At 40.5% G+C, this 127471-nt stretch overlaps 2 protein-coding genes, 1 non-coding gene and 3 pseudogenes across 3 annotated transcripts; 5 read left to right on the forward strand and 1 right to left on the reverse strand.

Annotated features, from left to right (window-relative positions):
• The first annotated feature begins 10956 nt into the window (after positions 1-10956).
• On the forward strand, positions 10957-11916 carry LOC120882219 (olfactory receptor 13C7-like). The gene has a single exon (XM_040266152.1). The coding sequence runs from the start codon at positions 10957-10959 to the stop codon at positions 11914-11916; it is 960 nt and encodes a 319-aa protein (XP_040122086.1).
• Positions 11917-23005: 11089 nt separating this feature from the next.
• LOC120870197 lies at positions 23006-33586 on the forward strand (annotated as a pseudogene).
• Positions 28018-28143, reverse strand: LOC120867852. Its single transcript, XR_005722044.1, has one exon. It is a non-coding gene; the product is annotated as a U6atac minor spliceosomal RNA (small nuclear RNA).
• Positions 33587-33898: 312 nt separating the features above from the next.
• Positions 33899-117430, forward strand: RECK (reversion inducing cysteine rich protein with kazal motifs). The gene is made up of 21 exons (XM_040266281.1): positions 33899-34046; positions 49423-49481; positions 51866-51940; positions 52840-52876; positions 55574-55659; positions 57332-57379; positions 73017-73050; positions 75087-75284; positions 79006-79273; positions 81931-82110; positions 90566-90778; positions 95199-95335; positions 98942-99082; positions 99914-100102; positions 101419-101541; positions 103912-104083; positions 110742-110934; positions 112483-112693; positions 113926-113999; positions 114834-114989; positions 115805-117430. Exons 1-21 carry the CDS (start codon positions 33947-33949, stop codon positions 116024-116026), a joined length of 2916 nt encoding a protein of 971 aa, XP_040122215.1. The 5' UTR covers positions 33899-33946; the 3' UTR covers positions 116027-117430.
• On the forward strand, positions 76573-76690 carry LOC120867846 (annotated as a pseudogene).
• Positions 83803-84183, forward strand: LOC120882366 (annotated as a pseudogene).
• Positions 117431-127471: the final 10041 nt, after the last annotated feature.

Below are 127471 nucleotides of genomic sequence, written 5' to 3' on the forward strand. Positions count from 1 at the left end.
GTTACAAATATAGATTGCTGGGATACAAGATTAACATACAGAAATCTGTTGCACATCTTTATACTACAAATGAAATATCAGAAAGAGAAAGTTTAAAAAATCCTGTTTAAAATCCCATAAAAAAGAAACATAGGAATAAACTTTGCCAAGGAGGTGAGAGGCCTCTGTGCTGAGAACTATAAAATATTGACAAAAGAGATTGAACATGATTCAAATGGAAACGTATCCCATGCTCTTGGAAGAACTAATATTGCTAAAATAGCCATGTTACCAAGGCATTCTACAGATTTAATGCGATCCCTATCAAATTACCCATGGCAGAAGTAGAATAAATAACCCTTAAATTTATATAGAACCACAAAAGACCCAGAATTGCCAAAACAATCATGAGGAAGAAGAACAAAGCTGGAGGCATAACCCTCCCAGACATCAGACAATACTGCACAGGTACAATAATCAAAACAGATGGTACTGGCACAAAAACAGACATATCAATCAATGGAACAGAATAGAGAGCTCAGAGATAAACCCCCACATCTATAGTTGATTAATCTTTGTTCAAGGAAAAAAGATTATTCCATGGAGAAAAGACAGTCACTTTAGCAGGTGGTGTTGGGAAAGCTGGACAGTCACGTGTAAATCAATGAAATTAAAACACTCCTTCATACCATGCATACAGTAAATTCCAAAATGGCTTAAAGACTTGAATATAAGACATGACATAAAACTCCTAGAACATAGGAAAAACAGTCTCTGACATAAATCATTGCAATATTTTCTTAGTTCAGTCTCCCAAGGCAAAAGAAACAAAAGTAAAAATAAATAAATGGGGCCTAATCAAACTTATTAGCTTTTGTACACAAAGGAAACCATAAACAAAATGAAAAGGAAAAAAAAATGAAAAGGCAACCTTAAAACTGAAAGAAAATGTTTGCAAACAATGCAAACAACAAGAGCTTAATTTCCACAATATACAAATAGCTCATACAGCTTAATATATTTTTTAAAAATTCAATAAAAAAATGAACAGAACCTAGATAGACATTTCTCCCAAAAAGACATACAGATGGCCAACAGGCACATGAAGAAGATGCTCAACACCACTGATTACTAGGGAAATGCACACCAAAACTACAATGAGGTGGCTCCTCATTCCTTTCAGATTGACCATGATCAAGCAGTCTATGAATAATACATGCTGGAGAGGGTTTAGAGAAAAGGGAATCCTCCTACACTGTTGATGGGAATATAAATTGGTACGGCTACTATGGAGAATAGTATGGAGGCTCCTTAAAAAACTAAAAATAGAGTTATTAAATGATCCAGTAATCTCACTCCTGGACATAAATATGAAAAAGATGAAAACTCTAGTTCAAAAAGATACACGCACCCTAGTGTTCATAGAAGCACTGTTTACAATAGCCAAGACATGGAAACAACCCAAATGTTCAAGAGTTAAATGGACAAAGAAGATGTGGGGTGTGTATATGTGTGTGTGTGTGGGGTGTATATATATTTGAAATTGCAACATATATATATATATATGAAATTCTTATACACACACACACAATGGAATATTACTTAGCCATAAAAAAAGAATGAAGTATTGCCATTTAGAGCAACATGGATTGGCCTAGAGATTATCATACTAAGTGAAGTATGTTAGAGAAAGAAAAATGTATGATATCACTTATATGTGAAATCTACAAATAATACAAATGAACTTATTTACAAAATGGAAAAAGACTCACAGGCATAGAAAACAAACTTATGGTTACCAAATGGGAAAAGCAGGGGAGGGATAAATTAGGAATATGGCATTAACAGATAATATTACTATATATAAATATATAAAAGGATTTACTGTATAGCACTGGGAACTATATTCAATATTTTATAATAACCTATAATGGAAAATAATCTGAAAAACAATATATACATATATATTCATATGGATATATATATATATCTTAATCACTTTGCTGTATACCTAAAACTAACACAATATTGTAAATCAACTATAGTTTGGTTGAAAAAAAAAGGAAAAAAGAATGGAGGGAGAAATTGCAAACCAAAAAATTGAAAATACAGTGAAAGAAAGGACATATTGCTGGGTCCTGACTTTACAGATGGTCTTCGAGATCATTGTTTGTTTTTCTGTTTTAAATAAATGCTCCCCATGTACTTCTGATGTACATTAGTCTCGGGAATCACTGACCTCTTGATTTAAAGCTGGAGAAACAGGCCAAGAGAGAGATTTGTGGATTGCACTTGGACCTGAAGAAGAGGTGCTTTTCTCCTACTTGGTGATGATACAGTGTCCAAAAGAGGTTATCTCAGGATACCAGGAATTAAGGGTTGCAGAATCCTTTTTAGAGAAAGACTCCTTTACTATCGGCAGGGGGTGGTGGGGGGTGCCAGATTGGAAGCTTGGCAGAATCTTCAGATATTAAATCAATCCAGTCCCCTCCTGTAACCCACCTGTTACAGGGGCCCTGTCTTCAGGAGGTGATTTCTCAGCCTCTGCTTGACCATTCTGAATAATGATGGCAGCGCTCATGGCCTACAATGTTGTTGTCGGGAATCCTGAGCTGTTAGTTATCCAGGGACCTGACGTGTACCCTTTTCTCCCTTCCTCCCCTGGTCCTAAGCCAGCCTCCTGGCCCGCAGAGCTTTTGGAAAGAATTGTCGTGTCCCCCTAGCCCAGTCCTTCTCCCTGCCCCCTCTCCACTCAGCCCTCTTTGCTAGAGACTCCTTTCTTTCCTCCCAGCTGGTGAAGTGCGCATGCTCAGTCATGTCCAACTCTTTTCAACCCCATGGACTGCCTGCCTCTGTCCATGGAGTTTTCTAGGCAAGAATACTGGAACAGGGTATCATTTCCTTCTCCAGAGGATTTTCCTGACCCAAGATCAAACCCGAGTCTCCTGCACTGGCAGGTGAGGTTCTTTACCCGCCAATGCAGGGAAGCCCCAGCTGGTGAAGAACCAGCCCTGAAGGTCATCCAGCACTTACCCAGTATGGGACCCCATGAAGGCTGAGTCTGTTGCTGGCAGAAAGGCAGGCCATGGAGTGGGCAGGCTGCCAGTTTACTGGGGGCCAGGAGAAGTGACGGTCTCTGGTGTCAGCTGCCCACCTGGGTGCTACCAAGCCATAACCAAGGAGGCCATACAGGCCATAGCCTTCCGAGCTGCTCTGGCAACAGCTGGGCATGTGTTCTTAACAGGGACACATACCCTTTAACTGGTGTCTAACGTCCTGGTGTCTCCAAGTGACCCTGGATATAGAAGGCGCCAAAGTTCAGCCACAGCTACCCACAGTGCCCTTGCCTGCCTTTGGGGCTCTGTGAGACAAGGAGACGAGGGCTGACTCTCAAGGCTGAGACTCACCCAGGTACCTCCAGCCTGGAGGAAACTGCACCACACTGCCAGCAGGCAGGCCATGCCCAGCTCCTGGCCCAGCACCCTCTTCTCTTGTGCTCCACCCTGCTCTCCAGAGGATCCCATGATGACTCAGGAGTTTAGAGCTGGGTTGTTTTGGGGCCAGGCCCTGTCCCAGAAGCAATTTAAAGTTTGATGAGAGACTCAGAATTTAGACTTCGCCTCATAGACCCAATTAGGCAATGTTGTAAAGTCTACCCAAAGCTCCTCTCTCACTACAAGGATATTTCAGCTTAGAATTTTCTCTGGCCAGGTAGTCAGAGTTCTCCCAGGCTTTGATCACAACAGTTGGTTCAAGAATTGGACCAACAATTGGTCCAACAATTGGTTCTGTCATTGACCCTCAGAATTGCCTAGAAGGGAAAAAGCTGGGCCTCAGTGCTTTGAATATTCCGTGGACAGATTCCTGGCCACCTAGGCTCTCCTCCCTTCTACTGGGTGATGCAGAGTGCACACGTGCAGGCTCTCTTTCTTTCTCTCTCTCTCTCCCCTACCAGCCTGCCCTCCACTCTGAACAATCTCTACACTACAAACACATCATGTGTGTCAGGCCTTGTGCCAGGTGCCAGAGGGTAGGGGTGGGTGGGGGACATGATGGCCAAAAGTGGGTCTTTGCCTTCAGAGAATGTCCAGCAGAGTGGGACCAGCCAGGGACTGAGACATGTCTGAGAATGTCACAAAGCTGTCCAGAGGGCTGGGCCTGGGAGGGGCAGGCAGAATCAGCCCAGGATGACAGTACCAGGAACGGAGGAGACAGCGGCCCTGGGAGATATTTAGAAGGAAGAAATTATAGAAGTTAGAGATAGATTGGGGGTGGGACATGCAGGAGAAAGAAAAATGAACAACGGTTAAAATCCCAGATCTTGAGACCTGGAGGAAGTTAGAAGGAGAGGCTGTCTGGGCTGGCAGGGGTAGGTGGCTACACGCTTGTCTCTGACATATCCGTGTACAGTTTCTCTACTCCTCTGTTCCCAGCTCCAGGCTAGTTACTAGAAATAGAGACATGACTAAGAGATAGTTTCCGTGATTGAGACAGTTTACAGCTGGTTGGTTTGTTGTATTTGAGATAATGGTGAGATATTACTATTAGTAAGGGTTGCCATTAACTTACAGATGTTTTCTAAATCTTTGCTGCTGCTGCTGCTGCTGCTGAGTCACTTCAGTCGTGTCCGACTCTGTGCAACCCCGTAGACAGCAGCCCACTAGGCTCCCCCGTCCCTGGGATTCTCCAGGCAAGAACACTGGAGTGGGTTGCCATTTCCTTCTCCAAAATCTTATCTAGTGCTCCCCAAACCCCATGAGGCAGGTTATCTAGTGCTCCCGAAACCCCGTGAGGCAGGTATGAGGGATACTTGGATGTGAACAGCTGGAAGGACCCTCCTTTCCTGGGCTGTAGTAACTTGTATTCAGAATGTCTAGCATTTTTAACCTCTGCCCTCTAAGTGCCAGGAGCCTCCCCCTCCTTCACACTTGGATTTCCTCAAGGGTTAGGGGATGTTGTGGGGTTCACGGGGGCGGAGGCACGGTGGCACCACTGGGCCTGATGATTAAACAGGCACTGGCCTGTCAGTCAGGGTCTGAGTGGCTCCTGCTCAACCCTGCATCGCAGAATTCTCTGTCCCCCAACTCCTGGGGGTCACTGTCCAGAGTCTGCCGTGGTGGAGACTCGGCCATTCTGCTGCAGAGCCTGGAAACAACGTAAAGAACCCCCTCAGAAGGAGAACATGAGGCTTCCTGGGACAAAGCGGTGAATCAGACAAGTACTGTTTAGATGACCCAGTGTTCAGACGCGAGAGATTACATACTCACTTCTCCACTGAGATCTTGCCGCGCGAGTGGGCTCCTTCCATGAAGGGGCAGCTCTTTGGCCCCTCCCTCTACCACCCCTTCCCTTCCCTTCAGGAAAGTTCTGTCTCTCTGACCTTTAGAGCACCTGATTCCAGCCCTGGGATCATCTCAGAATGGCAGTGCTGCTTTTTCGCCTTCATAGGGAATGTGCTGTTACTCCCGACACCGGACACAATCTCCAAATGTCTTGAGTCGGGATCTGGTTACAGGCCTTGTGAATTTTCCGGGGGTGTCATGTCCACATTTGTCCTCAGAATGCCACAATAAACAGAGATGTCTCCCCAGGGGATGCTGGGCTTGCTGGAGTTCAGACTACTCCTTGAGTCCACTTCTCTTTGGCAAACTCGTTTACACACACATTTGCAGAAAGGAGATTTCTGACACATGCTTCCTCTTGTCCAATTAAAACCCAACATCCCCTTGGCCAGTCTGTCCAAGGCTTCCCTAGACAATGAGGAGTAATGAGGAGAAGCATTTTCAGCAATACCTCAAATCTCAATGTCTCGAGGCCCCACAAGCTGAGTTAGTAAGAGGTTTAGCCCCGGACTACTCGATGTGATGGCAGAGGGCCACATCAGCATCACCATCCCCTGGAAACTTGATGATAATGCAGATTCCTGGGCTTTTCCCTGGGCGTACATGATCAATCTCTGGGGGTGGGTCCCAGCAACCTGCTTGTGCACCCACGAGTATGTGTGTTTGTGTGTACCTGTGTGTTTCCAATCTGTGTTTTATCAGGTCCCCTAGGTGATTCTGATGCATGCTACTGCCTGAGAGCACTGGTCTATCTAGACTTCTAGGATTGGGGTCCCAGTTATCCCTTTAAGGCCTCCCAGAGGAAGGAGGGTGTTTTTATGCATGGTCAGAGCAGCTGCCTGTAGTTCCTCTGCTCTGGAGTCACCTGCTCTTTCAGTCCTTGCTTGCCCCTCACTCATGAATCTTGACCCTCGACTGTCCACACTGCGGCTGACCTCCTCTGGGTCACTGGTCTCCGTGGCCTTACTCTCTCCCCTGCCAACAGGGAGTTGCTTTTCTATCCTCAGAAATCCATTTCCTCAGAAAGTTCTCATAACAAAGCAGATGGGTCCCTAGTGGCCCAGAGGTCAAGGAAACTGTAGATAGTATGACTGGCACTTCAGGGGTCCACCAACAGTCTCCCATGGCAGTACAGTTAGACTTGTATCTACAGACAGCAGAGCGGTTCCAGCCACTCTCCCTAAGTGATGGATAAGTTGATGAGTCTCGAGCTCAGACATTTCCCCCATGTCTTTCTGGAAGTTCCTCAAACATTCTATACTCCAAAATGAATTCATCTTCTCCCCGCAAACCATCAGCTTGATCAATATCCTCTGCCTTGGGGATGTCACCATCATCCACCCACCATCTGAGAAACATTGATTCTATCCTCTTTCCTGTCTGTCACATCGAACCAAAATCTAATATTGTATTTTGTATCTACCAAACATTTCTCGAATCTTCTCATCTTCACCCCTCAATCACTCCCCAGTCAGTATCCTTATCTTCGTTTGCCTGAAGTGTTTCTCTGTCTCTTTGGACCTTGTCCTCCTGCCTGCCCTCAGTGTTCTCTCCACTTTGTGACTGGAAGGACCAACCTAAGATGCAGATTTCATCATGTCAGACCCTTACTTAAAAGCCCCAACCACCTCCTCATCTGCTACAGGAGAAAGTCCTAGCTCCTCAGGATGTCCCAAAAGGCCAGCATGGGCCCAGCCCTGCCTTCCTCCCCATCCAGCCCCTTTGTGCTCTAGCAACACTGCCCTGCTGGTCACTCCTTATTCCAGGGGCTCCTTCTCGTTTCTGTGCCTTGATTTATGCAGCCCTTTCTGGCTGGAATGATTCCCCACTCCCCTTCATCTGGCAGACAGACATTCCTCCATCCAGTGGTATCCTGATGAATGTTTAACAACCACATCCCCAAGTCAGAAAAAGCCCTGATCTGGAACGTTTGCTGATTTCTGTGGTGTAAACACTCCTAGGATGGCCCATTTCAAGCTACCAACAGTCACTGAATGAGAGTTGGGAGGAGATGTACACAATTGTGAGCCAGTGCCAGCGCACTGCGGACCTTGGGTTACCTCCTCCAGGAGGTCTGGCCCTCGCCTCCCTCTGGGCTATCACGTAAGCATGGGCATTCTCCCTGGCCTGTGCTTCCTTCCTTGTGTGGTAACGTTCTTTTCACTTTCCTGTCTCTAGACCCTGGTTCTTGGCACATTTCTGCCTTCTGTGTAACAGTATACACTCAATAATCATTTGCTGGATAAAGGAAGATACCCTTTTTCTGGATCCATCCCTATTCTGGGTCACATCCTATCTGGGATCCCTATAAGGTCTGGGAACACATGAGCAGATGATAGGATGCTGAAAGGGCAATGACTGAGATGGATGCCAGGGGAGGATTCAGGAAGAACATGGCGGAATACTTCAAGGGCCCTAATGCCACAAGTTGAAAATTCAGAACAGAGTATGTCTTTCACTCAGACCCCTATACACCACTGCATAAGCACAGACTTGTGGAGAAGGGCATGGCAACCCACTCCAGTATTCTTACCTGGAGAATCCCATGAACAGAGAAGCCCGGTGGGCTACAATCCATGGGGTTGCAAAGAGTCGGACATGACCGAGCGACTAACACAACAACATACAGGCACAGACTTGGGTGATGAGGCTTGATTACAGCACAGGAGAAAAGATTTGGCATCTGAATGAGCCATGTAATCATTGACCAGCAGGCTGTTGGACTCTGTTAATGGGATTATGATATTAAGAGAGAAGGAAGGGAGGGAGGAAGAGAAGGAGGGAGGGAGAAAGGAAGCAGGCAGTAAACTTCCTCTGATGTCTTCAACATAATTGGATCTTGGGGATGTTATCCCAGAAGGATACAAAGTTTCTAAATGTGTCAACTCACTTTCCAAACTTTAAATGACTTCAGGGACAAAATGGTCCCAAGGAACAGACTGGAATTCAAATTATCTTCTAAGGGTGATGGCCAGTCCTTTGGAAATTGTACCCTGAGCGCTGGAGACACAGTGCAGACGACTGGCTGGACCCTTCACCTGTCACACATTCTGAACCCTCACCCTGATAACTTCCCACCTGGTATTGCTCTTTCTGATATGTAGCCTCTTCCCAACCTTTAGGAAGCAGATCCTTCTTGCTCACCATGTCTCTGATAAAGGTAAGCGCAGGATTTGGTGACACCAAAATTTCATCAGTGCAGTGGCATTTCTGCTATCAGACTTGACTGTAGTGGAATAGGGTTGAGAAGGCGAGGTAGGAAACCCTTCATGGATAAGGTGTTATTCTCACAGAGGCAAATAGACCCATCAAACTGCAAAAGTCTCTAAGGTCATCCAGCCTCACCCCACTTTGTGCAGAGAGGAAAGGGTTGCCTGGGACTCCACAGCTCATAATCTTTTTCTTACACAGTTGTCCCTTCTTGATTAAAACTGGGAGGCTTTTTCTTCTTTTGTAGTTAAGAATCCAACATCCAGCAATAATAATGAGCCACGAATCTGGATCTAGTGATGATGACGTGGAGGGAATATTTTCTTCACAGAATCCAGGTTTGGGGAAAAGTCTGGAGGGCTGGCTGACATAGAGTGAAAACCCAGCCTGGCACTGATTTACTGTCTCAGCACAGATATCCAGGTGGCACTGTGTTCTGGGCAGGTGAGCTATGCTCAAGTTGGGGGCCATTCTCAGTACTGACCAGCCCATGTAGTCAGTTTCTGGATGGTACATTTACTCATGAGAAATATGTCTGTTTTAAGGTCCTGGGAGAAAAAGGGAGATGGACTCTTGTTTATCTTCATGCTGAAGCCAAGCTATTTCTGGACATTTGGAGAGCTGTTTGTGGAAGAGGGATTAATGTTGCAAAGAAGCAGATTTCAGCTCAATATCAAAGGGGAACTACTTCAAAGTGAAATGAGCCTTGCCAGAAAGCACAGCGCCCCACATCATTCAGGGAGCCAAAGGCAGGCCAGAGGGCCACGAGGAACACAGCAAGGGGCTTTCCACATTGGAAAGGGCACAGATTGCAAAATAAGTCCCAAAGCCTGGTGTCAATAGTGTTAGAGGCATTGTTCTGGTTGAGGATGACATAATTACTTGTGTGTGTGACTATGTTCTGTTAGGTTTTGAGCCCCTTGAGGTTGTAGGCTGTGCCCTTCTTTGCTGTGATCCCAGCACCTGAAATAGCGCCTGCCTCAGTACAGATGCTCAATAAATATGTCAGCCTGAATTGAATTACTGTGGTGCTGGCTTGATCACAGCTACAGTGCTGGGCACCACCAGAGAAGTGTCTCAGAGCTCCCCAGACAGGAGGGTTCCGTGTATAGCCGAGGCAGGGGCTGGATGACTGAGAACACTTGAAGAGGTGGAGATATGGGAATTCATGAATATCTTAGATACAGAGCAAATAAAGGCAAATGCCCAACATCCTCAGTGTTACCTACCATTTTTTTTCCCACTGGTCCAGAATAAATCCTAGTTTGGGGAGCTCATAGAAGTCTGAGGGGAGATTCAAGCTTCCCAGAAAGAAGGGCTGACAGAGCAGGACTCAGAACTGTGGAAAGAGTCTCAGGGAGAAGCCAGTGCCTCTGGTGAGGCAGACGGAGAAAGAAGAAAAGAAGAGACAGGCCATCAGACTCCCCTCAGCTTGGCCACTGTGCACGAAAGGGTCACTTGTGCCCCAGGTGTACCAAAGGGTCAACAAGAAGTGAAGGCCTTGGCACTGTGTCTGGGTTAATTCTCTCAATAGGCAACACCAGGCCAGAGCAGCTGTAGTCTCTCACCTTCCCCTAAGAAAGGAGGCTTGGTTTTCCGTTTTTTCCTGTTGTCAGTTTTCATTTATGTCATCTTGTCTCCTGTGTGACTTACTCTTTTTCAATGTGTGCCAGGCGTTGTATTTGCAGAATTATTTGTGGACCTGATTTAGAGATAGTGATGATGTTGCCTTCCTTCAAGGTAGATTTGTGTTTGCTTCTGTTAGGTATTTGGGAGCATCAAAAGTTGGGGACCACCTCAGTCCAATTTCAGAGCTCGAGAAGATTCGAAGCTGAGCTGCAGCACCTGCAAACACCTGTTTCTTTCTGATTAACTCTTATTCCTATGGTGTTGCCCTTTGGTTTCTTTCCAAAGGGAGGAGGTTTAGTTAGGGAACCTTCACAGTGGGCCTTGCACTTCAGGCCTGTTTCTACCTCCAGGAGGCTGTGGGTGACACTTCTCGGTCTCTCAGCGGCCACCTCTAGAAGGTGCTGATGCCCCAGCTGACACATAGTCTCAAAAGCCGGACATATGTCTCCGAATTCCTTTCTTCCCCCTGAATCCTGACTCTGTGATTCCTTGCCGTATTATCTGTCTTGCCAAGTGCTTTACGCAAACATTTTAAATCATTTGCCCAATTAAAAAAATTTTTCATCTGCAGATGAGTTAGTCCAAATTAACTCTTCATTCTTGCTGAAAACAGAAGTAAAATACCAATCTCTATCATAATTTTTCTAGAGCCCCTTAGACATGACCAGATTGTCAGGCTCTTCTCCAGTTGCTCAACAGAGCAGAGATTTTTGTCCTTATGCCCAGGCACTTTTGGAGTCAGAGAGTGCGAAGGTTGACTGCAGAGAGTTCCTGCCGGTGACAGAGAGGAGGCACTATGGACGGGTCCAATCAGACCTCCCTCCTGGTGGAGTTCATTCTCCTGGGCCTCTCAGCCCACCCAAAGCTGGAGAAAACACTTTTTGTGCTCATCTTGTTCATGTACCTGGTGATCCTGCTGGGCAATGGGGTCCTCATCCTGGTGACCATCCTTGACTCCCGCCTGCACACGCCCATGTACTTCTTCCTGGGGAACCTCTCCTTCCTGGACATCTGCTACACAACCTCCTCAGTCCCCCTCATCCTTGACAGCTTCCTGACCCCCAGGAAAACCATCTCTTTCTCAGCCTGTTTTGGGCAGATGTTCCTTTCCTTTGCCATGGGGGCCACGGAGTGTGTGCTTCTGGGCATGATGGCGTTTGATCGCTATGTGGCCATCTGCAACCCGCTGAGGTACCCTGTAGTCATGAACAAGGTTGCCTGCGGGCCTATGGCTGTTGGCTCCTGGGCAGCTGGTATCACCAACTCTGTAGTTCAGACATTTCAGGCTGTGAGACTGCCCTTCTGTGGGGACAATGTCATCAACCACTTCACCTGTGAGATCCTGGCTGTCCTGAAGTTGGCCTGTGCTGACATCTCCATCAATGTGATCAGTATGGTCGTGGCCAATGTGATCTTCCTGGGAATCCCAGTTCTGTTCATCTTTGTCTCCTATATGTTCATCATTGCTACCATCCTGAGGATCCCCTCAGTTGAGGGGAGGAAAAAGGCCTTCTCCACATGCTCTGCCCACCTCACAGTTGTGGTCATCTTCTATGGGACCATCCTCTTCATGTATGGGAAGCCCAAATCCAAGGACCCCCTGGGGGCAGACAAACAGGACCTTGCAGACAAGCTCACCTCCCTCTTCTATGGGGTGCTGACCCCCATGCTCAACCCCATCATCTACAGCCTGAGGAACAAGGATGTGAAGGCTGCTGTGAGGAACCTGGTGAGTCAGAAACACCTGACTGAGTGACCGTCCCTGATTCCCAGGCTGCCAGAGTGCAAGATCCCCAAATTCCTCACTGTCTTCACGGGGAAATGGTAACCCAGGGATGTCCCTAGGTTGTCAGTGGAAAGAGCCTTTTCATTTTTGATGCTGCTGGTTAGCTTCTTGGCTTCACCCAGAACCAGTATACTGTATCATATCACAGCTGTAGTTTGCTGCCTAAGCCTGAAATCCTCTGATACCAGAATTTGGAAAATATCCATTAAAAAGTTATAAATATAATCAAAAGAGACAAATGGAAATTTTAGTGGTACTGAGACTTTCAAGTATTTTGTTTTTTTCTGTGTAGAACTGTTAACCAAAAGTGAGGTCTGGCTGCTTGCTGCTCAAAAGCCAATAAAGAGACAAGTTGGGTAGAAAGGGAAGATTGCTGTATTTTGAAGTCTGACAGTTGGGGTAGGGGATGGCAGACTCCTGTCAAAGGTCAATTTCCACCCCACTCCCCCAACTGACAATCAGTGGGCAAGAACTTTTACAGGTGGGGAAAGGAACTACATGCAAAAACAGCTCTGTCAACTCTTGACAATTGTCTTGAAATTGATAATGGGGTGGTCTAATCAGCATCACCTTGATTGTTTTAAGTACAGTTAGTCTTCAGCTCCAGGGTCCATTCGTTCTTGTTTCTTTAAGGCCACTTCTTGGAGTGGTGGCAGCTTATGTCATGGCTACAATCTAGTCATCAAGTTAACTGCTTCCACCTGGTAGGGGTTTTAGTGTCTATAAAACAGCTCAAAGGATATGGCTCAGAATATTATCTATAACCCTTGAGGAGTAACTAAAGGCCCTTGACTTTTTTTTAATGATGAAACTATCATTTTTTTGTCCTGTTTGTTTTCCTTGTATCAGTTTTCTCTTGCTGTGTAGCAACTCACCACAATATAGCAGCTTAAATCAATGCTCATTTATTAGTTCACTGTTCAGAAATCCAGCATGACATGACTTGGTTCTTTTCTCAGGGTATCAAATGGCTAAAATCAAAGTGTCAGCTGCATTAAGTTTTCATCTGGAGGCTCTGAGGGAAAATCCACTTTCAAGCATATTTATGTTGCAGAATTCAATTTTGTGCAGCCACAGGATTGAATTCCCCATTTCCTTTTTGCATGGCCCCTCCATCTTCATGTCAGTAATGGTGCATCAAATTCTTTTAGTGCTTTGAATCTTTGGCTTCCCTTTCTGCTACTAGCCAGAGAAAAACCTCTCTGCCTTTACAGAATTCATGGTTATGTCAGGCCCACCTAGATAATCTCTCTGTTAAGGCCAATTATGTCATCATTTTTTACAGTCCTGGGAATTATGCAGAGTGTGTACACCAGGTGGTAAAAATCTTTGGGACATCTTAGAATCCTGCCTCCCACAGTTGTAACCCCTGTTCTTCTGGGCTATGCACAGTGGACTTCCATAGCATTGGAGAAGGTCTGGGGCAGAGAAGCAGAAAGATGGATGGTGTTTGAAGTGGGATACTGTTAGCTCAAGGTGAGTCTAACGCACAAACTGTCCACACAGCTGTGGCTGAAATCATAATGGGACTGAAAGATTGGTAAGCGAGGTACTGTAGCATTTGCTAATTATGGATAGATCGATGGAGTCAAACTCATATCACATCATAAAGATGCCATAGAGCTTCCTCTATCCACATTGCTTCCAAAGGGATCTATTCCAGCTTCAACCCAGTGACACTTGCAGTTATCCTGTAGCCATAGTTCACTGGACTGGAGCAACTGTGACCCCAGATGAGGCAATCTATAGATTTGAGGGTATATATCTGACTGAGGGCTTCCCAGGTGGTGCTGGTGGTAAAGAACCTGCCTGCCAATGCAGGAGACATAAGAGAAGTGGGTTCAATCCCTGGGTTGGGAAGATCCCCTGGACGAGGGCATGGCAACCCACTCCAATATTCTTGCCTGGAGAATCCCATGGACAGAGGAGCCTGGCAGGCTGAGTCCAGAGGGTCACAAAGAGTCAGACATGACTGAAGTGACTAACCATGCATTCACTCATATATCCGACTGAAGCAAAAGGGTGAATTGGGCTAGTTAGTGTGATCTTTGGGGAACTTGGAATTGAGAAACAGGGAGACAAAATCACTTTAATGAGACTTAAATCAGAAAGGACCCATGAAAGATTCCATGAGGTAAGGTTGATGTTACGGTGGTGGGGTGGGAAGCAAAAGCTATCAGTCAGCAGATGAAGCCCATTAGAAAAAAGAAAAAAAAAAAAGAGAGAGAGAGAGAGAAAGAAATATAGGAAGTGTCTGTCTCATTAGTAGAAGAGATTCAAAAGGTGAACCCATGAATTCTGTTTCTGGGTTTCCTGGAGCTGCTTGCTATCAAGAACATTCTTGAACTTCCCTGGTGGCACAATGGATAAAAATCTGCCTGCCAATGCAGGGGACATGGATTTGATTCTTGGTCTGGGGAGATTCCACATGACTTAGAGCAACTAAGCCTGTGCACCACAACTACTGAGTCCACATTCTAGAGCCTCCAAGCCGCAACTGCTGAGCCCGCAAGCCACAGCTGCTGAAGCTCAGGTGACCTAGATCCTGTTTGCTGCAACAGGAGAAGCTACCTCGATGAGAAGCCTCTGGACCATATTGAAGAGTAGCCCCTGCTTGTCTCTGCTAGAGAAAGCCTGTGAAAAGCAACGAACTCTCAGTGCAGCCAAAAATAAATACATAAATTTTTAAAAAAGAACATTCTCCATTTCTCAATCCTTTCACTTTTCCCTGTTAAGAATCTTGTTCTTTGGTTTATATAAGGTTCCATAATTGCCCCCAAATGCATCTTTACTTAGAACCACTACAACAATAGAACTTTCCCGGAGATAGCCTGAGTGGATCTTAGTTTCTTATAACCAAAAAAGCAAAACTAGGTCAGGATGAGAGTTATTAAGAACCAGCTGCTCACAACCAATCCTGGCCCCCAATAGGGATACTCGGGCTGATCTGTTTGGTTGCAGTTAATGCTGGTTCAGTGTTCCCTTGAGAATTAACTTAGAGGACCCTGAATATTATGGGGAGGAGACTCTAAGTATTACAAGGAAGAGAAGAAGAGAATAGGAGGTCCATTAACCATCCCCATGTAAATTACTACAACAGCTACTTCTATCGCCCCCTCTCAAATTGGCAGGTGGCTGTTCAGGAAGGTAGACATGAGATATGTTTGGTGTCTATCAGACCACAGAGGCCATCAGAGACCAGATTGATTCACTTGCCCTTTTTTGTTGTAGAGGAAGCCATATCCCAGACTATACAACCAAGAGTACCAGTGCCTTTTAGTTCTGCCTCTAGCATAATACACTTGCCTCATGAATGTATTGATATGATTTATGTCAGAGGTTGTTCTGCTTGTGTTTTCTTCTAAGACTTTTATGGTTTCAGTATTACATTTAGGTTTTTAATCCATTTTGAGTTTATTTTTGTATATAGTGTGAGAAAATGTTCTAATTTCATTCTTTTATATGTAGCTGTCCAGTTTTCCCACCACCACTATTAAAGAGACTATCTTTTCTCCATTGGTTATTCCTGCCTCCTTTGTCATAGGTTGACTGAAAGTGCATGGGTTTATTTCTAGGCTCTCTATTCTGTTCCATTAATCTATGTATCTGTTTTTGTTCCAGTACCATACTATTTTGATTACTGTAGCTTTGTAGTATAGTCTGAGTCAAGGAGTGTGATACTTCCAATTCTGTTCTTTCACAAGATTGTTTTGGCTCTTCAGGGTCTTTTGTGCTTCAATAAAAAATTTGAAATTATTTATTTTTGATCTGTGAAGAATGCCATGTGCATCTTTTTAAAGGATTATTTTAAATCTGTAGATTCAATTCAAAACATTTCCTCTGGTATCAGGAACAAGACAAGAGTTCTCACTCTTGCCATTTTTATTCAATACAGTACTGGAAAACCTAGTCATGGCAACCAGACAAGAAGAAAAAATAAAAGAAATCCAAATTGGAAGGGAAGAATACAGCTGTCACTGTTTGCAGATGACAAGATATTATACATAAAAACATAAAGACACTACCAAAAAACTACTAGAGCTTATCAATGAATCCAGTACCAAGCTGCATGATACAAAATTATTGTACAGAAATCTGTTGCATTTCTACACACTAACAATGAACTATCAGAAAGAAAAATTAAGGAAACAGTCCACTTATAGTCACATCAAAAAGAATAAAATGCCTAGGAATAGGCTTGCCTAAGGAGGTAAAAGACCTGTATTCAGAAAACTATAAGACATTGTTGAAAGAAATTGAAGATGACATTAAACAGTTAGGAAGATATACTGTGTTCTTTGATTGGAAGAATTGATTTTGTTAAAATAACCATACTCCTATATTATCCTGCTAAAAGAAAATCTGTGTTGATCATTTTTTTTCCCTTTATGGGAGTAAACTCATGACAGATTGACATGAAAAAAATCTGAGGAAATAAATAATACTACCTGAGGCAAATCTACAATTCAATAAATTGCCCTTAAAAAAAAAAAAGTACATTTGTACGTCCCTTAGCTAAGTAATCTGAGAGCATTTCAATCCAGCTCCGATTTGCCAAAGATTACAACAAGGCTACTATTATGAGCACATCGGTTTTAGCTGTCAGAATAAGATGTCTCTGATGAGAGGCCATTGTGGTCACCCTTTGTTCTCACCCAGCCAATGCCAACCTCCTTCCACTTACATAAACATTGTTATAAAAAGGGCAACTGTCATACTCCATCCTTCATTATGGATTTGTAATCAGTTTGCACTCACAATCCCAGATATATCTTTTCTTTGGCTCTACTTCATAGTGATGAATGTGATTCCTGTATCTGGGTTCTACATTCAGTGAAGAATCTGCACAGTTCACATCACAGTCATGGGTTCATCCATATTTTCCTTTGGTCTTTCCTATCCAGGAAGTTCTCCTCTTGTACTACTTTGTCTAAATTTATCACTTATATCATAAAGTTTTAGAAGTATGTGCAGGAAAAAGCATTCAAGTTCCTTATGCTATTCTTGAGTGAACTGAAATACGTGGTTCTAGTGTCACTGGAGATCAGTTGTTGCCCAATACAACCAGTATTTTCCCACATCTCTTGGTACTGTTTTTGTTGCACTCTATAAAATTTGGCATATTGTGTTTTATTTTTGTTTGTCTTGAGATATTTTCTAATTTCCTTTTTTTTAAATTTCTTTTTTGACCCAAAGTTGCTTACGAGTGTGTTGTTTCATTTCCACACATTTGAATTTTCCAGTTTTACTTCTGCTATTGATTTTAATTTCATTTGATTGTGCTCAGAAAAGATACTTGGCATAATTTCATTGTTAAGTTTGTTAAGACTTGTTTTGTGACCTAAGATATGATCTATCCTGGAGAAAGGTCCAGTTACACCTGAAAAAAAAATACACATGTTTTGCTACTTTTAGGTAGAAGTATTGTATTGATAAAAGACTGAGAAGTCCCATGGTCTTCCATCTGCATGCTAGAGCACCAGAAAAGCCAAGATATGATTCAGTGAGAATCTGAAGACCCAAGAATCAGGAGCTCCAGTGTCTGAGGGAAGATGATGACATTCCAGCTCAAGAAGAGCCATAATTAACTTTTAACTCATTTTTCTCAATACAGAGGGTGAATGCCCTGAAGACTGAGCCAGAGTGTTACTCCTCTACATGTGGCTGCCTCCCACTCCACCCTGAATAACAATGTCCATAGTGATGGTCTCTCATGGAGCTTCAGAGCTCTGTATCCATGCCTGGCCTGTGCTGTACTGCTATCAGTGACTCAGATGAAGAACTGAGGATGCACAGAGGACAGGAAGCTGAAGGATCCAGAAAGAATACAGCATGATGCTTCATGGAACCTAACCACTCTGGGGATGAGTAGTCATCCTAAAATCAAACTCTAACTCTCCTTCCACAACTGCTGCAAATCCAGGCTGAGGGTGACAGAATTGCTTCTGCAACTGAGGCAAAAGGACCTGGGGGCTGAGTGAGCTGCAGGATGATTTGCCATCAGGCTCCAGGCTAAGGCTGATGTCTTTACACGAATATATTGACAAAAGAAAGCAGAAGAGGATATGAAAAGGAGGCAGGGAGGCAGCAAGCAAAAAACCTTCTCCAGGGCCTTCAGTATAACTGGATCTTTGGGGTTTTTTTCCCAGAAGAACACAAAGTTTCTAAACTGAGTACAACTCACTTTCCAAACTATAAATGACTTTCGGGACTAAAATGGTCCCCAGAAGGAAACTGGGACTCAATTTCCTTTCTATAGGCAATGGCCAGTTCTTTGGAGATTGTTCCTGGAGCACCAAGTCAGGAGGAGTGGGGAGGCCTGGACCTTCACCAGCTGCAGGGCCTGACACATTCCCATTCTTCCTGCACTGGGTGCCTGAGATCCAGTGTGGCTATTTCTGACAACTGGCCTGTCCCCAACCCTTAGGAGAGTGATCACTCTTTCACACCACGTTTCTGATAAAGGTAAGTGAAGGTTTTGATAAAAGGACTCTGAGATTCTCATTAGCACAAGCTCATTTCTAAGAATAGATTGTTTTTAAAAAACCTTTTGGGATTGTTTTTTCTCCTTGTACCTTTAAAAAATATTTTATGTATTTTTTTTTTCTTTGCTGGGTCTTCGTCGCTGCATGGGCTTTTCTCTAGTTGCAGCAAGCAGGGTCTACTCTCTAGTCGCAGTGCATAGACTTCTCATTGCTGTGGCTACTCTTGTTGCAGAGCATGGGCTCTAGAGAGAGTGGGCTTAAGTAACTGCAGCATGTAGTAGGCTCAGTAGTTGTGGCTCCCAAGCCCTAGATCACAGGCTCAATAGTTGTGGAGCATGAGATTATTTGCTTTGTGTCATATGGGATCTTCCCAGATCAACCTGTGTGTCCTGCATTGGCAGGTGGATTTTTTACCATTGAGCCACTAGGGAAGCCCTAAGAATAGATTTGATTGTTCAGTGGAATAGGTCTCAAAATGGGAGGAAAGAGATGATTTCAGTGGTATGGCAAGTGCTGGAACCAGGACAATCCATCCTGGTGGGATATAATATCCAGAAAGATATCTCACAATTATTCAGGAACTGTGGACAATTCCTCTAAACTATATGACATTTTTTTGGATGCTGTAAGAGTAACCAGGTTGATTCTATATCATCTTATTGCCCAAACCAACTTATTTCTAAATATTTGGAGGGCATGGGGAAAGAACCAACTTTGTTTGAAGGCTGCAAAAGGTAGAGTCAGATGGAATTTGTAGGGAGGCAGAACTGTCTGTCTATGGGAACTACTTTAAAATGAAATAAACCTCAGCAAGCAGAGAGCCTGCTTCACTCAAGTATTCCAGCTGAGGCCAGAGCACCATAATCAAAGTAGTAGACCTGCATTCTTTGAGAGTGGGATGGGGAGGTTGGTCTATTTAGACCCTTAGGACCCTGCCACACCTGGGTCTACAGTTGTCTGTCAGAATAATGAAAGCCAGAATTGAAGGATGGCCAGTATGGTGTGTTTTAGGGAGCCCTGAATAAGCAGGTAGCTTCCACCCCATAACTGTTTCTATGATTATTTTTGTGCATCTATTTAAAAGACGTTTACCCCTTGGAAGAAAAGTTATGACCAACCTAGACAGCATATTAAAAACCAGAGACATTACTTTACCAACAAAGGTCCGTCTAGTCAAAGCTATGGTTTTTCCAGTAGTCATGTATGGATGTGAGAGTTGGACTATAAAGAAAGCTGAGCACCAAAGAATTGATGCTTTTGAACTGTGGTGTTGGAGAAGACTCCTGTAAGTCCCTTGGACTGCAAGGAGATCAAATCAGTCCATCCTAAAGGAAATCAGTCCTAAATATTCATTGGAAGGACTGATGTTGAAGCTGAAACTTCAATACTTTGGCCACCTGATGTGAAAAACTGACTCATTTGAAAAGATGCTGATGCTGGGAAAGATTGAAAGCTGGAGGAGAAGGGGATGACAGAGGATGAGATGGTTGGACACGAATTTGAGTAAACTCCGGGAGTTGGTGACAGACAGGGAGGCCTGGCGTGCTGCAGACCATGGGGTCACAAAGAGTCAGACACGACTGAGAGACTGAACTGAACTGAACTGAAGAAAGTATTTTGGAAAATCTTTTCAAACATGAATTACTTCCAAATCAAATTTATTGGGCTTAAGTGATACCAAAGGGAAACATTCCTCATCTTTATTCTTATGACAGGAAGGAGGAGGTTGGAACCGTGATTCCACTCATGAATAAGCCATATGTCTTCCTTCCTCCAGTGGAAGAGGAGCTGATCAAGGGGAATCATAACATCCAGACCCTGGGTCAGAGAGGGAGGGGCCCCTGACAGAGTTCCTGCAGACCCCACCTATGTAAGAAAGAGTCAGGGGAGACAGGCAGTCAGTCACTTATGTCATTTAAGTCATTCTGACCTTTGCATTTAGGGGCAGAGGGTATAATGTGACTGGTAATAGGGCCTCAGAAAAGCCCAAGGGAGGTGAAGATGGCTTGTCTTCAAAACCTGTCACTGGATATTGCTTATTCCAGGAAAGTCTTTTGATCAAGCAAATGTCCAGGAAGAACTCACGAAAGTCTCTAAAGACTTTGATTTCTTTGTCTGTTGGTGTCTGTTTTTAAAAAGTCCTAAGGGCAGAATGGAATACCTGGGATACAAAGTTAGGATAGTGTTCTCTACTTTGGCCGAACATTGAAGCCATCTGGGGAGCTTTAACAAGACCTGATGCCTGGATTCTATCATAGATATTTGGATTTGCCTGGCGCAGGGTGTGACCCAGGAAAAGAGGAGAATTAAGAGAATCATCTTTATCTTTAGATCTCTGATGAGCTATTATGGGGCAGAAAGGGGTGACATGCCAGAGAGCAGAACTAGAATTAGAACTAGGAAGATATTAAGAGATTTGACCCAAGAGACAAAATTTTCAGATAATACAAGATTTATAAAGCTAGAATGGGCTTACTAAAAAGGTAATGAGATCTTCATTGGTGGACAGGAATATTGCTTAATATTCCTGTTGGATTATTGGATGTAGCTTGGATGTACAAAGAAAAATTCAGTGAGACTAGATGTTTGGAATTTCCTTTTCTAAGGTTGAGGTCTTCAGAGTCAGGGATAAGGCATTAGCCTGACTTCCGTGGCAATGGAATGAGATATCAATCAGGGAACTGGGGCTCTCCAGAGGCTGAGATTGTGGCTGTTAAATGCAGCCTGGTTTCCCGGAGCATCAGTTCAAACTGGCCAGGATGGCACTGCAGCCAAGGGGATGATTAACACCTTAGAATGCAACCATACTCCGCAACACAGCTGCCCAAGTCCAGCCCTCACCCTCCTTACCTTCCCCATGTGACCTTCCTGTCCAGCCTGCCCTTTCAAAGTGACCCATCAGTACCCTCTCCCTGGAACTGTGGTCTCTTTTAGAGGCAGTGCATCATTCCTGAAAGGCTGTGGGGGTTCAGAGTCATGTGTGAGTGAGTCATGCTGGCTGATGAATAGAGAGAGGAAAACAGGATGGGGTGAAGGGATGGATGAGAGGATGGCCTGGGGCCTGGTTGTCTATTACAGGAGGAAAGGGGAAGGTCAAAAGATGTTTCTATGAGGATACTATGAAGCAAAAAAGCCTGCCAAGAGCTGTGGCTTCAGGGCTGATCATTTCACCAGCCCTGGACACCAAGGGAGAAAAGCATGAAGTGAACCTGGTCTCACTTTTCTGATGAAGATTTTTTTTTTTAACTGGAGAATAATTGCTTTACAATGTTGTGTTGGTTTCTGCCATATGTGAACATGAATCAGCCATAGGTATACATAAATCCCCTCCCTCTTGAAACTCCCTTCCAACTCCACCTGCCACCCCATCCTACCCCTCTAGGTTGTCACAGAGCACCAGACTGAGCTCCCTGCATCATACAGCAGATTCCCACTGGCTGTCTATTTTACACGTGGTAATATACATGTGGAAGCAAACTGTGGAAAGCTCTTAAAGAGATGGAAATACAGACCATCTCACCTGTCTCCTGAGAAACCTGTATGTGGGTCAAGAAGCAACAGTTAGAACCCTGTATGGAACAACTGATTGGTTCGGGATTGAGAAAGGGGTATGACAAGGCTGTCTGTTGTCACCCTGTTTATTTAACCTATATGCTGAGCATATCATGAGAAATTCCAACCTGGATGCGTTAAAAACTGGAATCAAGATAGGCGGGAAAAACATCAACAACCTTAGATATGTGGATGATACCACCTTAATGGCAGAAAGCAAAGAGTAACTAAAGAACCTCTTGATGAGAGTGAACGAGGAGAGTGAAAAAGCCAGCTTAAAACTAAATATTAAAAAAAACTAAGATCATGGCATCAGGCCTCATTACTTCATAACAAATAGAAGGCGAAGAGGTGGAAGTAGTGACAGATTTCTTGGGCTCTAAAATCACTTCAAATGATGACTGCAGCCATGAAGTCAGAAGATGATTGCTTCTTGGCAGGAAAGCTTTGCCAAACCTAGACAGTGTGTTGAAAAGCAGAGACATTACTCTGCGAACAAAGGTCCATATAGTCAAGGCTATGGTCTTCCCAGTGGTCACGTATGGTTGTGAGAGTTGGTAGAGCACCAAAGAATTGATGCCCCTTTGAACTATGGTGCTGGAGAAAACTCTTGAGAGTCCCTTGGACAGCAAAGAGATCAAGCCAAGTCAATCTTTTAGGGAAATCAACCCTGAATACTCATTGGAAGGACTGATGCTGAAACTGAAGCTCCAGTATTCTGGTCTCCTAATGCAAACACATGACTCATTGCAAAAGTCTCTGATTCTGGGAATGATGGAGGGCAGAAGGAGAAGAAGGTATCAGAGCATGAGATGGCTGGATGGCATCACCAGTGCAATGAACATGAACTTGGGCAAACTTCAGGAGATGGTGAGGGATAGGGAGGCCTAGCATGCTGCAGTCCATGGGGCTGCAAAGGGTTAGACTCGACTGGGCGACTAAACAACAATTTATGTTTCAGTGCTACCTCTCTGACCAACATTTAACAAGGGAAGTCCACCATCTAGGATATTTCAGTAGAAATGAGTATGTCTGATCAGGTGAATTAAATCACCACTGGGCCATCTCAGATGTCTCTTGCACAGAAGGTGGCTTAAGATGACAAACTAGATTCTTTTCTAGTCCCCAGAATCTTACTGAGAACCTCAGAGAAACCATTATTGTTAAAATTGTTTTCCTCTTGCTCAGCAGAGAGGGCATTCCTCACTAGCAAGCCAGCACTTCAGTCAGAGAGTGCTGAGGTTGAGCTTCTGAGTTCCTGCAGGTGACAGAGCAGAGGCACCGTGGACAGGTCCAGTCAGACCTCCCCTCTGGTGGAGTTCATTCTCCTGGGCCTCTCAGCCCACCCAAAGCTGGAGAAAACGTTCTTCGTGCTCATCCTGCTCACATACCTGGTGATCCTGCTGGGCAATGGGGTCCTCATCCTGGTGACCATCCTTGACTCTCGCCTGCGCACGCCCATGTACTTCTTCCTGGGGAACCTCTCCTTCCTGGACAACTGCTACACAACCTCCTCAGTCCCCCTCATCCTTGACAGCTTCCTGACCCCCCAGGAAAAGCATCTCCTTCTCAGCCTGTGCCATGCAGATGTTCCTCTCCTTCTCCATGGTGGGAACAGAGTATGTGCTCCTGAGCATGATGGCACTTTACCACTATGTAGCCATCTGCAACTCCCTAAGGTACTCTGTCATCATGAGCAAGGCTGCCTACGTGCCCATGGCTGTTGGCTCCTGGGCAGCTGGTATCACCAACTCTGTAGTTCAGACAACCCAGGCTGTGAGGCTGCCCTTCCGTGGGGACAACGTCATCAACCACTTCACCTGTGAGATCCTGGCTGTCCTGAAGTGCCGTGGGCTGTGCTAACATCTCCACCAGTGTGATCAGCATGGGGATAACAACTGTTATTTTCATGGGCATCTCAGTTCTGTGCATCTTTTTTCTGCCATGTGTTCATCACTGCTACTGTCCTGAGGATCCCTTCAGCAGTAGGGAAGAAAAAGGTCTCCACCTGCTCTGCCCACCTCACAGTGGTGGTCATCTTCTACGGGACCATCCTCTTCATGTATGGGAAGCCCAAATCCAAGGACCCCCTGGGGGCAGACAAACAGGGCCTTGCAGACAAGCTCACCTCCCTCTTCTATGGGATGGTGACCCCCATGCTCAACCCCATGTACAGCCTAAGGAACAAGGATGTGAAGGCTGCTGTGGTGAGTCAGAAACACCTGAGTGACTGTCATAGATTTTCAAACTCTAGAACACATGGTCTCCAAACTCCCCATTGTCCTGGTAGAGAAGTGAGAACCCAGCAAACAGAAGAGAGTCTCCCAAGGTTCACATTGTGGACCATGTGACTAAAACTAAAAAGTAGACTGACCATCATGCCTTTGTTTCGTAGGCAACGGAAGCTTCTATCTAAGAACCTAGAAGGAAAGAGCTTCGAATTTCTAGAAGTGCTGGCTAGAAATTGTTGACTTTGTGCATAACCATGGTGACATCACATCATAGCTGCTTTATGCCAATGAACTTGGGTGGCCGGCGGTGTCTCTGGATACCTGTGCCTGCTGCAAATCTGCCATCTGGTGGACATTTCTGCAAGCTCCTGAGGTCAGTACTTGTGAAACCTGAAAAGGTTCCTGAGTCACCTGGGGAGGCTGTGAAAATACCGATTCAGACTCATTGAGTCGGAGGTGAGGCTGGAGATTCTGGATCTCTGCCAAGTTCCTAGGTGACGCTGCACTTCTGAGTAGTAAGCCCTGCAAGACTTGGGACTAGGGACAAGGGACTGAGGAGAGAGGCAAGGAAGCAACTCCTGCAGGTACCAAGTCCTCCAGCATCAGCAACCCAGGCTGCTCTCTCCAATCTAGGGGTAGCAGTTTGCCCTGTGACCTCACTTCTCTTACAGGTCTAAGAAGAATTGTTGGTTTATCAATAAGTCTGTTCAGATTTTTCCTTGTTAGTACAGTATGGCATCTCCCAAGCTTCTTCCATGCTAGACCAGAAACCAACCATTCCCACTTCAAATAGCACTAAAGTGCAGTCAAGTGCAGATAGATATAAAAATGTTGTCAAGTACAAAATAAGAGGCATTAACATAGCAGAGAAAGAAACAGATGTCAATTTCTACAGAAAACATAATGATTGTATTTCTAAATATTAACTAGAAAAATATTATTGGTACTAAGAGTTCAGGAAAGTAATTTAAGGATATAGAAATAACTTCTCAAATGTCAATTGTATTCCTACATTCCATCAATACAGAGCAAAAATAAAAACAGAAATAATATCTTATTTATACTAGTAAAAGTACCAAATAATTGAGAACAAACATAATGCTAGACGTGACAGACTGTGTCAGGGAAAAAATGGTGAGTGTTTTGGGAGTATAAAGGAAGGCAGAGTGATGGACCAGGGGCTTGAAAGTATAAATAACCTTAAGACAATAACCTTAATTTTTTAAGGTGGAAGCTCTCAAATTGTAACAAATGGAAGAACTTCTTTAATATTCACATTTCTGGTCTCTGCTGCTGTTGCTGCTAAGTCGCTTCAGTCGTGTCCGACCCTGTGCGACCCCACAGACGGCAGCCCACCAGGCTCCACCTTTCCCAGGGATTCTTCAGGCAAGAACACTGGAGTGAGTTGCCATTTCCTTCTCCAATGCATGAAAGTGAAAAGTGAAAGTGAAGTAGCTCAGTCATGTCCAACTCCTCACGACCCCACGGACTGCAGCCCACCAGGTTCTCCCGCCCATGGGCCCTTCCAGGCAACAGTACCGGAGTGGGTTGCCATTGCCTTCTCCTGGTCTCTATCCTACAACAATTCAAATTTCACTGTGTCTGTGGTAAGGCCAATAGGAAAACTGGGCTTAGAAACAAAGTTGTTTAGTATTTTTAATTCCCCAGAAGACTCTACTGAGCTTGTAAAGTATAATTGAACAAGGATCTTTTGAAGGTAATGACATTGGAGTCTTCCTGCCAGATTTGAACTTACTAAAATGTAACAATTACTGAACAACAGACCATCGGCTTTTTTTTTAAGTGTTGATATTTTTTTGTGTGTAAAATCAATGGTTACAAGATACCAGAAAATTAATTCCAACTACAAGAATTTAATACATATACACATCGGGTCAAAATTAATAGCATGAAGAGGAACTAGTTTTTAATAAACAGTAGGACAACAGTGACGTTCAGCTGAATGAAGGTTTTCCTTTGATCCATACGTCACACCACAAGCTGCCAGAAACAGGATGGATTAGAATTAGACGTAAACACCATCATGATTATACAAAGCAAAAAAAGACAACAGAATGACATATTTATTCCAGCTGTGGAAGAGAGCATGATTCATTATTTTGGAAGAGAAAGAGGGTATTAGAATTAAAACAGACATGTTCCAACATACAAAACTCTTTTACAAAACTCTTGAATAATATAGTCTAATCAAGCTGCTCCCAAATGGGCTCTACAAATATTTGATTTGAGTTTCTTTAATGTATAAACTAAATAACTAAATAACTTTTAAGTAAGACCATGGACACACACAAACTTGCATTTTGATTTTTGACACACAAGAAACCACTATCACAATAGTATGTGTGTTGCTGAGTTGATTGCTTTTCATAGACCTCAGAATAAATCCTTTCCTACCATCTCTGCATATTTCTTTTATCTTCTTTGAATGTGTCCTTGATTAGAAAAAGTGTAAATCTGCACTGATCATTTCTCAAATCCAAGCCTACGTTCAACTGCTTACGTATAATAGTACCAAGGAATACAAATGTGGACTGTTTCCAGTTAAGCGTTGGGCAAAGCTCAGAATCATCTGCTGGTGCATGTTTTCATCATAGTGTCATAGCCAATTGCACAATGACAAAGGAACATGTAAGTGGTCACACAGTAATAAAGTCACATTATATATAGTATTGGAGTTAACCAGACCTTTGGGAGTGTTACTTCTCTGACTACATTTATGATAAGAAATTTGAGCAATTATCCAAACTTTATTAGTGAATCAATATTTTTTTACTTTTAATGTCGAACTGGCATTTTAAAAATCAGTACAGTTTGTTTTTTAGAGCAATTTTAGGTTCACAGCAAAACTGGGCAGGAAGTACTGAGAGTTCCCATATGTCAGGTCCCCCTCTGCCCACATCCTCTCCTACTGTCAACATCCACCAGCAGAATGGTATCTTTGTTACAATCAGTGAATCTATTTCGATACATCATCACCCAGAGTTCATAGTTTAGAGTTTACTCCTGGTGTGTAGGTTTGGACAAACGTATAATAACATGTATCCAGCATTATAGTTTTAAACAGAACACTTTAACTGACCTGAAAATCCTCTGTGCTCTGCCTCTATACCCCTCCCTCCCCCTTTGCTGCTGCTAAGTCTCTTCAGTTGTCTCTGACTCTGTGCAACCCTGTTGATGGTAGCCCACCAGGCTCCCTCATCCCTGGGAGTCTCCAGGCAAGAACACTAGAGTGGGTTGCCATTTCCTTCTCCAACGCGTGAAAGTGAAGTTGCTCAGTCGTGTCCGACTCTTAGCAACCCCATGGACTGCAGCCCACCAGGCTCCTCCATCCATGTGATTTTCCATGCAAGAGTACTGGAGTGGGGTGCCATTGCCTTCTCCAGCCTCCCCCTTTAGCCCCTGGCAATCCCTAATCTTTTTATTGTCTCCATAATTTTGCCTTTTCCAGAATGTTATTGAGTTGGAATCTGAAGGTATGTAACCTTTTCAGATTGGCTTCTTTCACTCAGAAATATGCCTTTTTAAATTTCATCCCTGTCTTTTTGTGGGGTGTTTTTTTGCTGTTGGTATTGGTTTTCTTTTTTTTTTTTAATTTCTAAAATCATGATTATTATTCTGTTCTATTCAGTTGCTGAGTCGTGCCTGACTTTTTGCGACCCCATGGACTGCAGGATGCCAAGCTTCACTGTCCTTCACTGTCTCCTGGAGTTTGCTCAGACTCATGTCCATTGAGTTGGTGATGCTGTCTAACCATCTCATCCTCTGCTGCCACTGTCCCCGTTTAAAAACAGTGGTTAGATGCCACAAAGTAGTTATCAATGCCTTAACTGTCTGTGTGTTGTCAGGCCCAAGGGCCTCTTCCATCCTTGTCAAGGTGGGTGCTAACCTTCTCTCCTTCCATACAACACTCTTTGTGGTTTGACTAGCTCATTTCTTTTTATTGCTCAACAATCTTCCATTGTATGGAGGTATCACAGTTAATTTAACCACTTACCTACTAAAAGACATTTGGTTGCTTCCAAGTTTTAGCAGTTATGAACAAAGCTGCTACAAATATCCATGTGTAGATTTTGGTATCGACATAAGTGTTCCTGAGTCAGTATTGAAATAAAAATCTCTCAATATTTCTTTTTCAAGATACCATGTTAATTTGAACGAAGAGTAGTCAGAGAATGCAAGGTGGGCTAATACAAAAACCAAGACCCTTTACAAACTACTCATCTGTATGAAGCAGGATTTTCTCTACAACTGGCAACCAAAACAAAGTACAGAAATGGAAGCCAAACTGGTGTGACTACAATTATTATGCTGTGCTGTGCTTAGTCATTCATTCGTGTCCAACTCTTTGGGACACCATGGACTATAATACCAGACTATAATGCCAGACTCCTCTGTCCACAGGGATTCTCCAGGCAAGAATACTGGAATGGCTTGCCATGCCCTCCTCCAGGGGATTTTCCCAACCCAGGGATCGAACCCAGGCGTCCCACATCGCAGGCGGATTCTTTACAATTTGAGCCACCAGGGAAGCCAAAGAATACTGGAATAGGTAGCCTATTCCTTCTCCAGGGAATCTTCCTGACCCAGGAATTGAACCAGGGTCTCCTGCATCGCAGGCAGATTCTTTACCAGCTGAGCTACCAGGGAAGCCCACAATTATCATACATATTCCCAATTTCAAGTTTTTGTGTTCACCAAAATTTCATTTATTATCTGAATTCTCATTTATTGTCTTTGAACCAATTAATTATTATTAATGATATATTTGAACTGAGAAAATAAACATAGCTTTTTAAATTCTATTTTATATGGTAGGACTCTGTAAGGTTTTGTTGGGAAAAGGGTTCCATTGCTAAAAAATAAAAATAACATTTTTTAAGTTTGAAAATTGCTGAAGTAAGCAGGTCAGGAAAGTAGAGAATGGGGACAATTTCATACTCACAAGCTCATATGTTTAGAGGGCTTACTGGATGCTGGCAAGACAGTGTACCAGCATCACAGACTGAGGTCACAATGTTAAGTTTTATAATGTGTTCTTATTGAATGACTTGGTGTTAGGGCTTCTCTCTGTCCTGTGAGATCCCAATATAGGGGCAATGGGACTGTCAAATACGGATTCTGCTCCAAGGCATGGGATCCTTTGTTCTCCAAGGTTATAGTCACAGGCAGTAAACTGAACAGAGAACATGACAGCACTCAGAAAATGTTTGCTCTGGCTGGGCAGTTGCTTCTAAGCGACAGTTTGTAGCAGGGCTGCACAAATCTTTGATCAACAGCTACTTGTCTCTGCAAGTCCCCTTCCTGCCGAACGACTGAAACTTAATCTCAGTCAATTCAGTAGGATCTCAGCTGAGTCAAGGCCTCTCCCCAACCCCCTCCATAGTTTTGAGAGGAAAAATATAGAGTCAAACCCACCAGCTGGGACTGGGGAAGAAGGCAGGACATCTGGTCCTCAGTTGTCATAATCAATCCCCGTTGATACCTGCATTCTCATCTGGCATCCAGTTGTGTAGACCATGCAGATACCAGTTACAGCCTCCTTGTTCTGATCTGGAGGCCTCTTTGGGCTCTCAGCTCTCTCAGCTCCTGTGTTAGTCACTCAGTTGTGTCCAATTCTTTACAACCCTATGGACTGTAGTCCGCCAGGCTCCTCTGTCCATGGAATTCTCCAGGCAAGAATACTGGTTGCCGTTCTCTTCTCCAGGGGATCTTCCTGACCCAGGTATCGAATGCGAGTCTCCTGCATTGTTGGGCAGATTTTTTACCATCTGAGCCAGAGACAGAAAACACTTAGCTCCTCTTCTGTGTCATTCTCGATGGGGAGCGAGGAACAGGACACATTTGCAACCAAAGGGCAGGGGAACTTTATGAGGTGTGTCACTTCTCTGAGCTCCATGGGAGACAAGGCTCAGATCCCCTTTTATCTGAAGCCCCTCTGGGGTTCTGTGTCCCAGCTCACTACAGCCTCCCTTTTCCAGGGGCTTGCTTCCTTCCCCTTTTCCAGGGGCTTGCTTCCTTCCCCATCCCAGTGAGTCAAGTTGCTGGGGACTGATGGGAGAGGAGGGACTGACTCTGATTGGTAAGAAAATGTGTTTAAACTAAATAAACCGAAAAAAATCATTTCCATTAAAAATTAACTTCAGGAATGTATTAATAGTATGCATAAACTCCCAAAACCAATGTATGGGGTCCTAGCTAATTAAAATCAGCAAAACCTGCCATGTTCTTAATCAAAACATTTATCTTCCTCTAGATACCAAAGAGAAATCTGGAGTTACATAAAGGAATGAAGAGCATCAGAAATGCTTGACATATGGGTAAATATAAAACACAGTTTCTCATTTTATAATCTCTTAAATAATTGACTATTTAAAGCAAAATAATAACAGTGCGTGGAAGCAAAATGTATGATAACGTTAGCACAAAAGATGGGAGGAGAAAACGGAAGTATACTGGTGTCACATCTTACATTTGACATGAAGTGATTATTATTTGAAGGTGAACTGTAATAAGTTAAACTGTATACTAAACTCTAGTGTACCTACTGAAAAATAAAACAAAGTAGAGCTGATAAGCCAATAGAAGAGATATAATGAAATAATAAAAACAACACTCCAAACACTTTATTGTTCTGAGAGAAGGTAGGAAAAGTAGGAAAAAGGAAAAAAGAACAACTGGAGAAAATAGAAAACAAATTGCAAGACAGATTTAAACTCAACCATATATCAATAATTACATTAAATCCAAACACTCACATTAAAAGGCAAATATTATCATATTAAATTTTTTTTAAAAAGCAACCAACTATATGATTTCTCCAGGAAGCTTACTGGAAATACTTTATAAAGAAACGAAAGTAAAATGATGGGGAAATCATAATACACAAAAATGAATCAAAAGATTAGATGGGTTTTATTTATCTGAAATATAGTAACATGTTTTGAGCTCAGGAAAAAATCATTGATGAGTAACATTTTTAAAAAGTGGCACTTTAAAGATGATCTCTGAGCATTAACCTTTGTTTAAAAGGAAAAGTAATTACACCAGCACTGTACAATAGAACTATATGAACCCCAAAGTGAACCATATACATAATTTTAAGTTTTCTAACGGTCACATTAAAAAAAGTAAAAAGAATAATGGTGGCTATATGTCATTATACATTTGTCAAAACCCACAGAATGTGTAAAGCCAAGAATGAACTCTAAGGTAAACTGGGGACTTCAGGTGATAATGATGTGTCAATGCAGCTTCATCAGTTGTAACAAACGCACCACTGAGGTGTGGGATGTTGATAGTGGAGGGGTCTGTGAGTATATTGTATGTTGAAGCAGGGGGTATATGAGAAATCTCTGTAATGTGCTTAGTTTTTCTGTGAGCCTAAAACTACTCTAAAAAATAAAGTCATTTTAAAACAAAAACAAGTTTTAAAAAAAGGTGAAATGAGTTTTAATAACATTTTCAGTTCAGTCGCTCAGTCACGTCCGACTCTTTGTGACCCCATGGACTGCAGCACGCCAGGCTTCCCTGTCCATCACCAACTCCCAGAGCTTGCTCAGTCATGTCCACTGAGTTGGTGATGCCATCCAACCATCTCATCTCCTGTCATCCCCTTCTCCTCCTGCTTTCAATCTTTTCCAGCATCAGGGTCTTTTCTAGTAAGTCAGTTCTTCACATCAGGTGGCCAAAGTGTTGCAGTTTCAGCATCAGCATCAGTCCTTCCAGTGAATATTCAGGACTGATTACCTTTAGGATTGACTGGTTTGATCTTCTTGCAGTCCAAGGGACTCTCAAGAGTCTTCTTCAACACCACAGCTCAAAAGCATCAATTCTTCGGTGCTCAACTTTCTTTACAGTCCAACTCTCGTATCCATATGTGACTACTGGAAAAACCATAGCTTTGAGTAGATGGACCTTTGTCGGTAAAGGAATGTCTCTGCTTTTTAATATGCTAGGTTTGTCATAGCTTTTCTTCCAAGGAGCAAGCATCTTTTAATTTCATTGCTACAGTCACCGTCTGCAGTGATTTTGGAACCCAAGAAAATAGTCTGTCACTGTTTCCATTGTTTCCCCATCTATTTGCCATGAAGTGATGGGACCAGATGCCATGATCTTAGTTTTCTGAATGTTGAGTTTTAAGTCAGCTTTTTCACTCTTCTTTTCCACTTTCATCAAGAGGCTCTTTAGTTCCTCTTCACTTTCTGCCATAAGGGTGTGTCATCTGCATATCTGAGGTTATTGATATTTCTCCCTGCACTCTTGATTCCAGCTTGTGCTTTGTACAGTCCGGCATTTTGCATGATGTGCTCTGCATATAAGTTAAATAAGCAAGGTTCTTGTTTTCATACTAAGTCTTCCAAATCCGGTTCCAGCATATTTCAGTTTGGAATTGCTGTTTCAAGTATTCAACAGCCACATGTGGCTAGTGGCTACCATATCAGTGAAACTCTAGGTTTTTTTACTCTTCTCTCCTAGGGAGGAGTGGGATGTAAGGTGAGATGAAACTGATAAAGGTGATTGGGTCTAAATGCTGAGAGCCTCTGATATCATGTTGAATAATTGTACATCATTCCATCTTGTAAGTAAAAAGGTGGTCTCTCAGAGAAGCAAGAGGGTTGTTGCCAGAGCAAACGTTTTAGAAAGATTATTGTAACTTATTCACATTTTCCTAAAGGAGAGAATAGATAGAGACCTAAAAGACATACAAATTAACCTCTATACATGGACTTTGCTTGGAACTTGAAAACTGTAAAAGGAAATTATGAGACAATAAGGAAAATGTAAACACTGGATATTTAATGATATTCCATATTAAAAAATGTAACAGTGGTTATGTTTGCTTTTTGTTTTTTTAAGGAAGAGGAAAGGGAAAAATGTATTACATAATTGACAAAAGGAAAGGAGAGGGAGAGAAGGAGGGACACAGGAACGGGGTGGGGGTTGGAGAACGCTTTGATAATAAGCAGACCCACCTCCAAATTGTCTCTTGAAGTCTAAACCCAGCCTGGCCTTCAAGGCTCTCCAGATTTAGATACACAAGCATTCTCCTCTCCACATTCTCCTGATGGCAACATCAGGTGTCCTTAGAACATCAAAGACACAGTGAGGCTACACGTGCCGAAGAGGTTTGGTGGTGAATTCTTGCCTCGGGCTCTTGTCAGGAGATTGTCAGAGGCAGAGCCCCTCCGACTTCAGGGGAGGTGGAGTTGTCCCGGATGACACGCCCTCTTGGGGTGTGAGGCAGCGTCCGGCAGAAAGGATATTAAGATCATCGAAGTACGTGAAAGGGACAAGTCCCCTTTGGTTCAGCCTTGGCCTGTGCCCCAGTTCTCAGGAGAACTTGCGGTGTGACCTTGGGCTAATGGTCTCTCCGCTGTGCCTCAGTGACCGCATCTGCAAACCTCGGGAGATCGAGTCATCCTTAGGACCCTCCCAACCCTGACATCCTCTGACTCGCCTCTTGGAGAACGCTGGCTGCCAGATTCCGCAGGAGAAGCGGACAGACAGCTAGCTGGGCCTTAACAAAGAGCGGGGTCTCGGGCAGGTTCCCGCCCCGAGCAGGTTTTGGAAAATCCTTGCGGCTGAAGGGCGGGGTTTCGCGCCGCAGCCAATCACCAAGGGTCCGGGCCACCGGGGCGGGGCCTCCGCGAGTTGCCGCGGCGGGCAGGCTGGGTCCGAGCATCAAGCTGCCCTGGAGCCCCAGGCCTGGACATGGCGACCGTCCGGGCCTCCCCGCGAGGCGCGCTGCTGCTTCTCCTGACGGTGGCTGGGGTCGCGGAGGTGGCAGGGGGCCTGGCCCCGGGCAGTGCGGGTGAGTAACTTCTGGAGCAGCGGTTCGAGGAGGTCCAGAGCGGTCGCCTCAGCGCTCCAAGATGGCGCGGAGCAGGGGGCGGGGGTGCCGGCGACCCCCAGACCCGGTCCAAGTCTGGTGACCCAGGGTCGGGAGGTCCCAGCAGGCGGCAGGAGGGACTGAGGCGGGACGAGGAGGACCCCTCTCTACCCTCCCTCTTTCCGCCCAGATCCCCTGAACTGAGAGCCGTGACCTGGGTTCGAGGCCTTTGCCTGTCACCCACCGAGGAGGAGCCCTCAGCTCAGCCCGTATCCTCTCATCCGGCTCGGGTCTCTGTCCGAAGAGCGCGAAATACCTTCGCCCAGGACCGTCGCGAGGGTGGGACGGGATTTTGGAGGGGCCGCCGCCTTACCTCCACCCTGGCCAGTTACTGTTGCTTGTTACTTGACCCTCGGTTCAGAAAGGCCGACCTCGGGCAGCGAGCACTTATGTGCTCTACAGCCTGACTGAGTTCTGAAGTCTCAGGCAGAGACTAGGTCCGAGTCTCCTAAATCCGATTCTGCTGCTCTTCTCTGTGGGTATGCAGTGTGTCTCAAGACAGCGCTGGGCTCTGGCAGGAGAGAGATTAGAAATCAGGGAATTCTCTCTGTGGGGGCTGACTTGAGGAGAGTTTTGTTCTTGCTCTGGAGGAATTAGACCACGAGTGGATAGGAAGCTGTTCAGTGCTTACTGAGTGTTTCCCACGTGCTGGGTTTTAGTAGTTGTTGCCAACTCCTGCCCTCCACCAGCTTTAGCTAGGGGGTGGGGTGCCACAAGACAGGAGCGGCTCCAATTCTAGGCTGAAGTATCCACATGAAGCGATGAGGGCTGTGAGTGCACACAGGGAGAGAGATGATGTCCACTCAGGTTGGGAAGATAATTGAATGATGCCCCAGCTTCACTAGATATTAAAAGATGGCTGGAATTTATACATGCGAAAGTGGAGGAGAAGTGCATTGCTCACAGGGAGACACACCTGGAAAGAGCAAAATCAGCCTCAACAGGTTTCAGGGTAGCTTACAAGAGTTAAAGGATTTTGTTTAAGCCAAGAGTATTTCAAGAAGGGAGAGAATTGTCAGGAGCCTGGGGTTATATAATTAATTATAACTGAGTTCTAACAAAGCTGTCAATTAGACAAAGGAGAAAGAAAGAATGCTGTATATTTGGGGCTAAATCAGCTTACTTTCCTGGGCCCTATTTTTTCTCTTTAAGTTAAAGAAATTGAATTAAAGCACTTTCAAAGTTTTGATTCATTAGCAAACTAGTTGCCTATTATCCCATAGCTGGTCAGTTCTGTGGGAAGTAGTAGAGTAGAATATAGTTAAGAATATTTGAACAAATTTAGTTAGCTTTATTCTTTGTGCTTTAATATCCACATTTATTGTATATAAAGATTCAAGATTATCATAGATTTTTATCACGATAATTGAGATAATACACACACTTCCCTGGTGGCTCAGACAGTAAAGTGTCTCTCTACAATGTGGGAGGACCCGGGTTCGATCCCTGGGTTGGTAAGATCCCCTGGAGAAGGAAATGCAATCCACTCCAGGGCTATTGCCTGGAAAATTGCATGGACAGAGGAGCCTGGTAGGCTACAGCCCATGGAGTAGCAAAGAGTCGGACACGACTGAGCGACTTCACTTCACTTCACATGCATATTAGCTATTAAGTAAGTTTGGGAAACACTGTACACTGTACCCCTCTCATAAATTCACAAACAGGTTAGGTTCACAATAATTTGCAAAGATTCCTGTGGTTAAGAAACTTTTTGCTGGGAGAATGGAGAAATGGGAAATGACTGCTGATGACTATGAGGTTTCTTTTCAGGGTGATGAAAATGTTTGAAATTGAAAAATAGTGAGCACAATTATGTGAATATACTAAAAACAACTGAATGGTATACTTTAAAAGTATGAATTTTATAATGTGTTACTGTTAAAAGATAGACGGAATCATATTAAAATTGCAAGTTTATTTGAGCAAAAATTGATTTGAATTTGGACAGTGTCAAATGGGAAGTAACAGGAGCTCAGGAAGGACTTTTATAAAAAAGGTGGAGATGAAGCAAGGAAATATTTGATTGGCTATAGTTTGAGCAGGTGTCTTATTTGGGAAAGCCCAGGTGACTGTTCCTGATTGATTGTCCTTAGGATTTTGATCTCTTAACCTTGGGGCATTATAGGCTTAAGTTTTGGTTTACTTAGGTAGGCTACTAAGGAATTGACGCCAACTCAGTCTAGTGGTCTCCTTGTTTTATTAATTTAACATGACTTTTATCTCAGTAAAATTGTTATGCAAAGAAAGAAAAAAACTTTTTTGCTTAAAGAACTGTTTTTTTCTTCATAGCACCTCAATCCCAATTTAGGAAATTCTGGGCTAGCAGATTTCTAAAGGCCGTACCAATTCAAAACGTCCATGACAACACAGAATTTGCATTGTTTGCTAAAAAAGGAAAACCCCCAAGTTTGATGTAAAAGTGAGAATTGTCTCTTGTACTAAATTCTTAGGCATATATTGCCTGCTTCCTTACATAAAGGACATTGAGTAATATAATGAACAAAGGATTCCACTGTGGATTTGTATAAAGTGTGGAAAATGTTCCTCAATTCTAGACAAAAATTAAAAAAACAATATTAAATTGTGTTTCAATAAAGGCCTGACTTGTATTCCTGCTCAGTCTTCGTTCTCATCTCCTTACCCCATCCAAGGTTGAGTAATCCTGTCTCCTCTGGTATAAAGCATTTTACAAGTCTTATTTGTTCTGACTTGGAGATTTCATTCCTGTTGGAGGAGAGGGAAGGAATGATTTGACTTGTTAGTTATTATCTCTTGTGAAGTTTGGCCACACCCTGTACATTGGAGTAACACCACACTTCCACAGTGTACTTTCTGGTCTCCTTGACCCCCAGCTCTCCTCCTCAGCACCTCTAGTGTTTCCTTTGAAGGATAGGCTGGAACCCTGTGCTACAGTCTGAGAATCTGTGTGTCATGGCACCTGATACTAGCTCTGTTTCTATCTAAGATATTTTCTAATTGTACTAAAGAGAGAAAGATGTAACATTAAGGTCTAGGTTTCAATAAGTTGATATTTAAGAAATTATGTAATAGCCTAGGATCCTGAAAAAGAATGTAATGAATTTTAAGTTAGAAAAAGTGACCGCCTATCTGGAGGAATGTAATAAGAAACAGATTCTCTTTCCTTTCAAACAGAACTATCTTGGCCCACACTGTAAAAGGAGTGAGAAACCAGATATAACAGTTTATTCTGGTATGCTACTAAAGGTTCCTGTCTTATAGTCTTAGATTTAAACAGTCTTTCATTAATCATACCTTTCATCCTTTGCCATTTTTTGAAGAAAGTAGAATGATGTCAAACAGGTGGTTTTTATAAATTATAAATGTGGTTTTTTTTAAAGAGCAAAATAGATACTGCAAAAAATTTGCATGCTTACTATATATCAGGCACTGTTTTAGGTTCAGGGTTACTGCTTTCAAGGGGCTTCGATTTCTAGTAGAGGGGAAATAGACTGTTGTTCAGTAACTAAGTCATGTCCAACTCTTTGCGCCCCCATGGACTGGAGCTTTCCTGTCTTTCACTATCTCCTGGAGATTGCTCAGATTCATGTTGATTGAGTTGGTGATAGACAATAAACAGATAAATAAAATGATTTCTAGTAGTGATAAATATGCTGTGAAGGAAACTAGAGGGTAGCATAAAGAATTGTGTGAGTAGTGAGGAGTGGTTCTTTCTATAATGATGTCAAGAAAAGCTTCTTTGAGAGGGTAAAGTTCTGAACTGAAATGTGAAGACCAAAGGTGCTGTCCTTAGGAAAGATCAGGGTGGGGACCAGAAAGTGCATAGGCCCTGAAGCAAGAAGAAACTGAAGGTCAGTATGGTTGCAACATAGTGAGCAGGTGAATTAGCCAGGGCTGGTGGGCTGCCGTCTATGGGGTCGCACAGAGTCGTACACGACTGAAGCGACTTAGCAGCAGCAGCAGGAGAGTCAGAAAACAATAGAATGGGAAAGACTAGAGATCTCTTCCAAAAAATTAGAGATACCAAGGGAACATTTCATGCAAAGATGGGCACAATAAAGGACAGAAATGGTATGGACCTAACAGAAGCAGAAGATATTAAGAAGAGGTAGCAAGAATACACAGAACTATACAGAAAGATCTTCAAGACCCAGATAACCACGATGGTGTGATCACTGGACTAGAGCCACATCCTGAGATGTGATGTCAAGGGGGCCTTAGGAAGCATCACTTCAAAAAAAACTAGTGACAGAATTCCAGTTGAGCTATTTCAAATCCTTAACGATGATACTGTCAAAGTGCTGCACTCAATATGCCAGCAAATGTGGGAAACTCAGCAGTGGCCACAGGACTGGAAAAGGTCAGTTTTCATTCCAGTCCCAAAGAAAGGCAATGCCAAAGAATGTTCACACTACCACACAATTGAACTCATCTCACATGCTCGCAAAGTAATGTTCAAAATTCTCCAAGCCAGCCTTCAATAGTGCAAGAACCATGAACTTCCAGATATTCAAGCTGGTTTTAGAAAAGGCAGAGGAACCAGAGTTCAAATTGCCAACATCCATTGGATCATTGAAAAAGTGAGAGAGTTTCAAAAAAACATCTACTTCTGCTTTATTGACTATGCCAAAGCCTTTAATTGTGTGGATCACAACAAACTGTGGAAAATTCTGAAAGAGATGGGAATACCAGACCAACTGACCTGCCTCCTGAGAAATCTGTATGCAGGTCAAGAAGCGACAGTTAGAACTGGACACAAAACAACAGACTGGTTCCAAATCAGGAAAGGAGTACGTCAAGGCTGTATATTGTCACCCTGCTTACTTAACTTATATGCAGAGTACAACATGTGAAATACCAAGGCTGGATGAAGTACAAGCTGAAATCAAGATTGCTGGGAAAAATATCAATAATCTTAGATACGCAGACAACACCACCCTTATGGCAGAAAGTGAAGAAGAACAAAAGAGCCTCTTGTTGAAAGTGAAAGAGAGTGAAATAGTTGGCTTAAAACTCAACATTCAGAAAACTAAGATCATGGCATCTGATCCCATCAATTCATGGTAAATAGATGGGGAAACAATGGAAACAGTGACAGACTTTATTTTAGAGGGTTCCAAAATCACTACAGATGGTGACTGCAGCCATGAAATTAAAAGATGGTTGCTCCTTGGAAGAAAAGCTATGACCAACCTAGACAGCACATTAAAAAGCAGAGATGTTACTTTGCTGACAAAGGTCCATCTAGTCAAAGCTATGGTTTTTCCCTTGGTCATGTATGGATTTGAGAGTTGGACTATAAAGAATGCTGAGCGCTGAAGAATTGATGCTTTTGAACTGTGGTGTTGGAGAAGACTCTTGAGAGTCCCTTGGACAGCAAGGAGATCCAACCAGTCAATCCTAAAGGAAATCAGTCCTGAATGTTCATTGGAAGGACTGATGCTGAAGCTGAAACTCCAATACTTTGGCCACCTGATGCGAAAAACTGACTCATTGGAAAAGACACTGGTGCTGGAAAAGATTGAAGGCAGGAGGGGAAGGGGACGACAGAAGATGAGATGGTTAGATGGCATCACCAACTTGATGGACATAAGTCTGAGCAAGCTCCGGGAGTTGGTGATGGACAGGGAGGCCTGGCGTGCTGAAGTCCATGGGGTTGCAAAGAGGACACAGCTGAGCAGCAACTGAACAGAACTGAACTCAGGAGAGTCAGACACGCATGCAGATAGTACTGAGCTGTGCAAAAAGCCATTTAAGGATTGTGGTTATTATTGTATGTGCAAATAGAAACCAGTGGACCTTTAAGAGACGTATGCTTTCATTTCTGTTTTAGATCATATTGACTGCTGAATTTTAAAAAGTTATTGTAAAGAGGGTAGGAATAAAAGCAGAGCTATTAGGCCACTGTAGTAGTCAAGGTAGGAGATAATTCTTAGAGTGATGATGGGGATTTAAGAGGACAAATTCAGAATATATTACTAATGGATTGGATGTGGGAAGTGAGGGAAGCAAGAATTAAAGATTATTTCTAGATTTTCATCTTGAGCAACTTTGTGGAAAATGTTGCTATTTATTGAGGTCAAGAGATGGGGAGAAGTAAGTTGGAGATTTGGCAGGTGAGTCAGGAAGAGAATCAAAATTTCTATTTTCATATATGTTTAAGGTGGATATTAGGACTAACTCCCCTTGGTCCATTGCTTACTAAATTAAAGTCATACCTGTAAGTATTCCATTCAGCAAATATTCATTGAGGGGTTAATAGTGCCAGACACTGTGACAAGCATTAGGTACATAATTTGGTAAACAAAAACAGACATGGTCTCTGCTTTCATGGGGTTTATGGTTTAGCGAGAATATCAGACATTCAGTTCAGTTCAGTCACTCAGTCATGTCCAACTCTTTTGCGACCTCATGAATTGCAGCACACCAGGCCTCCCGGTCCATCACCAACTCCCGGAGTTCACTCAGACTCACGTCCATCGAGTCAGTGATGCCATCCAGCCATCTCATCCTCTGTCGTCCCTTTCTCCTTCCGCCCCCCATCCCTCCCAGCATCAAAGTCTTTTCCAGTGAGTCAACTCTTCGCATGAGGTGGCCAAAGTACTGGAGTTTCAGCTTAATAGCATCATTCCTTCCAAAGAAGTCCCAGGGCTGATCTCCTTCAGAATGGACTGGTTGGATCTCCTTGCAGTCCAAGGGACTCTCAGGAGTCTTCTCCAACACCACAGTTCAAAAGCATCAATTCTTCGGCGCTCAGCTTTCTTCACAGTCCAACTCTCACATCCATACATGACCACAGGAAAAACCATAGCCTTGACTAAACGGACCTTTGTTGGCAAAGTAATGTCTCTGCTTTTCAATATGCTGCTAGGTTGGTCATAACTTTTCTTCCAAGGAGTAAGCATCTTTTAATTTCATGGCTGCAGTCACCATCTGTAGTGATTTTGGAGCCCAAAAAGATAAAGTCTGACACTGTTTGCACTGTTTCCCCATCTATTTCCCATGAAGTGATGGGACCAGATGCCATGATCTTCGTTTTCTGAATGTTGAGCTTCAAGCCAACTTTTTCACTCTCCTCTTTCACTTTCATCAAGAGGCTTTTTAGTCCCTCTTCACTTTCTGCCATAAGGGTGGTGTCATCTGCATATCTGAGGTTATCGATATTTCTCCCGGCAATCTTGATTCCAGCTTGTTCTTCTTTCAGCCCAGCATTTCTCATGATGTACTCTGCACATAAGTTAAATATCACCAAAAAGTGTGTAATATCTGCATTACTAGTATTGTATAGTTATATTTGTAGATATCCATTTATATTCTAAATCTGAATATATTTGAGGAAAAATCATACGATTTAGTCAAATATGTAGTACATAATGTAGAGCACATAACTTACATGAAGAAGACTTCAAGAAAAGTGTAATAAGTATTAAGAGAAACATTTTCACCATGGAATATATCATTGGGAACCAGACACAAATACTTTGAGATCCCTTGTTTTATAGATTGGAATAGACAGCATAGAATGGAGAAGGGAATTATCCGAAAATACTGGCTATTAGCGTCTGTGGGGTGGGGGCGGATCTGAGGAGTCATTTGCTTAGTTGTTTCATAATGATGTATGATAATGTGTTTAGGGTCTTTTGACCCCCAAAAGAACAGAAACCAAGGTAGCTCAGGAGTAGGGAGCTAGCTAGATAGCATCTAACAGGGAACATGGAAATCCAAGGATAGGAAATTGAGCACAACCTCAGGGACTGCTGTGGGAACTGGAAAGCTGCCAGGAACCAAGACTACATTTTTTATTAATTTTTTTTTACTTACTTTACAATATTGTATTGATTTTGCCATACATGAACGTGAATCCGCCACGGGTGTACACGTGTTCCCCATCCTGAACCCCCCTCCCACCTCTCTCCCCATCCCATCCCTCTGGGTCATCCCAGTGCACCAGCCCCAAGCATCCTGTATCATACATTGAACCTGGACTGGCGATTCATTTCACATATGATATTATACATGTTTCAATGCCATTCTCCCAAATCATCCCACCGTCGCCCTCTCCCACAGAGTCCAAAAGACTGTTCTATACATCTGTGTCTCTTTTTCTGTCTCTCATACAGGGTTATAGTTACCATCTTTCTAAATTCCATATATATGTGTTAGTATACTGTATTGGTGTTTTTCTTTCTGGCTTACTTCACTCTGTATAATCGGCTCCAGTTTCATCCACCTCATTAGAACTGATTCAAATGTATTCTTTTTAATGGCTGAGTAATACTCCATTGTGTATATGTACTACAGCTTTCTTATCCATTCATCTGCTGATGGACATCTAGGTTGCTTCCATGTCCTGGCTATTCTAAACAGTGCTGCGATGAACATTGGGGTACACGTGTCTCTTTCAGTTCTGGTTTCCTCGGTGTGTATGCCCAGCAGTGGGTTTGCTGGGTCGTATGGCCGTTCTATTTCCAGTTTTTTAAGGAATCTCCACACTGTTCTCCATAGTGGCTGTACTAATTTGCATTCCCACCAACAGTGTAAGAGGGTTCCCTTTTCTCCACACCCTCTCCAGCGTTTATTGCTTGTAGACTTTTGGATAGCAGCCATTCTGACTGGCCAAGACTACTTTTAGAGACAGTCTCCCTCTGTCTCTCACAGTTTGTCTCTCTACATCTCTTGCCTTCCCCATTCTCCACCACTAGCTTCCTCTTCTTACTCATGGTTTCTCTATACCATAAACTTCCTCAGCTCTAGCTCATCTTGACCTGATATCTGTAGAGCCCACCACCCTCTGGGTATGTACCTCTGTGCCTGTGCATATGATTGGGTCCAGCCTATCTTTTGACCTGGATCAATAACTCTAAATTATGGCTTGGTCACCATGGGAAATGTGGTATGACAGTGATACAGTGGGAGAAATAACCTTTTTGTACATTTTTTTCTGATTAAAAATACTTTGCAAAAAAATAAAAAAATAAAAATACTTTGCATAAGTAGGAAATTATTACTTATTAACCAGTGAATAAGAAAATTTTTTGAGCTGAGCACTGTGCTAAATTGTGTACAAGAAGTTCCCATTCAGTCTGGAAATACCATTAGTACACACATGAAATTATTAGAGTTAAGTGATAAAGTTTTCAGTTCTAACTGGAATAGTAGGACATTAACCAAAAGAACAACATGGCCTGGAGTTGTTAGAGAAGAAAGGCTTTCTTAGAGTTGAGATGGGGCTTAATTTTAAGCCTTGAAAGATGTTTGGGATTTATGTCAGCTGGAAAGAGGGCATTAAGCATTACAGGCAGAAGGCTGTGTTCAAGGTATTATTGTATAAATAGAGGCTTTCCTTGTTAAAAAATAATAGAAGATCAGGGAGGGGAAGGTAAGAAGACTTAAGAAAATTTAGAACTGAAATAGCAGGAAGCTATTGTGGACCCTTGATTAAAAGAGTGACATCATGAAAAGTAATTTAAAAAATTAATCTGGCAGTCATATTGATAACAGAAGAGAATGAACCTAATTGGCAGTTGTAGCATTACAGTTTGAGGCAAGTAGTGGAGGATATCTGTAACTTGTAAATGAGTCAAGAAAAAGGTACAGTGTTGAATCCAGGTAGTAGGTATATAAATAATCATTTTACTCTTTGGCTCTTTCTTGGCTGATGATATATTTTATGTATATACACAGGCACACATCCACCTTCCAAGGGATAAATGTGACAGTTGTAAGAATGCATTTATAAGTTAAAGTTGCAGTTGTCATTTAAATGTTTTTAAGGGATGGTCAATTTCCAGACTGTTTTGGAAATAAAAATTTGAAAATAAGATTTTTAAAATTAATATCTTTTTTATTTGGAATGATCTTTTTGCAGTATCAGCTCAGATTTAGTTTATTCCCTTTCAGTAGTGCAGCATATATATATTCTGTTTTAGTAATTCTCTAAAAATACATTAATTAGAAAGAATCTTTATTTTCTTTAGAAAAGAAAACAATACTGGCTTTTCATTAACCAAATTGAGGTTTTGGGAGTCTTCTATAGCAAATTCTCTTTTAACTTCAAATATCCTATAATTCTATGAATATTTTAGTTTTAGATTAGAGTGTGAAATTGTTTTTTTAAATGCTAGTTGGTCTCAGAAGTTGCATTTTTCCCTTGTGGCTGGAGCATGTGCTTCCTGCTTACTTGCCTGTCTTTAGTAGGCACGTGGCCCAAACCAGCAGCCAACCCTTGATGTTTCTAATTACTGGGTAATTCTGCTCGAATATTTCTAGGTTGCACTAATACTCTCTTAAACCCAATATATGTGGCGTTTAGTAATCAGTTTTGGGTTTTTATTAATATTATATTTTCAGAGTTTAGAAATAAGAATGCAAAATATTACACTCATCCTTATGTCTTTAATAAGGATGATATCTGTGCTTATTTTCATCCTGTCAATAGCAAGTGTTATTTTGAACTAATTTACCTTTATCTATTCAATTCCATTTTATGACGATAACCAGAGTTTTAAACTATTCTTGAAGCACCAGAAATTAGGTTAGAATCAAATTATAAAAATGAAGCATTTCTAGAATTCACTGTCTTCTTTTGTATAAAATATTAGGCGTTGGAGAGTTTTTTGTACTCTAATAGTTGAATGACCCAATTAATCCATTTTAAATGCTCTGAAAAGACAAAGACCTTTAATTGCCACATTAACTGCATTTGAATCCTTTGCCCTCATTCTTAATAAAGGCATATGACTTAATGTCTATTTGTAGACATAAAGTATGCAGTGTTTAAGAGTCTAGTAAGTTTTTGTTGTTTCAAAGAAAGAAAAATGTGTACAAATATAATGATGACTAATGTTAAAAATAAAATGTGGAGAACATGATTTAGTATAGGTCCCCTAGCCTGTTCTGGGAGGGTGGCAGTTCCTCTCAAGAGAGGAAATGTATTATTACAGAGGAATGCTTGGTTAGGAGGGGGAAGGGCATTACTACTAGAAGACTTCAGGCTGCTCTCTAATCCCATTTTGTCAGAAATTTCAGAAGGCTTTTGGAAAGACTAGAAAGAAATATGTCAAAAATGTCAATACACGTTCTGACAGGACAGTGGGAATATTAGATCATTTTTCTTCTTTTCCAGATTTTGGGATTTCTTAATGAAAAAGTGAATCATTTTAAAAATTTAACTTTGGGGGTCACCCCACTATAAATTTGACCTTCACCATTAAATAGGAAAAAATAAACCTTTATATTTTTAACAAATCTTTCGTTGTTATTGGAGTTTTAATTGTGACACATTTCATGTTTCTGTTCTAAATAGACCTTTGCTCCAAGAAACTTTTTTTCCAAAAATTCCTAGGCCCAAGTCAGACTCTTGCCTGCCTGTTTTCTTTTTGTTAAGCCTCTGCTTATGGGGATCATGTATTATCCTGAGTTATCTTTGCTCTCCATCAACTGGATTTTCTGTCCTCATGTGACCTTTGAGTTGGAAGATAGTAGAAAGTGGCAACAACTTGAGCATTTCAAAAGATCACATCGACGTCACACAGAAGATCCCCGCCCCCCACCTTTCTTTTCTTGCCTGTCTTCTTCATTCTAATGAGGCTGGGGACATAACAGGATCTTAAAAGGGAGGGGGTTCAGCATGGTGTGGCATGGCAGAGAAGAGAGGGGTGTTGTGAGAAAGTCTCATTAGTGATTGGGCCCGTCCTTGAATACAGTGCTTCTAAGAAGGTAGCTATAGCCTATAAACAAGGAATTTTTTAATTTCTGAAACTTAATGGAACTTCTACATGCTGAAAATGGCAACTCACTCCAGTATTCTTGCCTGGAAAATCCCATGGATGGAGGAGCCTGACAGGCTACAGTCTACAGAGTTGCAAAGAGTCAGATAGGACTGAGCGACTTCACTTTCACTTTTTCAGAATTTTTACGTCAAATGTTAAAACTTTAAGACACCTTTTTCCATATAGCATTAGAAAGCCTGTCCCACAGTAGTGTTTTATGAAACTAAACTGTGGCAATATGTTAGTAATATCATATGCCCTGTTATTGTTTTATGGAGTAACAATATCAGTTTTGAGCTTAAAAGGATATTGGTAAGAGCTAAAGAGAACCTTTTTATTCATTCATTTCTTCCCAATACCAATCTTACCTTCAATCAAAAAAGCTCTGCTGTCATCTATTTTATATACTGAAATTATATAGATTTCATTTAAAGAGATTGATATAGATGTGTATGTATATATATACATGCACACATATGTAGGCATTGTATTGGATCTAGCTGCCTGAAATGTGATATTTTCATGTCCTTGTCACTTTTGATTTAGCACTTTATAAACAGCCCCTGATCAATTCAGCTTTATCTTTTTTCCCAGTTAGCTTCATTGTAGAATAATGACATGCCCCTGCTGATTATCTATGTCACTAATTTATTAATTTTTCTAGGCTCATAATGCTGCTTGGCAACATTTTTCCTTTTCTGTGATGTTTCTCAAATTGGCATGCTGAGATATGAAATAAGTGGCATGAGAAAAATATCTTGTGCTCTGAGAAATCTGTCTACTTAGATCCTTTTTAGGAGATTAATGATGCATATTAATATATTAAAGGTTTCATAAAGTCCAGTAAAGAATTATCTTTAAAGGGAACACTCTTGCTATTGTTGGTGGAAATGTAAGTTGGTACAGCCACTATGGAGAACAGTATGGGAGTTCTTTAAAAAACTAAAACTAGAACTATCATATCACTCTGCAATCCCACTCAGGGACATATATCCAGAGAAAAACATGGCCTGAAAAGATACATGCACCCCAGTGTTCAAAGCAGCATTGTTTACAATAACCAAGATATGGAAAGAACTTAAATGTCCATTGACAGAGGACTGGATAAAGAAGATGTGGTGTTTATATATATATATATATATCTGTATATACACACGTACACATGCATATATGTAAGCATTGGAATATTACTTGGCCATTAAAAAGAATGAAATAAGGACATTTGCAGCAACATGGGTGGACCTAGAGACTGTTATATGACTGAAGTAAGTCAGAGAAGGAAAAATATATGACATCCTTTATATGTGGAATCTAAAAAGAAATGATACAAATGAATTTACTTACAAAGCAGAGACTCACAGACTTAGAAAACGAACTTATGGTTGGGGGTTGAGTGAAGGGATAGTTAAGGACTTCGGGAAGTTATGTACACCCTGCTATATTTAAAATGGATAACCAACAAAAACCAATTGCATGGCATATGGAACTCTGCCCAGTGTTATGTGCCAGCCTGGATGGGAGCAGGGTTGGCGGGGAGGGGGGCGGAATGGATACATGTTTGTATATAACTGAGTCCCTTCACTGTTTACCTGAAACTGTCACAACATTATTGATTGGCTATTCAGTTCAGTTCAGTCGCTCAGTCATGTCCAACTCTTTGTGACTCCGTGGACTGCAGCACACCAGGCTTTCCTGTCCATCACCAACTCCCAGAGCTTACTCAGACTCATGGTCATTGAGTCGGTGATGCCATCCAACCATCTCATCTTCTGTCGTCCTCTTCTCCTCCTGCCTTCAATCTTTCCCAGCATCAGGGTCTTTCCCAATGAGTCAGTTCTTTGCATCAAGTGGCCAAAGTATAGGAGTTTCAGCTTCAGCATTAGTCCTTCCAATGAATATTCAGGGTTGATTTCATTTAGAATTGACTGGTTTGGTCTCCTTGCAGTCCAAGGGACTCTCAGTCTTCTCCAACACCACAGTTCAAAACCATCAATTCTTCAGTGCTCAGCTTTCTTTATAGTCCAACTCTCAAATCCATACATGACCAAGGGAAAAACCATAGCTTTGCCTAGACGGACTTTGTTGGCAAAGTAACATCTCTGCTTTTTAATGTGCTGTCTAGGTTGGTCATAGCTTTTCTTCCAAGGAGTAAGTGTCTTTTAATTTCATGGCTGCAGTCACCATCTGCAGTGATTTTGGAGCCCCCCAAAATAAAGTCTGTCACTGTTTCCATTGTCCTCATCTATTTGCCATGAATTGATGGGACCGGATGCCATGATCTTAGTTTTCTGAATGTTGAGTTTTAAGCCAACTTTTTCACTCTCCTCTTTCACTTTCATCAAGAGGCTATTTAGTTCTTCTTTGCTTTCCACCATAAGGGTGGTATCATCTGCGTATTTAAGATTATTGTTATTTCTCCCGGCAATCTTGATTCCAGCTTGTGCGTCATCCAGCCCAGCATTTCGCATGATGTACTCTGCATATAAGTTAAATAAACAGAGCGACAGTATACAGCCTTGACATACTTCTTTCCTGATTTTGAACCAGTCTGTTGTTCCATGTCCAATTCTAACTGTTGCTTCTTGATCTGCATACAGATTTCTCAGGAGTCAGGTCAGGTATTCCCATCTCTTTAAGAATATTCTCCGATTTGAGAAAGAAATTTCTCAAATTCTTAAGAATTTAAGATTGGCTATACCCCAATGCAAAATGTTTTTGGTGTTTAAAAAATAAATTAAAAATGGCATTAAAGTGTAGTCACTCAGTCCTGTCTGACTCTTTGCGACCCCATAGACTAGCCCTGCCAGGCTCCTCTATCCATGGGATTCTCCAGACAAGAATGCTGGAGTGGGTTGCCATTCCCTTCTCCAGGGGATAAAAATAAAATAAAATCATTTTTTAAATTTCTCTTTAACTTTTTAATCCTTTGTTTCCTAATTTATTTGAAGATGAAACATTTTCTCTTGAGGAATAGATATTAACACATCATGAAACAATGTTTCATAGAAAACAGTTTGAGAAACATTTATAGTTGCTTCCTTCATTCTCCACAGTGGCTATTCAGAGACATATACAACCTCACTTCAAGCCCTCAACTCTTTTTGTTTTCAAACCTAATCTCTATTTATTTCACTGAGATAACGGAGACTTACATTTAACATGTCCAAAACAAAATTCACTATCTTTTTATCATTTAACCTTCCTTTATAGGAATAATAATAGAATATAGTCCATAGGATAATTATTGAGGGTTGAATGAGATAATGGTAAAGCAAGTAGTAAAATTCTGGCCCATGAAAAGTACATAGTAGCAATTATTATTAAATGACAGTCTCTCCTGTTAAATTGCAAGCTCTTAAAGGCAAAAACCGTGTCCTCAAATAGCACCATCTTTGACTTGAAATAGGTACACAACAGAGGTTTGTTGAGTTAAAATGGATAATAATAGTAATAATCTGTCGAATAAGTGGTTTGTGTAACCATCTGACTTAGCTTAATCATTGTGTTTTAACAGTAGGCAATATTAGGTGTTTATTTTTTCTCCCTAGGTGCACTGTGTTGTAATCATTCAAAGGATAACCAGATGTGCCGTGATGTTTGTGAACAGGTAAGCTTTCATGACAATTATTGAGGATATTATTTAGTGTAATTGTTTCAGAGAAATCTGTTGGAGAGCACTTAAATGGTCAGTTGACATCAGCAGTAATGGAACAAGTTTAACATGAGTCTGCGAACATGGTGGAGCACAGTATCTGAAGTGGGATTCCTACCCAAAATACATAACCTGAATCCTGAGGAAACAATATGGCAAACCTAGATTGAGGGATATTCCTCAAAACAACTGCCTGTACCCTTCAGAGATATCAGTGTTATAAAAACAAAGGTCAAGAAATGTCCCAGGAATTCCTAGGTGGTGCTAGTGGTAAAGAACCCGCCTGCTAATACAGGAGACACAAGAGAGACGGGTTTGATTCCTGGGTTGGGAAAATCCCCTGGAATAGGAAAAGGCAGTGCACTCCAGTATTCTTGCCTGGAAAGTGCCATGGACGGAGGAGCCTGGCAGGCTGCAGTTCCTGAGGCCTCAAAGAACACACAAGAAGCTTCCAGATTAAAGGAAACTAAAGAGATATAACAGCTAAATGCAGTGTATAATTCTGTATTGGGTCCTGGAATTAAAAAAAAAAAAAAGACTCCTATAGAGGATTTGATTGAGATAAATTGGTGAAATTTAAATATGAGCTATAATAATATTGTACCTACCAGTGCTGTGAACTGAATCTGATGATTGTATTATGGTTAGTTAGGATGGTGTCCTTATTCGTAGAAGATACATGCTGGAATTTAGGAATGAATGATCATGTCTGTAATGAATTCTAAATGTTTCATCAAAGTAATAAAAATAATGTGCATATGAGGAGGAAGTTAAAGAAAATGTTAATGGTGAATTTAGATGAAGGCTTATGTGGGTGTTCATTGTACTCAGTTCAGTTCAGTTGCTCAGTCATGTCCGACTCTTTGGGAGCCCATGAACTGCAGCACACCATGCCTCCCTGTCCATCACCAACTCCCGGAGTTTACTCAAACTCGTGTCCGTTGAGTCGGTGATGCCATCCAACGGTCTCATCCTCTGTTGTCCCCTTCTCCTCCTGCCATCCGTCTTTCCCAGCATCAGGGTCTTTTCAGATGAGTCATTTCTTTGCATCAGGTGGCCAAAGTATTGGAGTTTCAGCTACAGCATCAGTCCTTCCAATGAATATTCAGGACTGATTTCCCACCTTTGAAACTTTTCTGTAGTTCTGCTTGAACCTTTTTAAGGCAAGTTCCACTGAAACAATAGCGGTTCGTAATGTCTTACCTTTCTTTCATCATCTTGATTGTGTAGTTGTAGCCTTACCAGTTGAGAATTAATGGCCTCAATCATCTTTTGAGGAGTTTTCAAGTAATAACCTGGATTTTGTTACTTCCTAAAAATGAGAGCACTACCTAACAGAGACTAAAAAGATTTTTCAAGATACTCTAAGTATAACAAGATGTCTTACCTAAATAGCTGCTAGAGAATTCATGTCAAAACACTATAGCAGATTAAGTTTTCTGCAAATTTACTGCCAGAACAGTAGCTTTTTAAAAGCAAAAATGGCCTCTTGATGGTGTCACCATAAGAGAGCTTTTAAAGTAACTCTCCTACTTTTGGAAGCATTTCTTTCCTGACTTTTTGCCTTGTTTCCTCTTGTTTTTTCCACTAATGTTCCATAGGGTAAATTATTTTTTATGAGGTACTTGCAGCAGGCAAGGACTAATTTCTTAAAATCTAAAGTGTTTGAAATTCTATAATGTAGCAAAGTAAGTGAATACTATAGTCATCCTAATAAAAAAATTCTTCCCTGACCAAATTACTTTATTTCTAGTTACACAAATGCTGAACGTAGATAGCATTTATCTTCAGGTATGCACTAAACTCCAGATAGACTTACTTGCAGAGGAAGAGAGGTAAGAATTGGATTCACTTTCCCTGGTCAGATTCAACAATCAGGTAAGTCAGTCATCCCAATCACCAGAGGAGTGAGAGGCTAGAATGCTAAAATTGGCAGAGCTCACTGACAGTGAGAAGAATTGCCAGGAATAAGGAATCTTTAATTCTTCAACCAGTAAGGAATGAAGAAAGGGTATTCTACTGTTATTTAGGTTTTAATTTGGAGTGAATATTAATGCACTTGATGGCTGTAGAAAGTTAGGAAGATGATAGTGGGGTAAGTTGCTGAATTGTCAGTGAAAACCACTGTGTGAAGGCAGTTGGAGATTTGAAATTAAAACTTTTAGAATTTGAATTTATATAAGAAGTTGTGACTGATGTTTTATAATAAAGCACATTTATGAAGGAAAATTGGAAAATATTCTAGACAACTGATAAACCTAGAGGATAAAAAAATTTACCTCTTCCATTTTCTTATTGAAAAAAAATGCTATAAAACTTTTTTTGTCTTTGTCAAGTAGATATTTTCCTCAAAAAGTGAATCGCGACTAAAACATCTGTTGCAGCGAGCCCCAGATTATTGCCCTGAAACAATGGTAGGTATTGTTTGACTTAACTATGGAAGTTTTTGTCTAATGAAGCACTCTATTGAGTTACTTTTGATTTAGCAAATTTTTCAGTGTGATTGGGGTTTGTGGTCAAAGTAAAATATTAGATTTAACTGGATACTTTAAAAAGATCTTCATATGAATTGCTGGATGGAATATCGTCTTTCATCTTTTGTTGTTTATGATGTAGGTATAAAAACAGTATTATATAAAAATATGTTCTAGTCTTTAAATTTCATAATAATAGTTTCTATGAAATAGAGAATTTTACTTATTATTATTTTGACAATTTTATGAAAACCATAAATAAATCTTATATTTATTTTAATGTTTAAAAAGTCAGATTTAGGGTAAGGGAAAATGTATAATTTCTCATTACTTCTGTCTTCTCAGTTTCTGGTGTACTAAAAATACATTGCATGCCTGTCTGAATCATGTAACTTAAAATGTCTCTAATGCATGGACCGTCCCATGTTTGGGATGCTCATGGCCAAGCTAAGAAAGTCTGAACTGGCATGAGAAAGCCTGTTTAGATAAGGTAGGTTGGGTTAAATGGGAAAGTTGATGATCAGACAGTTCTGACCGACATATTTTACTTTAGTCACTCAACAGGCACTTTTATCTCTGTGCTTAGAAACAGTTATTCCAGTAAACATCCTGAGTAACCATACTTGTCCTTGGTATCCCAGATGGGAAGTTAAGAAAACAGCAAGCAGTATTTTTACATCTCATTTCTATTTTTTCTTCCCCAGATAGCTGGTTGATGCTTCTAGATCATTGATTGTATAGAGACAGACATAATCAAATTAGCTATATATAATTTCTGTAGAAATTATATTTTGAAACTGGTTTTCTACATAAAAGTCTTTTGGTGATTACAATTTTAGGTTGACATTTGGAGTTGTATGAATTCATCTTTGCCAGGTAAGCAATAGTGTAACATTAAAATTTATTTTGTGATTGTAAAATCTGTGTCATAGTCCTGTAACCTAATATATACCCTTGGATTTCTATCCTCTCCTTCTTGGAGGCATCCAAATTTTCAAATGTATAATTTATTCTCATTCACTCAGTCCTTTTTGGTACTCTTGTTTCCACTTCAACTGTTCTGTTGAAACTGGACTTTGAAAGATCACGAAGATCTCTTGGTTCCTAGATCTTATAGCTTTTTCTCAGTACTTGTTCTTTTTGACTTCCATGTGACAGTTGATATATTGACCACTACCTCCTTGTGACTTCACCTTGGCCTTGTGACTTTGTCTTCTCTTATCCCCACGCCCTGCCCTCCCCACCGCCCCCCCCCACACACACCATCACCCCTGTAACTACCATGGCTATTCCTGTGTGTGGTCCTCTTCTCTTCTTTCTCCACACTCACCCTGGTAACCACATTCCTTCCCAGAACTGTTATCTAATCAGCTCTGAGAAGATAATTTTCAAATACAAGTTATTATTCATGACTTCTGGTCTTCTCTACTTGGATCTCTGCATCCAGGTAGCATGACTCAAAACCAAACTCATCTTATAATTGCTTTTTGTTATGAATGACAGTAGACTGGAAACCCTCAAGTCATTATCTCTGAATGTTTTTTCTTTTTAAGCTTCATTCACCCTCTTGTAAAATCTTGTATCCATCCTTGCTATTCCTAGTTCAAGCCTTTATTATTATACTTTTGGGGTAGATTTTTGCAGTAACCTCATAACTCATGTTTCAACACACCATAGCTGTCTTCCCCACCCTCTTCAAAACAACTCCCTCAGGGGCTATCCACTTCAATCAGAATAAAGCCCGAACTCCCTGTTGGCATTCCTGATCTCCTAGGATGAGAGCTCGTTTTCCAGTCCTGGTTAAAGCCAGTGCCTTGAAAAAAGGGAGTATAGCTTACATTTCTCTGAATTCTAAAGGTTTTTCACACTGTTGAAAGTTTTCATTTCAAACAAATTGAACTATTTCCCTCTTGGAATTGCTCACGTCCTTGCTTGTTCTCCTAATTATCCCTCTACCTAATGTCTATAATTATATATGTGTGTGTATTGTTCCTACCAAACTGTAATCTCCATAAAAGGATAAATCATATATTTTTATCTATTTGTTAGCCCACAAAATACCTGATAAAGGGCTTTGTATATAGTAAGGGTTCAGTGAATGTAGTTGCTTGTTGAATAATGTAATATTTTCTAAGAGGTAAGAGCTCCTTTTGTGGCTCAGATGGTAAAGAATCTGCCTGCAATATGGGAGACCCAGGTTTGATCTCTGGATTGGGAAGATCCCCTAGAGAAGGGAATGGCAACCCACTCCAGTATTCATGCCTGGAGAATTCTATGGACAGAGGAGCCTTGGAGGGCTTCAGCCCATGGAGTTGCAAAGAGTCAGAGATAACTAAGCGACTAACACAAAAGGTACTGGATATGTGACAATGAATTATGATATAAAAGTTCACAGAGTTTATGACCTACATTGATTCCATTCAAAATTCTTTATAGAATATGTGCAATTCTGAGTAGCAAGCAGCAAAGATCAAGAGGAAACTATACTAGGCAGTGGGACTAGATGGGAGTCTGCTGCCCTTTAATACCATTTAAACATATAGGGATATAGAATCTTATGATATGTAGTATTCTTAGCCAGTTTTAACAGTTGGGATGGTTTATGATTATATTTTGAGAGCTTTGTCTGTCCATGGGCCATTTGTTTGCTTTTGTTTTTTTTTTTAGTGGAATGCTTCTGTGTTTTATATTAGGTCTTAGTTTTGTATAGAGAACTATGTTACCTATTGCCTTGAATCCCTGACATTTTTTTCAAATGGAAATAATTTAATGTACATGTGAATTTGCAGATCTGTGTATTACATGGAAGCAGCATAAAGCATTTCTTAAAAGAGATAAGAAATTTACAGCATTCCTACAAGTAAATCTTTTCTTTTATCGTAATCATTACTTATATCTCCTAATTTTATCTAGGAGTTATTCATTGACATTTATGATTGCAAAAAGGGATCTTAAAATTGCTTTAGAACTTTTTTTATAATTTTACCACCTTTTGGTATCACTGTAATTTGGTTGGAGAAATAGCTACTGTGCATAAACTGCATCAGTGTAATCATTTTGCCCCACAGTAAAGTGTACGTATCAAAATCAGTCATGGCTCACAGGAGATGTTCCTGTTTACTAAGTATCAGTTGTTAAACGACATTGTGGGTTTTATGCTATTCTAGGTATTTTGAATACAATATACTCATGCCCTATTTTGTCTGCTTGCTTATTAAGTTATTAATAGGGGTCCTGCCTCTGGTTCACAGTCCAGAAGTGAAAAAAGTCATTGCTTTCCTTAACCTGTATGCTCTCTAGAGATTCTGTCCGTCTTAGAGTGAGAATGAGCTAAAGAGAAGGTGAGCAGGGAGAAGAGAGAAAAAACAAAGGACCTGGTAATTAGGCTGTGAGGGACCCTGAGAAGACTGATAGCATTGAGAGTCAGGGTGGGAGGAGAGGCTTCATACTTTTGAGACCCTGCTATCTAAGCTAGTTTTCTTACGGAAACTTGCTTTGACTTGAGTGGTATCCTTGAACCAGTTTGTTTTGTCACTTCTTATGACCAAAACATTTGAACATTTTGTTTTTAAGGTGTGTTTAAGAAGTCTGATGGCTGGGTTGGCTTAGGCTGCTGTGAACTGGCTATTACCTTGGAATGTCGACAGGCATGCAAGCAGGTAACACTTGGCAATGAGGCTCTTAAGCAGAGTGCAGTATAGTTTGAGTTTTAGCTGTGTCCTGGATCTTGCCTATTTCTGGAGAGGTGACCCGTAGCAGCTGCAAATTTAGCATTCCTTGCATAGACCATTTCCTTTTAGACATGCTGCTTTTTCAGTTATGTCTGCTGCATGTAAGACACTAGCCTTCTCTTGTGCTTTAACTTCTCTCTGCCACACAAAGAAAAAATGTTACTGAAATCAAGGACTTTTGTACTCTGCCTATGGTCATGCTTAATCAGTGCTAAATGACTCCAAATAGTGGTATAAATTTCAGACATGCTTGGATGAAAGCAGTTGACACAGTTGGCTTATTTTGCTTTTATCTTCCCTCTGTCTTTCATCATGGATTTACTCTGACTGTGTTCTTTATTCCTTCTCTGCTCCTCAGGTGAGCATGACTCCTACAGTGAATTATGACTTCTCTCTGATTCGATGCATCTCAGGTCTGGATCAAGTTAGGCCCCTGAACTCTTCCTCACTGTCTGCTCATAGTGGTTCGTCAGAGTGCTGTGGTGAAACTGGTCTCCAGGCTCCTCTTACTCCAAGTGGTGGGAGCACTCTCAACTGGGAAACTTAAGTGGCCCTGAAACTGCAGCTGCAAAGCCTTGTCTTATTTTCTTCTTCTAGTGACTGGTCTTTGAACAGGAGTATATGAGACACCTTCACTTTCATACAGACCTCTAAACCACACTCTTTGGGCAGCACACAGCCTAACTATCTGCTGTTCTCCTGCAGGCATTGAGGTGAAACTGAGTTGTAGAGGATTTGAACTCTAGTCTATCTCGTGAGACACAGAATAGTTGTCAGTCCATTCTGCTTCTCGCTTTCCCTGTCCTTGTCAGCTGATCTATTAAGAACTGTGTGAGCCTAGGTAATAGAAGAGGAGGAAATAGAAAAAGGAACCAGAGCCCATGGCTCTGGAACTATATTTTCTAAGGGGGGACTGTTATCAGCTGGAAGAATAGCCACCCCTCAGCAGATGTGTTTTGGCTTGTTTTTTATGGAAAGTATATACTTTAGTAAATCACGTTGTTTCTCTGTGTGTCTGTTTCCTCATCTGTAGAAGGGTTAATTTCTTCTTCATAAACTTGTTAAGAAAATTACATAAAAATAACTTTTATTAATTAATTGCCTGGCATTGCCTTTCCCTCTTTAGTTGTCTCCTCTGTTAGGTATGGATTTTTTTCTGAGGGTATGGGTTCGTACGGGAACTTAGAATATGAAGGGTTAAAGAAAAAGCAAACTATAAATGCCCTGGCAGAACTTCATAAGAAAAGTCACTGCAGCAGAGCTTCCCAAGAAAATTTGTTACAGAATGGAATTTAGACTTAAAAAAAAAAAGTCCTCTGATTTACATTTCCTTCAAACTTATCTAGTTTCTGAAATAACAAAAGGACTGTGTCATTATGTGACATTAAAGCCATAGAAGAATGAAATTCTAGCATATCTGGAGCTAATGCTTGTTTAAAAAATTACGGGATTTGTTTGGATAATATTTGAGCATGAGGTTTTCCCTGATGAAGTAAAGACTGCTGTGCCAGCAATTACATATACTTATGTTTGTATTCTTTTTGGTTTCATACTGAAGAGCATGTGTAATAAATTAATTGAGAAATTTGTTATCTTTTAGGCATCGTCAAAAAATGATATTTCCAGAGTTTGCAGAAAAGAATATGAGGTATGCATTTTAACAAATTTGGATAAACGAATCAGATGTTATCAGAATTGATAGAATCAAATTTTAAAAATGAATTCATTGTTAAATAAATTACCTTTTACTTTATAGAAAAGATAGTCTTGAGAAAAATGTCATTTACTTTGTTTAGAAATATTATGACTTTAACTTGTTGCAGTTAAGCATTAATTTGAAAGAAATGCCTAAATCACACATACAGAAGCTTTAACCTATGTTTTCATAATACAGCTACTGGTTGTATCCTAGGTTGTAAAATAGTTTTTCTTAGGTTCCATATCTTCTTTTGCCCCTTTTCCTATACCTTGATTCATCCAGGTATCCACCTTTATGAACTACTTCTAATTGGAAGAAACAATCACATTGCTAGCGTGAGTAACTTCATACTTTCCTAGCATCGTACATTGGAGGGGAGAGGTACATACTAAATTTCAAAGGCTGTGTTAAATCTCGAGGGACTCTTCCTAGCAGTGGTGTTTCAAGCCCTGTAGTACTTATTGATAGATTGGGTGGGGCATGGGGACACAGGTTGAGGAGGGGCAGAGGTATAGGAAGTATTTCACATCATGTAAGTATGTACAAAAGATTGTCCCTGATGTGAAATAAAAGCTCCTCACTGATACTAAAATTTGGTCAGTTTCTAGAACTTCATTGTTAAATGTGACAATATGTTTTTTCATAGTACAAAGCTGTATAATTAAGCATACAAGTCCATATTACTCACTCATCATTTTTATATATAAACATTGGGATTCCTATTGCTTTTAATAGTCTGTATTCTCTTGGAGAAGAAAAATAGAACAACCTCTTCACTGGTTCTAGATTATGGTTCTGATTTTTTTTCTTTTCTCAAAGCCAATAAATAATTTCTCAATATTTTTTAATCGAAAAAAAGTCTTATTTATCTTTTGTTCCTTTATACTATTGCTAAGTTTTATCTGTTTCTCTGAAGACGAATTTCCAAATTAACTGCAGTTCTTGTCTGTTCTTATTGAAAAGAACCTTTCTACAAAGAAGTAAAAGATCTTTCTTTTTTTCTTTTCTCTCTACCACTGAAGTAACTGCTTTAGTTTCTCTTGAACAAAGTGGCTAACTGCGACGATTCCTTCTTTTCTCCCACGTGATGCCCATGATACTGACACTGTCCACCTCCTGTAGCCTGTCCTCCACTGTTTTAGTGTGCTTCCTTCTCTTGTCTGGATTTCTGCATTGGCCTAGGAAGTCTGCCAGTATGTGTTGATGAAGGACGGGACAGGAAAGGTAAGAGAGATGATCACTGTCCTATGAGAGAACTACTAAGAGTAGTTTCTCTTTTTCAGTCTCTCCTCCCTTATTTGGCCTAGAATTAAGCAACTATTGGTATCTTCCAAAAATGTACATGTCAAGATGGTTCTTTCACATATATAAAAATAAAATATATATGTAATATATATGTGTAAAGTATATATATGTTATATATATATAATACTATGTTTACATATGTAAAAAACTGACTGTACGCATTATCAAGATAATTTGAGATTCAATTTGATATTTTATATGTTATTTAGAAATAAAAAGAGAGGCAAGAGCACTTAAACATGGAAAGAAGGTTCTGCATTATAAACCCCAAATAACAGTCACTCTCATTAGATTGTTAAACTCTAGTGTAGACATAATGACTATTTGTTATAAAGTGAAGTGGGTAACTTTGGTGTAGTGAAACCTATTTTAACTGGATCAGTTGTTTATCAACATGAGAATAGTTTATAAAACATAAAACTAGGTTTTTAGTACCTTTTCCTTAACACTGGAGTGGCCCCTGGAAGTGAACTTCCCCAAATATGTAAGCTATTACTTTAGGTTTACAATTTTAGGGGTTAACATTTACTCTAAAGGATGAAGTTGCATAATTTGACTAGTGAGTCAGAGAATGAGTGGTCATTTTTGAAGGAGCTAATGTTTATCTTTACTGATAAACTGCTGCAGAATCCCCTTTGAGGAGATTTCCTGAAAATTTTATTTAAATGAATAAAGTTTAAAATTTTTAATGCCATTTAAGATTACTTTGTTCCAGCTAAGCTAAGATAAACTAGTTAAATGTAAAGCATTTTCATATATGATTTTGCAACATCTGGTTTCTTTTTTACACAAGTCAACAAATATTTATTGAATAGTGAGAGGCAATTTTATTATGTTAGAAAGCAAACTTTTGGGAATTCCCTGGCCATCCAGTGATTAGGACTCCGTGCTTCCCCTGCAGGGAGCATGGGTTTCATCCCTGGTTGGGGAACTAAGATCCCACATAGCCACATGGCTTGGCCAAAAATAAATAAAAGTATATAAAAACTTTGGATCAGATCTAGGTTAGAATTATGGTTAAGCTACATATAGCTCAACTTCAAATACTAAAGAATTATATCTAATTGAGTCAAGATAATTAAAATATGTACTGAACACACAAGGGCTCAAGGAAATGAGAAAGCAAACTGAGCATGCTGGGAGTTATCAGGAGAAACTGCAAAAAGAGAAGCCTGAAAGGATTTATATAATTTGGGTTAGGAGACTGTATCAAAAGCATGTTAGCAAACGTGCACATGGCTTGTACAGGGGATTAAAAAGAAGATAGGCCTATTTAGGCCTGAAAATCTGCTTGGATAGGTAAAGTGAGACCAGATCCTAGAAAAATTATATTTTGGGGGCTCAGTCATTATTAAGTAGAAGGAGATAATGAAGATTGTGTGATAAGAGATCAGCATAACAAATAAGTCCAATATTTTAAAAAGCTTTAAGTTGTAGATATGTGCAAGCTAAGTTTTAGATCCCCCAAATTTCTCTAACTTAGCTAAAAGCAAATATGGCCCACAACTAGGATGATAGCAATAGAGTCAAATATTTGGGACTAAACAAAGGTTTGAAGGTAAGAGTCCATCATTCAGGATTTGTTATGATGAACTGAGTATAGGAGATGATGTTCAGGGAAGTATAAAAAACAATTAATGAATTGGAAGATAGGACTAAAGAAGCTATATGAAAAAGCAGCACAGTGGGATAGGCTGAAAGAGACTTAAGAGACATAGAGGATATGAGTGTTCTAATTGGAATACTAGAGGAAGGAGAAAAAACACAGGCCCAAGAAGGATCTGGCAGGATTTTTTTTTTTTTTTAATCCATACATTGCAGACATACTTCATAGCCAAAGATCTTAAAAACAGTCAGAAGAAAAAAAAAGACATTGTCTTCAAAGGAGTTCAACAGCTGACTTTTCAAAGCAACAGAGGAAGCCAGGGACAGTAGAATGATACCTAAAATGTTCTGAGAGAAAATAACTATCATATCCAGCAAAAATATTTTTCAAGAAAGAAGGCAAAATTAAGGTGTTTCTAGACAACAAAGACAGAGAATCACTGTTACTGGACCATTTCTAAAAGTCCTTCTCTAAAGGAAGTTCTAAAATATCTATAATTATTTGAGATGCAAAGGAAAATGAGAACAATAAAAATACAAAGGGACTAAATTAAAACACACAGGTTATATGAAAACAGTAGTAATATTGAGTTTTTAAAAAAGAGAGAAAATACACAGCAAAGATAGCATGGGAAGGGATTTTAAAGAAATAGAAGTATATGGAGTGTTAGGTCTTTTTTAAATGTAAAAATCACATATCTCAGAGGTTAAGTTGGACTTCCCAGGTGGTTCAGTGGTAAAGAATCTGCCAGCAATGCAAGAGATGTGGGTTCGATCCCTGAGTAGGAAAGATTCCCTGGAGAAAGAAATGGCAACCCATTCCAGTATTCTTGCCTGGGAAATTCCATGGACAGAGAAGCCTGGTAGACTGCAGTCCATAGGGTCTCAAAGAGTTGGACACGGCTTAGTGACTGAGCATTCACACACACAGAGGTAGTTAGGAATACCAGACTAAAAATGAGAGATCATGGCCAAAGTCAACCACAAAGTAACTCTTGAATCTCAAGAGTGAAGGAAAGCTCTGAAAGAGGAAATGTAGAAAAAAGTAAGAGCTGATTTTGAAAATTGCATTTTTAGGGAATGGAAAGAGGAGGAGCCATATACTGATCTGACATTTCAGTAGGAGGATCCTTTCTATGTTCATTGAAAATAGTGGATTGAGATATTTCCAAGAAAAAAAGAAATTCTTATTACTGTAAGTGTTCAAGCAAAGGTTTACTGGATAAACACACTGTGGAGATTTCTGCAATGGGACAGGAGACTTGGCTAGAGAGTCTGCAGAGACTTGTCTCTGCAGTTCTTTTATTTTGAGTAATACCTGAGAAAGAATACTTCCTTCAGTATTTGAGAGTACTTCTTTCAGAATCACACACATTTGGTTAGAGTTGCCAGGATCAACCAGTAGCTTGATAACTCTGTCATGGACATGTTCAAGTGTCACAGGTATGCTCAGTTCTAGGTTCACCATATGTTTTCACAAACTTGGTCTTAACCCACCTAGAAGTATTGATCAGGCCACGACTATTTATGTGTGATGTTAGACCAGGGATGACATTTAAAATATTCAACAACTAGAATGAAAGCGCTAATAATGAGAATAGATGCTGGATATAAAGTACAAGTTTAGCCACACTAGGGCAAATTGGCTGATTAGAACTAAAGTAAAAACGTAGTCATATTTTCCAGGAGGTGTGAAACTTTATGCATAGTCTTTGTCTACAGGCTAGCTGAAAACATTTTCTTCTAGCCACCAAGATGGTGGTTAAAAACAAAAATTGGTTGTTGGTAGTTATTTTCTTGAATGTCAGAATAAACATCAAGATGATGTGAGGCTGTTATATTTCCAGAGACTTGGCAATGTCTCTAACATGATGAGACAAATTTTAGTTTTAGGTTCTTAAACCTGTGTCATGCCTTTATGTTAGACCTTACCTGCCATTCTCTTAACATAATGGCCATAAATCTATATACCTTTCCATTTTCTGCATGAACCACTGAAATACAGTGTTGCAAATTTATCATCAGACTTTTATGGTTTTACTTGTTTATTCCTTCTTTCACAGATCCTTCTCTATGCTTTTCTTTATATTCTTTTCAGAAATACAATTTTCAGTTCTCTATTTTCTTCCTAGCTTCCTTCATTCATTATTTGATGTTATTTCATTAAGGAAGGTGAGAAACTATGAAGGAAAGCCAGAAGAAGATATTTTTATGAGGATTTTTTTTTTTAAGTTAAGCCATTTAAGTTTTAAACTAAACTGTTGCTAAAGAAAACTAAAATAATGCTATGTCCTGGGACTCTGGTTCTGTGGGAATACTGAGGTAAATTTAAGACTCTGAGGATGTTAAAAAGAGGCTCTAAGAACCACAAGAACAAAGATGGTCAGCCTTGTGAGTTCCAAGCTCAGTTCTGTCAACAGTGTCCTATGAACACACAGCTAAATGCATAAGAGAAGAGTGCAGGTATGTGTTAAATTTCATTTTATTTGTTTTAGTATTCACATGTTCAGAATTCAAAACAGTATACAATAAAGTCTCTTTCTTACTTCTTATACCACAGCCACCCAGTTCCTAAAGTCACCAGAGACACTTTATGCACATGAAAGTAAATATGTACACATAGTTCTTTTCCACCCTTCTGTAGACAAATGGTAGCTTACCACACACTTCGTGGTACCCCTGGATGCCACTGTTTGGTGCATATTTATGTATGTCTGTATGGTATATAGTGTATCATCAGGAAATGTCACAATAAATATTCTGCTTTAAATATTTCTATTTTAATTTTATTTTGTTCCTTTTCTCTCAAATTAACTTTGATTCTAGATTTACTACCAGAAGCATAAAGGAAAAGGGATGAAAAAATAGCTCCCAAAATTTAGAGCTGGGAGGGCAGGGACCAGCAGTATTCTCTGGACAGCTCAAGGCCTTCTGTGCCTCGGTGTGATTGGATCTGTGCTGCAGTAGTTCCAAGAATACAGTAGGCCTTCTTGAATGGCAGATGACAGCCTAGGCTGTGGACAGTTGACTTTGGGGAATTTTAACAATAAGAGTCATGTGATTACTTTGCCTCAGCAGAGCCTTCAGCACCTAAATGTAAAGCTTCTTTTAGTTAGTACCAAGGAAACTCCAAGGATTGTCAGAATATAATAAATAGAAGATGGTGGATGGGAGGCTTTGTAATGGTAAAATTCTCTACAGGTATGCTGTATGGGACTAGATTTGAGCCGTTACCTGCAGCTGATGAGCTCCAAAAAGAGCGAAACCTATTAGGTCCTGCAGTACTGGCTTAAGACAGTATAAAATCTTGATTATTCTCCATTTGTATGCTCTTTGGTTTTGTCATATTTTGTGTTGTGGAAGGGAATAGCTCCCATTTAGTCTGTTGAGCTTATATATTTCCTCTTTAGTCCATTCTTCTCAGAAGTGAACTGAATGAGACAATCCCCAAAGGGAAATCTGCTCAAGTCTGATTAGATTATGACCCCATCTAATCCAAATGGCCAGGTTTTTCTATCTAGGCAACCTCATCTACTGCTGTAAAAGTGCTGCACTCAATATGCCAGCAAATTTGGAAAACTCAGCAATAGCCACAGGACTGGAAAAAAGTCAGTTTTCATTCCTATCCCAAAGAAAGGCAATGCCAAAGAATGCTCAAACTACTGCACAGTTGCACTCATCTCACACGCTAGTAAAGTAATGCTCAAAATTCTCCAAGCCAGGCTTCAACAGTACATGAACCATGGACTTCCAGGTGTTCAAGCTGGATTTAGAAAAGGCAGAGGAACCAGAGATCAAATTGCCAACATCTGCTGGATTATTGAAAGAGCAAGAGAGTTCCAGAAAAACATCTATTTCTGCTTTATTGACTATGCCAAAGCCTTTGACTGTGGATCACCACAAACTCTGGAAAATTCTGAAAGAGATGGGAATACCAGACCACCTGACCTTCCTCTTGAGAAATCTATATGCAGGTCAGGAAGCAACAAATTAGAACTGGACATGGAACAGACTGGTTCCAGATCGGGAAAGGAGTACATCAAGGCTGTATACTGTCACCCTTCTTATTTGACTTATATGCAGAGTACATCATGAGAAACCCTGGGCCGGATGAAGCACAAGCTGGAATCAGCATTGCCGGGAGAAATATCAATAACTTCAGATATGCAGATGACACCACCCTTATGGCAAAAAGCGAAGAACTAAAGAGCCTCTTGAAAGTGAAAGAGGAAAGTGAAAAAGCTGGCTTAAAATTCAACATTCAGAAAACGAAGATCATGGCATCTGGTCCCATCACTTCATGGGAGATAGATGGGGAAACAGTGGGAATAGTGCAGAGTTTATTTTTTTGGGCTCCAAAATCACTGCAGATGGTGACTGCAGCCATGAAATTAAAAGACACTCCTTGGGAGAAAAGTTATGACCAACCTACACAACGTATTAAAAAGCAGAGACATTACTTTGCCAACAAAGGTCCGTCTAGTCAAGGCTATGGTTTTTCCAGTAGTCATGTATGGATTTGAGAGTTGGACTATAAAGAAAGCTGAGTGCTGAAGAATTGATCCTTTTGAACTGTGGTATTGGAGAAGACTCTTGAGAGTCCTTTGGACTGCAAGGAGATCCAACCAGTCCATCCTAAAGGAAATCAGTCCTGAATATTCCTTGGAAGCACTAATGTTGAAGCTGAAACTCCAATATTTTGGTCACCTGATGTGAAGAACTGACTCATTGGAAAATAGCCTGATGCTGGGAAAGATTGAAAGCAGGAGGCAAAGGGACAACAGAGGATGAGATGGTTGGATGGAATCACCAATTCAGTGGACATGAGTTTGAGTAAACTCTGGGAGTTGGTGATGGGACAGGGAGGCCTGGCGTGCTGCAGTCCATGGGGTTGCAAAGAGTTGGACACAACTGAGCAACTGAACTGAACTGAATCTCATCTACCTTGATTGCTTTGATTGCCCCAATAAATCAGCCAAACTAATTTATCTTCCCTACCTCTCCTTCCCTCCACCCTACTGCTACACAACACCACACATACACTCATCCCCAGACAAAAACTTACCATCTTTCTTATATTCCTCACTTGGTTGTTCAAGTACAGTCCTCCCAGATACACAAACTAAAAACCTAAGAGGTATTGTCTACTATTTCTTCTTTGTCACCACTTCCCACAAAAACAACAACTAGCCATAAAACCCTAAAGATTTGCCTGTGGAATATGTCTTAAATGGGCCTCCTTTCCAGACCCTCAGTTATAGCCTGTTTCAGGCCTTTTATACCACTTTGGGGAACTACTACAATAGCTGCCCAGGTAGCTTCCCTGTATCTACTTTCTCCTCTTTTTTTTTTTTAACTATCTCCATTTCTTCTAGGGTGACCTCTTTAAATACCAGATATGGTCATATCACTCCCTTCCTTGAAACTCTTCAGTGGCTCACCCATAAGATACAGTTCATGTTCCTCAGCCTGGTGTACTTAAGCTTTTCTTGGTCCTAACTCTTCCCTCCTTGACAGTTCTGCAGGTTACTGCTTATACTTCCCAGATTGGCTGTGTGTTTTGTTAGTTGTGGTTGTACCACCCATTGTCCTCCTGGAATTCCTGCTCCCGGAATCCATCTTATCATTCCCATCCATTAGTAAGCTAGAGCCAGCTACTACCTGTTAGGGAGAACTGGTCAGTTGTTAAATATTCAGGAATTTTGCAAGCCAGTTTTTAACTTAAAAAGCAGCCATTTTGGGGGTATTTATGCCACACATATCAGCAAATATTACAAATCAGAACTCCCTTTTACCCGCACACCTGTGAAACCCCACCCCACCGCAGAATACCAAAACCCCTATCCAAATTCTGGCTTAGATGGTACCTCTTTAAAATCTTTACTGCTCAGCCCTCTTCCCTCCACACTCAAAAATATTAGTTGCTATTTATAAACACTTTCAGAGAAGGCAATGGCAACCCACTCCAGTACTCTTGCCTGGCAAATCCAGTGGATGGAGGAGCCTGGTAGGCTGCAGTCCATGGGGTCGCTAGGAGTCAGACACAACTGAGCGACTTCACTTTCACTTTTCACTTTCATGCATTGGAGAAGGAAATGGCAACCCACTCCAGTGTTCTTGCCTGGAGAATCCCAGGGACGGAGGAGCCTGGTGAGCTGCCATCTGTGGGGTCGCACAGGGTCGAACAGGACTGAAGTGACTTAGCAGCAGCAGCAGCATAAACACTTTGCATACTTTATTGTAGCATTTTGTCACCTTATAGTGTAGCTTTTTGTTTGCGTGTCACTTTTTAATGCTAATCGCTTGAGTTCCTATGGGCAGAGTCCATGTCTCACTTTTCTTTGCATCTGTCATTCATTCATTCCTTCAATGTTCATTGAGTTGATACATTTAATATGTACCAGGCACTGTTCTCAGAGTGCAAAGATGGAAGGATCATTGTACTCTGAGAACAGTAAGAAGTCCATAGCCTAGTCCCTGGGAGGAGGGAAATTCAAATAGTCCATTATAATACAAATCCAAGTACATTGCTAGAAGTCTGTATAAGACACCTTGAAGCCTGGAGGAAAAAAACCCTGCCCAGGGTAATGAGGAAGTCTTCACAGAGCAGGTAAGACTTAAAGGATGAACAGAAATTTGTTGCCTGTAAATAGGTTCTACAGTTAGCATTTTTATAGATAGAATTTTTAATAGAAAATTTTTCCACTCTGGACAGTACACAGGTTCTTTGTTTCAGAGTAAATAGCAGTTTTATGTGAAAACCCTGTGTAAATGGCTATGAATTAGTCATTCTTTGAATGAGCAGAGAAAGCACTGAATACTGTATCTGTGATCACAGTAATGTTGTGTAGCAAGCCATCCCTAAACCCCATAGCCTAGAACCATAACAGTTTATTATTTCTCACACATTTAGGCAGTTCTGATTTGAGCAAGCTGGGCCCACTTATGCTTCTGCTGTTGCCTGGCAAATCAGCCAGGGCCTGGCTGGTTTAGGATGCTCTTGGCTAAGTCAGCTCAGCTCTCTTCCTTGAATCTCTCCTAGTGCTCTCACAGCCTGGCTCAGACAAGTTCCCATGGTGGTGGCCCAAGCCCAAGAGAGGAAGTGAAAAGCCCAAGATATATGTGTAGGCCTCTACTTTCCTCTCAGAGAAGGCAATGGCACCACACTCCAGCACTCTTGCCTGGAAAATCCCATGGATGGAGGAGCCTGGTAGGCTGCAGTCCATGGGGTCGCTAAGAGTCCAGCACGACTGAGTGACTTCACTTTCATTTTTCACTTTCATGCATTGGAGAAGGAAATGGCAACCCACTCCAGTATTCTTGCCTGGGAAATCCCACGGACAGAGGAGCCTGATGGGTTACAGTCCATAAGGTCACAAAAGCGTCAGCCATGACTTGGTGACTAAACAGCAACAATGTCATATTAAACTCCTTTACATATTCTAGTCACTTAGATTTTTTTTCACTAAAAAGCCATGGTGTCCACAACAAGGAGAAAACATCTTGTAGAGGTTTAAAAAAACATGTTTTTAAAGTTCCATTGTTGGGGAATTCCCTGCGATCTGGTGATTAGGACTCAGTGCTTTCACTGCTGTAGCCCAGGTTCAATCCCTGGTCAGGGAACTAAGATCCCACAAGCTGTGTGGTACGACCCCAAAAAAAGGTCAATTATTTAATCTCTGATTTAACATTTAATAAGCTAGATTTTTCATGCAAAACTTCAAACTGGGAGAAATCTCAGTCCATCTGTGCAAAGCAAACTGATATTATTTATTGAGGCCTTAGGAACAAAACAGCCCCTTTTACTTTTAACTAGTAGCCTTGGGAATAGGAAACATTAACATTTCATAGAATGTGTTCTTTTGGGTCTTTCTCCAGAAGTGACTAAAATATCCAAGATTCAAACATTATTTTGTTTGTTTTTAATAAGATTCATACAATCTTTGTTTTTTTTTTTAATCATCATCATTGGTGAGAATGGGGAAGGGAGCTGGAGGGACCAGTTATAGTAGAAGGGCAGTGGGACAGAGACAGGATTGAGACAAGTGGACAAATGGAGAAATGTTAGAAGGGGTCGCTGAAGTGGAAAAGCAGGTGACCAGGTCAAAAATAAATCTACAGAGCTAACTTATGAACAAGAAGCTGACGCTGCAGAATGTGCCTCCCACTTGGACCCCAAAAGGAAGGTTGATGTGACATGAAAGATCACATAGGGTTCTTGTTGATTCCACTCTGTATCTTAGTTTTTCTTCTAGGTTTGCCCACAGGTTACCTGCTCCCAGTACTAGGTGGAAGGGCTTATTGGAGTTCTCAAAAACCACTGAAGGTAGGGCAGGGAACTAGTTAATGAAAGCAGCTGCCTGAAGAAGGACTTCATGTTCAAAATTTTTAAAGGATATAATAACCAAGAAGATTATTTTTTCACAATTTAAGATGTTGATTTTAAAAACAGGAGACTGTTAAATCACTCTATGGACATAAATTCAGCTTTGCATTGGCTACTTTCAAAATAATAATCCAAAGTCTTCTCACAGGATAGTGTCATAGGAGAGCACAAGCGGAACATTCTGGGTTCTAGCCCCAGCTCTGCTCTTTGCTTACAGTATGTATCTGTCTCTCCAGCTATACCATGAAGGCTTTGGGACTTGAAGATCTTTCGGGACACTGTCAACTCTCACATGCTGGCTTGTTCTTTGGGTCTCTGAGGTTGTGGTAGGTTCTCACCTCAGTTACCCTTTAATTTTGATCTCTTCTAGAGTAAAATGAGTGGGGTGGGGGAGGTGTTTATATGGGTATAGTATTTGTGGCAGGAGGTCAACAGAGGCTCCATATAAACCCAAGTATAAACCCTCAGTTACTGCCTGCTTTTGCCACTAGGTGGCGATCAGATATTTGATCCGATCACCAGACTTAAGACTTGACTTAAGCCAAAACCCCCAAGATTGACCGTTGAAAGAAATGAAGAAACTGTAAGCCAGTGCTGCAACTCATGTGTGTCCTAAGCCCTGTCAAACTAACCAGCAGTAGTTTAAGCAGTGAAGGGCTTCCCTGGTAGCTCAGCGGTAAAGAATCCATCTGCTACTGCTGGAGACCAGGATTCAATCCCTGGGTCGGGTAGATCCCCTGGAGAAGGAAAAGCAACCCACTTCAGTATTCTTGCCTGGGAAATCTCATGGACAAAGAAGCCTGGCAGGCTACAGTCCATGGGGTTGCAAAGAGTCAGACACGACTTAGCAACTGAACAACAATAAGCAGTAAAAATGTAGAGTTACTGGAACTCCTCTGGCAGTCCAGTGGTTAAGACTCTATGCTTACAATGCAGGAAACACAGATACGATCCCGGACCAAGGAACTAAGATCCCACATGCTGTGTGCCCCCCGCCAAAGAAAAGTTACCTATAGTTTATACTTGAGATGTAGTTACATATGGTTAAGAATCTTATCAAAGAGAAGGATATAATAAAATTATGATACATATAAAGTAAGCAACAGAGAATTGATAAATTTATCAAATACCAGTATACTTGAATGAGGGACCATTCTTTTATGAGTTTTTAATTTTATATTTTTATTGAAGTATAGTTGAATTACAGTGTTGTGTTACTGCTATACAGCAAAAGTGACTCAGTTATACATGTATATACATTCTTTTTCCCATTATGGCTTATCACTGAATATTGAATATAGTTTCCTGTGCTATACAGTAGGACCTTGTTTATCAGTTCTGTATATACCAGTTTGCATCTGCTAATCCCAAACTCCCAACCCAGCCCTCTCCCACACTCTCCCTCTTGGCAGCCACCAGTCTATTCTCTGCAAGGAACATTCTTTGAAACCTTAAAATTGATAAAGAAAGATGTAAATATGTTATTAACGCTAGAGGCGCTGCCTTGCAGAAATATGAAAGTTCATATTTCTTTAGTTCAGTAAGTTAGAGTAACCGTATGCATGAAGGGTCTATCAGTGAACATTAAGAGAAATGAGAAATGCTTAGGGAATATCTCTGAGCTCTGGATGTGACATCAAGAGAGACATCTGAGTCCTTCTATGTCAGGGGTTAGCAAACTTTTTGTGAAGAGTCAGATAGCAAATATTTTAGGCTTATAGACCATTGTAGGCTTACTGTCCATTCAACTCTGCCATTATTGTGTGAGATAGCCGTATATAATATGTAAATGATGAGTGTGGCTGTGTTCTAATAAAATTATTTACAAAAACAGGCAGTGATCAAGATTTGGCCCATGTGCCATAGTTTGCTGACCCATTTGTGGGTGAAAGCTAGGTATTTCTCCTTTCTAGACTTCAGTCGTTGGCTTCTGTCAAATAAGGAATTGGATTAGATGATCTCTGCTGTTTTTCAGATTTTATGTCCTTTAGTATCTCTCGCTGAAGCTAAATGATCCACAAGAGTGACCCAGAATGGTATTTCTTTTAAGATCGAGGTTTTTAAAAATCAAGCTTGAACAAGTTTATAAGTTTCTAGAGCAGGATTTCTCAACCTTCACGCAGTTGACATCTGGGGCTGGATAGTCCTTTGTTGTAGGGGGGCTGTCCTGCACATTGTCGGACGTTTCCTAGCACCTCTAGACTCCTCTACCTACTAGATGTCAGTTCAGTAGCACACCCCAACTCCATGAGTTATGACAACCAAAAATGTCTCTAGACATTGTCAGATGTTCCCTGGGAAACACAGTCACCTCCACTTCAGAACTACAGCTCTAGAGAATTTAAGAATAACTGGAAGAAGAACAAAAATGGAAATCAGGCAGTGCAACCTGCGTGCAATCAGGGTGGCCACCAAGATAATAACCATACTTCCTTAGGAACAAGACCAAAAAAGCTAAAACCTAGAGGAACAACTGGCATATTAGAAGGAGAAAGACAATGAGAATTTTATAGACCCAATCAAGAGGGGCTGGAAAGTTTGTAACAGATGACTTTTTAATATTGATTTAGGTCATTTTATTGAAGGTGTTCCTAAAACCATTTAACCAAAATAGAGGGCTACCTATAATAGGTAGCTGAAAAGTTAAACTAAAACACAGAAACATGGATGAAGAGAAATATAAAAAAGACCACTACTAAAGAATACCAAGAATACTTACTTTTCACTATTTTATATTGTTTGATGAGGCCTCTAGCAGAAAGAAGTCATACTGAGTGAATTTATTGACCCTTATCTATGGGTCCTAGTATTTTGTTTTGCTTTGGATAAGTCAAAGTGTGGTTTATTCCTATAGTAGAATATTATTTAGTAGAGAAAATGCATCACAGCTTCATACAACTGCATAGATGGATCCTTGAAGCTAAGTTTTAAATGTCAGTAAAGCTGATCCTTTAATAAGTCCAGATCACATAGCCAGCTTGGAAGTTAGTTACAATTAAAAGCCAAAATCATCTGTATTCATTAATAAGGGTGCCCTTGATTTCTATCTACCTTCTATTTATACCCATATGCTTTCAAACTGTGGTGCTGGAAAAGACTCTTAAGAGTCCCTTGGGCAGCAAAGAGATCAAACCAGTCAATCCTAAAGAAGATCAACCCTGAATATTCATTGGAAGGACTGATACAGAAGCTCCAATACTTGGGCCACCAGATGCAAAGAGCCAAATCATTGGAAAAGACCCTGATTCTAGGAAGGATTGAAGGCAGGAGAAGGGGCAACAGGATGAGATGGTTGAATGGCATCATCAATTCAGTGCACGTGAATCTGAGCAAACTTCAGAAGATAGAGAAGGACAGGGAATCCTGGTGTGCTGCAATCCATGGGATCACAAAGAGTCAAGACACGACTTAGGGACTGAACAACAACCACATATTCTTTTAAGAATTCATCCTCTTCCAAATGTGAGTGATATTAATCTTAGCCAAAAAGCCCTGCTCACCCGACTCACTTTGTACAAGAAATTTTTTTCTCTTGTTTCTTACTTTCCTTACTTTAAGCCAGGATGATGTTTTCTAAACAGTGATCTAAGAGATCTAGAAACGTTAATTGTTGTCTCAGGTTCTAGTTTTGACTTGCTCTGTGACTTGGGGCTGTCTCTTCCTTGCTGAGGAAATGTTTTATTTATCTGTAAAGTAGTAGAGAGATCCCCCAACTCTGGTCTTTAGGATGGCTATACAGGAATCATCTTCGAGGGCTTGTTCAAAATTTAGATTTCTGTGCTTCGTTCCTGATTTCAATTCTGTAGTCTACGGTAAAGTCTAGGAAGCCCAGGTGAGTCTAGTGTATGGCCATGTTTGAGTATAATTAGAAGTGATCTGTAAGGTCCTTTCAACTCTTAAAATACTGTGGTTATATGAAATATATTAATGTATTTCCCTAAATATCCTTTATTATTTTCTAAAAGCTTTTTTATATTCTGCAAGAAGTAATTGAGATTACTACATGGTAGTTTCCGCCTCATATGCTCGTTGGTACAGTTTTACATAAACTTGGTTTGCTGTAATGTGGTCAACTTATGGATTGGGTGATAATCTTGATCCACAAAATGTATTTGAAGATGGTTTCTCTTTTCACCAGGATGCTATATCATAGTCTCTTTGTTGTCAATCTTGGGTTTAGAGAAAGATTAAGCAGTTTGATATCCTGATTTCTGTATAACTATAAAGTGGAATAAAATTAGAAATTCTGTGTGGTTGTTAATTTTTTATTTGTTTTTCTTTAATTTACAGAATGCTCTTTTCAGTTGCATTAGCAGAAATGAAAGTAAGTATATTATCAGTGGTTATACCAGCAATCAAAGAGCAAAACACAGCTTACAGAACATGATTTAACTATTATAAATATTGCCAACACTTTGCTGTTATAACAGACTGTCGCTAAACCGTCTGAAGGAATGTGCACAGCAGGATTCTGATAGGCTGCTTCCTCTGGAGCGTTCAAGTCATTCATGAATTCTAACAATTCGCATGTCTTAGTTGGAGATTTACAAAGCAGATAATAGTGCTGGGTGTTTTAGAGGAAGATCATGCCCCACTTGGATAACTTTCAGAAGTTGAGCACACATAATATGATGTAAAATAACGCAGCAGTTGCTGAGGGCTACCTCTCAGTTCCTTCCAGATATTCACTGACTGCTTGCCCTGCTTTGTGCAGCGCAGATACACATCTTGGAGGGCATAATCTGTACACAAAAAACCCTGGAACGTGGTAGGTATGGGCTTGAGTTACTGAGAACGTGCTGTGGAAGTTCAGAGGAAGGAGAGGTCACCTCCTGAAGGGTGCTTAGAAGTAACTTTGTGGAGTTGGTACCTGAGCTGGGCCCAGAAGGACAGACATGATGTGAACAGTAGAGATTGGAGGAAGGAATGAGGTGAAGGAAACAATGAGACCAGATGGAGATGGGGAAACGCATCTGAGGAACAAAGAGTTGTTAGATGAGCTTGGTAGTGGGTGTATTAAAATATCAGAAACATTATCTGTCTGTACTTTATTTGCTACCCTTTTTTATTGGGATTTAGTTCAAGATTTCCCAGATAGTCTTTGACACATAATTTTCTGTCCTCCCACACTGCAGGGAAGCCAGCCTCATTCTCTCTTGTCTCTCTGTCCTCAGCATCCATCACCTCTACCCTCAGTTTTAGCCTCATTGAGGTTGACAGTGATAAATGTAGCTGTGAATGAAAACAGGCTTGTCTTGCTGTTAGTTTAGTACTAGGTTAGTTCATTTGTATATAATTTTATCATTATTATTATTTCTGGAAGCCACCTGAATTCCCTGTTCTATAGAAGTCACCGAAACCTGAGTCTGGTTCCTCCATAACCATCCCTAATAATTATCAGAGATTTCCCACCTGCCTTTTTCTTAACCTTTTATGGCCATCCCTCTATCTTTTTGGCTCCCTTTGGCCTCCCACAGACCCCCTAGCCTTTCCTATGAGGGCCTCTTGCTCCTCTTCATTCTAAATCCCACATCTTCACCCCAGCCACTCATTGTGCTCTTCCCAGATAAACAGTCTACTTTGATTTTTAAAAATATGTAAATCAAGAATCAATTATTTCAAATGTGGGTTTTACTTTCCAGTATTGAAGTAGGTCATATCAGTTATAAGTTGAGAACTTTCAATTTAGTCCTAGTCTTGGAGATGTTTAAACAGCATAGAACTTTGGGGATTTTATTTCAAGATAGACACATATAAGATAGACACATATAATTTGCAAATTTATGAAATGGTCCTGATATCTCTTAGTTTTTACCAGTCCTATTTTATAAAGGAGCTATTTGGAGTTTTGTTGTTTTGGTATGTTCATTTTTTTTTTTGCTTTGCTTTGCTTATGAATCTTTACTAATCTGACATGGAAAGAAACTGTCTGGTGGTTCTCACCCTGGGTGCTATTAGCTTTTGGGAGACAATGTGATTGTATGAGACTGTCCTGTACATTGCAGAGCACTTAACAGCCCAGACCCCCATATATTAAATGCCAGCAGATATCCTCAAGTTATTATGAAAACCAGAAATACTTCCACATACATTAAAGTTCTCCCGTGGGCTGGTACTGCTCCTGCTGAGGACCACTGCACTGTAGACTATAAATTGACAAAAAATGACTTTCTCAGACCAGTGACCACCTGAGTATCCCCATGGCTATGCTTACAGTAGTTCTGACTTTAAGTACATGTCTTCTATGGCATGGTTTTATTTCTCAAATTCAAAAGACACAAATTGTTTCAGCATTATTATGATGACTGAATGTTAATGAATGGCTGATTTCATTTCACTGCCATCTTTTTTTTCCTCTAGTGGGATCAGTTTGTTGCAGTTATGCAGGCCATCACACAAACTGCCGAGAATACTGTCAAGCCATTTTCCGAACAGATTCTTCTCCTGGTCCTTCTCAGATCAAAGCAGTGGAAAATTATTGTGCCTCTATTAGTCCACGATTAATACACTGTGTGAACAATTACACCCAGTCTTATCCAATGAGGAACCCAACAGATAGTAAGTAAAAGCCATATGTATTCCTCTCATTTCAATCTTTGGTAAAATAATTTGTAAAAAGGAAATAAATTCATGAAGATATCTATAGTCTGGGTCATTTGGGAAACACCAGACCTCCTTAGGTCTTTAGATTTGGCAGATTGGTTATTTCTGTCTTAGCTAAAAGATGCCAAGAAAGACAGAGCTGTTGAGGGTATGAAGAAACAGGCCCTCTCTATCCTGAAGGGAGAGTTCATTGGTATGGGTGCTTTGGGGGTGGGGGGGTGGAATTTGGATTATGACCATGAGCATTTCAAATAACCATACCTTTTAATCTAGTAATTCCATTTCTCAGAATTTGTCCTTTAAGAAAACTTACAAATTTGTAAAAACACATCTATTCATATAAAGGATGTTTACTACAACATTGCTATTAATAGAGAAAAACTAGAAATAACCTAAACGTCCGCCGATAGGGTGTTGATTAAAATTGATTAAATAAACTACATATCAACATTATACAACCTGCAAAAAAGGAGATGTATGATATATAAATCCATGAAGTTAGAATACTGCCTCCCACCATACACAAAAATAAACTCAAAATGGCTTAAAGATTTAATTATAAGACATGATGACATAAAACTAAAAGAGAATATAGGCAAAATATTCTTTGACATAAATCATAGCAATATTTTCTTAGATAAGTTTCCCAAGGCAAAAGAAATAAAAGCAAAATAAACAAATGGGACCTAATGAAACTTATAAGCTTTTGCAAGAAAACCATAAACAAAATAAAAAGACAACTTACAGACTGGGAGAAAAATATTTGCAAAAGAATGTGACCAACAAGGGTTTAATTTCTAAAATATATAGACAGCTCATACAACTCAATATCAAAAAATATAAACTAATAAAAAAATATACAGAAGGCCTAAATAGACATTTTTCTAAAGAAAACATACAGATGGCCAACAGGCACATGAAAAGATGCTCAACATTGCTAATTATTAGAGAAAAACAAATCAGAACTACAATGAGAGAAAAAAAAAAAAAACCTACAGTGAGGTATCACTTCACACCAGTCAGAATGGCCATCATCGAAAAGTCTGCAAATAATATTATACATGCTGAAGAGGGTGTGAAAAAAAGGGAACCCTCCTACACTGTTGGTAGGAATTTAAATTGGTACAGCCAATATGCAGAATAGTATGGAGGTTCCTTAAAAAACTAAAAATGTGAACAGTAATTCCACTCCTGGATATATATGTGGAAAAGATGAAAGCTATAATTTGAAAAGAAACATACTGACACTTGTGTTTCATTTGTAGACAAAGACCTATATAGACAGGTGCAAAAATAAATCCTCTTTTGCAACCCAGAACTCATTGTTCTGTATGAGATTTTTACAGATTAGAAGGAACATGATACACAAAACAGATATAATGGGTGTCTATTGGTGAACATAAAGATTTTTTCCAGGGCTATTGTGCTGATACTTTTCTCTCATATATTAAGCTTTTAAATTATTAGCTGTATTGATCTAGTTGTTAGTTTTAATGTTGACATAAAACAAGAAAAGAAAAGAAACATTCATGCCAAGTGTCCAAAGCAGCATTTGTTTAGAATAACCAAGACATGGAAAAAACCCAGGGGTTCATCAACAGATGAATGGATAAAGAAAATGTGATAACATAGAATGTAATATTAGCCATAAAAGAGAATGAAATAATGCCATTTTCAGCAACATGCATGGAGCTAGAGATTTTCATACTAAGTGAAATAAGTCAAAGAGAAATAGTATATCACTTTTATCTGGAATCTAATAAAAAATAATACAAATCAACATTTTACAAAACAGACTCACAGACCGATAACAAAATTGTGGTTATCAAAGGAAAAGGTTGCGTGGGGAAGGATAAATTAGAAGTATGAGAGTAACAGATATACACTACCATATATGAAATAGATAAGCAACAAAGATTTACTATATAGCACAGGGAACTATATTGTTTATCTTGTACTAACATGGAAGAGAATTTTTAAATATATGTATAGCCGAATCACTCTGCTGTACACCTGGACCTAACACAATTCTGTAAATCTACTACAATACCAAAAAAATGTATATTTATTATAGAAGTCCAAGATGTATTAAGCAAGGAAAGGAAGTTGCAGAACTAAATGTATACAGTAAGATTCATTTTTAGTTAATACCTATTTGTTCCACATTGTTTGGATATGTAATATTTGAATTTTACCAATGAACGTTTGTTAATTTTATAATAAAAATGTCAATATAAATGAGATTCTCATACTTTTTAAAAGTCAGGACCTCCTGATGAACTTGCACCTTATGGGATCTTTAGAATCTCAGCTTTGTAAAGCCTGTAAATCATTTTCTTCATTTAGAGGTGATCAGACTTAAAGTAACTGACTAATTAAGCAAAACTGGCAAAAGGCTTGTAAGCCAGATGCCAGTGTTTTGACTTACACTGGGATATTCGAAGACTTGTTTTTGTAAACTCAAAAGTAGTGCTATGCCTTGTTTGGCCAGATTCTAGCTAAGGCTTATGACATTCTGTGATTGTATGAGGAAAATCAGAGGGTGAAGCACTTGCTGCAAATAACATTCATTTATTTTAAAGAGAGATCTGTCTTCACTGACATTTAGGCTATGGAGAGCTGCTGCTGAAGCAAAGTTGGTAGATAGCAGGTCAAAAAAAAAAGGCAGAAAATGTTTTAAGGGTAAAAGAACAATCATCTCATATGTCTGTGCTAATATATAGGAAAACTGGAAAAGAAAGCTACGAACAGATATGCTTAAATAGGCTTAAGAAGTCAAACTCCTAAGAAAACTACTTCAAAGCCCTTTGAATTCTATAGTCTGGTTAAAAGTGTTCACTTGCTTTCTAGTTTTTTATAGAAAAGTATAACAAACTGAAACCTTGTCAGAGTTTGTTATTGTGTTATTTAAATTACTGCTGCTGCTGCTAAGTCACTTCAGTTGTGTCCAACTCTGTGTGACCCCATAGACGGCAGCCCACCAGGCTCCACCGTCACTGGGACTCTCCAGGCAAGAACACTGGAGTGGGTTACCATTTCCTTCTCCAATGCATGAAAGTGAAAAGTGAAAGTGAAGTCGCTCAGTCATGTCTGACTCTTCGTGACCCCGTGGGCTGCAGCCTACCACGCTCCTCCACCCATGGGATTTTCCAGGCAGGAGTACTGGAGTGGGGTGCCATTTGCTACTTAGATTAATTTGTACAGATTTATAAATCTTTTTATCCCAAAATGTGATGAAATACAGTATTTGTGATTATTACTATTAAAATTAGTCATCTTTCTCATTATGTCAAGAACATGATCCTTTTAGGTAGTTGTTTTTAGCATGAAATAATTCCAATTTGATCTACTGTATCCTTTCCAGGAACATAAAACACCTTGCATGTAAGGACCTCTTCGGTGTAAGAGGATCTTTCATTTATCTAGGAATGATGCTGGAGAGCCCATGAATGAGCACGGTGGAGAATCTGATAATAGATACCTAGTCCACCTTTAGCTTTTCACTTGTTTGCTGCACTGCAAAGCAATGGAAAGAGAATTTGGTAGGCTAAATATCCTGGAGATATTGACATGACTCAGAGTAGTAATGGATTCTAGTATACTACTTGATTCTTCTGCCTGAGCAATGCATGCTATAAAACCAGCTAATTAATCCGCTTCTATTCTGAAACTGTAGGTTTGTATTGCTGTGACAGAGCTGAAGATCATGCTTGCCAAAGTGCTTGCAAGAGAATTCTGATGTCTAAGAAAACAGAAATGGAGATTGTCGATGGCCTCATCGAGGGTTGTAAGACCCAGCCTTTGCCTCAGGATCCACTTTGGCAGTGTTTTCTTGAAAGCTCACAGTCTGTTCACCCTGGAGTCACTCTGCATCCTCCTCCCTCTACAGGCCTTGATGGTGCTAAACTGCATTGTTGTTCTAAAGCAAACACTTCAACTTGTAGGTCAGTATCTCATTTCCTTTATTAAAACCAGTAGAAAATAGCACTTTAATTAATGAATTTAAGGAAATATGTGTTATATTCTTGCACTGTGTAGTGTTAAGAGTTCAGAAGATATAAAATCCCTCATTCTTTCATCCAGCAGGTGTTTACTGAGCATCATGTATATATAGAACATTGTTTTTGTACACTGAGCTAAAAGCACTGTGTTTTAGAATGAGAGGAGTAGCATTGGCAGCCATTAAATATTTAAAGATGATGCAATATGAATTCTACCCTCGAGGTTATCCTCAAGAAAGCCTACAATGTAGATGTTTTGACCTGACATCTAAGAGATTTTCTTTTTGTTAAACTATGAAACTTTGAACTTAATCAACTTTTTGTGTATATTGATGAATAACCTGAGTTGACACTTGTTTGTTTTTTTTTTAATTTATTTTTTATTTTACTTTACAATTCTGTATTGGTTTTGAGTTGACACTTGTATCCAGAGTTAGACAGCAGTGTATTGGCATTTATTTAGGTGATACACTTAGGGATAAAAAACTAACAATACTATTTGTGTAGGCTTGAGGAAACACAATGTAGAGACAAGAATAAATGGAGATAAAGTAATGGTAGAACACAGATGAAACAGAAGTTTGCTTTATTAGAGATAATTTGGGTGAAAATGTACCACATGTTACTATAATATCCTGAAATAAATATGACATACAAAGAGTGAAGCAGTCCTTTATGGGGGGAGAAGGGGGAGCTGTTTGTTTTGGCCGCACCACACAGCTTACGAGATCTTAGTTCTCCAACCAGAGATCAAACCCAGGCCCCCTGCAGTGGAAGCATGGAGTCCTAAACACTGGACCAACAGGAAATTCCTCTGTGTTTCCTAAATTGGATAGACTTTACCAAAAAATTGTGCCTAGAATAGCTCATTAAACTTTACCAAAGATATGAAAAACTTGGAAAACATCCAAAGAAAATTAACAGAAGGGCTAAAGGAGAAGTTAAGTTGGTCCTGTAATTGGAAATTGGGTTACTGATAGGAATTATAAATGTATATATTTGGGAAGGATCCTGAATAATTCTTTGAGTGTCTACTAAAGAGTTGTGCCCTGTAGTCAACTGGAGATTGGAATGCCTGTGTCATCCAAGACGAATTTTGGTAAGAAACACTACATCTCTTATCTTGATGTAAGGTTTTATGGTTTACTGAATGCTTTCACTTTCATCTTGTTCATATTCATGAAATCTGACAAGACTGGTATCATCTTATGACTGATGTCAATTTGTGTAATTCTTGTTTATATATAGAAAACTAACTTGAGATATTAAACAAGGTCCAAGGTCATACAGAAAGTTAAGACTAGAGAAAGGACTCATTTTCCAGATCAAGGTGCCTGTTGGATCTTGGTACCTCAAGGTACCTCAACTTTCTCATCCCCATGATGTGTAAGCTCCACTGAGAGTAGGGACTTTGTTTCTTTTATTCACTGCTGCATAGCCAGTGCCTTAAACAGGGCCTCACATGAAATAGGCACTCAATAAATGTTGGTAAAGTGAATGAGCAAACTTATAAAAGTAAAGAAACCCTCCTCATAGAGGTAATTATGAAAGTCAACATGTGACAGAGGTGGAGAATTTTTACTTGTGACTTTGCATATTCTGGTAGTAGTAAAATTTTATATTATGTATTAACTTTTTTATACTTTTATTACATTTATCAATGTTAAAAATTAACAAGTATAATATGTGAAATCACTTTGGAAATGATCCTAATTTTGTTTCAGCTATATATGTATATGCACCGAAGTTGCTTTGTAATCATCGAGTACTAAAATAAGAATACATACATACTACAATAATACATATATATATAGTATATATTGCTACATATAATAGTTTATAGCAGCTTTGAAATTCTTAAAGCCTTTATATATAGGCTGTCTTGGTATATCTTAGGAACTATAAGTTGCTTGGGATACTTTTTCAGGGAGAAGCTAGTGAACCCTAAGCCTATAACGCTTCTTAAAAGGAATCTGAGGATCAACTTACATTTTTGCCTCATGTGACTGAAACATAAATATAGTGGACTATGTCTTGGTAGAAGCAGAACCATGTGCTTTACATTTGCTGATTTGCTGCTGCTGCAAAGTAGCTTCAGTCATGTCTAACTTTTTGCAACTCTATGGTCCATAGCCTGCCAGGCTCCTCTGTCCACAGGATTCTCCAGGCAAGAATACTGGAGTGGGTTACCATGCCCGCCTCCAGGGGATCTTCCTGACCCAGGGATCAAACCTGCATCTCCTATGTCTCCTGCATTTGCAGGCAGGTTCTTTAAAGGTAAAAGAGAGATCAGAAATATAGAGGGGAATACTTGTGCCAAGAATAAGGATGTACAAATACTATGATTAAACATTAAATTGAGCACCAAGCTTTCTAGCAACCATGGCAAAGAAAAGAGATCAATGATAAAGCTAACTTTTTCATGTAAAAGGTTACTTTTAGGGGCTCTAAATTCTAGAAGATAGGTCTTAGTCTTTTGATCTCTGTATATATATTTTTCATTTATGTTCTAAAGCACAGTTCATAGAGTTTAAGTTTTATGCAAATCAAATATTCATGTGGCTCATCTGTATGTTTCTGTATTTGTGCTTTTGTTTCAGAGAACTGTGTACTAAACTTTATAGCATGAGCTGGGGCAATACACAGAGTTGGCAAGAGTTTGATCGCTTTTGTGAATATAATCCAGTGGAAGTGTCCATGTTGACCTGTTTAGCAGATGTCCGGGAACCTTGCCAGTTGGGCTGTAGAAACCTTACTTACTGCACTAATTTTAACAACAGGTAAGAGCAAATTACTATAAATGGAATGGCAGTATTTTATCATTAATTGTCTTATTTTTAAATAAGTGAAAAAAGATCATTTTAGCAGGAACTCTGCTAAAATGTTCCTTAGCAGGAGTTCCTTAAGAACCCTGATTTTGTTCCTGCGGAGAGTGAACAAGTTGGCTTAAAGCTCAACATTCAGAAAATGAAGATCATGGCATCTGGTCCCATTACTTCATGGGAAATAGATGGGGAAACAGTGGAAACAGTGTCAGACTTTATTTTGAGGGGCTCCAAAATCACTGCAGATGGTGATTGCAGCCATGAAATTAAAAGACGCTTACTCCTTGGAAGGAAAGTTATGGCCAACCTAGATAGCATATTGAAAAGCAGAGACATTACTTTGCCAACAAAGGTCCATCTAGTCAAGGCTGTGGTTTTTCCAGTGGTCATGTATGGATGTGAGAGTTGGACTGTGAAGAAAGCTGAGCACCGAAGAATTGATGCTTTTGAACTATGGTGTTGGAGAAGACTCTTGAGAGTCTCTTGGACTGCAAGGAGATCCAACTAGTCCATTCTAAAGGAGATCAGCCCTGGGATTTCTTTGGAAGGAATGATGCTGAAGCTGAAACTCTAGTACTTTGGCCACCTCATGCAAAGAGTTGACTCATTGGAAAAGACTCTGATGCTGGGAGGGATTGGGGGCAGGAGGAGAAGGGGACGACAGAGGATGAGATGGCTGGATGGCATCACTGACTCGATGGACGTGAGTCTGGGTGAACTCCAGGAGTTGGTGATGGACAGGGAGGCCTGGCGTGCTATGATTCATGGGGTCGCAAAGAGTCGGACACAACTGAGCGACTGAACTGAACTGAAGTTAAAAGGAAGTAGTGTATCTTTATAATTTCATCTTTAAAGGCTATATTCTATCTGGTAAATCACCACTGGGAAAGGAAGCATGTAACAAAGCCACTTCTGATCTGAAGATGCTTCAAACTTCTAGAATGCAGAGTCCCTCTGCCTTCGATCTCCCATTCTTCCTCTCTCCCTTCCTCTGCATCACCAGTGAAAAAATAATTCAGTGTAGAATAAAGCAGTGTGAACAATTTACTCATCCAAATACCCTCTTATGACAACTTGCTGTGAAGGACCTTCAGATTGATTGAAGTTCACACTCAGTGAGTCCCCTATGACATACAAAAGCTTTCTTTACAGAAGCAATTGAATAGGTGTTTTCCTGAGATATCCATTATGGTAAGAAAAACAAGAGCCAAGAACTGAATTAATGGCTGAAGAAGGAATGAAGAAAACCAGGAAAGGGGCATCCAGAAGCATAGAGAATGCTGTATCAGAGAAGTCAGAGAGCGAGAATTTCTAAAGAAAAGGGGGCTAGTTGATTTGTGAGGCACAGCCCAGAGATCAAGAGGGCAAAAAGGAAGAGAATCAATCAGTGGATCCAGAGGAAGTTCATAGGATGTTTACCTCAAGCTAACACACCTTGTGGAGTTTACCTCAAGCTAGTTCTATCCTCTTAAAAGTATTCAGATTATTATTTTAAGAACGAAAATTGAGATATCTTTATAGCTAATATTAGCCAATAAGGACCTGGCTTAGAGGTTGAGAAAATTTGAAATCTATCAAATGTTTAAAGTTAAATTTGGACATATTCCTAACTTACGGTAATGGTGGAGCAGTTTGTATAGGACTAACACTCCTGTCAATACCAATTATGGCTCTCATGGTGGGCTTGCTGAAGACCACTGACCTTGTGGGATTAGCTGTATGTAAGACTCCACATGAGAGGCTAAAAATATTGTATACAAAGATTCTTGATGTTCTTGGACAGATACCTAAAAAATGCAGCATATAGGAAGTATACAGAACAGATTACAAATGAGAAGCTGAGTATGGTTAAAGCGGAACCAGATGTTAAAAAACTAGGAGAGCAACTTCAGGGTGGCCAAGTGGAAGAGGTGATTGATTCTTCAAGCTGAAAAGGATCTAAGCCTAACAAGAAAAACAGTTCAGTGGAAACCATGGGATCCTTTAGTGAAAGAGCCTCCTGCCAACCAATGGAAATGGCCAGTATAAACAGCCTTCAATGACTTGTATGTTGATAGGAAACTGATATAATTAAATATTTTTTTATTTAAAAAATACCATTTTTTGATTGGGTCATTTATTTTTCTGGAATTGAGCTGCAGGAGTTGCTTGTATATTTTTGAGGTTAGTTGTTTGTCAGTTGCTTCATTTGCTGTTATTTTCTCCCATTCCGAAGGCTGTCTTTTCACCTTGCTTATAGTTTCCTTTGTTGTGCAGAAGCTTTTAATTTTAATTAGGTCCCATTTGTTTATTTTTGCTTTTATTTCTAGTATTCTGGGAGGTGGGGCATAGAGGATCCTGCTGTGATTTATGTCGGAGAGTGTTTTGCCTATGTTCTCCTCTAGGAGTTTTATAGTTTCTGGTCTTATGTTTAGATCTTTAATCCATTTTGAGTTTATTTTTGTGTATGGTGTTAGAAAGTGTTCTAGTTTCATTCTTTTACAAGTGGTTGACCAGTTTTCCCAGCACCACTTGTTAAAGAGATTGTTTTTTCTCCATTGTATATTCTTGTCTCCTTTGTCAAAGATAAGGTGTCCATAGGTGTGTGGATTTATCTCTGGGCTTCACAGATGGCTAACAAACACATAAAAAGATGCTCAACATCACTCATTATTAGAGAAATGCAAATCAAAACCACAATGAGGTACCATTTCACGCCAGTCAGAATGGCTGTGATCCAAAAGTCTACAAGCAATAAATGGTGGACAGGGTGTGGAGAAAAGGGAAGCCTCTTACACTGTTGGTGGGAATGCAAACTAGTACAGCCACTATGGAGAGCAGTGTGGAGATTCCTTAAAAAACTGGAAATAGAACTGCCTTATGACCCAGCAATCCCACTGCTGGGCATACACACCGGGGAAACCAGAATTGAAAGAAACACATGTACCCCAGTGTTCATTGCAGCACTGTTTATAACAGCCAGGACATGGAAGCAACCTAGATGTCCATCAGCAGATGAATGGATAAGAAAGCTGTGGTACATATACACAATGGAGATTACTCAGCCATTAAAAAGAATACATTTGAATCAGTTCTAATGAGGTGGATGAAACTGGAGCCTATTATACAGAGTGAAATAAGCCAGAAAGAAAAATACCAATACAGTATACTAACGCATATATATGGAATTTAGAAAGATGGTAACAATAACCCTGTATGCAAGACAGCAAAAGAGACATATGGAGAAGGCAATGGCACCCCACTCCAGTACTCTTGCCTGGAAAATCCCGTGGACGGAGGTGCCTGGTAGGCTGCAGTCCATGGGGTTGCTAAGAGTCGGACACGACGGAGCGACTTCACTTTCACTTTTCATTTTCATGCATTGGAGAAGGAAATGGCAACCTACTCCAGTGTTCTTGCCTGGAGAATCCTAGGGACGGGGGAGCCTGGTGGGCTGCCATCTATGGGTTCGCACAGAGTTGGACCTGATTGAAGTGACTTAGCAGTAGCAGTAGCAAAAGAGACACAGATGTATAGAACAATCTTTTGGACTCTGTGGGAGAGGACGAGGGTGGGATGATTTGGGAGAAAGGCACTGAAACATGTATAATATCACATAAGAAATGAATCGCCAGTCCAGGTTCAATACAGGATGCTTGGGGCTGGTGCACTGGGATGACCCAGAGGGATGGTACGGGGAGGGAGGTGGGAGGGGGGTTCAGGATGGGGAACACAAGTACACCCATGGCGGATTCATGTTGATGTATGGCAAAACCAATACAATATTGTAAAGTAATTAGCCTCTTAAATTAAATAAATTTAAATTAAAAAAAAAGCAATTATTAGCCCTACACAAACTACAAAAACATAATTGTTTTGAAGGCCTTTGAGAGTGACCTAAAGCAGGAAGAACTGCATCTTATGAAAGATCTAGACCACACTGAGTGAGGGCCAATTTTATCCAGTTTTTCCTTCATAGGCACTCTTAGTCCCCTGGCATGGCATATAGATTTCAAGCAAAAAGCAGTAGTATTGGACTGAGGAGTTAAGAGATAAGAGTTTGGGGCTGCCAGAGTAGCTGGATGTGGAAATAGAAAATCCCAGAAAGGAGGGAACTGCAAAATGAGATGACATAAAATCTGCATACAAACTCCCCTTAAATCCTTGAATTTGACAGAGTCATAGGGTATAAGGTTAACATAAAAAAGCAAATTGTATTTCTGTTTATTAGCAACAAACAATTAGAAAATGAAATTTATAAAGAAAAAAATCTATACAACTGCATAAAAAATATGAAATACTTAGAGATAAATTCAACAAAAGATGTACAAAAACTCTATACTAGAAACCAGAAAACTTTGCAAAAAGAAATTAAAGACAGAAAATACATGGAGAGAAGTGCTATGTTCATAGATTAGAACATCCTAATATTGTTAAGATGTTAATTCTTCTGAAACCAATCTGAACTCTAGTCAGTGCAATCTTAATCAAAATCCCAAATGACATTTTAAAATACAAAGTGGCAGTTTAGTTCTAAAATTCATATGAAAATACAAAGAAACTAGACTACCTAAAACAGTATTTTTAAAGACTAAATTTGGAGACCTTACAGTACATGATTTCAAGACTTATTATAAAGCAATAGAAATTAAATCAGTATGATGTTGGCATAACTTTAGACAAACAGATCAATGACAGAGAAGCAAGAATAGACCCACACTGTGCTGATACTTGATTTTCAACAAAGCAAGGCAACTCAATGCAAAAGTAACAGCTTTTTGACAAATAATGGTGGAACAATTGAATATCTGTATGAAAATAGAAAAGAACCTTAACTTCTATCTTGCACCATAAACATTAATTCAAGATAGGTCATAGAAATAAAAATAAAAGCTTCAAGAAAAAAAAATAAGAGAATCTCTAAACAACCATGATATAGACAAAGATTTTTTAGACAGGACACAATATACTAATTATAATGAAAAAAAAATGAACTGGAGTTCAACAGTAAACATTTTTGTTGACTAAAAGGCACCATTTAAAATTTGAAAAGACAGGCCACAGTCTGAGAAAAAATATTTCCTACATCACACATGCACACACACACTCATAATCACACACAGATGCATTTGACAAAGGTATTATATCCAGTATATATAGATAATTCCTATAACGGCATAGTAAAGGTCAAATTGAAAAATGGCAAATAAAAAAAAAAAAGAAAAATGGGCAAAAAAACTTCCAAGGACACTTCATCAAAAAGGACATAAAAAAAAAAAGACATCAAACCAAACACTTGGTATAGAAAAAGTTCATTACCATTAGTCATGCAAAAATGCAAATTAAAACCCGAATGAGATGCTCCCTCACACTAAATAGCTAAAATCAGAAGACTGCCAAGCATGTGCATGAAATGGAATTTTCATAATTTGCTGCTGGGAGTGTAAGATGTGTTTAAGCACTTTGGAAAGCTTTCTTGCAATTTCTTAGGAAGTTAAATCTGTACCCTAGCAATTTCATTCTGAAGCATTTATCCAAGAGACATGAAAATATATGTTCCCCCAAAAGGCTTACATAGCAGCCTTATTCATAAGAACTCCAAAATGGGGAGCTGCTGCTGCTGCTGCTAAGTCACTTCAGTCTTGTCTAACTCTGTGCTACCCCGTAGACAGCAGCCCACCAGGCTCCCCGGTCTGGGGGATTCTCCAGGCAAGAACCCTGGAGTGGGTTGCCATTTCCTTCTCCAATGGGCTGTGGAGGTGGATAAATAAAACATCCATCAAGAAGAGAATGAAAGAACATATTGTGGTATTTAAACAATAGAATAGCTAGTACCTAGCAGGAGAGAAAAAAAAGCCAAACTACTGACAAACCCCAAAACACAGATGAATCTTATATTGAGTGAAAGAAGCCCAACTCAAAACACATCCACATGTATGAGTTCAAGAATAGAAAAAAGTAATCATTAAGGGTTAAGATGAGAAAGTCCTTGCCTTTGGCAGAAAGGGAAATTGCCTGGAAGAATGTATAGGGTCAGTGGTTAAAGCGTCTGCCTCCAATGTGGGAGACCCAGGTTCGATCCCTAGGTCAGGAAGACCCCCTGGAGAAGGAAATGGCAACCCACTCCAGTATTCTTGCCTGGAGAATCCCATGGACGGAGGAGCCTGGTAGGCTACGGTCCACGGGGTCACAAAGAGTCGGACACGACTGAGCGACTTCACTTTCACTTATGGAGTGATAGAAATGTTCTATATTTTTTGGGGGGGTTTGATTATATAGATGAATATAATTTTCAAAACTTACTGAACTGAACTCTTAAGATCTTCACATTATATTGTATGTAAATTATACCCCAGTAATATATTATCTCAAATAAATTTTTAAAGGTAAAAAAATTTGTTCATTGAAAGACACCATTGAGAAAATGAAAAGGCAAACCACAAGCTGACAGAAAATATTTGTAATACGTATATCTGACAAAGAACTTAATGTCCAGAATATATAAAGAATTTTTACAACTCAATGGTAAAAAGAAATTAAAAAAGAAGTCAAAAGGCTGGAAAGATGCTTCACAAATGAAGATATCAAAATGGTCAATAAGTGCATGAAAAGGTGCTCATTGCAATTAGTCATCAGCAAAATGCAAATTAAAACCAGTGATATACCACTACACACAATTGAGTGACTAACTACAAAGACTGACAAGTATGTAAATCAGCTAGAATTTTCATACTTTGCTGGTGAGAGCAGAAGATGATATAACTACTTCGGAAAACAGTTTGATAGTTTCTTAGAAAGTTATAACCCAACAGTGTCATTCATAGCCAGGGAAAAGAGACATGAAAACTAGAAGCAACCTTAATGTCACTAAACCAGTGAATGAATGAATAAACCAGCATTTCTCAAAGTGTGTTCTGTTTTCCCAAAACCCCATGAGATTAAAACTATTTTTATAATAATTCAGTTCAGTTCAGTCGTTCAGTCGTGTCTGACTCTTTGTGACCCCATGAACCACAGCACTCCAGGCCTCCCTGTCCATCACCAACTCCCAGAGTTCACTCAGATTCCCGTCCATTGAGTCCGTGATGCCATCCAGCCATCTCATCCTCTGTCGTCCCCTTCTCCTCCTGCCCCCAATCCCTCCCAGCATCAAAGTCTTTTCCATTGAGTCAACTCTTCGCATGAGGTGGCCAAAGTACTGGAGTTTCAGCTTTAGCATCATTCCTTCCAAAGAAATCCCAGGGCTGATCTCCTTCAGAATGGACTGGTTGGATCTCCTTGCAGTCCAAGGGACTCTCAAGAGTGTTCTCCAACACCACAGTTCAAAAGCATCAATTCTTCAGCACTCAGCCTTCTTCACAGTCCAACTCTCACATCCATACATGACCAAGACATTATTTGCCTTTTTCACTCACAAGCGTGAATAGTGAAGTTTTCCAGCTGCTTTAAGGTGTGATATAGCAACAGATTGAATGCAGGGGCACATATGAAAGTGCACCTGTCTTCTATAAAGCCAGACATTAAAAGAGATTTTCAAAACTGTGAAACAGACCTACCCTTCTCTTCTTTCTGTTAACGTGTAATGGGTTTATCATTTTAAATGGATTAATAAGTACTTTGAAAATCTCTCAGTTTTGATTTATAATATGATGATGGGGTATTGGTGTATATAGTCTACATAAACAAAAGCTTTTTGAGAACTCAGTAGTTTCAAAAGTATAAATGGGTCCTGAGATCAAAAAGTTTGGGAACCACTGGGATAAACAAATTGTGATACATTTATTAATAAAATACAACTGAACAATAAAAAGAACAAGCAATTTATATGCACAACATGAGTAACTCTCAAGATTCTTTAGCTCAAGACACTAGACCCAGAAGACTACATACAGTATGATTCTATTTGAGAATTAATCTCTGGTGATCTGAATATGAATGGTGGTGGCCTCTAGGGTACAGTAGCAGGGAAGGGCATTGACTAGATGGGGACACAAGGGAACTTTTTAACAGGATAGAAATGCTGCTCATTGATTTGGATATGCCCATGTGAATGTATATGTTTGTCAAATTGAACTAACCATAAGATCTATAAATTTTATTTTTATAGATTATACCTCAGTTTTTAAAACTTGAACTTATTTTATGAGATGAAAGAAATAGTATGGTCTGAGATGATAGTCTACAGTGTTTTGAAGTTTTTAAGTGCCTCACAAAAATTTGTATTATAAAGAAAAATTTCAATCAGAGTCTTAGTGCTGATGTCTACTTTGAATCTTCATACATTCAAAGTTGGCATTCTTTGATGGGTTGTATGCACTTTCTTCTTTAAAAAAATATATTTTCCTGATACATTGGCATGTCAAGATTTTACACGTTGCTTCTTTCTAGAAAATAATTGCCTCTGATTCCTTCTGGCCTTTTTTCTCTTTAGGCCAACAGAACTTTTCAGGAGTTGCAATGCTCAGTCAGATCAAGGAGCCATGAATGACATGAAGCTGTGGGAAAAAGGAAGCATAAAGATGCCATTTATCAACATACCTGTTCTTGACATTAAAAAGTGCCAACCAGAAATGTGGAAAGCAATAGCTTGTTCACTGCAGATTAAGCCTTGTCATAGTAAATCACGGGGCAGTATTATTTGCAAGTAAGTTTCTTTCATCATAATGACTCTCCAGTTTTGGTTTGGACCCTCTATGATCTCTACCCACAGCCTATCCCTAGTCACCACCCCCACATGTCAAATGTTCTCCCACTTTTCCATCTTTGCCTAAAATAATCTTCCTCCTACCCTGCATCTTTACTCACCCACTGCCTGTCCTTCTTCAGCTCAGTTCAGTTCAGTCGCTCAGTCATGTCTGACTCTTTGCAACCCCATGAATCGCAGCACGCCAGGCCTCCCTGTCCATCACCAACTCCCGGAATTCACCCAAACTCATGTCCGAGTCAGTGATGCCATCCAGCCATCTCATCCTCTGTCGTCCCCTTCTCCTCCCTGCCCCCAATCCCTCCCAGCATCAGAGTCTTTTCCAATGAGTCAACTCTTCGCATCAGGTGGCCAAAGTATTGGAGTTTCAGCCTCAGCATCAGTCCTTCAATGAACCCAGAACTGGTCTCCTTTAGGATGGACTGGTTGGATCTCCTTGCCGTCCAAGGGACTCTCAGGAGTCTTCTCCAACACCACAGTTCAAAAGCATCAATTCTTCAGCGCTCAGCTTTATTCACAGTCCAACTCTCACATCCATACATGACCACTGGAAAAACCACAGCCTTGACTAGATGGACCTTTGTTGGCAAAGTAATATCTCTGCTCTTTAATGTGCAGGTTGGTCATAACTTTCCTTCCAAGGAGTAACCATCTTTTAATTTCATGGCTGCAATCACCATCTGCAGTGATTTTGGAGCCCCAAAAAAGAAAGTCTGACACTGTTTCCACTGTTTCCCCATCTATTTCCCATAAAGTGATGGGACCAGATGCCATGATCTTCGTTTTCTGAATGTTGAGCTCTAAGCCAACTATTTCACTCTCCTCTTTCACTTTCATCAAGAGGCTTTTTAGTTCTTCTTCACTTTCTGCCATAAGGGTGGTGTCATCTGCATATCTGAGGTTGTTGATATTTCTCCCAGCAATCTTGATTCCAGCTTGTGCTTCTTCCAGCCCAGCATGTCTCATGATGTACTCTGCATATAAATTAAATAAGCAGGGTGACAATGTACAGCCTTGACGTACTCCTTTTCCTATGTGAAATCAGTCCATTGTTCCATGTCTAGTTCTAACTGTTGCTTCCTGACCTGCATATAGGTTTCTCAAGAGGCAGGTCAGGTGGTCTGGTATTCCCATGTCTTTCAGAATTTTCCACAGTTTATTGTGATCCACACAGTCAAAGGCTTTGGCATAGTCAATAAAGCAGAAATAGATGTTTTTCTGGAACTCTCTTGCTTTTTTGATGATCCAGCAGATGTTGGCAATTTGATCTCTCGTTCCTCTGCCTTTTCTAAAACCAGCTTGAACATCAGGAATTTCACAGTTGACGTATTGCTGAAGCCTGGCTTGGAGAATTTTGAGCATTACTTTACTAGTGTGTGAGATGAGTGCAATTGTGTGGTAGTTTGAGCATTCTTTGGCATTGCCTTTCTTTGGGATAGGAATGAAAACTGACCTTTTCCAGTCCTGTGGCCACTGCTGAGTTTTCCAAATTTGCTGGCATATTGAGTGCAGCATTTTTACAGCATCATCTTCCAGGATTTGAAATAGCTCAACTGGAATTCCATCACCTCCACTAGCTTTGTTCGTAGTGATGCTTCCTAAGGCCCACTTGACTTCACATTCCAGGATGTCTGGCTCTAGGTGAGTGATCACACCATCGTGATTATCTGGGTCGTGAAGATCTTTTTTGTACAGTTCTTCTGTGTATTCTTGCCACCTCTTCTTAATATCTTCTGCTTCTGTTAGGTCTATACCATTTCTGTCCTTTATCAAGCCCATCTTTGCATGAAATTTTCCCTTGGTATCTCTAATTTTCTTGAAGAGATCTCTAGTCTTTCCCATTCTGTTGTTTTCCTCTATTTCTTTGCATTGATCGCTGAGGAAGGTTTTCTTATCTCTCCTTGCTATTCTTTGGAACTCTGCATTCAAATGGGAATATCTTTCCTTTTCTCCTTTTCCCTTCTCTTCTTTTCACAGCTATTTGTAAGGCCTCCTCACACAGCCATTTTGCTTTTTGCACTTCTTTTCCATGGAGATGGTCTTGATCCCTGTCTCCTGTACAATGTCACGAACCTCCGTCCATAGTTCATCAGATACTCTGTCTATCAGATCTAGTCCCTTAAATCTATTTCTCACTTCCACTGTATAATCCTAAGGGATTTGATTGAGGTCATACCTGAATGGTCTAGTGGTTTTCCCCACTTTCTTCAATAAGTCTGAATTTGGCAATAAGGAGTTCATGATCTGAGCCACAGTCAGCTCCCAGTCTTGTTTTTGCTGACTGTATAGAGCTTCTTTGGCTGCAAATAATATAATCAATCTGATTTCAGTGTTGGCTGTCTGGTGATGTCCATGTGTAGAGTCTTCTCTTGTGTTGTTGGAAGAGGGGGTTGCCTTGACCAGTGCATTCTCTTGGCAAAACTCTATTAGCCTTTGCCCTGCTTCATTCCATATTCCAAGGCCAAATTTGCCTGTTACTCCAGGTATCTCTTGACTTCCTACTTTTGCATTCCAGTCCCCTATAATGAAAAGGACATCTTTTTTGGGTGTTAGTTCTAAAAGGTCTTGTAGGTCTTCATGTAACTGTTCAACTTCAGCTTCTTCAGCATTACTGGTTGGGGCATAGGCTTGGATCACTGTGATATTGAATGGTTTGCCTTGGAAACGAACAGAGGTCATTCTGTCGTTTTTGAGATTGCATCCAAGTACTGCATTTCAGACTCTTTTGTTGACCATGTTGGCTACTCCATTTCTTCTAAGGGATTCCTGCCCACAGTAGTAGATATAATGGTCATCTGAGTTAAATCACCCTTTCCAGTCCATTTTATTTCGCTGATTCCTAGAATGTTGACTGTCCTTCTTAGCCCCTCTTAAATTCCAGTCATTGCTATGGAATCTTCCCAGATTTCTCCAGCTGACAGTAGTTTATCCAAACTACAAATTTCTGTAGACCTTCATTTGTACTTTTCTCATGGAACTTAGTTCAAGAAACAGTGAGTACCTTAAATGCACTATTCAATTCGTTTATTTTAATTTGTGTATTTGTCTTATATCCTGTTAGGTTTGCTCTCCTTGAGGATAAACACTCTTATTTGAACCTCTTTTTTTCTTATCTTTTCTCTCTTCTTTTTCTTCTCTTCAGGAATGAGCATAATCCTAAAGTGCAATAGATATTCCAGAAATGTTTGATAAGAGAAAGACTTAGTAAATATAGTCAATAGGGTCTGTTCCTAATAAACATTTCTGAATGATTTACTTACTAAGATCTATTATAGGATAAAGTTTAAGGACCTATTGAATAGCACAGGGAACTATACTCAATATTTTGAAATAACCTATAAGAGAGAAGAATCTGAAAAACAATATATATATATATATATATATATATATAAAACACTAAACCAGTTTGTTGTACATCTGAAATGAACACAGCATTATAAAACAACTATACTTCAATTAAAAAATTAAAAATTTTTTAAGTAAATAGGAAGACAAAAAAAGGGGGATCTGAATAAAATAAAGATGAAAGTTGCTGTGGTGTGTGAAACCAGAAACATTAACTACATAGTAATCTCTGTCAGCTTCTCTTCAAGCATCTTTTTTTTCCAAAAACCTTTCCCAAAACCAATTTGCTATCCAGCCCCTAAGTTTCTGGGCACTTGATGACTGATTGCAGATTATTTCAATCTTGAATAGGGTCCAGATCCATTCTCTGATATGACTTGGGGGTGGCCTGAGGAGAGGAGAGTTGAGAAATAACTACTGTGTGAAAGGCAAGAGGCAACAAGTGGGAAATTTATAGACTCTTAGCACAGAAACTTTATAGAGGGATCAAATTTCTATTGAAGACAGAAAATTTTAAAGTAGTGGATTTCCCAATTGTTATAGGTCAAACACTTTAATGTTGATATAAACAGATATTTTAAAAGAGAAAGGCAGGAAGGGGAGTGAGGGAAGAAGAAAGGAAGAAGCAAGCATGCATGGGCCCTGAGAGAAAGGAATATGATTTCACAAAGAGCACATCAGACTAGCCTAGGTTAATTTCCTTTCAATGACAGTAGAAAACCACATTGATAGTAGTGGCAGTAGGTATGAGTGTAAAATTTGAGCAAGGCTTTTGATATCAGGTCAGAGAGAGTTAGGGATGCTTTGATAGTGTAATACATTACTTAACTCTTCAACCTAAGGTCTGCTGTCACTCTTGTTCTTTTATCATGCACCTAACAAAGTATGACACATTGTTGAGTTGTAAAAGCTCACTTTCTGAAAAGCTTCTGAAACAGAATTGATATTGGCTAGGCAACCTGAGGAGTGAGGAGGTTCCTCAAATCCTAAATTTGTTTGTATTTTCCTTTTCAAGATCAGATTGTGTAGAGATTCTCAAGAAATGTGGGGACCAGAACAAATTCCCTGAAGACCACACAGCTGAAAGTATTTGTGAGCTTCTGTCACCCACAGATGACCTGGAGAATTGCATACCTTTGGATACATACCTCAGTAAGTACTTTTTTTTTAATTTAAAGGCTTCTCCCTTCTCTCTCTGCCCTTGATGTTTGCTTTGCATGAGCATCTATCTGTTGAGAACATGTGGTTTAATGATAATATCTCATCTGCAGACTCTTATTTGCTTGCCCTTTTCAGCCCAGGAAAAAATTGTCATCTTAAAATATGTACACAGAAGCAACTATCATTATCAATCTGAGTGGGTAGTAAACTGTTGTCAATCAGGAATTTTTAGTGATGAGTCACATGTCAGCATTCTCAGATAACCAGCTCTTTATCATTGCTGTCTCCTTGCCATGATTTGATCAAGTAGAATTTCCCCTAGGGAGTCTTCAGCTTCTTGTCATCTAAATATCAGTGGAAACTGAGCCAGGCGTTGGCTTGGACTTACCCACCAAATAGGGAGTAAGGAATGATGGTCTGGGTTAGTACATGAAAATGGAGTTTTTCTCTGTACCAAATACTCCTACCAAGAGCTAGAAGAATAAGTTTGTATCTCCTTGATGGATTCTGGAGCTAAGCTTCCCAGCAGGAGGTGACTATATGGTGGAAACCAGGGAATAAAATTCATAGACACTGTATAGTCAAGGGGGCTTCCCTGGTGGCTCAGTAAAAAGTCTGCCTGCAATGCTGGAGACCTGGGTTTGATCCCTGGGTTGGGAAGATCTCCTGGAGAAGGGCCTGGCAACCCACTCCAGTATTCTTGCCTGAAGAATCCCTGTGAGCTGGTGGGCTGTAAGTCCATGGGGTCACAGAGAGTCAGACACAACTGAGAGACTAAGTACATGTAGTTAAGAGAAGTGTTTAGGCTACCACTAAGGGGCATTAGTGCTGTGAGCTGGCTCAAACTAGCTTTATTTTCCTGTGTTAAGATAGAATTAAGTTCAGCTGTGAAATAGAACTGCCTTTTGACCCAGCAATCCCACTGCTGGGCATACACACCGAGGAAACCAGAATTGAAAGAGACACGTGTACCCCAATGTTCATCGCAGTACTGTTTAGAATAGCCAGGACATGGAATCAACCTAGATGTCCATCAGCAGATGAATGGATAAGAAAGCTGTGGTACATATACACAATGGAGTATTACTCAGCCATTAAAAAGAATACATTTGAATCAGTTCTAATGAGGTGGATGAAACTGGAGCCTATTATACAGAGTGAAATAAGCCAGAAAGAAAAACACCAATACAGTATACTAATGCATATATATGGAATTTATAAAGATGGTAATGATAACCCTGTATGAGAGACAGCAAAAGAGACACAGATGTATAGAACAGTTTTTTGGACTCTGTGGGAGAGGGCGAGGGTGGGATGATTTGGGAGAATGGCATTGAAACATGTATAATATCATATAAGAAATGAATCGCCAGTCCAGGTTCGATACAGGATGCTTGGGGCTGGTGCACTGGGATGACCCAGAGGGATGGTACGGGGAGGGAGGTGGGAGGGGGGTTCAGGATGGGGAACATGTATATGCCCATGGCGGATTCATGTTGATATCTGGCAGAACCAATACAATATTGTAAAGTAATTAGCCTCCAATTTAAATAAATAAATTTACATTAACTAAAAAAAATAATAAGTTCAACTGCAAATAATAGAACAGATGGAAGCAAAAGAAGCCCAGAAATAGTCTAGGGCTGTTACAGTGGAATCCAGGTTCCCTTTTCTTTCTCCACCATTCTTAGTGCTTGGCTTCCATCATCAAGGTTGCTTCTTGTACTTTACCATCACAACATGAGTATTTTAATTCTAGCTACCTCATGTAAGGGAAAACCACCCCTCATTGTATGGGAAGCTGGGAAAGATTTTTTTATCTGTGGGCCCATTGCCAACTTGGTAGTAAGTAAAAAGAAAAGAGTGGGTACTACATTTGCAGCTCACAATATCCACTATATTTTAATCAAGACAAACAGACTGTGTCCCTTAACCTTAGTGACAACTGTAGAAAAAAAGAGAGCATTAGACTGACTAGAATCATAGGCCTCTCTGATTTTAAGCAGATGACTTCTGTGAGCCTCAGCTTCCCTATTTATAAAATGATTGGGCTGGATGAGATAAATTCTATAAGCCCTATACTCTGTTAGCCTTAGAGTCTAAGTCTGGCCTAAAATCAAGTAAGCAAAATGAATGTATTCATAATCCTGGATGCCATTAGAGTAGTCAAATATATGTGTAGACAGAGACTATTTTCAGTGGGAGGAAACTTAAAGAAATGCTTTTGTTTACATTTCAATACTCTTAAAATATCACACAGAGTTTGCCCTCCATATCCACAGGTTCTGCATTTGCAAATTGAAAATATTCAGGAAAAAAAAACTCCGGAAAGTTCCAAAAAGCAAAATTTGAATGTTGTATACCTGGCAACTACTTACATAGCATTTACATTTTATTTATAACTATTTATGTAGTATTTGCATCATATTAGGTATTATAAATAATCTGGAGATAATTTAAAGTACGCAGGAGAGTGTGCTTAGGTTATGTGCAAATACTACACCATTTTATATAAAGGACTTGAGCATTCTCAGAATTTGATATCCATGGGAGTGTTGGAATCAACCCCCCACATATACTGAGGGATGACTGTATATTAAGTGAGATTTTTCCTTGGTCATTATTTAATAAATTAACCAATATGATCATGGTATAGGGTCCATCTTACCATAATAAATTATCATTATTTATGATGAATGTGCTAAATTATCCCTCTTAGACATAAGCATCTATTTGACCACCTTATTCAAAATAAATGTTACATTCCATCCCTTTATACTGCTTATTGTTATCTGACTTTTTACTTACATTCATACACACACACGCACAGAGTCTATTTATTGTTTATTTCCTGACCAAAACGTAAACTCTGTAGAGACTTGCCTTTTTTGTTCACTTCTGTATCTCCAGAACCTAGAACCTTGCCAGGCATTATCTTAGGCACCCAATAAATAAACAAATGAATGAATGTTTGTTTATGCTAAATGCACAGTTGATCAGGAAATCTATTTCAATAACTCACTTGAACCATACTTCATGTTGTTGTTCAGTCCCTCAGTCGTGTCCAGTTCTTTGCCACCCCATGGACTGCAGCACGCCAGGCTTCCCTGTCCTTCACTATCTCTCAGAGTTTGCTTAAACTCATGTTTATTGAGTCAATGATGCCAACCAACCATCTCATCCTCTGCCACCCACTTCTGCTCCTGCCCTCAATCTTCCCAGCATCAGGGTCTTTTCTGTTGAGTCAGCTCTTCACATCAGATGACCAAAGCACTGGAGCCTCAGCTTCAGCATCAGTCCTTCCAATGAATATTCAGGGTTGATTTACTTTAGGATTGACTGATTGGATTTCCTTGTTGACCAAGGGACCCTCAAGAGTCTCGTCCAGCACCACAGTTTGAAAGCATCAATTCTTTGGTGCTCAGCCTTCTTTGTGGTCCAACTCTCACATCAATGCATGACTACTAGAAAAACCATAGCTTTGCCTATACAGACCTCATAAGCTGTCCATTTGTTTCAGATGTCATTAATTCAGACAATTTACAGAACTCTTTTCCTCTTTTGGGTGTTTAAACTGATCTGTTTTTGTATTTTCAGGGCCAAGTTCTTTAGGTAACATTGTAGAAGAGGTGACTCATCCTTGTAACCCAAACCCTTGCCCTGCTAATGAGCTCTGTGAGGTAAACCGGAAAGGGTGTCCATCTGGTGATCCCTGCCTTCCATACTCTTGTGTTCAGGGTAAGAGGTGGGGTGGGGTGTGGGATGGGCAAGGGTATGTGCTGCTGTTGTTTCTTTATAGCAGTTATCTTTGGAATAAGATTATTTTCTAAATTATGTTTTTCAAATAAACATGTATTATTTATGTAAGCAGAGGAAGACAAAAAAATAATTTTCAGTAGTCATTTAGATTGTAAACTTATTTCACTTTCAAAACCAGATTCTCATAATGAGTCATAAGGTTCTTGACAACCAAAGGAAAAAAGAACCTTGGGCTAGTTTTTAAACATGGGAAGTAAAAAGGAAAAAAATATTAAATAAGCATATCTCAAAGGGCCATTTGTAATATTTGTATAATACTACATCCGCTATAGCATCATAATAAATCTTGTTAAAATTGAAAATAAATGGGTTTTCCTTAAGTCCAATCAAATATTCACTTTACTTTGAATTTACGATGTGTCTTTATTCCATCACTAAAAGTTTTCTGACCAGATTATTCTAAAATTACTCAGTTGCCATGTTACATTTAAAAAAAATCTGTGATTTTAAAATATATTTGATAAGCCTTAAAAATTTTTAAGAACTACTTATCTTACAGCATTTTTGTAAGAACTATTGCTAACTTTGGGGTATGTGTCCTTTAATCACCACCACTTCACAGAACGAACATGGAATTCTTGTTTGTTTGTGGCCAGTGAACCAAAGCAATTCCCTAGTTTAGTGAAAGTTCTATTATGTAATCTTTAGTGGCCACACAGTATCTATAAAACTTATGTGAAGTGTATCTGATATCACAAAACAATATCAGGGAACAGTACCAGCTCTCTCAGCTCATTTTTGTCCCTACAGGCTGCAAATTGGGAGAAGCATCTGACTTTATTGTCCGTCAAGGGACACTGATCCAGGTGCCATCATCTGCAGGGGAAGTTGGTTGTTATAAAATTTGCTCATGTGGGCAAAGTGGACTCTTAGAAAACTGTATAGAGATGCACTGTATAGACCTTCAGAAGTCTTGTATTGTTGGAGGAAAAAGAAAAAGTGAGTCTTGAACTGTTTGGGGGTTTTTTTTTGTTTTGTTTTTAACACAAGATTAGTTGTATTAACTTGGTAGGGAGAACATTGGATGGGTTCTCACCAGAGAGTAAAAGTCTACAAATCAGATATTCTAGGGAAGAATACTTCAAACTCCATGGAACACAAGGACTTCTAAGGAACCCTCTTAGAAGCCTCATCAAGAAGGGACTACTAACAGCTGATAGTAACTAACACTTACTGAACTCTTAACTGTGTGCCAATACTGTGCTAAGTCTTGGCCTGTGTTATCTCGTTAAATCCTCCCAGTTGTTTGATACGGGTACTATGTAAGGAAGCTGATGCTTAGAGAGGTCACCCAGCTAGTAAATGACCAAAGCAGAATTCAGTCCTAGGCCTATTTGACAACAAAGCGCTTGCCCTCCACAGGCAAGGACACAGGTCTGCTCCTTCCCACCCCTTTCTCAATAGTTGTTCTCTGCTTTGCCCCTTTCCCAGAAGTAAAACCCAGAGGTTGATATCATGGAAAGCAAAGGGATGGGAACTACACTGTTGGTTAGGGATTGGGAGAGAGCACATTAAGAGTACTTTCCTGTTTGATCACCTTCTCTAAAAGTCTGAGGATCTTGCTTTCTCATTGCTTCCTTAAACCATCTTTTGCTTATAGCCTTTAATAACTCTTCATATCAATATATAACCTCAAAAACTGTGAAAAAAAATACCGCTTTTGAGAATGTGCTCCTCACCCCACCTGCTCATTCTTCTACCTCTATATCCATCCTCCTACCCATCAACTAGAGTAGCTCAGCTTTTATATGCCTCTTGTTCCACTCTTCTGTGTGAGATCTTACTTTAAGAAGAGTACTTTTGACTAAAAAGAGCTTGCAAATTTCTGCTTAGACCAGCAAGTCAGGTATTCATTGCTTAGTCCATATGCTAATTAGTTAAAATGTAACATAGGTACCTTGAATCACAGAAAACATCGGAAGATAAACTCATTCTTTCCATAAACTTTCACTGACTAAATACCTTTTCTGTACAGAAGAACCTGGGATGAGGAATTGAAGTCATGCTTTACATGGTAAGATAGGAGAGAATTTGGAGCAGTCTAGTGAGATGAGCATATTAGGGGTTTGGAGGGGATATGGTGGGATGTCAATATGAAAATACCAGTATTACAAGTTTAATTCCCTAGTTTATATGTTCAGAAGTCATCTTTCAAGAATTTCTATTTTAAAACTTTTTAAACTATGTAATTTTTTATTTGTGATTTATTTATAAATTCATGACACAGATCAGCATTTTATATCTCTTTCTCTTAGGTCATGGAACTTCCTTTAATGTCGACTGCAATATCTGTTCTTGTTTTGCTGGCAATTTGGTGTGTTCTACCCGCCTGTGTCTCAGTGAGCACAGCTCAGAAGATGACCGTCGTACCTTCACAGGTAACCGTGGTCATCCAGCAGCTTTCCTCATCCTCTGTACCCATTCTCCCTTGAAGGCAGCATCTCATTAACTGCAAATGTGCATAGTAAAGTAAATACGTAACCTGAGAGCAAGGTACTTTGCTCTCTGGATAGCTTCCTCCTCTATAAATTGAAGGCATTAAAGTAAATGGTTTCTTAAGGTCCTTTTGGAATTCCATAAGTCAAAAAGAACAGGGCCAGTGATTGTATAGTTTTAGTTAAATGGAAGTTTTCCACCTGCTGAAATACCCATTTACCCCTACCATTATAGTCTAAAGTGTCCATGTATTTTGTAAATTTGCTTCTGTGTTTGTTTTTTTTAACCATGTTCTTCCTTGTCCTACCTTGGCTTACTGGATTCATATAGGCAGGGACCTCTAGAAACAAAGCTACTGGAAGAAAAAGTAAAGACTATTTCTCCCAATCTAGATATAAAATCTAGAATTTAGATATGTCAAGTCTGGGAGTTTTCTGGAATGTTGAAGGGTGATAACAATAGCAAGACAAAGAGAAAGGTTGTAAACACCTTACATAGATTCCTTCCATTCGTATCTCCTTAGGGAGGGGGGAAAACAGGGAAGTAACTTGGGAAATTATTGTAATTTTGAAACTTAATTTTTATGAACAGTCAATCAAGAATATTACTTTCTTGACTTTCCTAGGCTTTATGCTTCTGGTATTATGCTCACATCAGCCACAGTAAGTGACAAGGTTAGTGAGATGAGATGCTCTTTTCTTGAGTAGAAACTCCAGTTGTCAACAGCAAGAGCATAGTTGCCAGTATTCACTGAAAGTGAAAGTGAAAATGAAGTCGCTCAGTCGTGTCCGACTCTTTGTGACCCCATGGACTGTAGCCTATCAGGCTCCTCTGTCCATGGGATTTTCCAGGCAAGAGTGCTGGAGTGGATTGCCATTTCCTTCTCTAGGGGATCTTCCCAACCCAGGAATCGAACCCGGGTCTCCCTCAATGCAGGCAGATGCTTTACCATGGGAGCCATCAGGCAAGCCCATCAGGGAAGCATAGTTGCTAGTATTCACTGGTATCTACTTTTTTCCCAAATCTGGTTCTGGGCAAAGAGGAGTTAGGTAGTTGCCCTTAAACCATTTCTTGCTGTTGCAGCAGCAGCTTGACTCTGAATTGGTATTACACATGGAATAGGGTAGGAAGAGAACAGAATAGGGTTTACGAACCTTGTATCTCCAGCACATTGGAAATAAAAGGGAGATCAGAAACAAGAAGTGAACGCAGACTGATGGGGAAGTAGAGGCAGGACCAGCTCCAACCCATCCTCTATCCACCCTAATGAGAACCAGGGTTTGCTACTTTATTGTCTTGTTGTTGTCCTTTATTTTTATCCTTTATCTGCTGTGCTCTGATGAGGACAATTCATTCTGCCTAGAGAAACTGAAAAATGATGTGGGATGAGAAATGAACTAAAGATTTACAAGGAAGACTTTTACTTATTTACTTACATCACAATGTTTTTAGAAGTTGAAGTTTACAACTAGCAGGACCCTCTTTCCCTGTAGTGTGTAGCCCCTCATGTCCTGGGATAAGTTACATTAATGACTATTTAATGGGATTTCCCTGGTAGTCCAGTGATTAGGACTCCACACTTTCACTGTTGAGGGCCTGGGTTCTATCCCTGGTCGAGGAACTAAAATCCCATAAGGCATGCAGCACAGACAAAAAAAAAAAGAGACTATTTAGCTAGCAGACTCTAAGGAGATTTTACTGGCCACAAAGTATACGCATTTGGAGGGACTCAGGGCCCCAGTTCACACAGGACTCAGAAGGAGATGTTCATAAAAATTCTTAAGTTTTAAGTTACAATAACTTCCCAAGTTACTAACTTCTTGTTCTTCCCACGTGGAAAGAACCTATGTGAAACATTTACAACCTTCATTCTTTGGTTTTTTGGTATTATCCTTGAACATTCTGGAAATCCCCTAAACCAGAATCAAACATCTGAATTCCAGATTCTATATATCAGATGAGGAGAAATGTTCTTTACCTTTCCTACCCATAGTTTAGTTTGCAAGGATCTCTACCCCTGGAATCAAGATCTGGAAGCCCTCAGTTAGCAGGCAATAAATGGAACAAAGGAAAGTCGTTGTGCAGACAACGACTGGGAAAATGGCTTTTCAGAACCTTCCCACCTTTAAAAACAGAGATGAGAGGATATCCCCCCTTCCGTACAGCTACCCCTCCTCCCCCAACCCCCCTGACCTAATGTTAAATTCTGTTTTAACCTGAGACCTCTGGCTGCTTGTCAATGGTTTACCTTAATTAGAAAACAGAGGAAGGGGCCATACAAGAGCAATCGCTGAGGTGCTCTCCCCCTCCAGGTCTGCCCTGCAACTGTGCAGATCAGTTTGTCCCCGTTTGTGGGCAGAATGGACGCACTTACCCCAGCGCCTGCATTGCTCGCTGTGTGGGCCTCCAGGACCATCAGTTTGAGTTTGGATCATGCATCTCAAAGGATCCATGTACTCCTAATCCCTGCCCAAAAAACCAAAGGTAAGTCAAATGCCTCCTTGTCTTTTTCAACTGAAAGTTTCTCTATACCAGACAGTAAAAATACAAAGATGAATTAAGATACTCTCTCCCCTGAGAAGTTAGAGTCTCGAGGGAAAGATCCAGGTAAAGCTGCTTGGTGATATGCTGTGATTGGGGACCCAGAGGTTAAGCAGTTGACACAGCCTGGAGGAACCTGAGAAAGCCTCTAGAGCATGTGGTAGTTAGCTGGGAAAACAAGGAGGAGACTGCCAGCAAGGTTTATGGTAGAGGAAAAGTGGTGTTCATGAAGGCAGAGAGAGTAACCAGAGCAAATCTCTTGGCTGCTAATGAGAGAGCATGGTGTATGCCAGAAGCTAGACCAGTTCTGTAAGACAGAAACAAAGTGTGAGGCAAGGAGAAGCGGCAGCTAAGACAAGAGAGATGGATGCATTCTTATTATTAGCTACTGATGCCTGGTAGTAATAGAAAATAGTCTACTTAAAACCTGCCTCCGCTGTACAGATCAAACATGAAAAATCTCTGGACGTGCACTTTCAGTATTTTATGAAGTTATTTGTTTAGGGACTCCTCTCTCTGTTGCTTCCTCAGGAGCTCAGAGTGCAGTTGACATCACCTTAATGATGGATTTCTGCTTGTGATGGTCGCAGGTGAAGGGTACTGCTGATTCTCTTAGGTTTCAAGCTTCTGGAATTGAAGTTTTCACTGACTGCCTCAGAGAGCTAAGACACGTCCCAGCACCACAGTCCTTGCCTTTTGAAGGTTTTGTGGAGAATAAGCAATTGCTTCTCCATCCCGAAAACCTTGGTGCAGTATGAAGGGAGAGAAAGAAAAATTTTCTCTTGTGTTAAATTTATTTTAACAAATTTAAATTCCCTTTTACCAAAGAGAATTGGTCCCTGTCTAGCAAAGTTTACATCATGAAAACTAAGCCCAAAGAGTTGTTCTGCAAAGAAGATAGGGTATTATGCATAAGAAAACATGATAAAGAAATAAATCAAAAGGATAATATAGTTGTGTCGGGATGTAGAATTGAGAGTTGTTTTGGTATCTGTTTATCTGTTTGCTTCCTTCTATTTGGTAACCTTTCTGAATAAGATTGACTTGCTTTTATAATAAAACCACAAATCTCAAAAATGGGACGGTCTGGCTGGGTATAATACAAAATCAATATAAAAGAACAGCTTGAAAAATACAACTACATGAAAATGAAGATTTTCTGCATGGTAACAAGTGAAAAACTAAGAGAAATCTTAAGAGAAAGGATTTCAGTACAATCTCTGATAATATAAAGAACCCCTACAAATCAATATGAAAAAGATTAACAACTTAATATATTAATAAAAATAGACAAAGATCTATAACCAGTGGAAAATGGACGAAGGACATAAACATAGGAAAAGAAATACAAATGCTTCTTAAACACTTAAAAAGATGCTTTTATTAGTTGGGGGGAGTAACTCTAGCTACTGTATACAAGCCCCCAAATATCAGTACTTCTACGTGGTGGAAGTTCAAATACAGTCCATTTGGATGGTCAGCAGGTGGCTTTCCACATGTAATTCAGAGACTTAGGATCTTTCCATCTAGCAACTCAGCCAGCTCCTATAGCCTCTAGTCCTCCTCTGTCAGGCAGATAAGAGAAGGGAGATGATGGAGGTTGCTCCTGAAAAGCTTTTATAGGCCAAGTTAAAATTCATCTCTACTTCTAGCCACATTCCATTGTCTAGAACTTATTCATTTGGCCAACACTTCCAGGGAGACTGGGAAATATAATCTAGATGTATGCCCAGGAAGAAAATTAAATGAATTTGATGAATGAGCTCTAGCCAATCTACTACAATGCTTAACCTCTCTCATATTAAGAGAAATATAAATTAAAACTACAGTTGTGTACCATTTTCCATCTACCAGATTGGTAAAGATAAAAAAGTTTGATAACAAAATATAGGGAAATAGGCACTCCCATACAAGAGAGGATTGGGGCAAAGATTTGTACCTCCTCTATGGAGGGCAGTTTGGCCAAGCATATCAAAATTTTAAGTGCACACGCTCTTTGAATCCGCATGTATAAATGCTTGTTCTTATATAAAATATCTCTGGAAGAATGAATAAGAAGTTGGTAATAAGTGATTACCTCCAGGGAGGGTGGCTGGGATACAAAGAATAGGCAGAAGACTTACTTTTCATTATATACAGTTTTGTCTTTTCATTTTCTCCATGGGCTTGTATTATCTGTTCAAAAAATAGTTGTTTAAAAAATAGAAATTTGAAAATAAATGAAGTCATATTCATTCATCAAGTATCTCCTGTTGTACTGGTCTTTCTAAACACTAAGACACAGTAGTCAACAAGACCAAGTCCCTGCCCTGATAGTGTTTATTGTAATTTGTTGCCCCCTCCCTGATTCTCAGCCTTTCCTGTTGATCCTCTTATTTCTGTGTATTCAAATTAGTAATGTTTTTCCTTCCAAAATTACCAAATTTCTCATGATATTCTTTGTCCTCATTCCTTCATGTTAATAGATAGTGAAGTTCTAATCTTCTTTTTCATTTCTCTTCAAATGCCTTAAATTTCTATAAAATTATAACTTAATGCATTCTAATTTCTTTCTTCTAGTTTTTTTGAGATAGACTTGACATGTAGCCCTGTATAAGTTTAAGGTGTACAGCACAATGATTTGATTTACAGACATCATGAAATAACTACCACAGTAAGTTTAGTGAACATCTATCATCTTGAAGAAATAGAAAAAAATTTCTTCTTGGTGCTAAGAGCTCTTGGGATTTAGTCTCTTAATAACTTCCATATGTAACTCTCAGCAGTGTTAATTATATTTATCATGTTGTACATTACATCACTATGTTATAACTAGAAGTTTGTTATCTTTTGACTCAGTTCAGTTCAGTTCAGTCATTCAGTCATGTCCGACTCTGCCACCCCATGGACTGCCAGCACGCCAGCCTTCTATGTCCATTTGTCACCAACTCCCGGAGCTTTCTCAAACCCATGTCCATTGAGTTGGTGATGCCATGCAACCATCTCATCCTCTGTCGTCCCCTTCTCCTCCTGTCTTAAATCTTTCCCAGCATCAGGGTCTTTTCCAATGAGTCATTTCATCACATCAGTTCTTAAAATGAATATTAAGGACTGATTTTCTTTAGGATTGACTGGTTGGATCTCCTTGCAGTCCAAGGGACTCTCAAGAGTCTCCTCTAGCACCACAGTTCAAAAGCATCAATTTTTCAGCACTTAGCTTTCTTTATGGTCCAAATCCCACATCCATACATAACTACTGGAAAAACCATAGCTTTAACTAGATGGACTTTTGTTGGCAAAGTAATGTCTCTGCTTAATATTCTGTGGTTGGTCATAGGATTTCTTCCAAGAAGCAAGCATCTTTTAATTTCATGGCTGCAGTCACCATCTGCAGTGATTTTGGAGCCAAAAAAATAAAGTCTCTCACTGTTTACATTGTTTCCCCATCTATTTGCCATGAAGCGATGGGGCCAGTTGCCATGATCTTTGTTTTCTGAATGTTGAGTTTTAAGCCAACTTTTTCCACTCCTCTTTCACTTTCATCAAGAGGCTCTTTAGTTTCTCTTTACTTTCTTCCCTAAGGGTGATTTCATCTGTATATCCGAGTAAGTAAAGTAAAGTCACTCAGTCGTGTCCGACTCTTTGCGACCCCGTGGACTGCAGCCCACCAGGCTCCTCAGTCCATGGGATTCTCCAGGCAAGAATACTGGAGTGGGTTGCCATTTCCTTCTCCAGGGGGTCTTCTCAACCCAGGGATCAAGCCCGGGTCTCCCGGATTGGAGGCACATGCTTTAACCTCAGTCTTGATTCCAGCTTGTGCTTCATATAGTCTGGCATTTCGCACGTGTACTCTGCATTTAAGTTAAATTCACAGGGTGACAATATACAGCCTTGACGTACTCCTTTCCCAATTTGGAGCCAGTCTGTTGTTCCATGTCTGGTTCTGACTACCTTCATCTAAGTCTCCCTCCCCTCACCCTTTGTCTCCGGCAACCACATATCTGATCTTTTCCTATGAGTTTGTCTGTTTTAAAGTATAATTGACCTACAACTCTGTGTTAGTTTCCTGGTATAAACATAGTGATTCAGTATTTCTATACATTTTGAAGTAAGTTTAGTTACTATCTTTCACCATATAAGGATATTACATAATTATCAACTCTGTTCTCCATACTGTACATTTCATACCTACGATTCATTTATTATGCAACTGGAATTTTGTACATCTTGGTCTTCCACACCAATTTCTCTCCTCTCCCCACGCTCCTCCCCTTTGGCAATCACCTGTTTGTTCTCTGTATCTACACATAGATACAGATACACATAGATACATTCCTTTACTATGTTTGTTCGTTTCATTTTTTATAGTCCACATATAACTGAAATCTGTCTTTCTCTTTCTGTCTTATTTCACTTTAGCATAGCACTCTCTAGGTCCATCCATGTTGTAACAAGATTTCATTCTTTTCTATAACTGAGTAATATTCCATCCTGTGTGTGCACATGAGTGGCATCCATCACATGCACACAGAAGGGTTTCCTTTTCTCCACATCTTCATCAAGACTTATTTGTCGTCTTTTGGATAATAGTCATTCTGACAGGTATGAGGTGATATCTTATTGTGATTATGATTTGCATTTCCCTGGTTACTAAGGATGTTGAGCATCTTTTCCTGTGCCTTTTAGCCATCTGTGTGTCTTCTTTGGGAAAATGTCTCTTCACATCCTCTGCCCATTGATTGGGTTGTTTAGGGTTAGGGGTTTGTTTGCTTGTTTGTTTTGATGTTGAGTTCTTTTGAGTTCTTTGCATATTTAGGATATTAACCCCTTATCACATATATCTTTTGCAAATATGTTCTCCCATTCAGTAGGCAGCCTTTTCATTTTGTTGATGGTTTTCTCTGCTGTGCAAAAGCTTTTTAGTTTGATGTAGTCAACGTTTGTTTATATTTGCTCTTGTTTCCCTTGCCTGAGGAGACATACCTAAAAAATATTACTAAGACTAATGTCAGGGAGCATACTGCCTGTGTTTTCTTCTAGAAGTGTTATGGTTTCAGGTTTTACATTTAAGTCATCAATCCATTTTGAATTTATATTTGTGTATGGTGTGAGAAAGTGGTCCAGTTTGATTCTTTTACATGTAGTTGTCCAGTTTTCCCAAGACAATTTATTGAACAGACTATCTCTTACCCATTGTATATTCTTGCCTCCTTTGTCATAGATTAATTGCCCATAAAAATGTGGGTTTATTTCTGGACTCTGTTTTGTTCATTGATCTATGTGTCTGTTTTTGTGCTAGTACCATATGGTTTGATGGCTATAGCTATGTGGTATAGTTTGAAATCAGGGAGGGCTCTGTTCTTTCTCAAGATTGTTTTGGCTATTCAGGAACTTTTGTTTTTCCATACAAATTTTATAAGTATTTGTTCTAGTTCTATGAAAAATGCTATTTGTATTTGATAGGGAGTGCATTGGATCTATAGATTACCTCGGGTAACTGTCATTTTTAACAGTAGTTCTTCTAATCCATGAGCATAATATATCCTTCCACCTGTTTGTGTTGTCTTCAGTTTATTTTATCAATGTGTTATAGTTTTCCTTAGTTATTTGTGCTTATAAATTGGATTGTTTTCTTAATTTGTCTTTACATACATACTAATTTTAAATCTCATCAGAAAAGGTAGCCATAGGTAGTAGTAGTGATGGTGGTGGTGGTAATTTCATGTAAAAAGAAGTAATTTCCTTTGAAATTATATGATGTTAGCTAATATATTCTTCCCCTTTTATGTTATAGATGAATATTTGTATATCCTATTATTTTAAATACCCCGTAAAAGTTAAACATTTTCTTAGGTCCTATCTTCTTATAGAAAATTATAAATACCCTTTATAGAAATGAGAGAGGCAAAGAAGTCTAAAGAAGAAAAGAACCATCCCCCCTACCCCCTCTGAAGAAGTTCAGAGATTGAGAATGAAGCCAGGTCCTGGTATTACTAGGAAAACCCAGCTTCATGGGGTGGCATTCTCTCATTGATTCACAACCAGCCAGCATCAGGTCCTCAGCCTTATAAACACAGAAGCCTGAAATTTTCAGCATATGCTGTGAAGTTTTCTCTTAAGATAGACTCATATTAGCCAAGCTGATAATTAAGTCCCTGAAAAATGCTTCATTTATTATTGATAAGGCCTCCAGCATTGGACCCTGACCTGTCTGGTGGTCTCGTATCATGCCTCTTCCACCCCGAGCACCCTTCACTTCTGCCCTCAGGGCCCCCTGCCCTCTCCCCCAGCACCACAGGGTCTGGGGCATCACACGCTTGCTCTGCTACTCCCTCTGACTGGCAGGCCTTCATCCTCGGGGCTCCACCTCCTCCATGAGCTTTCTCCAGGCTCCCCAATCAGAATGACTCATTCTCATGAGCATTTGGCATGTGGTTTTCTACCTGAGGGCCTGCTTTACATGCATGCTCGACTCCCCAGTCTCCCTAAGCTCTCAGGCACAGGGACTGTTTCTGATTGCTCTCTTACTTTCTCTTCAGCCTCCCGTGCCCCACCACTGCCTGCCAGCCCTGCTATAGTCTCTTACAACATTGACTCATGGTGCTGCATTTGTGTTTTTCAGATGCATACCCAAACCACAAGTCTGCCTGACGACATTTGATAAATTTGGATGTAGCCAATATGAGTGTTTGCCAAGACAGCTCACCTGTGATCAGGTCCGAGATCCTGTTTGTGATACAAACCACATGGAGCACAGCAATCTCTGCACTTTGTACCAGAGAGGGAAAAGCCTCTTATACAAAGGCCCGTGCCAGGTACTGCTGTTGGCCTGACAAGCCCAAGTACACTGAGCATGAAATCAGCTTATGATCTTTTACATGTGAATCAGCAGTGAGACCCCCATTGAGGGTCTTCTGTGAATCCCATCAAGTCTAGAGCACTCAGTCCTCTATCAAAAATGAACCATCTGAGGCTGGCTTTTCCTCCTAACACTGGAGGGCCCCCTTGCTCATGACCCTTTGCACCTCTAGTGTACAGAGCAAAAAGAGAGGCTTCTTGACACCAACCACTAGAAAAGAATTTAAAGCCTTGCACCCCTGGCATGAGTCAGCAGCATCTTCACTTCCCCTAGTTCTGTGGGCCCAGAACTGTTTTGTTAGAAAACCACACAAACAAAACTAATAAAAAAGAAAACAGCCCAAGAAGAATGTGAGGGAAAACAACCAAGAAAAGAGCTTTTCCCCCACTCTTTCCACTGAAAGTCCACCCAAGGTCCTGAAAACTGACTGAAAACTTCTCTAAAACTTAATGTCTTTTTTTTTAGATATTTTTTAGATTTATTTAGAATTTTATATTTACTCAGTATAATTTACAGAATTAGGCTTTGTCTTATATAATTCTTTCTGTATTTATTTTTAATTGAAGGATAATTGCTTTACACCGTTGTATTGGTTTCTGCCATACATCGACATGAATCAGCCATGGGTATACATATGTCCTATCTCTTGAACTTCCCTCTCACTTCCCACCCCTTCCCACCTAATATATATAATTTATTTTATTTTAAAACTTAGTGTCTTCATCAGTTTACTATAGTCTTTGAGGGTTGTGAAATTGGTATTCATGTCAAAAAATAACCCTGAGGACAACCCCACTGACACACCAGTGATCTGTGTGCTGGGCCGTCTGCCTGGAGGAAGCCCAGCCTTGGACCAGCAATCCCTGCCCACAGCCGGCTGACACCTGACATGCTGGCTTCTCGTTTCCTGGTTTTCACTGAAGGAAAGTCCCTTCAGCTCATCTCCCTGGGCTTGTTTCCCCTTAGAGCTTATGTTCTAAGTGCACTGATACCTTTACTCTGAATTCCCTCTTGTTGGTCCCTCTTCCTGGCTTCAGGTTTTCTCTTACATGTTCTGCATGGATGCAGAGTCCGTCTGCTCTCCTCATCTCTCCTCTCTTCCCTCTCTATCCTGTTGTTGTTCAGTCGCTAAGTTGTGTCTGACTCTGCAACCCCATGAAGCAGTGTGAAATGATAAGGCCTCTGAATTTGCATCAAGATTGGTCTTGTTTTCTTCTAACAGGCTCTTCTGGAATAATGGAAGTCGGGAGGAAGGGAGGCTTTTTATCTCATATTAGTTCTCAGAGAATGAACACCCAGGTCCCTGAGAGGCTGAGAAAAGTAGTCTCTTCAGTCAGTCTTGGGATGGTCCTGTTGCCCCTAACCCCACACCCTGTTTAGCAGCCTTTCCAATGTCCAAAAATTTATACTGTCTTTTCTCCTTCTTGTAAGTAGGGAGACCTATTCTTGGTTAGGAAAAGTGCCCCATAGAAGTTTACAGCTAAGTATGCTTTCTTGCCCTCAGCCTTTTTGCAGGGCCCCGGAGCTCATCTGTGGGCACAACGGGGAGACCTACAGCAGCGTGTGTGCTGCCTACTCGGACCGGGTGGCCGTCGATTACTATGGGCCCTGCCAGGCTGTCGGGGTCCTCTCCGAGTACAGTTCTGTGGCTGAGTGTGCTGCTGTGAAGTGTCCTTCACTCTTAGTGACTGAGTGCAAACCCATCATCCCACCTGGTAGGCTGGCAGTGCTGGGGGTGGGGCAGGGGCGGGATTGGGAGGATTTGCTTATCTGTCTTCAGAGAGTGAGTCACTAAGAATAAAGCTGACTTAAGTGTGTTTAAACTTCTCAGAAAGTCTTGACTCCACCTAATGCTGATTGGATGCAGCGGATCTATCTTAGACATCATCTGGTCTAGTGGTTTTAAAACAATATGGAAAACTTATTTCAGTAGTGGATCTATCTTAGACATCATCTGGTCTAGTGGTTTTAAAACAATATGGAAAACTTATTTCAGTCTTACCTCAAGCACCAATAGATAAACAGCAATGTTTAACTGCTAGAATTATGGTTATTAGTTCAAAGGCATAATGTTTGCCTGTTATAAAGTTAATGAATAAAGAATTGGACATTAATGAACAATTGAAGTATTTTTGATGAACACAAACATTTTAAATTGAGAAAAACAAGATAGTTGTTGTCTTAGACTCGCCTTAGGGTCTAATTGAATTGTTTCAGTTGCATATAATCAAGAAGTCTTGTTTCAAACAGGCTATTATAAGCAGTAACAGTTTTCAAACAGCTTACCTTTCAGTTTCATACTCTTCGGTTAAGCAGAGGTAGCAGAAGAGGCTTTATCCCAAGTCTGCACAGAACAGATTACCTGGAGTCTTAACAAGTTCATTCCTCTGTCCAGAAACTCAGCAAATGTTTCTTGAGCATCTACTATGTCCTAGACAAGTGTCTAGGTGCTAGGGGCACAACAGTGAGCGAACAAAGCCTCCTTCCTCCTGGAGACCATGGTCTGACATGTTATTATTGTTTTTTTAACAGTTAAATAACTTTTAAAATTCAGTTTGAATCAAATACCCATGGAATCTCTGAAACACTTGCTCCTGTGTTTTGCCGACAGGAAACACTTACCTGGAATCACACAGTGAGTTCTGAGTAGGGCAGGGTCTAGGCCCCGTGTCTCTGGAAAGGCCAGCTCTCCCTGTGCTGTATGAAGCCACAGCTGCCCCACCTGAGAAGTGGTACAGGAGGAAAGCAGGAATGGAGGAAGGATTTTGGTAAATGTATAGATCATTAGACTCCAGGTTGATCAGGGAAGATATCTGAAAGCACAGTCATCAGGAAGGACTTTGGCAACTTTCCCAGCACAAAATGAAGGGCTGGTAATTTCACCAACTATTTTGAATTTTCTTTATTTCTAATTCTGAACACAAACAGAATGGTTTCTGTTATACAGGTGCTTGTTGCCCATTATGTGCTGGAATGTTGAGAGTTTTGTTTGACAAAGAAAAACTGGATACTATTGCTAAGGTAAGTTGCTTTATGTGCCATGTACTATTGAAACCTTATTAATAAACTTGTCAGTATTCATACAGACAGAATGTGCCATCCCTTTCACAGATGAAGAAACTAATTTGCAGAGGAACATCTTGCCCAAGCCTGTACAGTAGCTCCCAACCAGGAGGACTGGGCTTTGAGCTCAGGGCATCTGCCTCCCCATCCTGTGCTCCTTCCCTGTACAGCCTGGCTGTGCAGTGACGTTGCTCTGCAACCAGGTAGCCTGCACTTGCTTAAAAAAGGTCTCCCACCAGCATAGTGAGCAGAGTGAGAGCTGGAACCAGAGCAAGGCAGCCAGCAGCTGGTAGACTCCCAGACAGTTTCAAGGTTGCCCGCCCTCAGGTGGTCCCCATTCCTCTGGGGGTATGTCCAGAATCGACCATCTTCCCGTGATGGTTTTGTCCCTTTTCCTTTTTTGTACCATTACTTTTGCTGCTTACTCTTGTGAAGATGAGATTGCAGAAGTGTAGCAACCAACACCTGCTACTACCTAAAAAAATTACACCCATTTCAATGAAAACAACTGTATTTTTACAGGAAGGCTTTAATTATTTCCCCATGGTGTCCAACTCAGAACTGTCCCTTAAAAAGTGCTCCTGGTGAGAGTGTTTATGTCAGCCAGAAAACTCAGCAGTCAGAAAAAACCCTACTGGAATGGGTTCTGTGGATTTTTAGAATTCATCCAGCAAGGCCCTGCCCCACACTTAGGATTAAAAGAGCCTTCTTGTTTTAGGCAAGGTAACAAGGAAGCTTAGGCAGTAGTAAGGAATTCTTTTTTCAGGTAATAGAATTGTTTTCTCTTTCTAGGTTACAAACAAAAAGCCAATCACAGTTCTGGAAATACTTCAGAAGATCCGCATGCACGTGTCTGTCCCACAGTGTGATGTGTTTGGGTACTTCAGCATTGAGTCAGAAATTGTGATCCTTATCATTCCTGTGGACCATTATCCAAAGGCTTTACAGGTGAGGTCAGCACGCGTCTTGCAGCCATCCTGTCACGCTGAATTGGGAGGGCAGAAGGGAGGAAAGCACGGCAGCTCTGAGGACAGAGCTGCTCCAGGGGAGTGGCTTCCAACAGAATGCAGGGGAAGGGGAGGGGTTGAGGTGCATATGCTGTGACTCAGAAGGTGCAGACAGGAAAGGTATCTGCTCATCTTCCAGATGAGACGGTTGAGGCCCAGGGAGGGCAGGGACAGATGCCAGCCACTCAGTGACAAGGCTAGGCCTGTCTCCCAAGGGCTGTGCTCCTACTGGGGAGGAGGAGCCCACCAGAACTGATCTGATGGGCCCTGAGTTTTCTTCCTCTCACTCAGGAGGCACAAGTTTCAGCATCAACATAGGAAGGTCCCAGTGACGGGAGTGAATACAGTGGTTTCTAAGCTGCCACAGCGAGGAAGCTCATTCTGTCTCAGCTTTCTCTTCTCCTGATGTGTAGGTGGCCCTGGAGAGGCCAGTCCCTGTGACTGTGTTTAAGCGTGAAAAGATAATGTCTAAACGTGAAGAAGGGGTGAACAGGATTGTGGGGAAAGAAAGGGCAGCGGCTGTGTGGGTCATGGCTTTTTAAAAAAATTTGATTTCCATTGATGCTGTTATTATCTGTGTAATAAATTAAGACTTTATTAGAATATTACTTTGCTAAAAAAAAAGGATAAAGAAAAGATGTATTCCATGTGTTGGGATATACGTGGAATTTGTCTGACTTGACCTTTTTCGTGGGTTCTGTGACTTATATTAAAAGTGATTATCCTCTCCCTCTGAAACTGATTATCCTCTCCCAGATTGAGGCCTGCAATAAGGAAGCAGAGAAGATCGAATCTCTTATCAACTCTGACAGCCCCACTCTGGCGGCCCACGTCCCTCTGTCTGCCCTGGTCATCTCCCAGGTGCAGGTCTCCAGCAGCATGCCCTCAGCCGCCCCAAGGGCCCGGCCTCCCCATCACTCCCGCCTCTTCCTCCTCAGCCTGGGCCTCACCTTCCACAGGGTCTGGAGACACAACTGATGCCCATGAAAACTGCAAAATAGTCCTTGATCTAATTTTCTTACTTTGGAAAAAACGTATAGGACTGCTGGTTTGTAGTTGAATAGTTGCCAAGGCAAAGCACTTGTCACCTCTAACCTCTGTTCACCATACAGTATTTTTCTTAATTACCAGTATTAGTAAGGGTTTTGCCTTGTTTCTACAAGTGTTACAATATATTCTTCCAAATACTAAGGAAAAGAGGATGTTTCCTTCTGGTGAATCACTGACTGCCTTACAATTTACATTTTGCTCGTTAGATGGGTCCCCTACCCAAAACAAATTATATATCATTGATAAATGAGATGATCACTTTTTAGAAAGACAGCTCACTTTAATTATGGACTTCGTATCACAGAAACTTCATTTCAGAGTTCTTCCAGTATTAAGGTGCCCCTAGTGCGTGTGTGTTTGTTTACAGATAATTCCCTACTCTGTCTAGAAGTGAGGAGTCACAGTGAAGAGCCACTGTATTAGAGTATGAGAAAAAGATAAGGCATCTTTGGAATTATTATATAAGTCATCAAGCAAATTTAATAATTTATAGAAATCTAATTCAGACTCCATTTAATGTATTAAGTAAGCAAAAGTAGGCTAAGTAAATGGCACTCACATGATATATTGTACCTAAGTGATAGTCCCAGTGGTTCTTAAAGTGTGTCTGTGACTTCTGTGAAAGGGAGAAGTTATATTGCATCAAAGCATCTTGTATTATGCATTTTTATATTAACAGATGTATATCTTTTGGTATCATCCAAGTTAAATGTTGAGTTTTTAAACATTAACCTTTAAACCAATTGCTGCTACTTATGTAATTGCCAAAAAGTGAAATAATTAGTAGTTCATGTAAATAATACATGATTTTTCTATTTTATTATGAAGAAGGTGAATAGCCATATTTGTAAAATGACAATCATGTGTGTTAACCCAGTACTTTCCGTTCATGAAGATACATTTTTTTTTTGTGATATGCACAATGTAGGTAAGTGTTCTGTTTTTCTTTTTTTGATACGGATTTATAAAGAAGTGTGGTTTATATATTTAAAAGTGTCAATCTAAGTATTAAAATGTTTGCATGTTGTCTAAGAAATTGAATACTTTGAATGTGTTTCACAGTTTTAAATAAGCTATTCAGTGTAATACTTCTTGTTTATATGCACCTAAACTTAGAATTTACATGAAGTGTTTTTCTCAGTGTTATATATATGTACACTCTGAAAGATATAGGGTTATGCTTATTATACCAAAATGTTGTTTAAAAGTGGGCACTTAAAGCTTTCAGAATTTCTCAGTGCTGATGTAGCGTGTTTGTTGCAATTGCTATAAATCTCTTCAATGCAATATACTGGAAAGCTTTTCTATTTTAATAAAATAATTTTATATGATTATGTGTATTTCTAAGCAAAATGCACATTTACAATGAAACTACTGATCACTCTTCAGCGAGCCATATCCTTTGCTCTGAATAAGAAGTTATGGGAGTGTGATTACTTCAAAAGTGGGAAAACAGAGCAGCTGGGACAGAGCTGGTCAGAACAGACCCTGGCATGTTCTTGGCAGAAGGGTCAAGGACAAAGACCCCGGCTTCTTCAGGACAGAGAGCTTCAGGCACTCTAAGACCAGGATAGATTAGGCAGTCCTTTTCCCCACTGGTTCAGCCTCAGCTTCTTCAGGACTGAGAGAGCTTCAGGCACTCCAAGACCAGGAGTAGGTTAGGCAGTTCTTCTCCCCACTGGTTCATCCCAATATTTCAGCCCTATGGTATATCCTAGAACAGAGAGAACTTTGCACTGTGGAGACAGAGAGCCAGCTAATCAGGGCCTGAGAGGTTCTGCCAGTCAGCTGAGGCTAAGGCCCCCAACCTCCATCTTGCTCCCGTCACATGTCTGCTGTGCTTCTTCTCATTGTGCTTCACTCCAGGACCCACGCAGTGTCCTCACAAAGGGAAGAAGGAGAAGAAGGAAACCACAACTGGTGGTTAGGTCTCTGCTCAGAAGTGACGCTATCATTTCTGCCTACGGCTAACATTCAAGCAAGTCACGTGGCCGCCCCTGACTCCAAAAGGTAGCGAGTAACATACCGTCCTCTTGTGTATGTGTGTGTATCTGTGTGTTGAGGGGAAGAAGGAAAGAAGCTGGGGCAGACCATGAGTATTTTGAACAATGATACAGTCTACTGCAGAGGCCCTTTCTCATCAGGATAGGGCAATAGCCAGGAATGACTAAATTTCTTATTAAAAAAGCAGTAGAAGTTTTTGGTCTGGGAAGGAAATGAGAAATGAGAGAGGTGCTTGGGTTTAATGGAGGGGAGAGTATCAAGGGAGGAAAAGATCTAAAGGTTGGTCCTGCCCCAAGGACAGAATCACAGTCTTGAGAACTCTGACCATAGATAGTCACAGGCAAAACAAGCCCAGGTCCAGTCAGTTCAGGAGATGGCATTCCTCACTAGCCAGTGGCTGTGGTGAGCACAGCCAGGCTGCCTTGGGGACCGGCTGTCAGTGGCTGCCCAGCCTCAGAGCAGGACAGAGCTCCTGCTGATTGGCTCTGCCCAAGGGTATCAGGCTAGTAGAGGCTTGCAGGAGACGGGGCACAGGCAAAAGAGATAAATGTGGGCCCTGCCCTTCTGTAATTCTTCCAGGGGCTAGAGGCAGGGAGGACCTGGAAGTCCAGAGAAAGCGGTTCTGTGGGAGGTGGGCAACTTAGCAGATGAGATAACTGCATGAAAAGTGGACTCCAGAGAAAGGTTCAGAGGCTCCCATAAGGCCATGGGTAATTAAACTAATAAGACATTAGGAAAACAGAGGTAATAACCTCCTGTCCGGCCTATAGGAAGTAATTGGGCAGGAGTGGACCCTAAGAGGCTCATAGGCCTGGCCTGGGTCACATGCCCACCTCTGGCAGAGGTGGAAAGTCAGGGGAGCTTCAGCCCCACTTAAACCAGACAGAATGGATTTCTCAGGAAATGACTCAGTTCCTAGAAGAAGGCTGCTGCTAGATGTGTCCTCTAGGGAGTATGCGTCTCTCTAACTGGCCGTTAGTCTCCAGACCGTTTCAGTCTGGGAGCACACAACAGTGCCTCACCCTAGGGCCAGGTGCGCACCTGGAACTGTGAAACCATCAGCCACCAGAGCCCAGGGACAGCCAACAGCGTGCTTTGTATGAGAGACCTATTAAACAAGGGAGTTATCCAAAGTGACTGGCAATAAAGTAAATCATCTTCAGAGCAAAAATGGCAATAAAGAGGAGAGACTGTGATGAATGTAAACATTTTTAATCAGGGCAAAAAGAAGCAGGTGAACTTGGGAACAATTCTTCTTATCTCCTGGAATCCTCACTCCACAACCAGCTCTGTCAGGGGTCTTCCCAAGGGCTCCAGGACAGAGGATCCAGGCTTAAGGCTCAATTGTCACAGGGTGACACTAAATTGTTGGTCTCTCGTAAGTCATCATTTACTGTAAACCAGGGACAGCAAATGTGTGTCATTCATGCCACCAATTCCTTGTTGGATGTCCATGGTAAAGAGATCACAGTTCCATCATGGTCTCCTGGTGGTGGCGACAGGCCCAGCTTCAAGCACAGCATTCTGAGGAAGAAGAAAGGGCACTAGAGTCATGGTAACTTCTTTGCTGCCATCGTATCTTATGAATAAAAAAAATGATTCTCAGAAATCCCTCAACAGTTGTCCCGTGTATCTCTTTGCCCAGGACTGGGTAATATTGGCCAACACTAAACAGTTGGCCGAGGGGAGCAGGATGGCTGTAGTTGGTTGGCTAGTCAGGGGCAAACACACTGCTGCCCCAACCAATTTGAGGTGCTGGAGGGCAAGAGTAAGTCGGCCAAGGCCGCCAACAGCGTTCACCTTAAGATAAAGTCAGTTTTTGGCAGTCTTAACTTGTTAGAGTATACATATGAAAAATTTTGTTTAACTACCTCCAGCTGTGATAGGTGTTTCTAACTAGGTGATTGTTCAGTTGCTAAGTCGTATCCAACTCGTTGTGATCCCATGTACTGCAGCTAGTTCACTAACAAGGTAGTGAAACCTCATAACAGCAACTGTCTGATTTCATAACTTTAATGCTTTCCTCCAGTTACTTAAACAGCCCTACTTCATTCCTCAGGCCTCTGACCTGGTTATTTTAAAACTTCCATCCCATATCCAATGCAAAGGCCTGTTTACCTCCTCCAGCCTAGACTAAATGTTTGCTCAAGAACAGAGTGGTTGGAAGGGATGGTCTTTTTGCCACAAACATATGCAAGGCTCACATCTCAGTCTGTGAGCTTGTCATGATGTCACTAGTGGCATTAGTCACAGACATTAGGGTGTCTTCAGTACAAACTCTGGAACATTCATTTCTAGTAAGAAAGTTTGTCAACCAAGAGGTGAGTGGTCTTGCCCTCAGCTGTGGTTAGCCTATACAAAACATATGTAGGTCACCTAGTTGAACAAGGCAGTGTGCCGTGGGAAGTGTGAGGAGTGGGAGAGAAAATCTAATAAGGAGCAGAGGCTGTGCAGGGCTTCATTAGCACTGGGTCTGTCCCAGTGTTAGTATAGTGGAGTTAATGACTTGGGAATGGGTGGTGAGGGGAAGCACAAGGCAGGTCAGGTTTGGAGCCTAGGCTGCCAGGCTGGAATGGCACCCAGAGCTGTTGCCCTTGCCCTCCCAGCTATACTGCCTGGGATAGTTCCCAGGCATAGAACCGTGGCCACCCAACTTTAGTGACTGGAGAGACCTTCAAGGTCACCCACTGATCTCGTTATCTCATGCTCCCTTCCTCTGTCCTGTGAACATTCTGGACTCTACTGAGGAAACATTAATTGAGCCAGGCTGGGTGCCAGCTTTCCCTGGAACTTGCCCCCTCCTTCAGGGTTCAGCCTGGGTCTGTTTCAGGTGCACCTTGTGAAGAAAGTTAAACCCGCCAGCAACACTGATGGCCTTCACACAAAATCCATAGAAGACATTTTATTTTCTTTCATTTGATTGAATGGTTTTCCTTTAACCCTGGCTGGTGGGAGTCAAACCCACACATTCCCACAGTGGGCACTGTATTTCTCAAAGGGCCCAGAGGCCCTGGTCCTCTCTCCCTTTCTCCCAGCTGCATTGTGAGCCTTGCCAGATGAGGGAAGGGAAAGCTGCAGAATCATTCCTAGGGAAATTCCTTTCCCCAGTCCAGCAGACTTTAATTTTGTACACAGAGGGCAGTGGGCCTGGAAAGCAATATAAGCCCAGGGTCACACGGCAAGTCAGGTCAGAGCCAAGCCAGAGGCCAGGTCTGGGATTTCCCTGGCATCAGGCAGCTGGGCAGGATTTGTGCTCCTCAGGGATGGAGCCAGCCATGCAGGAGCGCTCTGTGAAGGTGGGCACTGTGGGTGGCCCGAGTGAACTAGGTTCAGTGTCAGATCAGACTGACAAGGCAGGCACCTGGGTGGGGTCTGACAGGTCCAAGGAGCAACAGGGATCATAAAACTAATGGACACAGCCCTCCTGCCCTTTGTGTGACAGTCTGCACAGCGCCCTCCACCTGCTTCTCTCACTGGCCCACAGCAAAAGGGTGCACAGAGAGGGCATATACCAAGTCCAAGGTCAGGTTAGGTTCTCAGGAAGTGAGGCTGGTAAGGGTAAGGCAAGGGTAAGGCAGGAGCCTTCACATGGGGAAGCTTCCTAACACCCCTGCCCCCAGCTCCACCCACTCTTTCATTTTTCCTAAATGAAATTTATTGTTTTCTTATTGTGAAAAATAACTTTGTGTGTTCCCCCAAAACCTGGAAATATACACAGGAAAAAGTCACCCTTAGTGCACCATCTGCCCCCTGCCCCTACTAGTGAGAGTGGAATCTTTCTAGAACCGTCTCTGCATCCAATTGGGTCAGGGTCCTTTCTCCTTGTGCTTGGGGGCACAGGTGGTTACCTCAGGACCTTGGTTTCATACTGGGGATGTTGCCTGCTGATTGACACTTCCCTGCCTGATGGTTCACAGGAAGAGGCCTCATCTCGGCCAGAACCTCTCCAGGTCCCCCTCCTGAGGGCTGTCTTCCCTGGACGATCTCCTGCTGACCTCGACTGGAGATGTGAGCTGCAGTTTTAGGGAGGAGTCATGGAGGCATTCATGTTGGTCAAGACCCAGCAGGAAAACAGGTGGCCCACCCAAATCAGGATAATTTGAGGAAGGCTTCATAAAGGAACCATTTACAAAGGTGTGAGCAGTATATAAGAAACCACAGGAAGAGTACAGGGCACGAGCTGTAACACAGGGCTGTTAACAACCCCTTGGCACAAAGTGGTGAGGTAGTTTCCAGAAGCTAAGAGCACTACTGCATGGAGCAGGCATTTCCTCCCACTCCCTCAAGTGTCCGTCCATTGCTGAACCCCATCAGAAGCCAGAGGACAAGGGGTCCTGTTGCAACTATGCAAGTCAACCTTCCCCGCAGGGCACAGAGTGATTTAGGGAAGGAAGTGGAGCAGAAGAAGACACCAGCACAACAGATCAGGGCCGTACCTTGTAAGAGGAGGGGAGATGTGACAGGATCTGCCCCCTCCTTCCAGCACATCCCAAGATGGCAAGGCCTCTTGGTTTAAACTTTTGGAAGGGTCCCACCGAGTGCAGCCTCCACAGTTCCTCTCTATCCTCCTCTTGTGGCCGTTCTTCATGCCACATTTCCCAGAGTCTCTGCCCAACTCCCCAAGAATGACCTGGAAAGGTCATCTGGCTCAGGATCCAGCTCACCTTCCCTGTCAGCATGGAGCTGCCCAAGAGCAAGCACCCTCTTCAGTGTATCATTTTCTTCCTAAAGCAGACAAGGCTGTCACATGTAAAGAAGCGACATAATCCTCGTAATAAAATGAATTTGATCCTGTGTCTAGTGAAACAAGTCCATACTTGGGTACTTTTAAAATGGGTTGATGTCAAGACTTCCTCTACAGTCCAGTGGTTAAGACTTCGCCTTCCAGCACAGGGAGTGCAGGTTCAGTTCCTGATCAGGAAGCTAAGATCCCATATGCCTCGAGGCCAAAAAACCAAAACATAACAGAAGCAATATGGTAACAAATTCAATAAAGACTTTAAAAACTAGTCCACATAAAAAAAAAATCTTTAAAAAAAGTAAGTTGCTATTACTGCTGTTAATCAAGGTTTTGCCCATGATATATTCTCGTAAGGTTATGCTCAAAATCTTCAAGCTAGGCTTCAGCAGTACATGAACAGAGAATTTCCAGATGTATAAGCTGGTTTTAGAAAAGGCAGAGAAACCAGAGATCAAATTGTCAACATCTGTTGGATCACAGAGAAAGCACGAGAATTCCAGAAAAATATCTGCTTCTGCTTCACTGACTACACAAAAGCCTTTGACTGTGTGGATCACAGCCAACTGTGGAAAATTCTTAAAGAGATGAGACTACCAGACCACCTTGCCTGTCTCCTGAGAAACCTGTATGTGGATCAGAAGCAACAATTAGAACCTTGCATGGAACAACTGGTTCAGAATTGGGAAAGGAGTACAACAAGGTTGTATGTATCACCCTATTTATTTAACTTCTATGCTGGGTACATCATGTGAAATACTGCACTAGATGATTCACAAGCTGGAATCAAGATTGCCAGGAAAAATATTCCACATTCAAATAATGAATATCATGGCATCTGGTCCCATCACTTCATGACAAATAGATGGGGAAGAAGTGGAAGCAGTGACAGATTTTCTTTCTTCTTGGGCTCCCAAATCACTGCGAATGATGACTGTAGCCATAAAATTAAGAGACTCTTACTCCTTGGAAGGAAAACTATGAAAAACCTAGACAGTGTATTAAAAAGCAGAGACATCACATGGCCAACAAAGGTCCATCTAGTCAAAGCTATGGTTTTTCTAGTAGTCATGTATTGATGTGAGATTTAGACCATAAAGAAGGCTGAGCCCCAAAGAACTGACGCTTTCAAATTGTAGTGCTGGAGAAGACTCTTGAGAGTCCTCTGGACTGCAAGGGGATCAAACTAGTCAATCCCAAAGGAAATCAACCCTGAATATTCATTGGAAGGACTGATGCTGAAGCTGAAGCTTCACTACTTTGGCCACCTGATGCAAAGAGCCATCTCATTGGAAAAGACCCTGATGCTGGGAAAGATTGAAGGCAAAATGAGAAGAGGGCAACAGAGGATGAGATGGTTAGATAACATCACCAACTCAGTGGACATAAATTTGAGCAACTCCCAGAGATAAAGGACGAGGAAGCCTGGTATGCTACAGTCCATGGAGTCACAAAGAATCGGACACAACTTAGTGACTCAACAACATTCTAACTAGATATTGATGCCATGTGAAAAAGCTGATTCTTAAAAATATTATTCTTGGATCTGGCTATCATTTGAAGGTTTTTATATTAATTTAATGAATTTTCTTAGGTTTTTCTAGGGAGAAGCCATAATTAAAACTTCACTCTTCCTTTACCAATATTTATACCTCTTACATCATTTTGTTGCCCTAGCATGGGCTAGAATTCCCCCAAACAGTGTTTAATAACAGTGGTGATAGCAAGAAACCTTATGTTCTTTATTTTAATGGCAGTGTCCCATTTTACTATTTTTTTTACTATTTTACTATTGCTATTTTACTAAAATAATAAAAATATGCTATTTTACTATTAAGCATGATGTTTTAAGTATTTGTCCTGGAGGTTTCTCTTGATTCTGCTAAGGGAAAACAGATTTTTTTTAATCTCCTTAGTGGATATTGAGTTGTATCAAAGGTATTTTCTGCATCCATTTAAATGACATTTTTCCTTTGACTTATAAATTATGAACATATTTCTTAATATCCTTGAAATAAATTTTACTCTAATAATATGCTTCCAGATTCATTTTGCTGACATTTTATTTAGGACATTGATATTTATATTCATAATGTTTTTTTGTATTTGCTATATTTTTCAGGTTGTGGAATCAGGATAATTTTAGCTTCATTAAATGAGAGGGAAAGGTTTTCTACGCTTTGAGTTCAGTTCAGTTCAGTTCAGTCGCTCAGTCGTGTCCAACTCTTTGCGACCCCATGAATTGCAGCACGCCAGGCCTCCCTGTCCATCACCAACTCCCAGAGTTCACTCAGACTCACGTCCATCGAGTCCGTGATGCCATCGCGCCATCTCATCCTCAGTCGTCCCCTTCTCCTCCTGCCCCCAGTCCCTCCCAGCATCAGAGTCTTTTCCATTGAGTCAACTCTTCGCATCAGGTGGCCAAAGTACTGGAGTTTCAGCTTAATAGCATCATTCCTTCCAAAGAAATCCCAGGGTTGATCTCCTTCAGAATGGACTGGTTGGATCTCCTTGCAGTCCAAGGGACTCTCAAGAGTCTCCTCCAACACCACAGTTCAAAAGCATCAATTCTTCGGTGCTCAGCCTTCTTCACAGTCCAACTCTCACATCCATACATGACCACAGGAAAAACCATAGCCTTGACTAGACGGACCTTTGTTGACAAAGTAATGTCTCTGCTTTTGAATATACTATCTAGGTTGGTCATAACTTTTCTTCCAAGGAGTAAGCGTCTTTTAATTTCATGGTTGCAGTCACCATCTGCAGTGATTTTGGAGCCCCCCAAAATAAAGTCTGACACTGTTTCTACTGTTTCCCCATCTATTTCCCATGAAATGATGGGACTGGATGCCATGATCTTTGTTTTCTGAATGTTGAGCTTTAAGCCAACTTCTTTGCTCTCCTCTTTCACTTTCATCAAGAGGCTTTTTAGTTCCTCTTCACTTTCTGCCATAAGGGTGGTGTCATCTGCATTTCTGAGGTTATTGATATTTCTCCCGGCAATCTTGATTCCAGCTTGTGTTTCTTCCAGTCCAGCATTTCTCATGATGTACTCTGCATATAAGTTAAATAAGCAGGGTGACAATGTACAGCCTTGACGTACTCCTTTTCCCATTTGGAACCAGTCTGTTGTTCCATGTCTGTTGTTCCATTCTAACTGTTGCTTCCTGACCTGCATACAGATTTCTCAAGAGGCAGGTTAGGTGGTCTGGTATTCCCATCTCTTTCAGAATTTTCCACAGTTTTAGTACCAGAATCATCTGTCTCTCAAAGCTTTGATAGAATTTACCTGCAGGCTTATCTGGGTCCAGCTCTTATTTGGGTAAGCAGTCATATTTTCATTTTTTAATGACCATATTGGTTCATTTTGATTTTTTTCTCTTCTTAAATACTTATATATTTTTTTCCCTAAAAAATTGCCCAATTCAGAAAATCTACTAGTGGAGAGTCGATACTATTTTTCTAAAAAGAGGTTACCTCCTCTTTTTATTATTAATGTAGTATATTTGAATTTTCTCTTTTTAGACTTTTTTTATTGATTTGATTTTATAGAAATTTATCTATTTGATATCTACCAGCTCTGGGATATATTTTTTCACTTCTGCTACTTTTCTGTTTTACCTATATTAATTTCTTTATTCAGTTAATTATGGAAAATTTCAAACTGGCAGACAATTTGAAAGTGAAAATCCATATACCACTGTTCAGATTCTATAACAAACATTTTGCTAATTGCTTTATCACTATTTAACCATCTCTTCTTCTATCTAACCATCCATCTTATACTTTATACATTTCAAAGTAAGTTGCAAACATTAATATATTTCACCCCTAAACACTTCAGCATTTATTCATTAATTAGAATTCAATATTTTTTAATGATTCTTTATTTTTTATAACTTGTCTAACTGCTTTGGCCCAGCATTATTTGTTTTCTCTGTTTAAACAACTGGCAATCCCATATATTTCCTTTTTTCTAATCTTTTTTTTTATGTGAACCATTTTTAAAATCTTTATTGAATTTGTTACAATATTGCCTCTGTCCTATGTTTTGGGGGTTTTCTTTTTTGACCCCAAGGCATGGGAGGTCCTAGCTCCCCAACCAAGGTTCAAACCCATACCCCTTGCATTGGAAGGCAAAGTCTTGACCACTGGACCAACAGGGAAGTCCCCCCCACCATATAGTTTCTACCAACAGTAATAAAGAGAGCATAACTCAATAAATTGAGACTTTCTGCAAAGGTTTTACTTTCCTTCACTTTTCTAGCTGCCATAATCTCTACTCATCAAACTATTACAATGAATTTTTTATTCCCCAGAACTGCAGATCAAGACCCAAAGGCTGAAGGGCTTAAAGCATTATATGTATTTAATATACATATAATTACATTAAATACATACAATGTCTTTAATACATTATGGTTTAGGGAAGAATTTATAATAATATAAGACTTTAAACATTAAGAAGGACCAAATCATGGAGTGCAGCACATTCTGGGGAAACATTTAGGACAGAAACAAAATTTCCTTTTGTTGAAGGGAAGATAAGGGAGACATCTTCTGGGTTCTGGCTGCTCAGCAGGTGGCGAGGTCTTTATTTGAGTATACAAGATCCAGTATCTAACTATGGA

This window comes from Oryx dammah, unplaced genomic scaffold (assembly GCF_014754425.2).
Source record: "Oryx dammah isolate SB20612 unplaced genomic scaffold, SCBI_Odam_1.1 HiC_scaffold_1, whole genome shotgun sequence".
Classification (NCBI taxonomy): Eukaryota; Metazoa; Chordata; class Mammalia; order Artiodactyla; family Bovidae; genus Oryx; species Oryx dammah.

Bases quoted from the DNA above. Each gene is read 5' to 3' on its own strand.
- LOC120882219 (XM_040266152.1), top strand. From the start codon at position 10,957: ATGGACGGGTCCAATCAGACCTCCCTCCTGGTGGAGTTCATTCTCCTG.
- RECK (XM_040266281.1), top strand. From the start codon at position 33,947: ATGGCGACCGTCCGGGCCTCCCCGCGAGGCGCGCTGCTGCTTCTCCTG. The intron at 49,482-51,865 runs GTAAGCTTTCAT...TTTGTCAAGTAG, and splicing joins GCCGTGATGTTTGTGAACAG to ATATTTTCCTCAAAAAGTGA. The intron at 99,083-99,913 runs GTAAGAGGTGGG...TTGTCCCTACAG, and splicing joins TCCATACTCTTGTGTTCAGG to GCTGCAAATTGGGAGAAGCA.